A 127,456-nucleotide genomic window follows, 5' to 3' on the forward strand; every position below is an offset into this window, starting at 1 on the left:
TCGGCAAATACGGCGCAAGATTTCTTACTTCGCAGAGTACGTGTACGAAGACGAAATAATACAAAATTACTTTCGAATTCCACGGCGATTAATTTGCGATCGATCCAATCCTATCGAAAAGTTCGACGATCGGCCGTTTATCGAAAGGTATAGACTTTCTAAAAGAACCGTCGTACATTACGTGACGAAATCGAGCACCTCCGGCCATCGTACAATACGAGAAGAAACCATCCCGCATCACCTCCATCGCAGTCATCGATTACTTTACGTTTTTACGCCACCGGAAACTTATCGCCAAGCGGGAGGTCCGACTCGGACTTGGAAATCGAGCGTACGTAGGATAATTAAACTGTATCTAAAGCTTCGGGGAGCCTTTCGAAACGTCGGCCGTCGAAGCATACGACGAAAATGTGGTTTTAAGACGAAATCGGCCGGTAAAAATACATCTAATTCCTCTAGTAATAAAAAAAACGAAATTACTTTCCCAACAACCCAATATATACGTTACCGGCAAACTAGTTTAGAATTATTATTCGAGTATATTAATGGTCAAAATAAAATTAAAAGGCGATCGATTAGACGAACAATATTTATTCAAACATAGTCTACTTAATAATTATGGTAATTTATTAGAATAGATTAGTGCGAACGTATGTCTCTTTAATCTTTAATCGAAGGATTAGGAATAAAGAATAAAGGATTAGAGAGACGTATATACCGCTACCGCATCCGACATCGAGAAGAATAGGTTAGGTAGGTTAGGTTAGGTTAGGTTAGAACGCGCGTCCCCACTGTTCCGTCTTCCGATCGCCTCCACCTTCGATACCTACGGTAATATTAACCCCGTTTTTTATAATTAAGTAGGCCGCGTTTGAATAAATATTGTTGGCGAAAATCGGCATGGACGCGGTCGTTTGGCGTACGTACGAAATATTTGCTAAATATCGTCACTTCTCACCTACACCGACAAATATCGACATTCGGCACGCACCGAATAAAAACGTTTTTCTCGGGTCGAGTCGGAAATGCAACTTTTTAATACGCCGTGTGTCAAAATAGGAGAAAGCTTAAGTAACGGCGCGTGTAAATAAAGCGTCGAATCTAAGAGAAAGACGATATTCTTAATCGGAAAAGGAAAATTTATCGAGAAGACTATTTTTTCTTCTTAAATCTTCTTCCTTCGTAAAATTCATTTTAGCTCTACGTTCCTCTTTTACAAAATGCATTCCGGCTCGGCGATACTCTAGCGCACATTTATCGACAATTTTAAAATTACCGCCGCCGTCGATATCGGGTGGTCGGAAAATTCCGACGGATTTACTAGACGTAAACGAACATTTTTAAAAAGTAATACGGCTCTAAAAATTAATTTCTGCTCGGCTAATTAGTTTATAGTATCGAAATACTTTACAATCGTCGATAAAAGCGTTATTACTTTTATGCTAATTTTACGGCACTCTCTATACGCCAAGGACCTAAAGATAAAGGGGTATTAACTAACTATTTAACACTTACCGCGCCTTCCGAGGCTCGCTACTCGATTCTCCCGACGGCCGTCGTCCGAAAATAAATACCCACGTTTACACGCGTATTTAATACATTTTCGTTTATTACCGTTTAGTTTCGATCGAGTATAATTAGATATAAACAAATTTACCTTCGACGGGGTCCCGGAGCGATTTACGGTGGCATAGGGCACTCGATATCTTTTCCGGCTTTGTTTCGAGTTTTTCGCCTCCCCTTTACTAACCCGGGGAAACTTATTAAATTCTTCGGTCGCTTTTTTTCTTTAAGGATACGTTCGTACTCGTCGATCGACTCCGTTAAGCATTCCGTTTCCCGACGAGAAAAATCGGCCGGTCGACTTGGTTTCTCGTTTTCCGAAATATCCGATCGAGTAACGTCGGTGTCGAGATTATCGGATTGGCCAATCCCGTTCTCGATATCTCGGGATTTACCGATCCTCCGCTAAAATTTGTCGGTAATCTCAGCATTAGTCTAACGGCCGGATCTACAAATACCACGATTAGGCGACGTCGGCAATTTCTACCTTAATTTTTATTAACTTAAATACACCGTACTATACGAAAAACGGCTTAAAATCGATCGTTTTTGTTTCTACCTTTAATTTAACGACTTAAAACTGATAGGCTTTTATTCTTTGGTTAACGTCTACTTTCCGAAAAACGTCTAAAGAATTGTCGACGTTTCGATAAGTTTTAATTTTAGCCCCTATATTCTGCCGACGGCAGTTTCTAACGGCCAATCGACGTTTAGCGGAAGTAAACTGTTTAGAGATTTAATTTCTCGGCAGAGTCGGTGGTGGCGTCGACGGGAACGATTTTCGTCCGGATTCGAATCGTTCTTCCGGAGATTTAATATTATGTGCAAAATTATATCGAATATCGTCGACGGCGACCACGGTGTCTCCAGTTTCTCTCCGCAAATATCGGCTCGAATTAAAGCGTTTCGAAACCCTTTCCTACCGTATCGACGAAAGGTATTCCGCGCACGAATTTTTAATAAATAAACCGGCGAGACAAAAGAGAAATCGGACATTCTAGAAACTTCTAAAAGTATATAAATACGGCAGACGATAGATTATTTTGTTCCTTCGGAAAGAAATACGCCGACGCTTCGAATGCTAAATAGTTATTTTTGAAAGAAACGTAGGCTGTAAGACTAGTTTGGGCGCCGGGTCGGGCCACCTTTTAATCCGACGCCGAGTCCGAGAATACCTCTTCGTTCTAGCACTAGGCGCATCGAAAAATTCGGCGCGCAGCCGGCACCCCCGTTCGAAATCTCGGACGATAAACGCGTCTTTTATGGCGCCGGATACGTCGTACGGCCAACGAGACGGCGGCCGCCGCCGGACCGGAAAGAGCCGTATTTTGGGTTAACGAATTTACCCCGAATAAATTAAAATTCGGTCGGTACATTTAATATATTAGTATAATAAAATATTCTATTTACGTAAGACATCCGGTAGTTTGTTTTAGTTGTTATCACTTCCGGCAGCATCCGGCCGGATTAATGCCGAGATTTCGAATACGCCCGATGCTTTGTTCGAGCCGACTGTGGGTACGGTAGAGTCGTTTATCCCAACGCTTTCCAGTCGGGCCGCGTCGTGCCGAATCGAACGTTTGATACTAGATTAACTGCTAAAGTATAATTTTTTATATTTTTCAACGTATTTATTTTGTTTGTACAAAGTAAAGAAATAATTTTTAACGATACGATAGCCTCGATTATTATTATAAAAATTTCGACGCGGGACAGGTTAATATATTTTTTCGTGCATAATCGGTTATCCGAACCACCCCAGTCCCCGATTGATTCGGATAAACGACTCTCTGCTGTAATTAAACCTTAAGCTAACGATGGTTAACTATGTTTTTGTAAAGGGATGTACTGTACACTCGGCACTCCTAGCAGAACTTTTCGAAACTATTTTCCCTTTAGCCTAACCATTGGCTATTTGCAAAAACGAATCGGCATATATCGGTCCCGCGCGGAACGAGATCCTACTGTAGTTCATTTTCGGCAATAAATGTCTGTCCGAACCGAGCTTAGGATTCTCTGCGGCCAATAAGAACGGAGTAATCGACTTTCGAATTCGTATCGCATTGTTATTATTTAAATAAAAATGTTAATGTCGTTCGGCAAACATTTGTATCTTCCACACACAAAGGGTTAGGACGGGCCGAATTGGAAAGAAATTTTTTCACGGGCCGAACGAAGCATTAAAATTAAGTCACGTTAAATACAAATAGGCTGACCCGGGCGGCAGGTCGGGTTTGTTCCGACAGAAGTTCCCGACGCGTGCGCAATGTCATTTTACAATGCGAAGAAACGAACAAGCAAAAAGAAAGAAAAAAAGTCGACAGACAGCGGCGCTGCGCGTCACGCGTCGGCATAAACAGAGTGACGTGGCGGAACGGCGGACGAGTTTCGGCGAGTGTGGGGTCTTTCGTTCTCTAAATAGTGTAAATTTATAACAGACGAATACAAAAGTTGTAAATCTGTAGTGAAAATTTTAAAAAAATGAACAAGTATCGCGAATCGTAGCTAATATTGAAAAATTAATCGCGGGCCGTATGTTGGCCACCCCTGGGTTAGGCTGTTGCTTTTACTATTACGTTTTTTTCACTCGTTATCTTATAAATACATCTCGGATAAAGAGAAAAAGAAACGTGGCCTTTTAAACCGATTACCGATTAGGTGTCGCCGGGGAGTGACGAGTTATTCAAAGATTTTGTGTTCTAGCAATTATCCGCATAATGGCATAAGTGCAAAAGAAAATATTTTTTGATCACCCTTTTAAATAAATAACTACTAAATTGAAAAAGTATAAATTCTTTTATTAGCTAAGAAATTGGCACGGCTGTAAAATTTTACAACGAAAAAATAATCATGTTTTATAAAAAATGAATAAATATCAAAATTCACTCGCTATCCGAAATGACAATTTTCTTCTTCTTGAATGCACTAATAATGGCACTTTCCTCCGAAGAGCTTTCGTATTTATCCGTCGATTCTTCGTCCTCCGAAGATATAACCGAGACGTCGGTTATTTTCTCGTCATTTTTATCGTCCAACTTCCCGACGGATCCCAAGGGACTGGAAGTGGCCGGATATCGTTCCGTCGAAGCTTTCAGGGCTTTCTGAAAGGGACTGTTCGCCCCGTAATCGGATGATTTGGATACTCTGAGCGGCGTTATTCGCTTAACGAACGACAACGTCGTTTCCGTCCTGTTTTTATCCGTTAACGGTCGATTTTCTTTGTCCGCGATTGAAATTTCCGAATTGTCCCTACTAAATTCCATAGTTTCGTCTTCCACAAATTTCGCTGGAGATTTTAAATCGACGGAACTCTGACATAAATGTCGATTGAGAACCACGGATAGATTTTCACTTCCGATTTGAGTTAATGCGTTGCGTTTGTCCTTGCGAGGGTCGTCTTCGATTATCGCAAAATTAGCAGAGCGATCGATGGATCTGGCATCGTCGCTGTCTTCGCTGTCGCTAGAGATGTATACGGTGCTGTGCGCTTTGCTCGACGCTCGCGATCTGTCGGCCGAACGATTCTTCCACGTGACTTCGGGCACAGACTGCAACCGATCCGAGTTTGCATCGTGTCGATGTCCAACCTCTCTTAGGGAATCGAGTTCGGAACTATCGAGAGATTTGTTTCTGTATTCGATGTGGGTGCAGACCAGATCGTCGTCGTCTCCGTCACTCTCCGGTATGAACAACTCTGTGCTTAAATCACACCCGGGAGAAATGCTTTTGCTGTTATCGCTGTCCGGAACGTATAAGGATTTTCTCAAACTACAAAAATTAGAAATGTTTTTAGCTATTCATATTATAAAACACTGAACTTTGTTGTAATATTTTATCAGGTTGCAAAATTATGACATTTCGATTTGTTTCTAGAAACAACCGGGAAAAAACGTTCTAGAATGTTCGATGTGGATATTTAAGTACGGTAACCAAAAGGCATTTTGTCACTTATTTTGTTGGGAATGGATGCACCGGCAATGCACGACAATACGAAACTTTCGAAAGAACGCGTTTGTGCGCGGTTTTGTCTATCGCTTCAAAAGTGGCCACAACGCAACCGAGGCTCGAGACTCGTCTGCAAAGCATTTGTTAGTGTTCCTCGGTGAACGAAGGTCGACCGACTACTGCAAATGTCGAGAGGCCAATGGTGCCGAGAAGGCGATGATCTGCATTTGTTTGCCGTTTTAATGATGGAGCTGCTCCCAAACTATATCGTTGTCGCGAAAGAACTCGGATCGTTTGAATCCACCGTGACGTGCCAGCACATAGAGCAAAGACCACTGTAAAGAAGCTGGTCGGTCTGAGGTGGGAGGTTCTGCCTCATCCACCTTACGGCCCAGACTTGGCTACCGACTACCATCTAGTTTGCCCCTGCAGAAACATTACACGGTGCCAATACGCAGTTCAATGACAATATCTGATGATCGAGACTTTCTTCAAAGAAAAATCCCAGTCGTGCAATGCTCACAAGACCGAAAATTTGCAACAAAAGTGGTGGGATGTGATTGATACCCATAAGACTGAACTGTAATCATTGTTGAGTTAATTGTCAATAAAGTTTTTTTTTCAAAATGTCTAAATTCACCTTTACTACCTAACAAAGCTGATTTAGCCACATTAAGTTAATAAAGATTATAGCTTATTTAAAATTACTTTCGTAATAAATTCTAGAATGAAAGGAGGTAAGAAAAAAAACTAACAACTTTAGAGACAAGGCATAAAAACGTAAAAAAACTATTTTTGAAGGTAAAGTTAGAAGGAATGAGAGATAGATGAAGATCAAGGACCTCAATTCAAAGACATTGAATAACTGAGATAATTGAGTTTCTAAGAATTTGTAATAGTAGTAGAGCACTATTTAGATTCATAACAGCATGTCTCCATTAGGGATAGCAATCCAGCAGTGTTTTCAATCCAGCTGGATTTTTGCTGGACCAAAATCATTCCTGCTGGATCCAGTGTGGAAGAATTTTTGGTGCAATAGTGTTATCTGTCTATCTATTCAGCAATTTATGTTTTTTTTTTAAAAGAAATAAATCATTTATTTTAAAATATTTAAGGAGCTTTTATTATTTAAACTGGTCACTATAAATCTTAAACGTTTAGGTAGTAAACTTAACTTTGGTTCCGTTTAACACTCGAGATACAGATAATTAACTTTATAATTATAATCTAACTACACATTTAAAGTAATTTTTAAGTTAAATAATAGCAAAGGTAATTCTACTAATTAATTTATATTAATATATTATATTATAATAATGCAAGGACGGATAATCAGTGGCTAAGTGGCTATCGGTCTTACCAGTTTTCTTATAAAGGCTCTACGTATTAGTCTGTAGTTATTTATAAGTGTATAAAAACTATGTACTGGAAGTAGAATAAGTTAAACAAACTACACCTTTATCAATCCAGAAAAATTTTATAAAATAATAACGTTTTTGATCGTTTTTAACGATCTTCCTCGGTTACGAAAAAATAGATAAATATAGAACGTAAAACGTGTTTGGAATAAATATAAAAATTAACGGAAAATGCCCGAGCGGACAAAATATAGATAGATAAAATAAATAGCGAAAAGGAAAAAAAAATATAAGATATAACGACGAAACCATGTACGAGTCGCTTAAATACACGAGCCAATCGCAGCCCGTGTGTCGGGCTGTGATTGGCTCGTGTATTTAAGCGACTCGTACAACGTGGATTCGCATAACACGGAACGTATCTACCGTGTTATAGGGGTCTACTGTAAAATTAAGATCGGATAATCATTGAGTCATTACACTGTACAGTTTAAGCTACAAGAAAGCTTATTGTTTCTTGATACAAGTGCCTAATGCTATGCTAGGCATAACACAGAAGCAGAAGTCTGTGCAAGAGATAACTACGGGCACAATCAATATCTTGTCAATTCTCCACAGGTGCATTCTTAGTATTTACTAAATTTTCTGGTATATATGTTTTGTGTGTGTGCATGTGGGAACAGATGTGTTTATTTGCAAACAAAATAAAACCACATTTATGATATCTGGTCTGATGTGCTGTACTGTGATTATGGCTTATAGTTTCTTGGTGTGTAATAGTTTGTGCAATCTTTTCATGTATTGTAAATGACACACACAAAATGTACTACGACAGAGCCATAATTGACACACAAAACAATTCATCACACTAGACTTGACATTACTCATTGACAAATGCAGTACGTTGCTTATATAATAGACATCTCTATTTCAAACACTCATAACATAAATGCTCACTGAAAAAAATCAACATGTACTGTACGCTCCACTTGCTCAAGAAATAAGACAAATATGGAAGATGGATAAGGTATTTATTGTACTGTACTTGTTGTTCTCTCTTCTACTGGTGTCATACCACATACACTACACAAAAGTCTAGAAACATTAAACCTTAACAAAAACATATACAGCCCTACAGAAAGCTGTAACATACTAAAAGGAAGTTTATAGACACACACGAATAACAGCTTAATATTACACTTATTTGAGTAGCTATGACCTCTCTCCCGTGGTCACCACCTGGTCGTGGTGGGAGAGCCCAGTAATTTTACTGATCCATAGGGCAATGCAGGCTGGAGCACAAGCTCCTGGTAGGGACACCCATGCCAGTAAGGTCTATGGGGAGAAATGAAGCTAAGAGTGACCACACCCACATTCTGTGGAGATATTTATTATGGTAATAACTAGATCAAAGTGTGATACCGGCTCGGACGTCGCCCGGGTTAACGAGGTCCGCGTTCGTGAGTTAGGCAGAGGCTCACGTTCGAAAAATAGGCCACAGTCTCCCTTGGTTACCGGTGGCGAAAGCAGCACCGGCCCAAGCATGGCTACTGCAATGCCCTCAACAGATGTGAGGAACCAACCCAGCCTTGGTGTTTTTGTGGCAATGCATCCACAGACCACAAGGGCTGGAAAACCACGCCAACGAATGAAATGGACAGTAGAAATGAACGAGTTTATCATCCGTACTTACTACACCATCACAAAACTCGAAACAAACATGACAGCATACAGACAACAACTACACCATAGATTCACACAACAGTATCCTCAACTCACTGTCACCGAACAAAGGGTTGTTGATCAAACAAGAACAATTATACACAACAACCTTATTCCACAAACAACACTTGAACTTATCAAACAACAGGTTGCTGATCAAATACATCAACAGACAGAAACATCTAACATTAATGAAGATCATGTAACCTGTCAGGATAATCCAGCAACAAGCATTGATAACAACACACATACAACAATTACCACTAATGATACTACAGACACTTCCTCGTTCATCACTGATAACATAGACATGGATTTAGTTAATACTCTCTCACTTATATTTCAGGAAACACTCACTAAACATACAGGTACAGATCCCACACAACGACCACGAATACCAAAAATCAACACGTCAAAGGAAGTAGGAAAAACACTAAATTATGTAAACACTCACTTACTACCACACTACATTCATTCAATTTCTACACTCGCAGACATTCATACATTAGTTTATGCTGGGGCAGTCACAGTAGTGACACACCATGGACTGAAAGTACAATCACAGACAAATACACAGAAAACACAATTCTATCACAAGCCTGCCTGGCAGAGAAGAATAGAAACACAAATAAATGACATTAGACAGCAATTAGGCAGGCTGACACAATACACTAAAAACAACATAACACCCAAATTAAGGAAACAGCTCAAAAACATTTTCAAGAAAATAAAAACACACACAAAACATGAACGTCACAACACACGCATTACAGAATACATTGATACACTAAAACAAAAACTTGCTGCCAAAGCTCGTAGACTCAAACGATACAAAACACGTACACTACGAAAACGACAAAATAAATTATTTACAAACAATGAAAAACTCTTTTACAGACAAATTAATAACAAAGCAAACACTAATACACAGCACAGTGGCACACCAACAGAAGAACAACTCACAACTTATTGGTCTTCTCTTTGGTCCAGTGCTGCTACGCACAATGCTGATGCAGGCTGGATCGAAGAAGAGAACAAAAACTTGCATAACGTACCAACTATGCCCTGTGCTGAAATAAATGTACACAACATCCACTACCCTGGTAACAGAACACACAACTGGAAGACACCTGGTGTAGACAACATTCACAATTTCTGGTACAAAAAGTTTACATCACTGCACCAGGAACTAGCTAAACATCTAACACACATCATCATCAATCCACAAGACATGCCAAATTTTCTTACTCAGGGCATCACCTACATGAAACCTAAAAACAACAATACCACAGATCCCACACAATACAGACCAATTACATGTCTTCCAACACTCTACAAATTATTGACATCCTGAATCGCAAACAAAATATACAAACATGTTGAAGAACACGACATTCTTACAGAACAACAAAAAGGTTGTCGTAGAAACCACAGGGATGCAAAGAACAGTTACTCATAGATTCAGTCATTCTACGGCAAGCACACAAACAACACAGAAACACACACATGGCATATATAGCCTACAGAAAAGCATTCGACAGTGTTCCACACAGTTGGCTGCTACATATTCTACACATGTACAGAATACATCCATCACTCATTGCATTCTTCTCAAAACACTATGCAGCACTGGAGAACAACACTACATCTCAGGGTTCATAACACTTCCATACAAACAAATCAAATTTTTATTAGGCGAGGAATTTTTCAAGAAGATTCCTTGAGTCCTCTCTGGTTCTGCTTAGCCCTGAACCCATTATCCAACATGTTAAACAACACACAATATGGTTACAATATCAGACACGAAAAATCAACACAGTTTACACTGTCACATCTCATGTACATGGATGACATAAAACTTTATGCATCCACACAAAAACAACTTCATCAACTCCTACAAATCACACATTCATACACCAAGGACATACAAATGAAATTTGGCCTAGATAAATGCAAAACACTTCACATAGAAAAAGGAATCCTGAAGAAAAAGATTTTGCACTTGGAAATGGAGACATTATTGAATCCATGGAAGAGGGCAAGTTCTACAAGTATTTAGGATTCCAACAGGCCAAACTAACAGAACATACACAAATAAAGCAAATATTAATTAAAGAATACCAAAGTAGGTTAAATGCTATTCTCAGAACACAGTTAAATGCAAAACACACAGTTAAAGCAATAAACACATATGTCATCCCAGTACTCACATATTCTTTTGGAGTTATACATTGGACTCACACAGATCTCGAGCAACTCCAAAAGGAAAACAACAACACCACTCACTACGCATAAACATCATCATCGTAAATCCGCCACAGAAAGATTAACTCTTCCACGTAAAGATGGCGGACGTGGCCTGATTGACATAGTTAACCTTCACTACAAACAAATACAGTCACTGCGAGAGTTTTTCTACAAAAAACAAGAAACATCACAATTACATAAAGCAGTAACTCTAGCAGACTCAAATAACACACCATTAAACTTACACTCACATCATATGGACACAACACAACATATAAAAAGCATACACACCATTAATCAATCGTGGACTCGAAAGGCACTCCATGGCAGGCATCCTTATGATCTAGCCCAGGATTTTGTTGACAAAACTGCATTGAACAGCTGGTTAGCTCGGGGATGCCTCTTTGGGAAGACTGAAGGATTCATGATCGCCATACAAGATCAGGTCATAAATACTAAAAACTACAGAAAACACATACTCAAAGATGCAACACTAACAAATGACACATGCAGAAAATGTCACATCATGCCAGAAATTATACAACACATCACCTCTGGTTGCAAGCTCTTGGCACAGACAGAGTATTTACACAGACATAATCAAGTAGCAAATATAATACACCAAGAGCTTGCAAAGAAACACAAATTAGTAGACATCCACGAACCATACTACAAATACATTCCACAGACAGTATTGGAAAACATGCACAAAATGTACTATGACAGAGCCATAATCACAGATAAAACAATTTACCACAACAGACCAGACATCACACTCATTGACAAACACAATAAAATCACATACATTATAGACATATCCATTTCCAAACACACACAATATACAAAACGCATGCACTGAAAAAATTAGCAAGTACACAGAACTCGCCCAAGAAATAAAGCATCTGTGGAGGATGGATAGAGTGCTTATTGTACCTGTCATTCTTTCCCGTACAGGTGTGATACCACACACACTACACAAAAGCCTGGGATCATTACAATTGAATAGAAATACATACATCACACTACAGAAAGCCACAATATTGAATACATGCCATATTGTTAGGAAATTCCTGAATACTGACACTAACACACTTATTTAATTTTAGTTTTGTTTTGGTTGCTATGCCTTGATTCTGGTCCGGCATAGTACACAGCCACCAGTGTCAACTGAGTATAACCTGCTACACCCAACATAATAATAATAAACAAACTGCAAGTAAACAGTACATGTCCTGTGAGGTTCTCACAGGTCACCAGATGGGTTTTATAAAAAAGTAAAGCAAAATTCCTCAAAATGTAGTCCAAATTATTTTCAAAGCAGCCCAAATGTCATAACAGAGCCTACAAATACAGTAGAGAGTCGTTAATCCGAATCAATTGGGGACTGGGGTTGTTCGGATTAGTGATTTGTTCGGATAACCGATTATGTACGAAAAAATACATTAACCTGTTCGATGTTCAAATGTTTCTCCGTTGCATGTTGCTTCGTGTTGAATTTTTGTCAATTTTAAGCCTAACGAAAATTTTTATAATAATAATCGAGGCTATTGTATCGTTAAAAATTATTTCTTTATTTTGTACAAACAAAATAAATATATTGAAGAATATAAAAACATGAAAATTATACTTTAGAAGTAAATCTAGTATCAAAAACGTTCGATTTGGCACGACACAGTCCGACTGAAAACTGTTTGGATAACTGGCGATTCGGATTAACGACACTCTACTGTATATCAATATCTACTTGTAGTCCAATCTTGCAATCCTAAAAACTAACCATATTTTATGAGATAAAAGAAAAAAAAAAAAAAACAATTGTCCACATGTAAGGTGATACCTGAAAATGTGTTGCTGTAAAAGAAAACCATATTGACCAGATTAGAGTTGTTCTTGGTCTATTGTTCTCTTATAGTATGGAGACACTTCTATCTAAACCAGTGGTTCTCAACCTTTTTTTTTACCCATGGACCCCTTTTCCTCTTAATTTTTTTTGTGGACTCCCAAAGACATTGACATTGCATATAGGAAAAAACCTAATATTTTTCACTAATAAAAAAAAAAAGGAAAAATGTTCAGAAATATCACTGTCAAGTCACATGACGCTGATGGTATAAGATTCTCCTAACAAACCCTGGCTTTATAATCTCTCTGTCAATAATGTGTGTGTGTTGTATACATATTCAATATTTTAACCCTTATGCAAGAAATGAGTAATAAAGAAATTGACAATATACTATATATACTGTAGAAATTTAATTCTCAGTAAAACAATTGTTAATTATCCTATAGATCACTAAAATATCACCGTAAACCCCCAATTCGGTTTTTTTTTCTGTGGACCCCCAGTAATGTTACATGGATGCCAGTTGAGAACCACCAATCTAAATGAATGAGTTAATGTACTCATATCACAGTTCAGACTGAAATATGGCTACTTTGAAATTCAACGTGAAAATTCTAACTAACCAAATTCCATAACATGTAAATCTCTATATCCCCGGCTGGGACAAAAGTACAGTTATGAATTAACTGAATTTCAAACTGTCTGAGTTTGAATTAATGAGGATTTCTCATACTATATATTTTTCTGTTCTAACATTCTCTAACTTTGTAAAAATAGCCTTATTTGTAGTGAGGCAAAAAAATTGAGGAAGAATACATTTTTTAAAAACTCACAACAACAATAAATAATTTTTTATGCTTTTGTTTTTTGGGTTTATTTCAAATCTAAAGAGCAAAAGCAAAATGTAGTTTTCTTGTATCTTTGTTGTTGTTATTATTATTATGTTGGGTTTAGTGAGTTATACTTGGTTGACACTGGTGGCTGTGTACTATGCCAGACCAGAGTCAAGGCATAGCAACCAACACAAAACAAAAAATAAGTGTGTCTGTGTCTGTATTCAGGAATTTCCTAACAATGTGACATGTATTCAATATAGTGGCCTTCTGTAGTGTGATGTATGTATTTCTATTCAATTGTAGTGTGCCCAGGCTTTTGTGTAATGTGTGTGGTATGACACCTGTACAGTACAGGAGAGAACAGCAGGTACAGTACAATAAGCACCCTATCCATCTTCCACAGATGCCTTATTTCCTGAACGAGTTCTGTGTACTTGCTAATTTTTTCAGTAAATGTATTTTGTACATTGTTTGGAATAGATATATATCTATAATGCAGTGGCGTGCTGTGACATTTGATGATAGGGAAGCTGTGTTTCTGTAAGAAGCCGACTTTCAGGGGCAATCAATTAATTGCGCGTCGGGGCCCGTTCGTATTCGTTTGTTCGATAAGCCAGTAAAAACCGTATACTTCTTTAAATGTATTTTTAATAGATTATCTGAAGTACTTAATAAATAAGAAAGTTCAATATAATTACCTCTGTTATTAGATTCAATAAATTTCCTATGCCCTCTAAATGCCAATTCTTGCTTTGAGAAAAAACATATAACATCTATTAATTTAGATATACCTATTAATCGTAATTATCTCGTTATAATTTTCAATATTTATTTTATATTGTCTACCAATGTTAAATTCTATTCCTCTTTGATTTCCAAATTGCTTCAATTTTACGAAAGAATCGTCATTCGTCATAAATTTTATCGTCAAAATGTCGAAATTTTATTGTCGACGTATTTATATTTAATTTAGGCATCGGTCTTTCTCTTTTAATAATGTTTTCTTTTTCATTATACGGTCTCGAGCCAAAACTTTTTTAAAATAAATTTTTGAATCACTAGCCACGATGTAAGGGCTAAAATTAAAATTATCAGAAAAACTTACTCGGTAAAACAAAATGTGCGACGAATATACATACCTAGTACAAAAAATTCTTCAATTGTATGAATATACTTTTAATGAAACTTATAATTAAATATAACTTTGTAAAGAAACGTACATAAAAATAACAAAATATTCTTTACTTTTTAAATCTTAAAACAATCCACTTAGTGAAATACTAGCTCCCTACGAGTGGCTAATGAATGGAATCAGAGACGGTAGGTGTGTGCGTGCCAAATCCCGAGGGTGCCGATACCGGTCAATGTCGAATGCCTCTTTTGTCGCATCACTAGTATATATCAAAGGACGCGACAGGGTTGTTGTAGATTTTAAACGTTTCTCACCATAGCTGTAAAAATCTAAATATGTTAAACTTAACAGATTGTCCATTGTTCGTTTTCTAACTAATTCGTTTTAGGACCAAGTGTTCACGGCAATTTGCAAAATTTACAAGTTTTCGGTCACTCTCGTTGAACTGGAAAAATTTCTGTCTTTATTACATCTAATATTACGAAGAGAACAGACCCCACTGTACTCGGCAAGAGATTGGTTCCATTAAGCTTCTGTTTAAGTAAAATTTCGGCTCTTTCGTTGGGGTTTTATTTATGTTTCTAATTCCCTAGTCGCTTAATTATTTAACTACTACTTAAGTAGAAATAAGTCGAAACTAGTTACTTTGTACTTGAACACCTGTAGTCTTGGGAAAACATTGGAAAGACAAATTTTTATGACAACAGATATATAAATCATAATAAATAAACAACAACTAACCCGTTATATAAAGACCAACAACTGCCGAATTATCGGGCTAGCAAATGGCTATAGTAATATTAATAATTTAAGTTAATTTGGTACTAGAGTTAGGCGTTAGGCGCCATCTCTTGCTAAATTTAATAATTAGAATTTTAATTAAATAATTTAAATAAATTTAGGCTTAACTGGAAGAAAAGAATCGGCCCGAAGCGGGATTCGAACCCGCAACTTCTGCTATCCGTGCAGACACGTTACCAGTTACTGGTAATGTGCTGTAACAATCGGCCCAAAGCAGGAATCCCGCTTCGGGCCGATTCTTTTCTTCCAGTTAAGCCTAAATCTATTTAAATTATTTAATTAAAATTCTAATTATTAAATTTAGCAAGAGATGGCGCCTAACGCCTAACTCTAGTACCAAATTAACTTAAATTATTAATATTACTATAGCCATTTGCTAGCCCAATAATTCGGCAGTTGTTGGTCTTTATAAATCATAAATTTAAGGAAAATAAATTCTAGAGCTTTTTCTGTATCATTGTACGTCTCATTCATTAAATTTGGTTGTAAATGATGCTGCCAAAGTAACAGTTAATTTTTTAACACGACTAGAATTGTACACATTTTTTCTGCATCCCCTTACAGATGGGACATACTAAATCGTAATATCACCGGTTTAACATTGAAATCCGTAAGTAATATAAGATGGGAGAGAGCAGAATAAACGCAGAATAAATATATCAAATATTTTAATGGATTTTTTTTTTTAAACTCCCGTCAACTATACAGAACTATCATAAAAACATGCCAGTAAATTCCTATCAGTTGGGTTAAGTTATAAATCTAGTCTACGGTGGGCAACTTTTTTTATAACACGGGCGAGAATAAATTTTATGTTTTTTCCGTGGGCCGTAGTAGTTAATTGACGCCTTCTTGTGACTCGTAATTTTTTTAGTCTGCAAATATGAAATAAATAAATAAAAAGTTAATTACTACATTTATTTCTCTTATCGTTTTTGAAAATTACAAAGAATTGGAAAAATAACTATTAATTAGTTATTTTTCTAATTTAATAATCTATTAAAGATCTCGCGGGCTGGATAGAAACTTTTCGCCAGCTGTAGCTGGCCCGCCGTTGATCTAGTCTATTCATGATTCACATAATCGGGCGAGGGCGGCCGAACATCTAGCAGGCAGGCGGCTGACAGCTCAGAACCGGTCCGGGATATAAAATTAGATGCTTTATGCGTGTGTTGCTTCTACCAGCTAAACCGGGTGAGGTTGGTGCTCTGTAAATCGCATGTGACAATGCCTATATAATCTGGCTGATTGGAAACTGACCCAGTTTCGACACTCCTTCCGCCACCGAATTATTCGAATATACAATAGCAATCTTATCGTTTTTTTCACATGTAGTATAGAAATTTGTAAAAGATACATAATGCAGTTATAATAAAATATTACTTTTAATTAATGCAAAGTACATTAAAATATGAAAATTTATATTTTATAAAATACAAGGGAAGGTCATTGAAAGGTGGAATCGACGCTTCCATTGCTTCCAATGACGGCACGCCACTGCTATAATGTATGTGATTTTATTGTGTTTGTCAATGAGTGTGATGCCTGGTCTTTTGTGGTAAATTGTTTTATCTGTGATTATGGTTCTGCCATAGTACATTTTGTGCGTGTTGTTTTCCAATACTGTCTGTGGAATGTACTTGTAGTATGGTTCGTGAATGTCTAATAATTTGTGTTTGTTTGCAAGCTCTTGGTGTATTATATTTGCTACTTGATTATGTCTGTTTAAATAATCTATCTGCGCCAAGAGTTTGCAACCAGAAGTGATGTGTTGTATGGTTTCTGGCATGATATGAAATTTTCTGCATGTGTCATTTGTGAGTGTTGTATTTATTGACAAGACTATGTCTTGTTTATAAAATCGTAGTGCCATCCTGGCTTACCAGCTTAGAGGTATGAAGGAGAATATGTCAGGAGTTGCAATTTGGCACAGAATATTAGGTACCCAAATCACGCACACACAAAAAAACCAAACTTGTAAGTATTCAGGGGACCAAGAACAGTCAAAATAAAATACAAAATGGCAACACTCTTTTTACAAACAAGCACTAGTGCGAGATTTGTGCATGCATTGCCTGTTGGAAATGGGAACATTGCAAAATCGAATTTTGACAACTGAATCTTTGAAAAAATCCATTACCTGTCCTGTGTTATTTCCAATATATCTCTGGTTGTGATGGGCTGACCTTGAGTGGTTGACCCGAGGTATCTCGTTTCAGCATCGGAACGTTTTTGAAAGTAGATGACACTCGTCATAATTTTATATTAAAACTAACTTTCGAAATATAATTTTTTTTTCTTTTTACATTTATTAATATATTTATTTTGTTTGTGCAAAATTAAAAAAAAAATAATTTCGGATGATACAATAGCCATGATTATTTTTTTCAAAAACAGGAAATTTTCATTAGACATTGACAAAAATTCAACCCAGGACAGCACACAATGGACAGAAATTTTGACATTGGATAGGTTAATTTCACTGAAAATGCATCGTGGTTGTGGCTGTGGCTTTGGCTGGTGAAGTTTGAACGATTGTGCTCAAAACCAGAGATACCAAAGAAGATTAGAAAATGAAAACGAGACCTGCTGTGAGTGTCGAAGTGATCCTACTTAGTAGTGAGTCTCCGAGACATAACCTTGTCCCAAATACGGCCTTGCCATTTTACGTTATTATTATTATTTTATAAACATTTTTTACCTGCAATTGTTTAAATCCACTGATGCAGACTATAATTATTGTGTTATAATTATTATTACATCCTTTCAAATTATTACTGCTTATATATCCTTTATCCAAAAAATACCATGTTAAAATACTATCAATCAATATTAATAGAAATTATTCAAGTAATTATAAATTAGATATCATACCTTTTTTCAGTTTGAATTTCTAATTTGTCAATTGTTTCAGTATTTTCTATCTACAAAAGAAATATTTTACTTAAATTATAATACGTGTCAGACTGTAAAATGTAAAAAATTCTTTTAAAAGATATTTGTAACAAAAATTAGTTAAAAAATATCAATATTTTCTTTACATTTTGTATATAATTTTCAAAAATAAACTTTTTTTTGGTTGAACTTAAAAATATACTTTAAACTACACTAGAAAACTTGAAAATTTATAGAATGAAGATAATTAAAACTATTTTAACTTTTTACTTACCACAATGCATTTTAACACAGTTTTTGAATTCTTGTTTCGATGCAGATTTCTTATACAATCTATATACATGTGTAATTAATTTCTGTCATTTTAATTATGAAATATAATCAAACCTCAATTTTTGAACAAATCTGTTCACAAACAGAATTTCGAACTCATATTTGTCCCAGTTGCTGTATGATAATGTGGTTATCAAACAAGCTTCTTAGCAAGAGCTGACCATAGATTAGACACACACAATCAACTTCCTATACTTCCTACATTAAAGAAAGTTGACTGTCCGACCAATCTATGACAGGGTTACTGATTCAGAAGTTAGTGGTGCTGAGATTGCCTGCACCATTAGACATCATGACATTAATCATTGTTGATGTTGCTATTTAAATTAGATTTTGATGCACTTGAAGAAAAGATATCAATATTTCCATTTTTCAGACAAATTTAAATTAATAAAAACCACATCGAGAATCACATAATATAAATGGCATCCAAGAATTCATCTTTAAAGGTGCTTAAGTCAAATTAAATAAAAATTTTATATATATATATATATATAAAATTTTTATTTAATTTGACTTAATCACTTTTAAAGATGAATATATATATATATATATAATACAGTATTATATTATATACAATATTACATTGCATTTGTAGGAATTTTTAGCATTAAATGTAGCTAAAAAAAAAGTAAAAAAAGGCTTTATTTTGGGAGTTAGAAACAGATTAACCCATTTTATATTGTTTCTTATGAAAAAATTTGTTTTAGTTTTAGAACAACTTTTAGAAACAAATTATGTTCAAAAATTGAGGTTTGACTGTATTCAAATAATTGCAAGTGTCTTATTTCTGTATCTGTTACTAATTTTTACAGGGAATATACAGTACAATGTAATGGAATATGAATCTTTCTTTGACCTTTAGCATGTGCAATAAGAGGACTTTTTTTTTATCAGACCCACAATGGGGTGGCCAAGTGGCAAAGCCCTGAGCCTGACATAATACAGGACTGAGCATTCCCTGAAATATTCTAGGGGTTTTTGGCCTATCTGGATTTGATACCTGATCCTGCAGTGGTAGGTTGCCATAGTCATCCGGCTGGCAGGAATGAAATTAAATATGATTATTATATATAAACTAAAGAGTTTAAATGATTTATTTAAGTTGGACATTTAGATATCTTTTTCTATTTCTACGCAAATGTAGCTTTTTAATTACACTGAAATAAAAATGAGTAATTAAAAAATTGTAGAAACCTCAAAAATGCCTTTTTTGGACATGAAATTCACTGAAATTTTGGATTTTTCAATTATTATAGTAACCAATATACTGTAGTTTGATATTTTATTATTATTATTATTATTATTATGAGTATTGTTTCTAATAATTTTGACTTTTATATCACCAAGACATATTTCAAGAACTATTTGTTATAAGTATAGAATTGATAGCATTAGAGCTATGTTCATTGTTAGATACAAGACCCCATACAAAATGAAAAATCCAAACAAGTTTGCATTAAAAATCTATTGCTTAATTATCATTTAAACAAACAGTTGGGTATGCTGCATGTGAAGGAATACTATTGACCACTAACCTGTGTGCACAAATGACATATTGAATCTTCATGCTTTGATTAGAGCATCAGTCATCATTGTTCTCATTTGTAAGGTTTAGTTATTTACATTTCATGTGCATTACATGGTGTGTGCTTTTTATTAGAGAAAGTTATGTTCATAGTTTTCATTAAAGAAAAATTATTTATGCTTTTCAATTTTATATGTACAGTATGTATAATTAAAGGTCTGTTACACAACGTTAATCTATAAAATAATCCTCAACATGTTACATGAATGTAAATCTTTAGGATAAACTACCAGAAAAATTAACCAGCCGATTTCGATTGGATAAAATTTATTCTGTAGGTTAGCAAAGAAACATGATGACTGACCAGTTCTAATTCCAATGTAGATAACGTTCATTTAGATTACTTTTAAGAAAGATCAGATCTTATAATACTGTATAGAGGAAGTAAGTTTTAAGAATCAATTTCAATTAAAAAGCCACGTTTTTATGTTAATTGTTAGAGTTAAATGAATCTTACTCTATGATATGAAATGATTGATTATTTTATTAATATAAAGCACTTATATTAAAATGTCATTGATGAAATTCATCAAATTTTCTAATATAGACATATACATTCCAATCTGTCTTATGGTTTTGTTTACTCCCATTTACAGTTTCTCTCAAGTCACGTTACTGAGAGAAACTCAAGCAATGAGTACAGCTTATTCTTTAGATTAGTGACATAATAAAATTTATTCTAAAAGTAGTTATTTTGTAGTTTATATGGTAACTTGGTACATTCAGCCCTAAATAAATTTATTATCTTTTCCTGTTTAAATGGTTGTGTTTGTTGGTAACTTTGTTCCCAACTATAGACCTGAAACAGATTACCCCTAAATACATACATTGAAATATATGTTAAAATGAACACATGCTATAACACAAAATTCTAGAATCAGTTATGTTTATTCTAGTACACCCCACTGTATATCAATGCTACATGAAATGATGTTTTCATAAGTAACATCTTGCCATGTGACTTGAAATTCCACTTAAAATTAAACTAAATAAGTAAAATATAACATCACAAACTTTTAATTGCCATAACTAGTACACATTGACAAAGTTTTTTCATATTATAAATAAAACATTAAGAGAATTTTGTGAAACTTTCCTTAAAATATTAATAGATCTTCTTCTTACCTCAAAAGAACTTTTATAATTTGGCTCATTTATCATAATCTCCAATAGATTATTAGGTTTAGAAACTGTAGCAGAAGCAGTACTAGTATCCATATCATCAATAGATTTCTCTTGAATATGCATATTTTCTAGAGATGTGTTAAAATCAACCATATTTAGAGGTTCAGGAAAAGACTGAATTTTATTGTTATCTATATAATAAATTAAAAAATACATTTTATAAGTAATAAAATACTCAAATGCTCTAAATAAAGTATTAATTTTAATTAGAACTGAAGAAAAAAAATTCAAGAAATTCAAGATAATTTCATTTTTTTCTGTCATCGTCATAACAATGATTATTATTTTATTAACTGTTAAGCTAATTTGTCATTTTTGTTTTAATGTTAGAAATACATTTAAAAGTAATCAGCTTTTTAAAAATTTATAATCTAAACATTTGGAGTATTTGTAATTTACATTCTGCTGTTGTGAATAAAATACATAACAAGCTGGTTTCAAGACTACCAAATTATTACATCTTTTCTGCAAACCTTTCGGACTTTTGATTTTTATGTTAAGAGATGAAAGCCAGATATCTTGATTTAAGATACTCATCTGGCTCCTTTGTAAAATCTATTTATCCTCAATGTACATAGAATTGTTCAATAGTTAAAAATAGTAATTGCTTGTATTTATCTGGTCATAAAAGCTCAAACTGAAATCATGCATGGATGCTGTTGCTATATTCAAATCTCCTATAGACTTAATTTGCTCAACACTGGAATTTTGCATCATTCTACTGTCAGTAATTTATAAGAAAGTCTACAGAACAAAAAGTTATTACTTATGCGATTTATATAGACATTAAAAAGCATTTGACCAATCATTCCTGCTATTTTAATTAAAATACTAACTTATAACTACTGATTTTGATATTAATACATTGCTAAATTGGTTACGTAGAGTCCCAAAAACGTGGTCTAATGTGGACCGAAGAGTGGCAGAGTTTGTGAAAATGCCGGGTTACCGAGAATTGGGTTAAAAAAGAATAAGTACGAGTGTTTCCTCAGAAAATACTGTACTGTACTTGTATGTATTGTTTGCTTGAGAATACAACAGAGAATAAACTGCCCAAATACCCTTAAACAAAGGAAAAGTACATACTTTATGAAGGCATAGAACCTTACTATCACGAAAATGAATGAATACACAGTGTACAGTAATTTATATGATAAGACAGACCTCAGAAAAATACTTTATGAGGCATAAAGCTGTCTATAATGAAAATTAACCAGCCGACTTTGCAAAAACTGGCTACTTTTTTTAAAAGAAATGTGTAATGTCCTGTTGTCTTCTGCACTGCACTCTGCGTTTTGCTGCTTCATCACGAAGATGATGAAGGAACAGTAAGTCCGTTACCGACGCTCCTTGTTGTTCAAAATATTGAAGAACGGTTTCGACAGCCTTTAGTTCCTCACTATGTGATATTTTAGGAGCTTGTACAATGGAGTCCTCAACATCAACGTCTTCATCATTTACCGACATTTTTTCATTAACTGTGACAGCAGCAATAATTTCTGCATCGGACATAATGTGCCAGACACGTGGTGGAGAAGTGGGAGTGTGGCCAAGTTATCTGGACTGCCAGGTTATCGAAGTGCCAAGTTTTCAGGACTCTACTGTAGTAAAGTCCAAAAGTTCTTAGCCTCTTACTTTGCACATGCACAGAAAGATGAATGGCAGCATGTAAAGCTTGACATTTGAGATACTAGCACCCTCAACTGTATTTTTATATTCTCATTCCTGCACATCAGATAATGTGGCTTAACATATCCTGTATGCACTATGTAAAATTTTGAGTATTGTGCAGTGATAAAGTTCTTGACAAAAGAAGATTGAATATCATCAGAAATTCACAAATGCCTTTGTAATTCATACAGCAATGCTTCTCCATTGTATTCAACAATAAAACAATGGGCAAAACTTTTTAAACTTGGAAGGAAATCTCTTGATGAAGCAGCAGACACCCAGCCACAGCATTTACTGAAGAATGCATTGCATTTGTTGAGAATGAAAGATCGATGTAACTTCTGTAAGATTAAACTTGTCAAAAACAACAGTTCTTCAAATTCCTCATGAACATTTGTTAATGAATAAGGTCAGTGCATATTGGATAATCAAAATTTCTTCCACAATTCAAAAAACACAAGCAGGTCAACAGCATTCAACAGTTTTTAGAGCTCTGCAAAGAGAACAAAGAAGTTCTGCAGTCTATTGACACCGGGGATAAGACCATAGTTCTGTACTATGATCCTCTGTCTGAAAGAGAATTGATGGAATGGTGCTATGTATAGGAATATTCTCCAAAGAAGCTAAAAGCATTTCAAAAGGAGGGTATAGCAATGATTTTCTGGGATTACAATGATATTTTATTGATCAACTTCAAGAAAAGAAATTCTACAGTGAATGCTGAATATTATCCCAATCTGATGGTAAAACTCCAGGATGAAATAAAAGAGAAAAGGAGGGATACTTTCAAAAGGCATGTGACTCTTGCATGACAATACACCCATTCACACTGTTTCATGTCAAAGATGCCATTAAAGAATGCCACTTCAGCAAACTTCCTCATCCACTGTACAGTCCCAACCTGGCCCTAAGTGACTACTATTTGTTTTCAAAATTGAAATCTGATCTTCACAGACAAAAGTTTAACAGCAATGAAGAGGTCAAGGTAGCTGTTTTTAAACATTTTGAGAGCAAAGACAAAGTAATGTTTTGACTGTATAAATTTGTTAATTCCACGTTATGAAAAATGTATTGCAATAAAAGAAAGCTATATTGAAAAATAATATACATCTTTCAATTTATTTGACACTTCTCACTCAGACCAAGAACTTTTGAACCTTACTGCATACTTTATATTTTATGCATACAAGGTCTGTCTGGAATGTTCATAAACTTTTTAAATTACACACCAACTGATAATTGAATTTGAATAAAACTTGGACATTTCTCTAGCGGAAAGTATTGTGCACTATCTGCCAAAATCAGTTTGTTCTATCTTCATTTGTTGTTGTGTTATGTTCATTTGTATAAACATATGTTGATTGCATTTTGCAATTTCTTTTTTCCAGTGAGTGCAAGTGAAGAGCTTCTGATATGGGCTAGGTCTGATCATCATCATCATCATCATTGAGGATAAGATAGGGCCTATGGGTACAAGATGGAAACAAAATGTCAGTCACCACAGTGGATGGAAAATCTTCACCATAACCCAAAAAGGTTAAGTTCAATTGAATGTGGTCTTGCTCACTGTTTTGTTTGATTCTGAAAGTGTCATTCACCATGAATACTATCCAGAAGTAATGAAATACCTTTGTGAAATAGTGAGGAAGAAAAGAGCATCATGACAATATACCCACCCACACATCCCTACTGATAATAGTTTTTGGTGAAGAACTCAATGTCACTTGATCCCCAACTTCCCTAATCACCAGACTAAGCCCCAACAAACTTCTTTTTGTTTCCCAAATTAAAATCCACTCCCAAAAGTCACCATTTTGAATCCATTGATGCCGTTAAGGAAAATTCACTAGTAGAGTAGTGCATCATTCCAAAAGAATTATTCCGTTCATGGCAGAAAAAAGCTGGAGTTGGTGCCTAGACTCAGGAGGAACTACTTCAAAGGTGACAAAACTAGCTAGCTTCTAGAAAAATTTAAACAATTTCTATTTGCAAAATATGTGAACATTCTGGACAAATCTATAATAAAAATATCAGATTTCACATTTCAAGCATTTATCTTACACACGAAATTCCTTGAAGATTGGTTTTCATTATTCTTTTCTTAAACTTATATTAATAATAAATTATCTGAAATTATAGATTGAGAATTTCAAATAACTAGATATGCTCTGTTTAAGCTAGTTGAGAAAACTATTATAAGAAGTATTCTCTGAAAGAAAAAAGTTATATAAAACATGAATAGATAGTTGATATCCATCTAAAGCAGTAATCTAAAGCAGCATTATTGCTACAATCTGGATAAAATTGTAACAAAACTAATGGTTTACAAATAGAAAAAAATATTTAATAAAATAAGTAAATTAACGAATTCAGTAATCCTCATCAAATGTTCATTTTTGGCATAAGATAAAAATAATTATAGACTTACCAAGGCTGTTCGTTTTTCTTGAGTTAAGCGGAACATTGAAGGGTCTGGCAAATATTTTATTAGTTTCGATATCTTCCATTGTTTGCGCAGATTCAATTTGGAGCATCATCTGTGCTTTTTCCACCTTAAAATAATTTTTCAATTTAGTTTATTTGATAAAGTTAATAAGAAAATATTGCTAACTGAATTTACTCTTTGTCGAATGTAGTCCTCTGGAATTTGTCCATCATCTCTTTTATCCGAAAAATTTCCACTAAACATTAAATCGTGATCACTGATTCCAAATATTTTAAGGCTGTGAAGAAATGCAATATGGCTATCTAAATCTACATCTGTGACCCTCTGGCTTGCATGCATTTGTTCTAACTGCATTTGAGTTGTGGAATGATAAGGATTTTCAAGAATAAATAACTCTCTAAGTTCTTGTTTAGTGAAGTACCTAGAAACATTTAAAAATTTTAAAAACTGAAAAAGATATTATATGATGATGATCATATTACTAGAAATTCTCATCAAGCATATGGACTACTTTTTATGAAATAACAGATTGAAGATGCGTGGTAACACATTTTAAATTACAGGCTCATTAGATTCTAACTTCTGACTGGATAATAGAATGACTGCAAAGTCACTATGGAAAGTTTATAAAAAAAATTGTTGTAAAGTAATACAATGTAACAATTTTTTAATTTAATATTTAATTTAATTTAAAATTATGCCATTTACTGAAACATTTAAAAATGTAACTTAAGGTAAATGTGTCACTAATGTCAATGTAACATGACATCACTAACAAGGAAAAAGCCAATGTTTGCCTCTCCGATTCGAACAAAACTAGGCAAACACACAACCCTAAACACAAACAGATCCCTAGCGAAATAATAGGACCCAATTCTCAAGCATTTTTGAAAAATGGACCTCTGAAAATTGAGTATTTAGCTTATAAGTCTTTAGAATGTTCAGTTCACATAATTGATATAGCCAAGTGGATAAGACGCTAGGTGTAGGAGCTTTGCAATTTTGAGCCTTTCCACTCTTAGAATTTTTAAAAATGTGTAACAAGCTTACTTTATTAGTTTACTGCATCATTAGCATTATTATTACTATTGTAAATCCTTAAATTTAAAGGTTATAAAAGAGATTTAAAAAGGTGAGGTTATCTCCTATTTAGCAAAAATGAAGTCTCTGTAGATTTAACTCTAGTATATCATTAAATAAAATTTTTACTTCTTCATATTAATTTTCAGATAGGATTATATTGTTATATTTGAAGTGTAACAAACATGAGTGCATGAGGAAATTGTCTATAACATTAACAATTAAAAAAAACACTGCAACTATGCTACCCCATATTCATACCAGACTTGTCTTTTTTGATCATCCACAGTAATGTCTGAAGCTTATTTGCTTGTGCTGACATAATACGTAATCAGGAGTAAAAGTATCTGAAAATAAATATGAAGAAATAAAAATTTTATTTAATGTCATACAAAAGTTAAATCTACAGAGACTTCATTTCACTAAACAGGAAATGGTATCATGTTTTTTTAATATCTTGTGTTATAAGCTTTAAATGTGAGAAATAATACCACTAATGATATGGGTAAAATAATAAAATCATATTGTTACACAGAAAAAAAAAGTGCAAAGGTTCAAACCTACATCACGCAGTTCCTATATCTAGTGTCACATCCACTCAGCTATCTCAATTACAAGTGATTCTTCCAAAGATTTATAAGCTACACTCTCAATTTTCAGAAATCCATTTTTTGGAAATGCTTGAGAAGTGGGTCCTATTTTTTGGACAAGGATCTGTTTGTGTTTAGGACTACATGCACACCAAGTTTTGTTCAAATTGCAGAGGCAAACATCTAGCTGTCTCCTTGTAAGATAAAATCAATAAAACCTTTTTTGAAGCTAATAGCTAATATTTTCACAAATTGAATAGCTTTTAGTTTTGTTCAAACATAAAAAGAATATAATTAAAATTTCTCCTTAATTAGACAAAAATTGCAGGAGTTATAGGGAATTCACAAAAACACACATGATGGCTTTTATATTATTAATTCAAGCAACATAAAAAGAAATTTGGTATTACTAATCATAATTATCAAGTTCAATACCAAGAAGACTAGTATCATATCATGTAATCCATTCACATACAAAGTTTTTATAATTTACAAGCTGATATATTTGAACTTGTACTTTTAAAGTTAATTTCCTCTTAATTACTGTGTGTACTGTATTACTATAATTAATTACTCTATTATCTTAATCTTAACTACATATCAGAAAATTTACACATATATTCAAGACTTTTAAAGTACTTGTAAAAATATTTGATCACGTATTTATAGAGAAATTTATAAACAATTTCTTTATTACATGAACTGTAAAAAAAGAAAGAAAAAAATTATTACTAGTAATTCTACATTTTTAAGCATCCTAAGAAATGATAAAGATGCAAGAAAAGAAAAAGAATAAACAGTAATCTATGAGGTACCTATGCAAGATGCAAAAGAAAACCAGTTAGCATATCTAGGGTTCATGAGATTCCTAGGAATTCAGCATAAAGAACATATTTTTTTCTTAACATTTGCTCTGACAGCCTTGGCTGATGAATGCATAAAAACAAGTGATATGATCTTTCAGAATCATTCATATTTTGAGAGAGTCAAAAGGCAAGAGAATTTTTCACAAGCAGAGAAATTATACACAGTAATACCTCGGTTTTCGTTGACTTTGGTTATCGTCGATTTTTTCACAAAAGATTTGTCTTCATTTTCGCCAATTGCCTTGGATTTTGTTGGCATGCTCAAGTGACCTCGCTGCTAATTTTGCAAAAACAATGGGTGACCCACACGTTTTCTAACACAGTGTGGCGTTATTTCTCGTTGTGTGAACATTAACACCCAATTTAATCACCTTCTCTCAGCCCAAGCATGCAAACATTGAAATTTATACAGATGGCTCAAATGCAGACTTTAAGGTGGGCAGCGGTTTTGTGGCCTTCCACAAAAGCGACGAGATTGCATCTGGACGTTACTGGCTGGGCAAACACTGTTCTATATTCCAGGCAGAGTTGTTTGCCATCAGAATGGCAGTGCCTTGGTCAGTCACCAACTACGCTAACAACACTGGCCATTATTTCGGATAGTGCTTCATCCATCTCCCTGTTGCAAAGTGCCACCGGTCATCCCATCACCAAAGAAATAAAAGATAACATCAACAACACTACCGACCGCTATTTCATTTATTGGACACGAGCCCACCAGAGCATGCCCAGTAACGAGCGTGCCAATGCCCTGGTGAAATCTGCAGAAGATGACACCGACCTCCTTATCTCTTATACTAAGCTAACTTCTAAAACCATCAAGAACCTAGTCTTGGTCTTATTCTTTCCTGGCAGCAGGACTGAAATGATACTAACCATCATACCACATGTAATTTCATTCCTCTCATTGATCCTTTTCTCTTTAGCAGGTGGTACAAACCTTGCCATTGTGCTAGTCAATTCCTTAGTAATCATGGCAGGTTCAACTCACCTTACAAGGTTCACTAATGCATCCAATCCTAATTGCTCCCTGTGCGGTGTCGAGGATGGAGGTCGACACTACTTTGAATGCCCGATGTTAGAACCAGAGAGGTTGCGCCTTAACCTCACTATTGAAGCACATGGAGGAATATGGCCCACTGACTGTATGAGAATCTTCGACTACGAGGACACTTATGATGCTTTCTTAACACTCATCACTAAATACTTTGAACAAACCATGGTCAATGCCTACTCCTAGCCTCCTCTGCCCAAAGATAACCTTGTCTTCCTGCCTCACCTAGTCACGTGCTTATTGCTTTGGTGACAATCATCTCATCAATGTAACCCATCCTGTGCATCTTCAAATTTATGTCAATTTACCATATTGCTAAGACATTGTAATTTGTATTGGACTGTAAACTTGTTTGTCATTGCATGTATACACTGTAAATAAGGACTTTTAACTAATTCCTTTTGTATTAATTGATTATGTGTACTGAATTAATTGTACCTGATATTTAATTTAATTTTTTTATTTTATTATATCCTACTAACTATTGTACATAATTATCAATTGCAAATATCTTACAAATTCCTTGTTAATCCACTCTAATAATTGTAACCAATACTATATATCTAGCATGTCATTATTTTCACAGTATCAAACTGGGTTATATCTATGTGACACCCAGTATATGCTGTACCTAGTGTGTTGAATAAAATATATCTGTATCTGTGTGAACATTACCCCGCAACAGCCCATCATTGGCCAATGGTTTCGTTCCCCAAACACTGGAAGTTTGGTTGTGGGTTCGCGCTTGGCCAGAGCAGGCTGGCCACGTGAAGTTTTCCAGGTTTTCTTCACGTCTGTAACGCCCGAATAGGGACCCGGTTACCCTTAAACGGATTTCCTGGAAGGCATGATTCCCCTCGATACAACCATCAAACACATACAACTACTATTACATGACAAGTACGTCACATTTTACCACGGGGCGATATAGGCTAGAAGCTCATGTCCAATTAGTTTCTACAAGACATTACCCCAAGTGTCTAGCCGAACAATTCCATTGCTTTCCTTTAAATTAGTTTTTTTTATATTAATTTCTTATTGCTTTTAGTATTGAACGCTTTATTAATTCTCTATAAAATGTGTTTTTGGTATGTATTTTGGAGTGTCTAGAACGAATTAATTGGATTTACATTGATTCGTACGGAAATAATTGCCTCAGTTTTCGTCTGTTTCGGATTTCGCAGATTGTTTTCGGATGGATTATCAACAAAAACCAAGGTATCACTGTATATACACAAGAGGCATACAACAAAGAATAATTAATATTAAAGATTCATATTCCTTTCCTAGCATACACAAACAAGCTGGAAAGGAATAAAAAAGAAATAAAAAATGGATTATTAAGAGAAAATATTGACAATAGTTTCAATTTATTTTAGTTGAAGTATAATGTAAGTTTTCTAATTTAAAAATTAATTACTTAAATATAAATTTAGTACTTTAATTTGATAATGTTTGATTAAAATTCTTTTCCAAAATTGTTGGAATTGATTGATATATAATATATATTACAAGTTTTTATGAGCTATACTTGAGCATTTTATGATGGATTTTTCAGTCCAAATGTACTTAGGCTAAAAAATTGTATTTATTATATCCCAAAAGCAGTAAAAGTCTGCTGTAATTTTAAAATACCTGTGTGGATCCTTGTTTCCTCCTGTGGTTTGACGATTAATAGAATCCTTAAAAATTTGCCTTCTATAAATTTTCTCTTCTACTGTTGAACACGTAATCAATCGATAAACCACAACAGATTTGTCTTGTCCTATTCTATAAACCCTATCTACAGCTTGAGCATCTGTTGCCGGATTCCAACTGGGATCATCTAGAATGAAATCATATACATATAACATTATTTACAATAATACATAAATCTCTGAAATAGAGAAGAACTCAAAACTTACATCTGTTACAGATTTTACTTGTAAGAACAAATGAGAAAAATAATTAATGTGTGTAAAAAAAGAAATGTTTAATTATAACAGATTCCTGGTTTTAAAGTCCAATTGGTTTCTAAAAACAGTCATTAAGTGGTTCAGTGCCATAGATTGAAATTATATTAATAGTGAAAAAACTTTAAATACAAAATTTCCTAAATTTCCTATAGTAATAACAGAATGTTTACACTAGTTATAAGCGTGGAATGTGGATATCTACTGTACTTGAAAAAAAGATTAAGTTACAAATGCTGATAAAAATATTAAATTCAAAATAATAACTTCCCCCAACATATTACCTAAATTCATTTATATTTGTTGTGTGTGTGAGGGACTAACCGGGGTACAGAGTTGGTATAACTCGTGTATGACTTAATTGGCTGTCCAGTCAATAAAACTGGTCCGCCGGGCCGAAGGTTGGCTTCCTAAAGGGGACCAAACACGTTAAGGAAATCCTTTGAGGAATAACTGTGCAGGCCTGGCCTTGAGGAATTCCTGTTAGTGTGTGGGGAAAAACTGTACAGGCCACCAGAGTAGAAATGAAAAACCATTTGATTTTCCTGCACAGTTTTGGACTGCACAGGCCAACTAATGCATGTACTGTCGTGTCGTTCAGTTGTGAGGCTGATAAGTAGTGAGACTCGTGAGTAACTGTCTCGTGAATGTTTGAAAGAATTATTTTTTTATAACCTTTTTAACTTTTATTATTTATAACCTGAAAAATTAATTTTTCACATTATAAATTATTTTCAGATAAAAATTTCTTGAGTAAATTATATATAATTTTAATTTACTTGAGAAATTTTTGACCTGAAAATAATATTTAGAAAACTTTTCAGCTCATTCTTTAGTTTTCATAAAACATCTTGATACTCTATCATTTTCTTTTACATTTTAAAAAATTTATTGTTTTAATATCAAAGTACAGTGAGTGGCCAAATTATTATACTCAAAACTATTTCTTTGTATTTTGTCAATTTAAGTTATGAAATACAATAGTTATATGGTTTCTAAAGTTATTATATATCGTTTTAATACTAGTAAGTGTATTTAGGAATAAAAATTAAACGTGTGTAGATAGGTTGAATAGTCTACTAAAAGAGAAATACATATTATTCAGTATTTAGTTACTCTGCCCTTAGCTTCTATGATGGCTTGAAAACGGCATGGCATGCTTTCAATGCATGATATGGCTACTACTTGGAGTTTTGTGCCGTACTCTAATAATATTTTCAATCAGTTCTCTTTTGTTTGTTATAATTTTATCCCTTGAAATTTCAGTTTTCAGGACTGCCCACACATTTTCTAAAGCATTCAAGTCAGGCAACTTTCCCGGCCAGTCCAGGGTGTTAATCTGATTGTTTTTAGGTATTCTGTGATAGATTTGGCTTTATGACAGGGTGCAGTCATGCATGAATATAAAATTCCTATTAGGAAACCATTGTGCTGTCTGTGGGATCAGTTTTTCCTCCAGAACTTTCTTATACTAATCCTGATGTATAGTTCCTTGGACAATATACAGCTTTCCAGTCCCTTTGCTGCTCCATAGGGGTCCAGTCAGACCATATCATCACTGAAGCAGAATGCTTTACTAGTTTCACGATGCAGTCTTCATTGAATTTTTCATGCAGAACAAACTCGGCTTTGTCTTGAAAAATGTGTATTGACGACTCGTCCGAGAAACAAACCCACAAGAAAATTGTTTTTGTATAAATTTATAAAGAAAAATACTCTAAACATGTGTATTCTTGTATTAGGGTTATAAAAACCTTGCTCCAGTCTTTCTGTGTCTAGTGTCGACGCTCCTTGGCCCAGGCCAGACGTTTGGCCTTCGTGGCAGGAGTGAGTTTCGGATTTTTAGTGGTTGAGAACATTTCAGTCCCATCTCTACAAATCTTCGCCTGAAAGTCCGCTCCAATATTTGTACTCTGTTTTCAATTAAGAATTTTTAAAATAACGAGCCAAGGCTTTTGGCGGTTTTCAAGTGTAATCCGACGTATTTCTCGCTCAGTTCGAGGTGTAATGCGTATTCGACTGCATTTACCAGCTCGATCCGCCTCGATCGGTATTTCGGCGTCAGGGTTTTGCTCGATATTACGCACACTGGACTGTGATATATCACACAAATCAGCAATTTGACGCCGGTTATATTGATACCATAACATTGTCGAAATCCTTGCTCTTTTCCTCAGTGTGAGGCCAGCACACTTCCCCATATCTGTTAATAAACATTTTTTGGTTAGGTCGGTCGACAACCCCCCCAAAAAACTAACTAAACCATGACCACAATGTATTGATCAAGTATTAGAATAATCCTAAATGTAAAAAATCCAATACTTACTGAATAATAAGTCGATAACACTAAAGCCAAGATTTTTCACAAGCCAGTACAGTAAAATTTTTGACATGCACTGACACTAGCAGCCGTCATATTAAAAAAAAAAAAAACATTTGTGTGTTACCACACTAATGAATAGGTTGCCAGATATAGTGGTTAATCAGTAAATTAAAAAACAATAACATTCTTCCAATAATAAATTAATTACAGCCACCACTTTCACAGATAGTGACAAATTTTTGTTTGAGTATAATAATTTGGCCACTCACTGTATATTAAAACATGACAATTTAAAATAATATTTTAACAATAAGACAAAGTTTAATAAATTCTTTTTAATTATTAAATTATAAAATTAATTTGCAATAATAATTTTTACAATTTGTACTAATATTGGATGTGGTTAAGAATTATTAATATATATTTGCTACTTTTTTGTTCTAATATCGGAATAAATTAAAACACGACAATTGAAATAATATTTTAACAATAAGACAAAGTAAAATAGTAAAAATAGTTTAATATAATAATTATTTAAATTATATTTGTTACTTATTATTTAAATACCTATACAACATAAACCACACTCGTACCCAGCAGAATTAAATAAATAAAAAACTTAAATCAACACCTTAATGTTCGCTGAGAGATTTATTAATGTAACTAACGTTTTCGATCTAATCGATAGATCATCTTCAGGTTAAACAGAATGTTTCTTAAATGGAACATCAATTTCAAAATTTGAAAATATAACCAGTAACATCAATAAAAAAGTAAAACATTGTAAAAGATACAACAAGTGTAATATAAAAACGTTATACTCGTATCCAATTATAATATTATCTATCCTAACCAGTAATAATTCACCATTAAAATATACTAGAGCTCACGTGCCTCATAAGTTTTTAACGGCATATTTCCAAGCCGAAGGAAGACCTTCCGCGTCCCTTGCGTTAATACATTTATCTTTTAACTTGCTTCTGTAAATTTCTAACCTTTCAGCTGTTCTTGCCAAAGTTGGGGAATGTACCTGTTTTATGATTTTCGCCTCATTCCATCGTACCAAGGATCCCTCTGCTTGCCCCATCTGGGCTAGTACTGTTGTATTGGAACCTTTTCTAATATCATACTTATGTTCCTTGATCTTTATTCCTAAGTTTCTAGTGGTAACCCCTACATACTCTTTATTAATACCTATAAGCTGGTTCTCGTAGGGAATCCTATACACACCCGCCTTATCTTCTTTTTTAACTAACCCTTTATCGTTCCTAAGTATTTTATACAAATTCGGAGCTCTTTTTAAGATCACCCTTGTATCCTTGATGCTTGCTATTTCTTTCATAATCCCTCCTAGATACTTATTGTATGTAAATTTAGTGTACCTGTAAGGCCCGTGCCTAGTGCCTTTATCATATCTGGCTTCAAATTTTCTAATAATTCCCTCGATGACTTTCCTCTTATAACCTAATGTTCCTGCTATCTGTATAATTCTTTCTATCTCTGTATCCCGGTCTATCACATTCTCACAGTATATAAAGGCCCTTCTAATCAATGCTCTAAATGCCGCTAACTTATATTTATAAGGGTCATTAGAGCTTGCAGGAATATATAGTGGGCTATGCGTTGGTTTAATGAATACGCCAGTGGATATGCGCCCTTTGCTAAATATAACATTAATGTCTAAGAAATGTACCATCCTGGAGCTTTTTTGCTCTAGCTTCAGGTGAAGGCCCTCTTGGTTCTCGTTAATTCTATCTACAAAGTTAGCAAATACTCGATTGTTCTTCCATAATATGAAAATGTCATCTACATATCTCTTGTAGTATACTATATCCCTTTCGAAGTCTTTTTCTTCTACTTTAGTAAAGTAGAAGAAAAAGACTTCGAAAGGGATATAGTATACTACAAGAGATATGTAGATGACATTTTCATATTATGGAAGAACAATCGAGTATTTGCTAACTTTGTAGATAGAATTAACGAGAACCAAGAGGGCCTTCACCTGAAGCTAGAGCAAAAAAGCTCCAGGATGGTACATTTCTTAGACATTAATGTTATATTTAGCAAAGGGCATATATCCACTGGCGTATTCATTAAACCAACGCATAGCCCACTATATATTCCTGCAAGCTCTAATGACCCTTATAAATATAAGTTAGCGGCATTTAGAGCATTGATTAGAAGGGCCTTTATATACTGTGAGAATGTGATAGACCGGGATACAGAGATAGAAAGAATTATACAGATAGCGGGAACATTAGGTTATAAGAGGAAAGTCATCGAGGGAATTATTAGAAAATTTGAAGCCAGATATGATAAAGGCACTAGGCACGGGCCTTACAGGTACACTAAATTTACATACAATAAGTATCTAGGAGGGATTATGAAAGAAATAGCAAGCATCAAGGATACAAGGGTGATCTTAAAAAGAGCTCCGAATTTGTATAAAATACTTAGGAACGATAAAGGGTTAGTTAAAAAAGAAGATAAGGCGGGTGTGTATAGGATTCCCTACGAGAACCAGCTTATAGGTATTAATAAAGAGTATGTAGGGGTTACCACTAGAAACTTAGGAATAAAGATCAAGGAACATAAGTATGATATTAGAAAAGGTTCCAATACAACAGTACTAGCCCAGATGGGGCAAGCAGAGGGATCCTTGGTACGATGGAATGAGGCGAAAATCATAAAACAGGTACATTCCCCAACTTTGGCAAGAACAGCTGAAAGGTTAGAAATTTACAGAAGCAAGTTAAAAGATAAATGTATTAACGCAAGGGACGCGGAAGGTCTTCCTTCGGCTTGGAAATATGCCGTTAAAAACTTATGAGGCACGTGAGCTCTAGTATATTTTAATGGTGAATTATTACTGGTTAGGATAGATAATATTATAATTGGATACGAGTATAACGTTTTTATATTACACTTGTTGTATCTTTTACAATGTTTTACTTTTTTATTGATGTTACTGGTTATATTTTCAAATTTTGAAATTGATGTTCCATTTAAGAAACATTCTGTTTAACCTGAAGATGATCTATCGATTAGATCGAAAACGTTAGTTACATTAATAAATCTCTCAGCGAACATTAAGGTGTTGATTTAAGTTTTTTTTTTTTATTCCTATACAACGTATTGATTTTGAAAATATCTATTTTTTGTTCAATTAAGAATTGTTTGTAAGATAGAATATTGCAAAAAGAACAATGCTTTTTAAAATATTTGTGGTAATAACAATTACTTTTATTATTATCTGATCTTGGACACCCAAGAAGTTCGATATCTAAATAACTGTCGCTCCAGTTTTTAAAGAGACTTCCCCCCCATCTATCCACCTTTAAATATAATTAATTCTTTATATGTTGAGAAATAATTTAATAAATTTTGTAAATTACTATGTTCGATCCAGCCAGTTATATCCGATGGTTTTTCGTCTATAAAATTTAACCCGTGAATTTTTTTTGGTAGTAAAATCGACTTGCCATTGATCTTTCGCTGGTAATTGATGCTTTTTAACAGAATCTATAAGCCCAAGATTTCTTTTGAAAAATTAATTTTATGATCAGTGCTATCCAAACCACCACTACTACTACTTACACATAGACTTCTATGCACGTTTTTCCCCGCGAGTTTTAATACAATTTGTTGCCAATAAACATCCGAGAACAGCCGGTACGTCGTCATCAGATACCATGGCCGACTAACAGAAATTTTCCTCCTCGTGTGTGGGTGATAGGAAATTCTGAATTTCCTCAAGGCCAGGCCCGCACAGTTATTCCTCAAAGGATTTCCTTAATGTGTGTGGCCCCCTTAAGACTTAAATGAGAAACAGGATTCCATGAGGATCCCCTGTAAGTTGTTTTCCTGACACCAGTCTAGTTATAGCGTTAGGCACGCTAACATTTGTTCACGAGGAATTTCGAGTGGGAGGGTCACGGGGAAGTGGAAATGACATAGGCTTGGAGGTGAGACAAGGATAAGACAATGTTAAAAAAATAACAAAGATTTAATAAAACAAATTAAATGGATTACAAAATAATATATTCAACCTATCTTGCAGAGAAAGAGAGTTTACATTAATCCGTACTTCATACTACCTTATCAAATTCAGATGATATGAAGCAAGTTCTTGGGATCTAGAATGATGAAATTTTCAGCCAAAATTCTTTACAGAATCGGCGAATATCTTCGACAGCAGACTGGAGTGACGACTTCCGGGTTTGGAATGAATCTCGAGGAACACCGGCAAAAACTCCTCTCTCAAAGTGCAAAATTCGGTATATTTTAAAGATTTTGTCCAATCAAAATATAGGATTTTCTATACGTCAATAGGATGTATGGGGGATATAACAAGGGGTGAATCTTCATATGATGCTAAAGTTTTATGATAATGGTGGTGATAAGGGTTTGGCAGAAAGGAAAGTCAACTTCCTTTGCATTGGAAGTATGTCGAAACATCTTCCTTTCTCTCAACCGAAAAATGGGAAGATTTTGGTCCTTTACTCAATCAATTTAGTACAAACTCTAAGAAACAATATTTTAATTCATAGAGATGTCTAATCTCTTATTTTAAAGTAAGAGAGAAGCTAAAACATAATACTTTTAGAAGTGGAAAACAAAAGTTCTGTGTACTTCTGTTACCAGGACGTGTCCGCTTGAAACTTCTTCAAAATAAATGCAAAGTTTAAGTGAAAAAATTTAAGTAATAAAATGTAATATAAAGGGCAGATCTCACATGTGTATTTTCCAGAAGAAACATTTTTAAAGATATATTTAAAGACACTGTTTTCTTTGATACCCTTTTGCACAGACTAGAAACACTCTTTAAAATACCATAATGCTGTTTTTATTGAAGACTAATATAGGCATACCTTATTAATATGATGGATTTGGTTCCTAACAAGTAACTTTTTTTTTACTTGGAAGTGCATATAAAGTCTAAAAATACAATGCCAAAGTAAACATAAATGAATAAAGCATGCTGTTAACATTAAAACCTTCTTAAGGAAAAGTCAATCACTATACTAATAAAATAGCTTAAAACAAGATATCCCTGTATCTAGTCTGAAATACGCATGTCAAACTCTTCTGAAAATTTTTGATTATAATGTTTCTTTGTATTTGTTTATTACTTTTAAAGAATATACAATGAAACCTGCAAACGTGACCACATCTGTAACAAGGCCCATTTTTCAATGCTGACCAATTTTATTTTGCTTGAAATTCACTCCATGGATTTTAGGCCTAGTTTTTCTCTGTATTGACCACCTGTTTATTATATAATGTAACTACTATTAGATCTTATTTTCCTGAAATGTAACCTGTTAAAGGGACTACTTCATAGAGTATAGCAAGTAGTTTTTGGGTTTTCAAATACTAGTGACTCATATGGCATGGGGGGGATAAATTCTATTTGCAGGTCAATATCTGCCACCTACCTACTGTAGTATTTTCTTCAAAAAGTTGTAAATCCATTACTAGAAGTTACTTCAATATTGCAATATTGAAGTTACTTCTAGTAATGGATTTACAATAGCTGCTCTAAGAAACTAAATTCAATCCAAATTTCATTAAAAATGTTAAATACAGTATTTAAAAACTGAAAACAATATGTAAGATTACATTGCCAATCACAGGATTTTTATAATAAGAGGAGCAGCCAAAATGTTCCTGGAATTGTGATCATGCACTGTAGTGGCATGAGATATGCAGTCCTAATCACCTTCAAAGTAGGTCCCTCCTGCACACACACACACACACACACACACACACACTTGTCCCATCATCGATCCTGTCACTGTTGAAAGCAGGCACGGAATGCTTCCTTTGGAATCTTCTGGAGTTGGACTGTCGTATTCAATATGATGGCCTCTCTGCTTCCAAAACATGTCCCTTTGAGGCCATTTTGAGAATAGGGAACATCCAAAAGTCACTGGGAGTAAGATCTGGAAAGTAAGTTCTGAGTGACGACAGGAATGCTTTAGTCGGTGAGGAATTGCTGAACAACAAGTGATGTGTGACTCAGTGCGTTATTGTGATGAAGAAGTCACTGTCCATGACACTTGTCAGGTCACTTCCTCTGTACTGCATTGAGCAACCTCTTCAAAACTTTCCCCAATTTGCACATGAACTTGATGTTTGCATGCTGCTCACACTGAAACATTGCACCAAATGTTAAGCAGTCACATCCAACAAAAATGCTACAGTAATAACTGTGCAAGACTAAATTTGCATGAGAATTATCACACTGCAAATAAACATGCTGAGCTTCCAACCAATCAGCAATGCATAAGCTTATCTTATATTGCATTTTCTAACTGTAGGCTAATTCCAGGAACTTTTTGACTGCCCTTGTATAGTTGAAACTGTGCAGTACTTTCTAATAAAAAATCATTACTGGCTAAGTCTTTGCATATCCACTGCAAGAACTCACAACACTTTCTGTTTTTTCACCCTTTTTTTTATCACCTTTCATGCCGTAGGAAAAAAAATCTCTAAATCTTTGAGTTTTCCCACTAGATGCCACTTGTTGCTTTCATATATCAAACCATTCATTTTTTATGGTGAATTAAAATAGGATGCTTTTGAGTGAAATACCTTGTATTATGGACTAATGAAAAAAATTACGCATGCATTTAATATGAACTGGATATGAATTTATATTCAATATCACTTTACTATAGCATCTACTAAATATGTAAATATTAATGTTAAATATAAATAAAATGAAAATTATACAGAATAGAGGAATGAACAGCAAATGTAACATGCACAATCCATCTAAACATGTGGTCATTCCATAAACAAGTCTAATGATCACAGAAATTTTTCTTATAATTCTGTCTAGATTAAATGGTGTAGAACAAACAAAATCAGAAAAATCAATGATGAATCTGTATCGCATTACTAATATAAAAATCAGTGTAAAATATACAATAATTTCATTACACTGAATTCTACAGATGTCGTGGTTTAGTTTGTTTGTTTTCAAGTAATTTTTGTTTTATTGATTGCAAGATTTTGTAAGTAAATAAAATGTAGGAAATCCTCCTTAGTTCAAAATTTACAAGACAAAATAGTCACAACTTTGAATTATCCAAGATTTACAGTATGTTTTTCTATACAATATGCCAAATGCGATGTAACTGATGTAATTTATTAAGAAAACAGAATATGGCAATGTATACAAAATGTTATTTTCATTAATTAATATCATCATAAATAAACTGCAGGTAAACAGCACATATCCAATGAGAACCTCACAGGTTGCCAGATAGGTTCTATAAAAAGTAAATTAAAATTCTCAAAATGGATCCAAATTATTTTTATAGTAGTAAGTCATGCACAACTAACTACAAATTTGATAGCATAGAGCTCTACAAATATTTCAATCTGCTACTTGTAGCCCAATCTCGCAACCCCAAAACCCAACTGTATTTTATAAGATAACAAAAACAGTAGTTAATGGGTAAGGTGACACCCATAAATGTGTTATTGTAAAAACAAAGCCACATTGACCAGATTAGTTTTTGGTGGTCTATTATTCTCTTACAGTATGGAGGAATGTAAACTTCAATCCAAATGTACAAGTTAACACACACACACACACCACAGTTTAGACAGAATTTTTACTTCAAATTTTGAAATAAGGAATTCAGTTTGAAATATGGCTAACATATAAACTTCTATATTCTTATCCCCAGCAGGGACAAACAGTACAGTTATGTTTGTTTGTTAAGTTATGTCAATGCAATACTTAAGCGATCTGCCTAGGGGGGATGTCTTCCGGAGAGGTCTTTTAAGGGAAACTTCCCTCTATTTAGGCGTTACAGACGTGAAGAAAACCCAGTTACGAACTAATGGAATTTCGAACTAACAAAAATATCCTTTATATAGAATGCTCTGGTTGATTCTTTATATAAAATATGGGACAATTCTTAATAAAATTAAATACTAGTGTAAAACAAAATATCCTAATTTATATATAAAAGAATCAATAACCAACATAATAAAAAAACAAAAAGATGATCTCAAGAAAGTAGGAACTGTTTATAAAATTGAATGCAGTTGTAAAAACCCTAAAATTTATATAGGAGAAACTGGACGAATGTTGGAAAAAAGAATCAAAGAGCATAAGGTGGCAATACGCCTCAGGTACTGTAATTCTCCATGGTTCAAACATTCAATGAGTAACAATTGTCAAATCAACAGAAACAAAATAAAAGTACTAAATAATGAAAAAGACACTTATAAAAGGAATTAAAGAACATATAGAAATATTAAAACAACATAAGGATAAATTAATCAGCATCTCGGATGGCATAACCATCAATCATCAATGGTATCAATTAATAGAGGGCATTCCACCACATACAATATAATGAGAAGTTCAGTCTGTGTTGAACTATACTGTAATATCTCACGTGGTTTTTATACTGATGTAAACATTAGTGAGTGTTATGTTTGTGAACATACAACATTTATATTGTGCCATCTATTTGTATAAGTGCAACTGTACCTTTTTTATGATTATATTTTTTAAAAATTGTATTGTAATATGTCACACTTATACATGACTACCATACCAAAAAAAAAAAAAAAAAACAGACTTGTAGTCACAATCATTTTTACAAGTTAAAAAACACTAGATACATACAGTCTGTTACAAAATACAGGAACATCAACAAAATATAGGAACATCATAAATTTTTTTTTCCAAAATTTATTTTGAAATTATTACTGGAAATATTAATTATTTTTTATTATTATTTTAATTATTTTATCAGGTTCTTTACATTTCGTAAAGCATCATAAATTTATTTTTCACAAATATTCATTTTTTGATGTATTACAAAAGTATAGGTACACTTTGTAAAATTACATTAAAAAAAATTTTTAAATATATTTTAAACACTTAGTGTTTGGTTTCACCCCCCTATGGCTACAATTACTTAAATTCTGTTAGGCATGAAGTTCATTAATTTTTTTAATTGTTCATCCTTAATTTCATCCCATGCATCCATTATTGCAATTTTCAATCGATTTATAGATTCATATAGTTTCCCTTTTTATAAACAATGGCTGCTAACATCCCCCATAAATTTTCAATGGGATTTAAATCTGGACTACATGAAGGCCAGTCAATTACATCAATATTTTCCTTTTTAAACCAATTTTTTGTTGACATTGAGGCATGAATGAAAGCATTATCTTGTTAAAACCTCCATTTGACCTCCAATTAATGCACCAAATGTAATCATATTATTATACAATAATTCTTGATACTTTTCTGAGTTCATATTTTTGTCAACAAATACTATATCAGTTTTACCTCCCATCCAAAACCACAGCAAATCATTACAGATCCACCTCTTGTTGCTGGCTTATTTTAACTCTGCTTTCTCTTTTTAAATCATGCCAATAATATGAAAATTCATCAGGACCATCTAAATTAAACTTCTTCTCATCACTAAACATTATTTCTTGCCATTTTTCAGTCCATCCCATCTTGTCTTTAGCCCATTTTAAATGCATTGATTTGTGTTTGGCAGTTAAAGGTGGTTTCAACTAATTTTGAAATATTTTACGTTGTCATTGTTTTTTTAAAGTTCTCCAAACAGTCGCACGAGACACATCCACTGGTAATTCAGCAGCAGCTTCCCTTGTTGACATGTTTTTTTAGTTATAAGCTTCAAAACTCATCTCTCATTCCTGAATGTTAAACATTTCGGCCATCCTAACTTCCTTCTTTGCCCACAATTTTCACCTTCTTGCAAAACTTTTCGAATAGCATTCGTAGATCTATTTACAGCTGCAGCAATTTCCTCAGAGACTTGCCTAAACCACTCAAATAATAAATTTTACGTATTTCTTGTTCCCGAAGTACAGTTACACGAGACGGTGTTGAAAATGTTTATATAACATTCAATAAAATATTCAAAAAAGCCACTATGACAGTTAAAAATGATGACATCTCACTCTAGTGGTGATAATTTTAATTATTATTATGATAAAAGTCTCTTAAAAATTAATTTAAGTGGTGTACCTATACTTTTGTAACCTATCAAAAAATGAATATTTGTGAAAAAGACATTTATGATGCTTTATGAAATGTAAAAACCCTGATAAAATAATTAAAATAATGATAAAAAATAATTAATAATATTTCTAGTAATAATTTCAAAATAAATTTTGAAAAAACACAATTTATGGTGTTCCTATACTTTTGTAACAGATTGTAAAACTGGATGTAATTATAAAGTAAGATTTAATGTTTTACTGAGTTTTTATGTGTATTTATGGAATAAAATGTGTAATAGAGTTTTAAATTATACTCTCTCTAAAACATGTAATATTGTAAAAATCTTTATGAAAAATAAACAATGTTGAGTTTTTTATTCATGCCATTGTCCTTTAACAGCACTGGAGGCTGTGAAGTCTCAACAGCCCAAAATGCATATGTACAATCTGTGTTAAAATTGTTATAATAGTCCTGAGTCATCCAACTGGAGTTGCTGTGGGAAAAATCAACTATTATGGATTAAAGTGATTTTATACACATCAATATTATACAGCATCCATATTATGTACATGTACAACAATAAATAAGTTAAATGTAATATGCCAACAACTACCCAATTATATCAAGCTAATAGCTTGATATAATTGGGTAGTTGTTGGCATGTTATGTTTGTATATCAAGTTCATAGATGTTGATTTAAATAAATTAAATACAGTGCAGTAATCAGAACTATTAAGATTCGTTACCCTATTCGTTTAGCAAAACGGCCAGGGTACCGATTGATCGTTACCCTGTTAACAATCGATTTTTATAAAATTTATCGACAACAGATGTCAGCACTTGACGGCATCGTCTTGTTTATCGTTCATTCTACATATTTTTGTCCAGGTGGTGTTTTGTCGACTTAAAAAATTTTAATTATCGGTTATTTTTTCTTAATTTTTCATTTTCTGATAATTTTTTATTTTATTTTTAGCATATTTATGCAATAATATTGCTATAATAAGTTGATTTATGCTATAATAAGTTTATTCAGCTATAATATGTTAATATATCGTAAATATTTAAGTTATGACCTTCAGTTCTGATATTTTATATATATTTTTTAATTTTTAATTTTTAATTTTTTTTTAAATCTAAAATATTAGCAAATGTTACATCTATTGCTATTGGTAATCGTATGTTTATTACAAAAATATATAGTCTTGTTTGATATGAAATGAATAAAGTATATTAGTTAATTATGTTAGATGAAAGCAGAATAAAGTTCAGATTTCAAACAAATGTTTGATATAATGTGCGATAATTTCACAACGAATAAACGTACGTGCATAAATGTAATATCAAACTGTACAGAACAATATTCTACGTCATTCTGGCTAAGTGACAATAAGAATAAAGTAACCAGACAATGTTAATTTTGACAAAAAGTAACAAATTTTCAAGTTTGAATGTCAATTATCATATATTATTTTTTTTTTCTCATAAATTTTTCAAACAAACTTTATTGAAAAATGTCGTATTTAAAACTAACTATATTGATAAATATATGTGATTTTTTTCATATGAATCAAATAATAATTTAATTTTTGATGAATTTTTAAAATAATATTGCCTGATTTACCTATTTTGACCTTGGCCGTTTTACAAAATAAGTGGGCGTGGCAGACGGCAGGGAAAGGGTTAAATACAGTGCAGTAATCAGAACTATTAAGATTTTCTTTGAAGTAAATTATAATTTTTATATTGCTATTTTTCTAACTCAACACATACCGTATTTTTTCACGGATAAGACGAGGAATAAATTTTCGGCAAAGTTTTATAGTTTTAGCATATATCTGTCCTATAAGACAACCCCCGAACTATCATGGCCTACGAATTTAGTTTAGATTGGCGATCATCATCTGGATAATAATACTGTAAACCATATAGGGAATTATGTCCTATTCGTAATTTTTCGAATGAACAAATTTTATTTTCTGCCTTGTATTGTTGCAAACATTTGCACCGATTCTGGCATTCGGGTAATGACCTCGACTATTCACAAAAACATCGTATGGGTTATTCTATTTTGTGGACATGCCCTACTCTCTACTAGTAAATAATTACGGTTTGTCCGTTTTTTTAATAACGGTTTTAATTTATATAAATTTCAATCTAATTTTTTTGTATCTGTCCTATAAAACGACCCCGGATTTTGGGGGTCTTTTTTTATGATTCAACTATCATCTTATCTGCGAAAATATACGGTAATTACAAACTAATAATCAAAATTCATATTTTATTCTACATCAAAATACAACATAATTTAATAATTATTTTAAATTTTATTAAATTTCTTTCTATTATGATGATGATGATCAAATTATATTCTAAAATAACTTATACTTACAAATAATTACACGATCTGCTCCCGTCAAAGTTAAACCTACGCCTCCAACCTGTTATATTATAATCATCAATATATAACTTTGAAAAATTGAACAGAAAAAAGATTTTTAAACTGTGAAATAAGTATAAAGATACTTGTGTTGTTAGAAGAAACACTGGTATAGTTGGATCCTTTTGAAAACATTGAATACGTCTCTGCCTTTCTTCAATTTTAGTAATGGTGCCATCGATCCTCATTATTTTCCAATTCCTTTAAAATTATAAATATATTTTGTATAGATTGCAACAACATTTTAATTAAATTCTTTGGGTTATTCTTATTTGCAAATTTAAAAAGAACTTTTTCATTGTTCTATTTTTCATAGTGGTGGGAGAAAAATAGTAATTTATCATTTTTCAAATTCAAATTTATTGTTGTTGGTAGCAAAATTATTTATTATATTGAATGTTTTTGTTAATGATTAATAAAACTACTCAATATAGAGACTGAGTTAAACATATTTTACAGAAAGCTTGAATCTTTTCCAACCTTTCATCGTAGGCTTTTAGATGGGTGACAAAGAAGATATGCACAATTCAATTTACATATTTAAAAAAATACAGATTCAGGAAAGATTACAGCTTGTTCTAATTTATGGACAAGGTAACAGTAACAGACAGACCTCAGACAGCTTTAACGGCTGATATTCTGATAAGCCAAACCACTCATTTTGTTGGTCTATCAAACATTTGTTAAAACAGGAATAATACAAGACACAAAGAAGTTGGGACGTCCTCAAGAAGCTACTACTAATATATTGAAGGATACTGTGCTTGCTTAAGCATTAAAACCCCAGCAGTCACTATGAAACAGGAACTGCTATTAGAATTTCTCAATCACATGTCTCTTGAATATTAAACAGGCAGAAGTTTCATCCTTACAAATTAGATACAGTGCAAGAACTAGGGTATAAATGATCTTAACCATAGGGCTGAATGTTCTGAGAGTTTTGTAAATCTGTTACAGAATGATTCTGGATTACTTCTTCACTTACCTTCTCCGAAAAGCAACTTTCTATTTAAATGGTCAAGTCCACAAACATAATTGCCACTATTGGTCACTCACAAATCTATGCTTCTCACACAGGCCAAACTCACATGCCATAAAAAAATTCAGCAATGAGTTGTGTAACTTTCCTGGTAACATTTAAAACTGTGTGGGGAGGACATCTATTATGATGTTTTATTTAAAAACTTTTTATATTTTTAATTATTATAAAACAATTTTCAGGGTAAGGATGAGTTTTATAAAAAATTGTAAATGTTAATGAGTAAAATCTTCATTAAGTTCAACCCTATTCAAAACACAACACAAATCCCCTTTATCTTTCCACCCTTTTGACCTTTAACCATCAAAATTTAATAGCATCAGTTTCCTAAAACACAAACTTCCCTGCAAAATTTCAGAAATTTTTGACAAAAACAAAAATGTAAGTTATTAAGCTTCAAATTGGGTGAACAAAATTGAGCCACCTACCCAAACACACACACCAATATGCAATATCCATATATACAGAAAAATCCTTCTAATTTTTTGCATTTCATGTTTCAAGGTTCTGAGTCCAAAAATGTAAAACACTTCAGAAGCCATTTTTTGAGTGATTATTATAAATCAATAATAGACAGCATTATATTCTATGAACTGTTCCCGTGGTTTAGGAATGGTAGATGCATTGGCCTTAGCTGTACCATCTCTATATAGTGTTGATATACTTAATATGCTGTAATACAAAAATAATTTTACAGACTTTCTCAAGATATCAAAAATTTTCTACAAAGTTTAGCCCAAAAGCTACCAATATGTGTAACTTCAAGTGTATAGGACTCAACTGGGTAAACAACTCCAGACATACAGCCACAATTTTATATTTTATATATAATTGATTTTTAAGAAACTCGAATTATAAATTTACAATATAAATAAATGACGACTTGTAACATTTATAATAACATCACCACAAAGACAAACTGATGTGCTAAAAAATTAGAGAAGCACACGCAATGTTGTTACCTTCTACTCATGGGAACATTTGCATGTGATTCCATAGGTACTGTACAATACTTATTGGTTATGAGTGAGTTTGATTAGAGTAGCAATGGACTGTGTAAAGTATTTATCAGCATTTGATCATAGATAGATTGTTGGAACAAGAAGAATGGGTAGCTCTATCAGCAAGGTGGCCAATGTTCTTGGATTTTTTCACGCAATAATTTCAAGGGCTTACCAGAAATAATTAAATTTCTTGCATAAGCACCCACACTGTACATGTGCTGCTGAAGTTTGTCTGAAATTTAATTATGTGACTTCTTGCAGTTAACCAGGTTAGTAATCATGCAACAAAGGGCAACTCTGCACCAAATCACATCAGACTTCAACACGAGTGCTGCTGAATCCACCAGTCAATGCAATGTACTGTACAACTTAGAGCTGCTTCACACTATGACCGACTGGTCCAACTCCAAGTCACGTTGCCATGGCAACAGCAGTTGGACAGATTTAAAAAGTTAAATGTTTGTAGACGGGTCGGAGCAGTCGGTGAGCTACAGCCAATGAAAGCTTCGAAACTACAACCAATCAAACTTTGGATATATGAAAACTATCGAATCAATCAAACATAACTTTATATATATATTTCTGATTTATTTAAATTTTTCCTTGTATCTTATTTCATTCATAACTGCTTAAATTTTATATGGGAACACACATGATTTTAATATATATATTAAAAAACATTATTGACATAATGAGAAAAGATGGCATTATTTAGACTTGTCATAAGAATTTATAAATGAAGTAAGATCATATCCACAAAGTTTAATCAGGTACATTACAAAAATTTTTAAAGTATTAGAAAAACTTAAAATGATTTCTAACACCCGTTCCGATTGGTCCTTACGAGTTGGCAACCAACATATAATCATACTCAATGTGAATGCTTTTACTACTAGTCAGTCTGATTATAGGATTGGTTGGATCGGAACGGCCGGTCAAGTCGGACATAGTGTGAAACAGCCCTTACACTGCATTCCTTCAGGTTTGGTAGTTGTTGACCCCATTTGGATACCACAACTAACACCCATCAGCCAATGTGTCTCACCTGATCCAAAGAACATTGAAACTGGACAATGAAAGGAAGACAAGCACTGGATTGTGTGGTCAGACAAATCTCATTTTCAGTTCTTTCAAGCTGATGGTTGTGTTCATGTGTGGCAATATAAGACTACATTAAGCCATGAATCCATTGTGTCAGCAAGATGTTGTGCAAGCAGATGGCAGCTCTGTCCTGGTTTGGAGTGCATTCTGTTGGTGTAACAGGGACCAGTGATGCGACTGCAGTCAACTTTGACAGGTGAGAGATACACCGTAGTGATATGGGACCTACTCTTCCCCCCAATGGTGGTCTTATTGGACCATATCCAATCCCTTTACAAGCAATCGTAAACGTAATAAATAAGGGTAGACAAAGGGTTGTAAAAAGAGAGTAGGTAGCTACAAGGGTAGACAAAGAGCCATAAGAGGAGGAGAAAAAAGGGGGGAAATGAGAGAGGGATGAGTATGGAAGAAGGAGAGTGAGTGTAGAGGTGAGAGGACAGTAGTGAAGAGAGGTGAAGTAATGAAATCCGAAAGTGAACAAGAAAGGATAAGAAGAGTCTCATTATTGCATAGGATTGAGTTTCTACCATATACAATCAAGTGTGATTAAAGTGTGTTTTTCGTTAAGATATTTGACTATTTCAATTCGGTATGACGAACTGGCAGGAGGAAATCCGTGAATGCAGGCTAGATTCTCTACATTGGCACAGCTGACAGGATAGTGAAGCCAGATCGACAAGATTCAATCTATGAAAAGAGTGATTATGATCCAGAATAAGAGATAATTGATAACTAGGTTGAGTGGATAATTGGGCACAGCACAAATATTTGGGGAATATACAGATTTTACATTGGAGAAGAGGTAGGAAAACTTTTTACTTTGTTGGAAACAAAATTCACGGTGGAAATGCTAAGCATAAAAGGAGTTAAAAAGGAAGATCTATAGATAGTGGTGGAAGAGCTTCGTGGCACAGTAGACAATGATCCAAAAGTATCAGAGTTAAGGGAACTTCTTATAAAAAGTGACTAATTTATTAATGATCCAGATTTTGTATTGGAAAATCTGATCTCAATCGTTGCTGAAAAGAAACAGAAGGAAGAACAGGAAAGACTACAAGCTGAGAGAGAAAGAAAGAGAATGCCAGCATGAGTTGGAGCTAGCACAGCTTAGTGGTAATAATCAAAGAAGGATGAATAAAGATAATCTTAACCTTGCAGATAACCACCCTGGTAATGGGCCTGATATGAGTATTGAGAAATTAAAAGCATGAAAATGTTAACACTACCAGTCCTAACTAGATCCAAAAATTGGAACCTATTTTTCTTATCTATAGATTGAGCGTTCCAATGAAAGAATGTGCCAGAGGAGATGCTGATACTGATTAATATTCTGGGGAGAAGGCTGCAAATATTTTAATTTATATAACTGGAGACAAGTTAAGGGTTTATGTAAGCGTTAAGAAAATTAGTATTACAGGAATATGAACCATCAGCCCAATGCTGCCTAGAAAATTTCCAAAGAGTTATGTGTAGGCCTAACGAGACTCGTGCAATTTATGTCGAGACTAGTGTTGACTTGGTAATACTATTGTGAGTTGAGAAAAGTGAAGTTGTTTTAAAGTTTCAAGAGACCTTGAAACTTTAAAACGTGTCGGATAGATTGTTCCAGATGTTGGATGCCAGCACGGCAGCTCATATAAGCATTCGTCAAGGGAGAGCTGGTTTAATCCTACGTGGTGAGAGAGTGCAATTTATATTTCGAAAGTAAAGGAAAATCACTAACCAAAATGCACAATGATATGCAAAGATTGCAGTGCCTTTCAGAACTGCAGGGTAGTCAGAAGTATGTTCTCCGCCACTGAGAAACAAGTGATAGAAAAATGGATCTAACTATTGCCAGGAAATGAAACAAAGGGAGTGCTTCATCTGTAGATCAACTCAACATATTTCTAAATTCTTTCTGCAGAAAATAAGGAATCCACCCATAAAAAATAATTGCACTCAACAACCCTTGACAGATTGGAGATGAAACAACAGTGAAATAGTGGCAAACGTAAGGTCAGGACGATTTGCTGAAAATTGAATAGTCGTTCAAAGTCAGTTGCTAGCATTCAACCCCTACAATACATTACAATAAACATAGATGGGCAAGGTACTGAAGCTATCATAGATTCAAGCACTCAAATCCTGGTCTTGCACTCTGAAGACATTGTTGACTCGAACGGTGGAGACTGGGGGATGATACTTTTGAGTTCAGCATTCGGAGAAAAAACTAAGGCATGGATAGTAAAGGTCCTTACGGCTATTAAAGACCACTGCAACCAAACTTTATTATCCCCATAGAAGTTATAGTGGCACTAACCGAGAAGCTGAAGGACCCTTGTCTCATACTGCCGGGTATTTACAAAATATTGGAAGAAGCTTGGTTTGTAGGGGAACTGAAATTATCAGCTATGGAGATGCAGATGTAGCCAAAACCCAAATGTCAAAAGAGAAAGAGGCATCCAGAGGAAAGAATCACAAGATCGAAGGAGCATACATTACAGAAAGTGATGATGAGATAAGGAGAATGTACTCCTCAAGAAAAGGGGAGGTGACAGGAATCTCTATTGGAGCGCTACTACAGAGGTAGAGGATAAAAGCAATCAGGAGAGTGCAATGCTCAGAAACTCAAATGTAAAAAAACTGAGAGAAGAGCAGGCAGAATGTTATACTCTGGAGACTGTGCGAAAGGAACTAGCTCAAAATAAAGGAAATTTTGTTCTATTATCTTTGTACAGTATTAATCTGTCTAAGTGTGGGAGATAACAGTCCTTTCAGTTGGTTCTACCTGAGAGTAGACAGAAAAAAGTTTTGGAGTTGGTGCACTGAATCAGTTTTCAGAGCGACACATGGGAATAAGGAAGACAAAAGAATAGATCCAATATAGCTTTTATTGGCCATCTATGTCATGAGACAGCCGAATTTTGCAAGAGCTGCCAATTGAGGAGCCCTGAGAAAGACCAGAACTCCCATTCAAAGTTGTTAACATTAATGTGATCAGACCTACAAAACCACCTTCTGAGAGGGGACATAAATATGTACTTTGTCTTATAGATCAATACTCTCGTTGGCCAGAGGAAATACCTGTGTGTTCTCTTAGTGCTAGATCAGCTTGTGAAACCTTACTACAGAAATTTTCTAGAACTGGAATCCCAAATATCATCGCAAGTGATTGAGGCACCAATTTCACTTCCAGCTTGACACGAGAATTTTTGAAGCGCTTAAACGTTATCCCCAGATTTAGCTGTCCGGGATACGCCACAAGTAATTAACTGGTCAAATGATAGAACAAAGTTTTAAAACAGATGCTCCATCATGTTATCCAAGAAGACCCTCAAAACTGGAACAGACAAATCCCCTTCTTACTCTTCACTTATAGAGAAGTGCCAATTGCATGACTGGGATTTTCCCCATTCATACTACTATCTGGAAGAGAGGTGCATGGACCTCTCACAATCCTCAAATCCTCTTGGGCATAACACTGTATAATAAGTGACAATCTTACAATTTATATCTTTGTAGTCTAATCTGCAATGGTCAGAAAAAATAACAAATGGCAAACAATACATTATTTAGAAAATCTGTGTCAGTGTAAAAATGAAACCAGTTCTAACAAAATAATGTTTGGCCCTCAAAACTGGAAAAGATAACTGCATGAATAAATAAAGAAAAGAAACTTGAATTGATTAAAAAAGTCAGTATATTTATTTAGGTAAAGCATTTTATGAGGTTTTTTATCCCATCTTCAGATCAACATTTGATATTCTGATAATTTAAACAGAACTGAATCATCAGAATATTGAATTTTGTTGATCTAAAGACAAAATTAAAAATCACAAAAAGTGCTTAATCTGAATAAATATCCTGGCTTCTTTAACTCATATGAGTTTTTCTCTTTCTTTCCTTTATAAGTGTATGATTTTTAAAATTAAAAACTATCTAAATATTAGAGACAGATAAATTCTACTCCAGTATTAATTCATAAAAAATTTTTTGTCACCAAGTACCTATTTAAATTATTACAGATAATAAAACACGATATATGTAAATACAATATAATTTAAAATATAGGGATTTTTAAAGCATAAAGTTTATTCCAATATATTTAATAATATAAATATTAATGTAAAATTTGAAAAAAAATTTTTTAAATTTAACACAGCTTACCTATTAAGTAAAATACGATGTATTATATCTAACATTTTACGTGATTGTGAGAAAATTAATGTACGATGGTTTGTTTCTTTTAAGTTCTGTAAAAGAGCTAAAAGAAATTCTAATTTTCCAGATTCTTCAAGCAAAATTTCATCTGATACATTTTCAATCGAAAATGTCGATGCTTGTTCATTGTTGTATTCTTCATCGTCATCAATGTCTTGCATACTGCAAATAAATAAATAAATAAATAAATAAATATATATATATATTTTCATCAATCTTACAATGTTGTATATTATAGTCAGAATTATATATGTAGATAATCAAAGTATCTTTTGATTATCTACATATATAATTCTGACTATAATATACAACATTGTAAGATTGATGAAAATAAATATAACACAAATTATTTTATTAAGACTTTTATAAAATTTGTTTTTTTACATGCAGACCATAAAAGTATTTAATTAAAACTATAGATTGTGTTGAATTTTCATAGTTTTATCATATTAAATTCATTAAAAAAACAATTTAAATGTATTTCTAAATTCAAAACATACAAATTCAAGTAAATTTAATTGAGTTTGCATTGAAAATCTACGTTGTTTCAAACTTAAGAAATGATTAATACTTATTCTACATGATATTAAAATCTATATGATAAAAATTAATACAGTAGAGACTTGTAAATCAGAACCCCGGTAATCGGCACGATTTTCAGTCGAACTGTGTCGTGCTGAATCGAACGTTTTTGATACTAAATTTACTTCTAAAGTATAATTTTCATGCTTTTTATATTCTTCAATATATTTTATTTTGTTTGTACAAAATGCAGAAATAATTTTTAACGATACGATAGCCTCGATTATTATTATAAAAATTTTCGTTAGGCTTAAAATCGACGAAAATTCAACACGAAGCAAACACACGCAAAGGAGAAAAATTTGAACATCGGAAAGGTTAATATATTTTTTCGTACATAATCCGTAATCGGAACAAATCCCTAATCTGAACTACCCCAGTCCCATATTGATTCCGATTTTCGGTTCACTACTGTAATTGATAACGAAAAGTTATGAAATCTTTGGAAACATCAGTAAGAAAATTTAATTACTTGAGATTGTTCCTAATTAATTTTTTTAATGGAAAAATTAATCTAAAGCTTAGTTGTTATTAAATGCTGGTTAATTTATAACTAGAAAAAAGATTAAGCTGCAGATTATTTTTATGACATATGATAGCAAATAAATGCACAGTCACATAAGTGAATAAACACTTAAGCCAATGCCACAGAAAATAACAGTTTAATAAACACTATAATTAAAGATTAAAAAAATCAGTAAACATTTTTCTTGATTAATCAAGCTTCTTCAAATAGAGAAATATTACACATTTTAAACTGCATATAAATAGAACATATTTGAAATAAATATTGGATATTGATAGTATGTTATGACAAAGAGTAAATAAAAAATGAAGGAAAAAATATTAACTGGTGAGAGAGGAGGAAAAAAAAATCCACATCATTTAGTTTTCCAAAGTTGATAATGCAAGGTTTTTTTCTAATTTCTAATAATGTTCTAATGAAAATTAAAGTTTACTTGTAATAAGAGATTAGTTGTCCATGATCTTAGTCAGGAGAAAAAGCCTTCTGTTGTTATTAGAGAAGTTGCAGCCATCGTTTTCAACCCAAAACATGAACATCGGGCATTTGAGTGCCACCATCTGGCAATTCTAGGAGATTGATAATAGTGTTTGCTATGTCTAGCATGGTGAGTAGATCGGCTTAAACTTCTTCATTTTTGTGTATTTGGGGTTAAAATTATGACAGATTTTATTAAAATAATGATTATTTAAGCATTTATGAATAACATTGTAAAGAAACAGACAATTTTTTTCCAGAAATTATTTAATTATTCAATTTTTTTTCAAGTGATGTGAAGTGCCTATAGAATTGACATATATTTGTCTTCATAATAGCTTATCATAATTCTGTAGGAGTAGGTTTGTTCTTCCACGACGTCTCCTACCATCAACAGCATAATAGGTTTGGAAATTTTCTAAAAATTTCCAGAGCTGCTTTCAGATTTACATAAGCCAAAAGTGTAAGATAGTCCTTTTGTCCTATCGTATAATAGGAGACACGACGTTCATTAAAAATAATTACTTAGTGTTATTAAACATCCTATAAATACTTTAAAATAGTTTAATTTGTTTATTTACCTTCGCTAGTAACATTCGTTGTTGTTAAACGTTTCCGCCATTTTTCGACAATATCCCACGAGTCAATGCATGATGTTCACATCACGCACTGACTCATGGAATATTGCTGTAAACATGCACCACAACCTATTTTACTTGGAGTTCAAATATCAAACATGTACTTCTGCTTGCTGTACAAGTTTAGCGTTTGAACTTCAGCCGCAACCTCTCTATTACTTCAGCTAATTCTGTTATTATCCTGTTCCCTCTTCTATTCAGTTTAAATATTTTTTTTCAAGAATGAATATTAGCACTGATTTTAGTAGTAGTATTAATTTCAGAATTTAAACACATTTTATATATCCCCATATTTTTTATAAAGATGTTAATGATTCTCTGTCATTGCAAAGGAGTAAATATAAAAATGGCAAAGAACTTATGAGAATGTTTAAACCTAGTTTTTGGCACATGTTCTGATTTTATCTGAACTGCCAAAGAAGTGACAGGAATAAGGAACTGGATTGAACTTTTAGGTGGAGTATGGTGAAGTATGAAAAATGCTATTCCTCATCTTATTGTGAAGATAATTTAACTTGTTTAGAGAAAATCCCACATCTAATATGGTTTGTTTGAATATATTTATTTCTTAAATTATGTTAAGCTTATTGCAGCAATCATTCTAAGGCACTATAGAAGACCAGACTAAAAACAAAATTTGGCCCTGACATTGTATTAAAAACTGGCCTAATAAAAACAGTTCACTCAAAGAAAAACAATACTAGGTAATTAGGTTAATTTCAATATAAAATTGCAATTGTTATTAATTTGTTCTGTTAACATTATATGTAAAATTTTTTATATAAAAAGATATTTCTAATGGGTTTCTAAAATTATGAATATTTTGTTTAATCCAGCATCATGCTAAACCAGCCTTTGGCATTTATAAGATGGCCAGCCCAAACCTGTATGTAAACAGAATGTATCAGTACAGCAGTTACAAACTTTCAGGAGAGAGAGTACACCTAGACGATGGGAAATCACACAGCAATGCATGATCAGAAACGCTTTCCTGGTGTGGTAGTGACGACACAAAACATAAGAAAGGAAGGACACGAACAAGCTGAGAAAACATGTTTATTATTCTTAGAACAGCAAAAATGCTAGGTCTTTGGCTAGTATAGTGACATTATCACATACACCAGCCAAAGACATCCCAGTATTTTTGTTGTTCTAAGAATAATAAACATGTTTTTTCAGCCTGTTCGTGTCCTTTCTTTCTTATGTTTTGTGTCGTCATTACCACACCAGGAAAGCGTTTCTGACCATGCATTGCTATGTGATTTCCCATCGTCTAGGTGTACTCTCTCTCCTGAAAGTTTGTAACTGCTGTACTGATACATCCTGTATATGAGTGGATGAATAGCAGCATTTTAGTAGCACTGAACTGAAGTAAGTTTGTAGATGTATCTGTAAAGGTGGAAATGGTTTGTTAAACATTAAAAGTTGTTCTAGTGTTTGAGTAATTTTAGAAACCAGGAAGTTAATAGATTCATATATATATATATATATATATATATATATATTTTTCTATTGTACATTTTATTTCATTGAAATTTGAACTGATGATAATTGAAAACAGTTAAAGAATTCACTTCTTTAAAATAAATTTAAAAAAATTGATAAAATAAAAAATTCTCTTATTTTCATATTAAATGAAAATAAATATCAATAATGTATATTTAGCAGAAGTTGAATATATTGTTAATAAAGTTAAATACAACAATATATTCATTAAAAAAATTAATTTCTAACAACTAGTTCTAATAGTCAGATATTTTATGCTGCAACCTTTATACTCATTTAAAAATTTTTTAATGAATTGGAACAAAATTGAATTATCATCCTTAATAAATTTGATTTAGATACTAAATGTATAAAAATTATTATTCATTTGTTTTCTTTGAATATACAAAAATTATTTTTAAAATTTAACCAACAATCACACCAGTGTAGTTAATTAATTTGACTTTTAATCTAATCTTATTTCACCATAAGAATATTTAATTTTGAAAATAAACTTACTCAATATCGTCATCAAGACCTAACTGATAACAAGCCTTTTTAGACAAAAGTCTTGGATGATCACACATTTTCTTCAAAACTGTTAATTCCACTAGTGGAGATCTTTTTGTCATAAGAATCTAAATATATAAAATGCATTAATAAACACAAAATTCATTATATGCTTGGTTGATATCATTTTAGTAATTTATATAAAGGAAAACTTGACACATTCAAATAATAAGTACCTGTACATTTTAAAATTGTTTGTAAATTTTAAAATGCACTTACAATAATGAGAGATTCTAAAGTTTTGAACTGAAGAAGACAAAACACCTTAGTGGCACAGTTACCATTTTAATTTATGGCACTTCCTAGAAGAAGTACATGATAGGACATTTGAATGCAGATGGGAATGTCATTTCCCATCTGCATTCAAATGTTACTCTATTGATTGGTGTATACCACTATTTCTCAGATAATAATTAACATAATTACACTAATTTTAAATTCATTTGAGAAGACACTGTACATATTTTAAAATATAAAATTGAATTCTTACATTTTTAACTCTGTCCAATTCCAAGAAATCTTTATAAATTTGGAGTTGTTTTTCTGAGAGAAATAGCCAAATAATGAAATCATTTTTTCTTGATAAACAAAATCTGGAATAATTAAAAATAAATTTGTTTTTATTCTTAATATATTTATTTATATTTTAAAATAAAACTGATTACACTTAATCATTATTAATCAATGATTCTAATTAAATTTTCAAATAATTTAGTTCATTCATTCAATTATTTATAAGTTAATGCAGGACGATTCAGAAATCTGAAAGAAAAAAAAAAAAAAAAAAAAAATTGATTATTTACAAACTAAACAACAGACATGATATTTTTAACATTAAAATAAAGGCAAACTCTCCAAACTTTTTTTCAGTAATAGTACATGCACATAGTTGCTGTGATTTATTACTAGGAGGCAATAGTATCAAATAGTGCAAAAAGTCATTTTGTGTGTTGGAATACTAATTAACCACATCTGTTTTGACTGTACAGCAAAGACCTCAAGTAGAATTTCATAAAAAGCCACCTGTGTACAAAACTATGTTGAAATGGTATGTGAAATTTTGGCACAAAGGCTGACTATGTAACACTCATTGTCCTGGATGTGACGTGCAGGAGTTATGCTGTCTATGAACATACCTCCTTGCAAGTCCTCATGTGCAAGTTTAGAAGTTGACATCTTGTAACCAACAGTGTGGCAAATTCTTTGCAAGAGACTGAAGTGCTGACACACACATGGATGGAAGTGAATTATTAACTAGATAGCTGTCACATTAGCAAAGGTGGACACATCAAACATTTGTGACTCGTGTAAATAAAACTTTTAGTTTAATTTTTAACATTAAAATAAAAGTATAGTGTCTGTTATATAGTTTACTAGCTGACCTGTCCACGCATTGTTGTGGCTCAAAATGTATCTATTATAAATGTATAAGACTTCCCCCGTGGGGGGGAATTTCAAAAAATTTCTTCTTAGTGTACATTCTCTTGATGTACCCTATTACAATGCAATCAAAAATGCATCTAAAATAGTATAAATAGAAGCCAAGTTCTTCACAGTAAGCCTTAATCTTGTCCCTTTCCCCGCTGGGGAATATCGAAAAATCCCTTTTTAGTGTATATTCTGTTGACGTAACCTATTAAAACGCAATTAAAAACGCAAAAAACCGCATGCAAAGTAGTATAAATAGAAGCCAAGTTCTTCACAGTAAGCCTTAATCCTGTCTCTCTTCCCCCAGTGGGGGGAATTTCGACATGTATATTATATAAAAACACATGCGTATTCGAATGCAACGTGGTGTCAAAATTTCAAAGGAATCAGTAGGAACAAACGAACGTTATATTTTATTTATATAGATAGACAGAAAATGATCTGCTTTAGTCCATTCTCACAGAAAAGCAAACTTAGGTCGTCAGAAGTTAGCGCCATCTGTTGAACATAAAAGCCTTAATCCATATATAAATATATTTTTGAAAGGGGGGAAATGGTGGTCTTTCACATATGCCAGAAACCTTTGCAGGAATGTATTAAACAACTTCCCGAAGTTTCATGGCAATCGGATAAATGGTGTAATAATGCATGAAGGACAAACACACACAGACAGAGAGATATACATACATTCGTTTTTATATATATAGATGAATAATAAATTTTTAAAATGTTTCATGGATTTATGAATGATGTCACATAATTAAAATAAAAATAATTGTTTTTGTAAAAAAAAAGAAATTACACATACACTTTTTTTAAATCCTCAGAATGATCATTAGATAGACTCTTTTCATATCTTTCACTAAGTACTTGCTCCTTAGTTCTTCTTAAAAAATATGGATCGATTAAAGAACGCAAGCTAGCTGCTATTCTTTCTCCTAATCGTCGTTCTCCGGGTGTAGCATCTTTCTCTCTAGACTTCAATGTAAAAACTAGAAATTACAATAATGTTTGGTCTTTCAACAATAAATATATAAAACAAATACAGTGGTGCTTTGTGCTTTTAATTTAATTCATTCCAGGAGCCTGTTTGAAATCTGAATCATTCCAAGTCCAAAGCAATTTTTTCCATTAGAATCAATGGAAAGTGTATTAATCCATTCCCAGATCCTAAACAATACCCATTTCGACAAACTTAAAACAGCAAAAACATATAATTGAATGCACAAATAATGCAATTAAATGCCCTACAAATAAATTAAAACACAAATACAACAAATAGAATATATAAATACTATATATTAAAATTAAAACTGCAGTTACTGGTTGTACACCACCAACTACACAGGTTAAACATGGCTGCCAGATCAGCTACACATGCCCCACTTTCATGCATTGTGATAAGTTGTTCTTACATCTAAATTGTCGATATTACAACCTTCCTATTACTTGTTAGATTTTGTTGCTTCCATATCCTTCTTGGATGCCATAATTAAGGTGATATTAATATTGAATAAAAATTTTTCGCATACTTTTAACATCTATCTTTACTTAACATTTAATTATAACAGTTGTGAAATTTAACACATTATTACTAATTTGAGATTGTATTCTTTGTTCAGAAGATTATTTTATATTTTGAGTGCATTTTTCACTGCATGAGTAGTTTGAACTTTGAAGCGAATTTTTGTCGAATTTAGCATTCAAACTCGAAAGCAATCAAAGTACCACAATATATTAAAATAATAAATTTATGAATATTCTTGTTTTTATTATAAAATTAAACATATTTATACAAATCACTAAAATCAAACAAAACGAATAAATAATCCGAACTTTAAGTTATCATTTAAATGTAATCACAAAACATACCAAAGATCATTTATTTTTCATAACAAATTACTTCATTTTTCTTTGGAATTTTTATTATAAAATTAGTGTAATAAACAATTTGATATTAATAAAGTAAAAAATAATCAATTCTTACAGCCGATTGCAGAGACAGAGTTTACGTTAAACGACATTTAACAACAGAACAGCCTATAGACGTTGGCTGGCTGAACCGCGGTTCACAATGCATTGCAAAGACAACAGGCGTCTATTTCTAAACGCCCTCTAAACAAACTTCGGCAAAATATTGGCTGTTACTTTCTTCGCCATTACTCCCGTTTTAGGAGTTGTTCGGCCAATCGGGTTATTTGTTTGCGATGTCGCCAGCTATATTCTGTAAGGTTCTGGAAATAAAATCTTAAGGCTGTCAACGACCATTGCTCAGCAATTAATGACAATCTTTTTCCATTTCAATATTTAATTTTGCAGCCAATACAGTTTAAAATACGAACAAATCCATATTTAAAAAATTTATACCGAATTCGAAATTTGTCTTCGGAATAGATTTTTAAGAAATTATTTTCAACTCTCTCCCTTTGTAACTGTCAAAATGAATAATTTTAAATATTTTATTATTACTATTACATTTAAAAAAATTTCTATAAAGAGATTTCAGTAATTATTAAAATTGTCTCATTTGTTTAACAGAACATTCTGACTAGGTGATTAAATACAATGACCCCGAAATGCATTAACATTTCATAACCGACACGATACTCGAATTGTAAATAAATGCATCTGATTTAAATTAATTGTAATTTTAAGTCTTCGCCCTTTTGAATATCGAAGTTGGAATATTTAAAACAAATCTAAAGTATTTAATTTTGTTATTTTTGCTCCAAGCAATTAATTAATGAATAATTTTGTTAATTCGTACCGTTTACAGCATTTATCAAAAGGAACGATATCCAATTTTATCTAAACTTTTCCACCAACTAAACTACAAAAGCCCTCTAAACCTGCTGTTGAGTGAATCTAGAAATCAGGTCAAATAACTTGTTTCTAATCGCTATCTACATTGTGGCGAGCTCAAAATGCTGTCTCTGCAATGAAATTTTTCTGAACCGTGGGCTACCCGATCTGTAAACCGCTGTCGCCTCTAAACATTCTCTCTGCAATCGGCTGTTAATGTTAAAGACGTGTTCTCAAATTTCTCCATGTAAAAATTTCAGATTTTCCAGACAAGTAACATCCTATATTTATGCATTATTTCCTTTATGATTCCATAGTGTATTTGTTGTTAATTTTTTTTCAAAAGCTGAAAGATATTAAATATGGTAAAAAAATGCCATAATAAAATAATATATTAGTTTAAACTAAGACTTAATAAAATGTTTGATAATAAATTTTCAACATTATAAAATTGTTATATTTCAATATTTGGTTAAAAATAATTATATTGTTAAAATTTACACTTACTCTCGTAATAGGAATTTCATACTGTGATTTAAAAGTTTGAAGGGAACCAAGTAATGTCCCTTGTTGAACAAAATTATACAAAGCCCATAATTCCTGTAATGTAAGATTTTTATACATTAGATGTCAGAAAAGATTATAAAAATCATAATAAATAATCAGATTTAGGCAATAATAATTACTAATCAATTATCAAATATATTAATATTAAAGAATTAATAAAAAGTGCGTGGCCGGCGTTAATTACATTTAGTAAATATAAAATATAATTACGACATACAAAGATAAAAAAACTTTGCTTTTGTCTTTCCTTATCGCCGTTCACTCCATCGGCAGTCCTTAGTTACTAAATGTAATTAATGCCGGATACGCACTTTTTATTAATTCTTTACTTTAAAAGTGTAATATTATGAATGTGGCGATAACACCAGATGACGCTGTTACCTGATTTTACATTTGTTCTGCGGAGGCTGTAGCCTCAAAGGAAAGGTCGTCTCCGAGATTATGTGAATCGTCTAAGGACTGCCGATGGAGTGAACGGCGATAAGGAAAGACAAAAGCAAAGTTTTTTTATCTTTGTATGTCGTAATTATATTTTATATTTACTAAATGTAATTAACGCCGGCCACGCACTTTTTATTAATTCTTTACTTTAAAAGTGTAATATTATGAATGTGGCGATAACACCAGATGACGCTGTTACCTGATTTTACATTTGTTCTGCGGAGGCTGTAGCCTCAAAGGAAAGGTCGTCTCCGAGATTATGTGAATCGTCTAAGGACTGCCGATGGAGTGAACGGCAATAAGGAAAGACAAAAGCAAAGTTTTTTTATCTTTGTATGTCGTAATTATATTTTATATTTACTAAATGTAATTAACGCCGGCCACGCACTTTTTATTAATTCTTTACTTTAAAAGTGTAATGTTATGAATGTGGCGATAACACGAGATGACGCTGTTACCTGATTTTACATTTGTTCTGCGGAGGCTGTAGCCTCAAAGGAAAGGTCGTCTCCGAGATCATGTGAATCGTCTAAGGACTGCCGATGGAGTGAACGGCGATAAGGAAAGACAAAAGCAAAGTTTTTTTTATCTTTGTATGTCGTAATTATATTTTATATTTACTGAATATATTAATATTGCTTCTTAAGTCTCACATGAAATTTCTCAGCACATATATTGTTATAAAAATATCATTAATTATCAGCATAAACAGGGTGTCCCATAAATTTGTAAATAGTTTAAAAATTCATAAAAGTTGAAAGAATTGGTATATTTAAATGAGGTTTGTGTAAAAGTTAGTCTCACAAAGGGGGAATTTTTTGGGTAGAGAAAAAGAAAATAGTTCAAATTTTTGTCGATAGAGGGTGCCGAACACAATAAAATCACAAATTGTGTAAATCTGAGTCTTATAAAATGCAGGGTGTACGATTAAGGGTCGATTTACACACAACAGTGACCGTTTGGTGCATAAACATCGATAAATATCACACACAGCCAATCAGAGTTTCATCTACTACACATGATCTGTATTCTGTCAATCATACAAGTGTTGTACATGAAATTCCGATTGGCTAAGTGTGATATTTATCGATGCTTACTGCACTGTGCCGGCACGTCACTGTTGTGTGTAAATCGACCCTAACAGCTCGTTTCTGTATTTACCTTTACTGGTGCCGACGTACAGTTTTTGTTATAATATTGACATTGGTGGATAAAGCACTATTGGTGAAGTTGTTTTATCTCAGCCACGAATCACCGGCTGAAACTTCACAAAGGTTTAAGACACAGAAGAGAATGAAGAAAGGTTCAGGTCCAGTGTCCTAAACCTTTGAAGTTTCAGCCAGTGATTCGTGGCTGAGATAAAACTTCACCAATAGTGCTTTATCCACCAATGTCAATATCGTAACAAAAACTGTACGTCAGCACCAGTAAAGGTAAATACAGAAACAAGCTGTTAATCGTACACCTTGCATTTTATAAGACTCAGATTTGCACAATTTGTGATTTTATTGCATTCAGTGCCCTCTATCGACAAAAATTTGAACTATTCTCTTTTTCTCTACCCAAAAAAAATCCCCCTTCTTGAGAATAACTTTTATGCAAACCTCATTAAAAATTCATAAAAGTTGAAAGGATTGGTATATTTGAAACTATTTACAAATTTATGGGACACCCTGTACGTAATATCATCAATTTAACTCACATATTGAATAGTTATTACAATTACACTTGTTTGAGAAATAATTTTTGACATTTTACAAACTCTAGTGCAAATGTCATTTCTTTGATTATTTTTGAAGTTGCAAATGTTGACTGATATTTTGATGTTGAAAAATGCAATTTTATGAAAAAACAATGCTTTCAGATATTTCAAATGTAATATGTGCACACTTTCAGAAACACACATCAGATAATTTATTTAAAATTTTTGATATTCAGAAGCTTTATGATGACATTATATAATGGAATGGAAAATGACATTAATAAAAATATTTTTCATAAATTATAAGCTTACAAGTTTTGTACATTTTTCAAATTTTTAATAATGTAACATTTAATTACTTCTAAGAATCTTTCTTCTTTATTTTTACCAATAAAACAATTTTTTCTCTGAAAATACAGGTCTCTCTCAAACACAGTACTTCTATAAAATTAACTCCAGTTTCACTCTAATACGGTTTTGGAAATCCTCTGTACAAATTTTCACAATTTTTGTGTGTAAACTTCAACATATTTTTTTTATTCAAGTAAGCACATGTGTTATCTCAAATTTACAATACTCTAAAATTCATGGGCAATTTTCAATTTGTTTTATTTGTTTTGTGCTTTTTGTCAGGTTTACTATAATGAAAACTGATAGGACAAGGAAGAAAAAAATTGCATTAACTTTCTCACCAACCAGGTGACGATGTCACATTGCTCTCAACTTTAGCCCTTAAGAGTTGTCACTGTTTTATTTTTATAGATTAAATAAACTTTACTAAATAATACAAAGATTAAACATTTTTAGATAAGTGCTATTAAACTGTTTTTACACTGTAGGTAAGCAATTATTTGTAAAATGACAAAATACAGCAGTATCTTGGTACTCAAACACAAATTCTGGAAAATGTCTCTAGATATTCAACTGAACAAACAGAACCTGCTAGAACAAATTTTCAATTAATAACAAATCTTCATTTCGTCACTCATAAAAAATTTTTTTAATGATAAAAATAAAAAATATGAAAATTTTGCTGATACTTCTGATCAAGATCAAGAAAAAAAGCTGAGATGATAATACTTTGTAAAAAGAAAATGCCCTCATTTAACTAAAATTAATATTAATCTGTAACACAGTACTTTTATTGGTTAATGCTACCTATGGTAGCAAACATGGCGGCTCGTCTCAAACAGTGGGGACACACGTTCTAACCTAACCTATTCTAATCAATTATCCCTATTCTAATAATTTGGTTGGCAATAATAATGGTAATTTATTAGAATAGGTTAGGTTAGAACGTGTGTCCCCACTGTTTCAGAGATGAGTCGTTATGTTCGCTACCATAGGTAACATCAACCTGTCCTGCGTTGTTCCCGAATACAGTAGAGAGTCGTTTATCCGAACACCGGTTATCCGAACGCTTTCCAGTCGAACTGTGTCGTGCTGAATCGAACTTTTTTGATAAAAATTATACTTTTGGAACGTTTTTTATACTAGATGTCGCTATGCGCCACAATTTTTATACTAAAACTTTTAAAATATAATTTTTTTGTTTTTATATTTTTCAATATATTTATTTTGTTTGTGCAACATAGAAAAATAATTTTTAACAACACAGTAAACACTATTATTTAAAAAAAGAATTTGTTAGGCTTAACATAGATGAAAATTCAACATGGTATCATAGGGAACAGAGAAAAATTTCAACATCGAATAGGTTAACCCTTTTATTAATTATTGATTGCTTTAACACGTTGATTGCCACGTTAGTCATATGTGTCTGACACTAAGAAGTTCTACATGAGCCATGTCAGATATACGGGATTTAGGAGGAGGCCATGTCGGTCACTGATATCTGACGCAAACGATAAATTTGCAGTATCTTTCAAAAGCTTAGCCTACCAGGAGGAAAACCTGAAAATTGCTTGGCTTACCATGGAAAAATAAATAAAATAGACTTAGTTATATAATGCTATATTGTTACACTTGAAAAATTACATATCAATAATTTTTATTTTGTTAAAAGAAATTACATTGACTTATGATGTTGCCCAAAACATTCTAAGCAATAAAAGGGCTGTTGTTTGCAGTCTGAGCAATAAGTTGAAACTTTTTTCCTTTTTTTCTTGCTGCTTCTTGACCTTCTGCTTCTTTTATTTTGGGCATAACATCTAACACATCTTATTTTCTTCTTTTCAGAACTAAACATTGTTTTTAGCAAGAGTCGAAGTTTTTCGTTTTTCAGTTATGTCTGAACTTAAGCTAAGCATACAGTAACCAAATTTTCACGAAATTGTCTAATTCCTATATTGCTTTTCGTAGAAATTTTGTATATTATATAAGCATTTACAACCAATATTCCAAGAATATATTCTATTGCTAACTTGCAGTACCATTTTATTCCTTTCCTAAAAGTAGTTGCATAGGAACCCATTTGATCCAAAATATCTATCCCTGCTTTACTTTTATTATAAGCACAAATTGGAAGTGGTTTTTGTTTATTATTTCTTTGCCTACTTGTGCTGGCAGAAGTTACATTTATATCCACCATTTCTGGGGCATGTTTTGTTGTCAATACTCTAACATTTCGAGTGTCTAGCCAGTTAAGTACTACAATACCATCATCATCTTCTTTCGCTACCATTTCTCCTTTCTTTAATTTAGCATTCATAACTTTCTTACTTGCTCTTACACAGTGCCCACAACATGCGTCTTTTGACAAAGAAATGCCAATGCTAGCAGGTAGCTGGTATAGAAGTTGTCCACATACAACGTTCTACCTTCATTTAGAAGCCCTTGTGATAGTTCCTCGCAAACTTTTGTGGCTAAGCAGTAATTTTTATCAAAAGTCTCAGATTTACCTGAATAAATTTTGCTTGCCCACATGTATCCTTCTGAAGTACACAACTTAAAAAGTTTAATTCCGTACTTATGCACTTTATTAGGTATATATTGGCGGAAAATAAGCCTGCCTCTCCAAGGAACAAGAGTTTCATCAATTACATAATTTTCGCCGGGAACAAAGACATTTTCATACGTAGCTTCAAGCAAATCTAACAGCAGCTTAATTTTTCCCAATCTGTCACCAGGAATAGCATTTTCATTATTTGAGAAATGTAACAGGTGTAATAATTCAAATCTGTTTTGAGAGATGACACTTGGGGCTATGCTATTTTTGTAAATATGTTTGGTTGACCAATAAGAAGTTATATTCCCCATTCACACTAATCCCATCCACACAAAAAGGCCAAAAAACTTTCTCATTTCTTCGGTGTTAGTTGGATACCATTTATTTAGACAATTGTGTTGAGTTTTTCGAGTATGCTGAATTGTTTGTTCAGCGTATATATTAGTTTCAGTAACAATGAGGTTTAGAATCTCTTCGTCAAAAAATAATATAAATGTATCAAAAGCAGAAATATTTCTGGATAAATCTAATTGTAAACCAGATTTTCCTATGAAATCAAAACATTTATGTCTACCTTCATAATCGCTCCATTCAACATCATTATTCTCATGCAATTTACTCTTGGGTATTTGTCATTTTCAATATTTTCTGTGGTTTCTTCCAACTCCAAAGCTTGAAAAATTTGTTGAAGATTTTCTTCATCTTCATTCAATGAATGAGTATAATTAGGATCATTTATTGAATCATCTGAACTAAAATCTCTGTACTCTTCATCAGATATACTTATATTTTCAGCAATCTCTTTCAGTTCACTCTCACTTAGAAACTTTTGTTTTCCCATTATTTGTAGGTATTTAGAAAAAAAATTATAAAAGAAATAGTCTCAGTAATTATGTGCTATCTGATAAATGTCATATGCACTACTGATTCATACACAACACATTCAACACACTACTGGCTAATACTTGTTGCAGAATGTTTGGATGAGTCACATATATGACTGACATGGCTTGTAGAGAAAGAAGTTTTATGCATGGCCATGTCAGTCATATGTGTGAATGTAAAAAATAGTGTTTTTCCGGAAAATTTAATAAAAAAATTTTTTTTACAGTACGGCATTGAATTTTTTTGAGATGTAGTATCTAAATTATGTAATAAAATTACCATGGCCCAGATGAAAATTTTGTTGAAATTATCATGGCAATTAACATGTTAATAAACATATTTCTCTTAATTATGAATAGTATATTTTTGCTACCTTTGGAACATAACCCTACGTTTTGCATTAGTCCTTGTTTCATATACATGGATTTGTATAACATGGCACTTTTTTGGAATGTAACTACCATGTTATATAACCTGTTTTAACTTTAAACTTTTTTTAAGTATGAGTTTCATATTTGAATATGGAAAATGTTGAGGTTATGAACATTCAAAGTTTGTTGTATTCAAAACAATGTATTTCTCTTAACAATATATTCAGATGTCCAAGTGGTTAAAATGACTGCCTACTGTTCTGGGAGACCTGAAATCAAATCCAAGCATGTTAAAAAACCTGAAATTCTTAAGTTTTTGAGGAATGGTTTGTCTGGATATGTTGGAACCTGTTCCTCTTTACATGGCTGCCCTATTGTGTGGTTGGCAAAATCATAATGGGCTTAAAAAAAAAAAAAAAAAAAAAAAGGCTCTCTTAGTGCCTACAGAGTGCATACAGTTAAAAAAAAATTTTTTATTTAAACTAATCATATACCCATGTTTTGTATACTGCTTGTATTGTATACTGCTTGTTTCTATTCACATTTTTGTTTTAAATTCCATGACTCTCACATTCCTTGAAGTATTGCATATTGATAAAGTAAAACAACATTTGACTTATTATGCACATATGCTATTGCTTCAACATTTCAGTTATGTAACTGTTAATTATAAAAAAATAACTATCTTTTTATAATCGCTGAATTATTGAAATTAAAAAAGAAATTTTATTAAAGTAGTTTATCCTGTTATTAATCCACAAACATAAATCTACAAGGCTTTAAAAAGAAAAAAAAAGCAATTATTTATTATTCATTAACAAATTCTGTATAATCCATGTAGAAAAGTATATATTTACTAAATTTATTCCTTAATAAATTTTCTGAACTTTATAAAATATTAATAAACTGGAAAAATAAAATCAGAAATTGTTTTGTTATGCACTCAAAATTATTAAAATGAAAAATTATACAATCTAAATCAAAATTATTTATCATTTTTTTTAATCAGTTCATTAACACTTACCCTCAAACTGAGAGTGTAAATGGTAATTGTGAGGGATTTCCAGGGTTAAAATATTTCAAAACAAGTAAAACAACAAGGCTGTATTTGGGACAAGACTGTCTCTGAGACTCACTACTAAGTGGGATCACTTCGATGCTCACGGCGGGTCTCGTTCTCATTCTCCAATCATCTTTGGTATCGCTGGTTTTGAGCATGATCATTCAAACTTCGTCAGCCACAGCCACAACCATGAGGTCTTCCACGATGCATTTTCATTAAAATTAACCTATCGAATGTTGAAATTTCTCTCCGTTGCATGATGCCCCAGGTTGAATTTTTGTCAATGCAAAAATTTCCCGTTTTTGAAAAAAATAATGGTGGCTATTGTATCGTTCGCAATTATTTTTTTATTTTGCACAAATGATATACATATATATATTAATAAATGTAAAAAGAAAAAATAATTCTATTTCGGAAGTTAGTTTTAATATAAAATTATAACGACGCACCATCTAGTTTCAAAAAGTTCCGATGATGAAACGAGATATCTCCGGGCAATCAGTCAAGGTTAGCATGTGACGATCTGAAATGTGGGGGAAACAACACAGGACAGGTAAATGAGTTTTATTCAAAGATTCGTTTGTCAAAATTCAATGTCACAATATTCGTATTTCCAACTTACCAACGAGCAATGCATGCACAAATCTTACACTACTGCCTGTTTGTAGAGTGTTGCCATTTTGTATTTTATTGTATTTCGGTTTTCAGTCCCCTGACAACCTACAAGGCTGGTTTTTTTATGCGCACCTAATACTCTGTGCCAAATTTCAACTCCTGACATGTACTCCTTCATACCTCTAAGCTGATAAGACAGCAGGATGTACAATTTTATAAACAAGACAGTCTTGTCAAAAATAATCTAACATTAATGAAAATTTAATTTTCCTCTCAAATTCATAATACAACATAATTAATACAGCTGTTTTAAAATTCACAAATGACAATTGATATTGCCATATGTTATATTTAAGACTTAGTTTGATCCCTTGGCATTTCTCAATGCTCTCTTCCCTGCTGCATTTTAAAACTGATATGCACTGTCAGTAATAGTAGTAAATGTCTGTAATAGTTGTCTGAATGTTAAACAAAATTAAAAAATACACAAAGGGTTCATATTTTATAAGGGTTGATTTTGAATAATTTTAAAAGACAATCTTACAATGCAATAGAATAATAAGTCTTATGTAAAATCTTAAACTTACATAATAAAACTTACTTATTAAATCTAAAACTGTAAAAAAATGTTTAAAAACTGATAAACAGCACTTGTGTATTCTTAACATTTCTACTCAACTCATATTATAATACACCCCATACATTAAGTCAACATTTCACTATAATAGTTTTAATATTCTTATTATCTACAGTGTAACTTTATTTAAATTGCAAGAGAAAGACAATACAATTTTTGAAAAACTGGAAGAACTACATGCCTTCAAGTACAAAATACACCAATGGTATGCATTAACTTAGTGTTTCTCAAACTTAACCTTTGTCTAGACCTCTTTAAATAAAAGAAAACTTTTGACTCTCTCTCTAGAGTAGAATTTAATTAAAATATATATAAAATATTAATAAGTATTTCTTAAAATAATGTCTTTGTTTTAAGCATTTTAATTTACTTTAAATTAAAAACAAAATGATTTAAACTTTAACGTGTATTTTAATACAGGTAAATATTACATGATGTGCTTGTGTTGTTTTAACATTTCAAGTAATTTCAGAAACTTATAATGATTTAATGAAATTATTTAAATGTAAATGTACGTTAAATTAAGTTAAAATAATTTAACTTAATTAATGTAAAGGAGTGTTTTAGAAGTTAGACAAAATGGCCATAGTGGGAAAATAATTTCAATAATACAACATTTTCTTGTCAAATCTGAAATTTTTGTTTGTAAAGTATTTTTTGGTGTTAATTACTTAAAGTTTATCCTTAAATGAAATTTTATAAAAATTCATTCTGACATCATAGTCATAAATAAATTTTGCATTTTGAATGTCAAAAAGTCCATTAATTTCTATCTAAGCTAAAGTAAAAATAATCATTTACGACACTGACTTCAATTTTTATTTTTATTAATCGACATATTGCCTCAAGTTTATAATTGTATATGCTATTTCACATGACAATATGTGCTTAAATTAAAATATTCTTTTAATCTAAAACATTTTAATGTTAACTTATGAGTTAAGTGTTATGTGGAAAATTGTACTGGTAGGCCTATTTAATGATATGTGTGATTTAATTTGAATTTTTCAAACTATGTAATAATTATTACTAATTGGTTCATAAATTATGGTTTTATTTTGTGTGCAATAAATAATGTTTGAAATTTTGGACCCTGAAAGTATTCTGCACCCCTTTTCATATGTTGCATTGCATCACATATTATTTCTTGCTGCTTGCAGATGGTTACATTTGGTCAACCACATTGTGAGCAGGAAAAATCAACAAGGCAGCCAAGGAGGCAAATTCTCTGACTTTCCAGGATTTTTTCCAAACAATAATGAAAATCCTTGATTTTCCAGTTGCATAAGAACCCTGTATATTGAAAATTGTTACATTGACAAACAATGATTTCTCTCTATTATATCACATATCATCAAGTTGTGAGATTACTTAACTTTATCCTTCTGAATAGAAATTCAATAATAAATATCTATATTGAAAAGCTGTCTAATTGGTAGATGAAGGATGGATACCTCTAACATTTAAAATTAATTTCAAATAAATTATACAATAGTATATAAATCGAATATAACAGCATCTAATCATAATTTTAAAAATACCACTGAGTTATTCTATAAATGAATCAATTATTATAATTTTAGTAAAATTAGAATGTAAATAAAATGCCTGCTGAGAATAATAGAGAATACAGATAGATTTATAATCTTAATAATCATTGAATAGTTAAGAATTTAAAGTGATTGAAAATGCAATATTTTGCCTATTTGAACATTATTTACTGTTAAATTAAAGTTACATTGATAGTTACCTTCAGATTATTTTGAATAGGTGTGCCAGTTAACACAATTCGGTTTCTAGCAGGAATATCATGAACAGCTTTTGTTGTTTTTGTTGGATTTTTGATTCTATGGCCTTCATCAAGAACAACATAATCCTGAAAGAAATATATCATCATCATATATTGTATACAACAAAAGCAACAAGATACTTACCCAGACAAATTCACGTCCTTCTCGTTTAGATAATATTTCACTGCTTGTCATTACGGTTCCATAGCTTGTTAATAGAACACCTCCATTACGCTGAACTTTTACTAAATTTCTTTCACGTTCTCTCTTATTAGAACTATGAAAATTGCTTGTATTCATGCCAGGAACCCTTTAATATTCAAAATAAGATTTTTAATCTTTATGTAAAATATTGTTTTTAGTATATAATTTTATTATACAGTTTCTAAGTATTTCATTTTAATTATTGCTGTGGGATTGGTCCCAATGCTTTCAATGAAATGCCACAGAATGTACACAAGCCAGAAAATCACAAGATATATGATTTATATTAATAATAAAATACTCAACAATGAGATTAAGGGTTGTGTTAATGAAAGGAAAAATAACACTATTAAATGAAGTATAAGAATCACAAAATTACATTTAATATCTGATTGACTGAATTTACAAAATTGGATTATTGTGGTCACAACTGAAATGTAAATTGAAAGAGAAAAATCCACTGGAAAAAAGCATCTCAGATAAGGGATGAATCCTTGCATGATTGTTACAAACTCTTGGTCATAGTTCAAAGAGCCAATTAGAAATGAAATTTGACTGTCCAACAGAAAAAGTTCGCAGGAGATGCTGGGGATCTTGAAACAATTTAAGAGACACAGACAAGAGAGATTAGGGGTGAGATGATGTTAGAATCCCATACTCATAACTTCAAGAAGTCCTCTGAACTGACCAGAGAATTTAAATGAAAGCAATTATCCAAAATAGAACTTTTCATCTTTACTGTGGGTTTGCCAACAAGTGGGAGCATGAATTCATCCCTGAAATCAGAGTGGATGAGGTGATAGTAAGTATGTAGGAGAGCAGACATGGAAACAAGTCTCCTTCCAAAATTTAACCCATTTATTAGAACATTTAAAAGGAGCTTACAAAAATTCCTCTAAATCAATTCTAACTGTCTTTAAGTCCAGACGTGTAAGATCATCCATTCCTCGACATGTCCTTCGGCAAGGTAGATGCTCTGGGGCAGAGTAGATCCAGAAAGTGAGATGAGTCAAAGAACTGGATACAAATATCCTTGGTTTGGGTTGGTAGAGAAGATGAGGCTGGCACACAGGCACAAACAATGTTTAGAACACATACTGATCTTGAGCATGTATTTAAGTAAGGCAGTTGAGAAAAAAGTATACGTGGACAAATCGGCAGCGAAGTCAAGTGCCCTTGATTCCACTGTTTAAGTAGGGTTTTAGTGGATTAAAAGAAATCAGATTAGATTACATCTTCATCCCTTGCTTCCTAATTGGTCATCCTTCCACTTTTTGAGTGTAACCAAACTTAGATTTGGGTGCGAGAAAGGTTGACTGTCCGCATACAATTTGTGAGGTCCCAGATGGATATTGAAATCTTATGCTTTTGATGACAAATATCCAGTGGGACAGTTAAGCTCTCACCTTTCAAAATTAATAAAAAATAAGACTTAAAGTCTAGCTTAAACAATAAAAGTTCTTTTCATTAAAACAGAAAACAAAAGACTAGAATTGCAGGGAGAATATCAGAGTTTGGCAGAATTTTAGATGATTGAGATCTGGTTAAGTGTTGATAATGACCTCTCCCATGCCTGGAAAGGTTTCGAATTGTCACCAGAAGATGAGGGAAGACCAATCAGAACCCAGAATAGAAAAGAAATCTACAAAAACAAGTGTTTCAAGGATACAACATTCTTTGCTCCAAAAATTTGTTCTTTCCTCTGAGTTCTGCTGTTTGTTTTTTCATGATTGTTTTATCTCCCAGCATTATTCTCTCTTCAAAGTTCATTCTTTCTCCAAGAACTGTTATATCCAAAGCTTAACAGTAAGCCCTGAGCCATTGATCTTGGAGATCATCAACAAGAGACCAAGTGAAGAAATCCAATGGGACATTTTGACTTTTACTAGACTCTTTCTCTTCTTAAGAAATAAGAAAGGAGAATTGTAGCAACAAGGGTATAGAAACTTTTGTAAGAAAAATTTCAATATTTTATTAAATGGGAAAAAGAATGGTAAGCCTGTCTTAGGGTGTATTTCATACCTATACAAGACTGTCTTGACACCTCGACTATCCCGACAATTGCACACAATCAGCACACGTTACAAATTTGATATCTTATTTCGACTCCGTCCGAGAATCGTTTATTAAATTTTATCCCTTTTTCTTGTATTTTAAGCAATTACGTTTTGATACCATGACAATCAAGAATCCTAATGATGACATTATGGTCCTCTCCTCATGATAAATCTAAAATTTATTTATTTAAAGTTCATTCTATTTTACTGATTTGTTGTATTTATGACTGCCTGTGACTGGGTTCATTTTTCCAATTGAACACCTGAAACTTCTTGTTGTCTGCACTTACAATGTATATCACTTTATTTTAATTCTTCTGGACAAGTGACAATATATATTTGTTTTTTCTTTCCCTACCAGTATTTTCTCCTCATCGCAATGCTGTTTATTCTATGCATTCTTTAGTTATTAATCTGTTACTTTCACATTCTTTTAATTTTTACTTATGTTTTCTGAGTTTGGACCCAATCTGGAACCTCACATTACCAATTTGGACAAGTATCGTTTCAATGTGCTGTCAAATCATCTTAAAGAAGAAATTCCAATGATAATGCCCTTGTACTAAATTTGAGCTCAGAATATCTCTTTAGAATTCTGAAATCCAGAATTTATGTACAGAGACATCTTGTTTCACTAGTTCTCAAATAACTTTCTCATTATGTATATAATTTTGACCACGTAAAATCATGTTGTCCAGGATTTCTCAACAAAAGAACAGTTGGTTAAAATTAAAAACACTTCTGCTTTTACATGGTATAAACATTCCCAGAAAGTCCATGTAAAAAAAAAAAAAAAACCAAATAAAAGAGAGATACTGTCCATACAAAGAGGCTATGTCTATGTCCATCAGAATAGGCTGTCTGAACATATACTTTAGTATTAGTTTTCACTGGGTTTTAAGATTTTGAGCCTGTCTTCCACTTAAAACCCAGTGAAAAATAATACTATAGTATATGTTCAGACATAGCCTATTGTATATTTTATATATTAAACTATATGAAAATCTATGTTAAATTATAATTTGAGGTTTTGTGAGCTTAAATACATTTTTCATTTCATAAACATGTAATGATATTTTAATTTAATTTATATATAAATTAAAATTAAAATATATATATAAATTATATATAAATTAAATTAAAATATCATTACACGTCACTAATTAATGAAGACAAAAACTGGATGAAAAAATATGATTTACATGCATAGTAACTAGATTTTATTTGCTTGCACTTTCATAATAAATACAAAATCACTTTTATCATTCAAAATATTTTAGTCATCATCTTCATGCTCCATTGGAAAGATTTTCTCTGTTTCCTCTTAGAAAAAATTAGCAGTTGTTAACAGCATTGCTAAAGCTTCTTTGGTTTTGACAACTAATTCAGTTATCAGTCATTATCATCCTGTTTTGGTGGGTCATTGTATAATTCTTCTTGCTGACAGGTCAAACATGATCTTGGAAAACTCCGTCTCCGAGAGACTGTGAACTTTAAAGGACTGCTGATGGTGTGAATGGCAGAAGTAAAAGACAAGACAAGGTCCCAACTTTGTGAAGTCGTATTTCTATTTTATATTTACATTTACATTCTTCAGCTATTCAACAATGTGATCATGTGGTACAATTGAAACCGTGTTGTTATTTATATTTGGTATACTGACACAATGAAGTGGCATTTTCTGAATCAACACTGGGCGAGTTTTCCATCTTTATTTAGTTAACGCACATGTAAAATAGCGTACTAACTAAATAAAGATGGAAAACTCGCCCAGTGTTGATTCAGAAAACGCCACTTCATTGTGTCAGTATACCAAATGTGATCATGTTTAAGAAATTCCCAATTTATTAACCAGCTAGATCTCTTTTTAACATCTCTACTATTATATATAACAGAAAGTATGGCAATTGGCCAAAAACTGACACCCCAATATTTTTACACGTTTGAACTCAGGACCTTGAAATCTCAAGAAATGCAAACAAATCCAAGATTTTTTCCTGTATATATGGATATTAGTACATGGGGGTGGCACAATTTTGTTCACACACTTTAAAGCTTAATAACTTCTATGCTTCTTGTCAAAAATTTCTAAAAGTTTGCTGAGATGTTTGTGTATTAAGGGGATTGATGCTATTAAATTTTGGTGGTTAAAAGTTGAGGGGATGGGCATATAGAGGAAGTAATGTATCATGTCTCAAGTAGGACCAGACTTAATGATTATACTCGCTGTTAACATCTACAAATTTTTATAACACTCAAAATTAAGCTTTTTGCCATTTTATAATAATTAAAAACAAAAAATTTTTTTAATGAAATATAACAAGTGGCATCACATCAGTTTTAAATGTTTCTGAGAAAGTTAAAAAATCCAGCAATGAGTTGGTTAGAGTTGTATCAAGTGGAACCTCATCATCATCTTTAGAATCTGAATCTCAAGGACAATCCCTCTTATATCATTTTTGCTAAGTACTAAGTCAACCAGCAATTCATCAATATCAGTGAATGATAAACAATCAAATCCTTCATCAAGTACAGTACATATGCCAAAGTAATGATAGAATATTTGAACATATTTGGGAGAATGAGATCTTTGCTTTCAGCACATTCTGGCCAAATAACATTCTACCATGTATTCAATGTTCATGATCTTAACTCTGATCCAATCCTGCATGTCTGATATAATCCAAAATAAAAAATTTTTCTACACACCAACTACTGTTAGTACTTTATCGCTGTTTAGTTTATTCAAAATGTATTGGAATATTCACTTTATATTGAACATGATAAATATTGTATGCTTTAAATGAAAAAATTATACTCTAATCTAGTGCTTGTACTAAGGAAATCATGTTAGACAACAAAAAACAAAATTGTACATTTAGGTGTTCAAAACAAGATACAGGCACATTGTCTACAATCAACATAATTCTAAATTTGCAATCCTTGTCCTTCATATAGCATCTAACATTAAGAATAAAACATTTATTGAACAATTTAGTGAAAATTTGTGTTGTCACCTTGACTTAATATTCCATAATATCAGTTATATAAATACTTAAAAAAGATAGAATCCAAAGCTACTTGACTAAATATAGAAGAATATACACAGGTTCTTCCAAAATGAATGCTGCCATTTAAATTACAGTAATTACGTTAATTATTATCTGAAAAGTATGCAATGTACACCAATCAATAGAGCAACTGTCCAAGTTTCATCTCTCATCTACATTCAAATGTCTTTTAACCACTGTCTCTTGGAAGTGTCATAAACCAAAATAAGACTCCACAACAGGTGGTGGTGTTTTGTGTTCTGCAGTTTGCAATGCCAGAATTACTCATCATTGTGCAATGTGAGTAATTTACTGGGGCAATAAAACTATGCCTGCTATGGGAGGAGTGACAATGGATAAGCTATAGCAAGCATAGGAAGAATTTGAGTATTGGTTGGATGTGTGCCATGTTATGCAAGATGAACACATTGAGAAACTGTAATGGACAAATGTGAAACTTGAATAGTTTTCCAATGTTTTATGTATATTAAAATGTTTTCGAATGATAATTAACATAATTATAATAATTTAAAATTGTAGAATTGTTTTTTGAAGACCATATACAAATATTAGTAAATTTAATATTAATGATAATTAAAAAGTCAAACATTAAAATTGACTAATTTTTTATGATAACCTATGTCATCATGTATTATATTAACACACAATTTATAATGAAATCACATTACATGTACAACTTACCATTTTTTAAATTCACTATCCCAATTTGGTAGAAGGGAAACAGGCATTATGATCAATACATGCTTTATTTCTTCCAAATCAAACATTCCAGAGAGAAAAGCAATTATCTGAATAGTTTTTCCTAATCTGTATTATAAATTACACAAACACACACACATATATATATGAATATATTAACAAAATAATACATATAGCATATGAGATATTATACCCCATATCATCTCCTAGAACACCACCTTTCTTTTTCTTATATAAATTCCAAAGCCATTTAACACCATCTCTTTGATAGGGATACAAATTATTGAACAACTCATGATAAAGATAAAAATTATCTCCAACTTCAATCATATCTTCATTTATGTCTTCTCCATATTCTTCTAGAAAAGCCTGAATAATAAATTTCAAATATTTTTAAATAATAAAAACAAATGTAATGTGTACTACTTATGACAAATATGTGAAGATTATTAAATAATAAAATCATTACTAATGCAAAATATAAATTCCAAAAAACTCTTAGCAGATAATGTTGTTAGTTCTTGTTGAAGTGATGTTGGAATTCTGCTGGGCCCACTGTAGAGTAGTCGAGTGGAGAGAGACAGAATCTAATGTATCCAGGAGGGACCACCCTCAAAAAACTTCTGGGTTTTTCGGTCCACTGGATTCATTCTCATAGGTTTCCCAGAGCAATAGGTTGACATTCTTTCTAACCAATATGTTGAAGTATTAAAAAAACTGAATGAATTCAGAAATATTACCCGATTTAATCCTCTGAATATTTCTCTTGTATTTTGAAAACAATCTTTTTAATAAAATTGTAATTTTTACTTTCCTGGATGTTTATATATAACAGAGGGAAAGTATGGCAATCCAACAAAAACTGACCCCCTACATTTTAATATTTTTAGACTTAGACACCTTAAAATGTCAAAAGATGCAAAAAAATTTGGAGTAATTTCTGTGTGCGCACACACATGGCACAATTTTGTTCACACTGCTTGAAGGTTAATAACTCCTATGCTTTCTGTTGAAAATTTCTGAGATTTTGCAAGGAGGTTTATGTATTAGGGAAATTGTTGCTATTAAATTTTGGTGATTAAAGATCAAGGGAGTGGGAGATAATTGGGTCCTGTGTATCTCCAGTTGGATTGGACTTGATTATAATTTTACTTATTATTAGAATTTGAAATATTTTTTGTAAAACCAATTCTACCCCCCAAATTAAGCTTTTTATAACTGTTAAAAATATAAAAAAATTTTAAAATAAAATATAACAACAGGTGGTTCCACTAAGATTTTAAATGTCGCCAATTTTTTTTTATATTGCATGAAAGTTGTTTGTAGAATCCTAATTTTCATAAAATCTCAACCAATTTATATATCATCATAGTTGTGGATTACAAATAGACTAGCTAGTCTACAACTGAACTACAAGAGAGGGTCAAAAGCAAAAGTTAATGAAAACTTTTGGCACAAGTTTTTATTACACAATACACAAAGTTTTATACTACTTCATCTGCAAGCTCCTTATGCAGTTACACACTTCTGTCAAAGCAGTCTTCAAGACTGCTTTGACAGAAGTGTGATTTGTTCAAATCGCACTTCTGCTTTGACAAATCTTTATCAGTCCTTTATCGTGTATTTTTGGTGTTTTCATCATTATGGGTTCATCTTTGTTACCAGTTGAAACATTCAACTTCTCCTTGAAAATTTGTGGAAGCAAGATTATGGGAGTAAGAAGGTTGGAAAAGCACTTGTCCTCAGTCACATATTCAGTGACCTAAAACTAATGATGTAAAGGATCCATTCTCTTTTTCACATATCAGGCCATAGGCCATTTTCATTGTATGGTTTAATAAAGCACATTGAAAGCTATAAAATTTCACACAAAAATTGATGTTCCTTCATTAATCCATATAAGTCAATTTGATTCTTATCTGCCAACTTTTCTGGCATTGCTAAACAAATTCAGTGCTACAATATTGCTGTGATGAAGAGGAAATATAAGCAATAACTACATACGAGCATGGCTCTGACTTACAAGATACTGATACTTCATTCTTCGTAATTATATACTGTGTAACAGAGATCCAAAAGTTAAATTATATTTGACTCTATCTCACCTAAAACTAACAGTTATAGCTAAATAATACATTTCTTGGAGAAACACAAACAGTCTTACATAGTTTATACTTCATCTGTTACAGGGTGCAGACAAAAACACTGCACTAGGCTAAAAATCTGGAGAATTGGATTTGGCTGTTGAAGCCAGCCTAGAAATATCTGCTTTAATAGCCAAGAATGGGAAGCTTTCAGAGACGGTGATATGATAAAGTGTCTTATCATCGCAAGTGAGAAGATGTGTCCCGAGAAGACAATGTTTTCAAACAGTCAGTCTTAACTGCATGACAATACAATGGAGAATCTCACAAATTGCATCAGACATTTCTGGCCAACTTAACATTTTACTTGCAAATTGTGCTTATTTTTCTTTGGCTGTGGATGAATCCACTGGCATATCATCAACAGCACAAATGATTGTGTTTATTAGAAGTGTTTCACCAGATTTTATTGTGAATGAAGAATTTCTTGGCATGGCATCGCTTTCCGGACATACAACTGGTGCTGACTTACTAACTGGTTTATTGAGCGTTTGCAAAAAATCAGCACTGGACTTTGACAAGCTATCCAGCATCGCCACTGATGGAGCACCATTTATGGTTGGACGTGAGAATGGCATGGTCACTTTGCTGAAAAACCATCTTGGGGACAGGCAAAAAGAGTTAGTCCAGTACCATTGCATAATTCACCAACAGCAACTTTGTGCAAAGAAGTTGGGATTTGAACGCTTGCTGAAAGATGTCTATGATACTGTGAACTTAATCCACCATCATGGACTCAACCATCGACTCTTCACATCATTTCTTGAAGAAATAGATGCTGATTATGCTGACCTGCCCATATATACTGAAGTTTGTTGGCTGAGCAATGCAACAGTCCTCAAGAGATTTGTGGAGCTATTGGGGTCTATTATCACTTTCCTCAAAGAATGGGGGAAAACTACAAGCAATTTGAAGGGACAAAGATGGCAGTGTGATTTAGCTTTCCTTGCTGACATTACTGCTTATCTAAACAACCTTAATTTGAGATTGCAAGGAAAGATGCAACTTGTTTCTCAGTTGACAAGTGACATCAATGCATTTATGACCAAACTAGCACTTTTCAAGTCCCACATGCAATCAAAGAACTTTCCACATTTTCCACATTGCAAGGCCATGAAAGAGAAATACCCACATATGAAGATGGATTACTCTGACCAAGTTGACACCCTCCTTAAATCATTCAATAAGAGGTTTGGTGAATTCCAGAAATACAAGATCTACCTGCAGCTTTTTTCAACTCCATTTGATGTGAAAGTGGAACGTGCCCCTCCAGATGTCCAACTTGAGTTGATAGACATCCAGTGCAATGATGAATTGAAATCACAGTTTAAAAATTCTAATCTCCTCACATTCTACAAAGAACTGCCAGATACATCATTTCCAAAACTGAAAGACAATGCTCGATTTTGTGCAAGCATGTTTGGCAGTACCTATGTACGTGAACAAGCGTTTTCACTTATGAATTTAAACAAGTGTAAAACACAGAACAGGTTAACCAACGAGAATTTGGAAAATCTGCTGGTTGTTTCAACATCTGCCATTACGTCAGACATCAAGAAGATTGCCGCCAGCATCCAATCTCAGCCATCACATTAATCACTTGGAGGTCTGGCCCCCAGTCAGTAAACTTAATCCTAATTTGGCCCTTCTTCAGTAAAGGTTGTGCATCCCTGGGTAATGCAATCACTAATCAGAACACTTGCCTGAGTTTGCATAAAGAATCACATTGTAATCTCTTGGTTTCCTAAAAATCCTCATCTATTTTGATTAACTTATTTTCATTAATGTCATTAGTACAGCTAATATCTATTTTGAATATATCTTCTCTCAAAGCTGTCTTGACCATGAACAAAAATCATCAAAAAAACCACACTGTTTTCAATTTATCTTCATTACTGCTTTTCTTTTGTGAAAATTCTCTAGAATTGTTTTTTTCTAATCATGTGTTGAACACTCCAACAGCACTAGCCTGAAGTTACCCAGTTTGTAACATTTGCTAATGATTAAATTCTATTTGTTTATTTTCTTCTTGTAAAATCAATGACATCAATTTGATTATTTCACTTTTGACTGCTTATTTTTCTAATATTAAGTCCAGATGCAATAACGTCTCTCTATTTTTTTTTTTTTTGAGCATTAGCCAACAAATCCAGTTTGACCATAAATTTTTGTTGCTGAGCATTAATTCTATCAAGGAATGACTTACTATCAGCCTGTGTCATTTTTATTTATTAAATGTAAATAACACCAGCCATGATCCTTTTATTTTTTACTTAAATGTAATATTATGATAGTGGTAAAGAATACCAGAGGACACTACCTGTTTTTATATTTTTACATTTTTTTGCGGAGGCAGTAGCCTAAAAAGAAAGGTCGTCTCCGTAACTTTGTAAATTTTAAGGATTGCTGATGGTATAACAGCGAAAAGAAGGACTATTTAATTTATACAAAAAAATTTTTTTCTAAATTATTGTTTTCTTTAGTTTCCGGCCCCAATTAAAAATAATTTGGTGTGAAAATTCGAACCCGCCGGAACCAAGCCGTTAATAATAAAATATTTTATTGCTTGGTTCCAACGGAGAAAATATGAATTAGGAGGAACAACAGTTGAAAAAGGCTGGTTGGTGAAACGGAATAATGTGACCGAGACAATAAAAGGGCGACGAGAGAGGAAAGGGGGGCCGGTTACGTTCTGTCACTTAGACTGTGTGTGCGTGCCGAAATTGAGAGGAAACCGCCCGCAATCCAAGGAATACTTTGACCTAGAAGACTGACCCGGATCACGAGGTATGACCCAAATTCATGTAAACTCTCCCTCCGCGGATCCGAACTTAGGCGACAGTCGCGCGCCTCTTGTGTAATTGTAACGTTAGCCTAAATAAATTGTTGTTGTTGTTGTTATCCGTTGGCTATGTCTTTTATTCGGGTATCGTCACCACCGATCTATTGTCGGACCCATCCACTTCCTCCACTCGCGTAACGCGTAACCCATCCAAACCGCCATCTTAACGTGGGCAGGTCTCACAGACCTGTGAGCCGAGAAAAGGAGGTGCGTCCACCTCCCGGCGCACCCACACTTGACTTATCTATACAGGTACTCCTCACTTTACGACAGAGTTCTGTTCCAACAACTACGTCGTTAAGCGAGGAGCTTGCGCCAGGAATATAGGATTGTTGTAAAATTATACAAGTTATGCAACAAACTTCAAATTTATTCATAAAAAGACTATTATAGTATGCTTAGTGCGTATATCACCATTCGCCACTGATCGACACTCAAGCTGAGAAAGGGGATTCCCTGAATTGCAGGTCAAAACTCGATTGATCGTAAGTGCGAGTGGTTGTTAAGCAGATAGGTCATAAAGTGAGGAGTACCTGTATATGTGTGTCTTGTTGATTTAGACTAATATGGGCTTATCATACCAGTGAATGAGATTAATTAACGAATTCACTGGTGTGATAAGCCCGTATGTATTTGTGGATGTCCTGTTGATTTAGACTAATTGTAAAATAGTATTAAGGGCTAAAAGTGATACATTGTTCCATTATTTATTGGTTCTTGACTTGTCATCATTGATGAGGTTTCACCTACTGGTTCCGGATTTTGCACAATTCCATTTATAAATAATAATGCTAGAATCAAATCCAACAAAATGATGTTCCATTGATTGCCCATATAAATTCTATCTATTTCAAACAAATTTGTACTAAATACATCTTTACATTACCGTATCTAACAGCTCAGGGAAGAAACATGACAACAGTGATCACTACATATAGTGTCCCTTAATAAGTGTATATCAAAAATATACAAACTTAGGATTGTAAATCCTAATCCAAATCATCTAAATCACTATAAAAAGGGATTAATAGTGAAAAACTTATTCTTCAAGTATTAAGTATTTAGTAGATTATTTTAGAGATAATGAAAACTTGTTGAAGATATAAATAATCAGTCTGCTACAGATATATTAGATATACTTATATAAACATGCCAAAGCCCAATGTATTAATAATAAACCAAGCAACAACATTAATCAATCAGCTATTTTATGCTACAATTAATAATTAGAAATTAAGTAATTTGGTACTAGAGGCAGATGTTAGGTGCCATCTCTACCTCTAGTACCAAATTACTTAATTTCTCATTATTAATTGTAGCATAAAATAGCCTGGTTAATTAAGGCTGTTGTGTGGTTTATTAGATATTCTTATTTTACAAAGTAAAGCAAATAATGTTAAAATTAAAGTATTTCACAGATCAGTTTTAAACTGGTAGTGAGCTGGGCCACAGTTTTCCTGAGTTTTCTTCAAATATCTAACACTTAAATAGGGCCAATTTCCCATAGAAAGTCTTCTTGGGAGGTAGTTCCATTGGCAAATCACCCATGTGTTGCATTGCTTTGTCCCATCAATCCTACATAAATCAGTTTTTTCAAGAATTCATTTCTTTTAAAAAGATCTCACACTATACACAGACACACACACACAGATGAACTCAGCATTGCTCGGGCAAAAAGTAACAACAGCAAAGATTAAGATTCTAGCTGATCTTATCCGTTTTCACTGAGTGCAAGAATTAGGTCCCCCCTCTTCCAAGATTAATTAGAGAATTTTTAAATGGGTCTAAAAATATGTTTGATTTCCCACAAAAATGCAAAAACCACATCTAAAATAGTACAGTACAAACAAAGTTCTTCAGGGTAATCTTTAACCCTCTCCCTCTCCCCTGTGGGTCTAAAAATATGTTTGGTATTTAGAAAAATCCATTCTTAGTGTACATTCTCATGACATACCCTAACTTAACTGTGTACCAAATTTCAACTTTAAACTTTTAACCGTTTAGGCTCTGCACTTATTATCATCATCAATCCATCTCAATAGTGGATGATAAAGTTTAAGTCTGCTTTAGTTTGCTTTGGTATAAATGTTTAAGCAGTTAACAATGTGAGTTTGTGCATGATATGATGTCAGCTGCTTACATTACTTTTTGGACTTGACTCTAAACTTTTAAAGTGATGAGATCATCTGCATGCAATCTCAGGTATTCTCTGGCAGGAACAAGGATAAAGTCTGAATTTTATCTAGACCACGGTCACAGTAAGACTACCAAATATGTATTGGACCGAGACATGTGGCCTGAAAAGTCAAAACATACTTGTGATAATACACCAAAGCCACAACAGAAACATTCATGAAACCTTGGAAGAATATGAGGAAGCATATTTGGTCTGTTCTGATTGTATTATGATAATGTTAAAAATCTCACAAAATGATAAATTAAATAAGACAATATCATGCTATTTGATAAAATTTTGTTATGGCTAGATTATGGCATAATTACAATGCATGTAGGTAGGGGAGAGCAGGATAAAGTGGCCAGTGCGGGTAAAGTTGCCATCCACTGTTACTTTCTGAGATAATGTTGCTGTCTAGTGGCAAGCATTCAAACTCCTTCAGCAAAAAGCCAGAAGTGTTATAAGAGTACCCGAGCTGGTTGACTTAATTCTTTTTTGTGTTAATAAAGTTTTTGTGGTTTTCATCTTGTCTGATGTAAAAGAAGTGATATTACTATCTTAGATGAAATGAAGAGTATCAAGTTTATAATTATTTACTTTAAACTCATTGAAAGAGTATGCTTTTGGCTTTAAAACCCTGTAAAATAGAATGAAGTAGCTTGGTCAGTTTTTAATCTAGACACGATTTTGTGTAATGGCGTCCAAGAGGGCAAAATGGCCAGAAAGGTGGCCACTTTGCCAAAAAAACTATATTACATTATTTTATCAAAAAACAAATTATATGGCATTGATTTATTAAAAATATAATAAAGATTAAATCTAATTTAATCTAAAACCTAAGAAGTTAAGATTACTAAAGGTTACCTACAGAAAATTAACTACATTTTACAGGTAGATGCCAGACAAAAACAAACCAGCAGGGCTGGGATTCTTGTGCCATTAATGCTGTACGAAATGATGGAATTCCATATGCTACAGTGGTCGCTGACCACTTTATCCAACTAAGTTGAATAACGTGGCCATTTTTGTATAAAAATTTGTAAAAACTAAAAAAAATCCATGTTGTGCTAATACAAAAATAAAATTTTTTTTTGCTTCTACACTACATGTAGTTTATATAGAACTATTTTAATCGTTAAACTGCACTGGGGAACACCAGGATGTGTAAAATACTGCACTCTTAGAACCTATAACCGGTGTGATATAAAAAAATTAAAGGATATTAATCACACAAACGTTTTCAAACTGCTGGGACTTCTTCAGGTGTGAGACTGAATTACTAATGGGACGGAGCAAACCGTTAAAGGAAAAAAAGAGAAACAATAATAAGGTGTTACATGAGACGCGTGCGTGTTTGTCTTGTTGACCCAACATGACCTTAAAGGTCAAAGTCTATCAACGTCTGCCAAGCTGTCGATAGAGTCAATTCATCCTTAAAATTGATGCAGTTGTCATTGAGGGACAATTTGTAGATTTGAATGGCCTCCAGTCACTTAAGGTGTTCATTGTGTGATGTAGTGCGAATGAGTTTCGTCTAGTGGAAGGCCGCCACAATGTCCGGATCGGCGGCATACGCGGCGAGGGTGGAAGTACTTTTCTGAAGACGCATGTCTGCATGTCTGCTATATGTTCCCGGAGTCTGACTTCCAAGGAGCGTTTTGTGGATCCTATATAAATGAGGTCCCTATCAAATCTGTTGTCTTTAATGGAAATGCTATAAATATCAGGGAGTCTATTCCGTTTAGGGGGGGTCTTTTCCGTTGTGAAGGATGTCAAAGATCGTGGGGCATCTCCTGTAAGCGATTTTAATGCGTCTTTTCTTGGCTATCTCGGAATAGTGTGTTTTTAGGTATGGATTGAATGTGATAGGGATCCGTTGTACTTCGTTGAGTGTGCTAGGGACCGGTTGTATCATGTCAAGGGGGGGGGTTGTTATTGTGGTGGTCGGTCGGGATGGTGGGTTGCAAGTGTGCGTGGTGGTAGCGATTGATCAATTTATGTGTAAGCTTCGGAAACCCATGGGAAGAGGCAAGGTGATGGATATGTAAAAGTTCCTCAGCAAGTGCTTGTGTGGTAGAAGAATGAGAAAATGCCCTGTTAAAGCGTTGTATGCCACGATCTTATAGGGAAACAGGTCACATGAGCCTACTGGGATGAACATGGAGGTGGAACACGGTTTGCAGTAAATGGAAGTGTGTAGGCCCGTTTGGTGTACACTGATATTAATGTCGAGGAAGTGGACTTCATTACAGCTGGCTTGTTTGAGTTCAACTTATAAGGCCATAGGGATTGTCATTAAAAGCGTTTACCATGACTGTCATATCTGGTACAGATCTCCAGAGAATCAAAATATCGTCAATGTATCTCCTGTAACAAAGAATATCTGGGAGAAATGGAGGAAGGACCTTGTTCTCTAGTTGTCTAATAACCATCTCGCAAACTATCTTTTATCATAACCATCTTTAATGGCAAACTATACACACAGGGTAGAGGTGTCCTGATGGGTAGCCCAATTTCAGGCCACCTTTGTGAGATAGTTATTAGACAACTAGAGAACAAGGTCCTTCCCCCATTTCTTCCAGAAATCCTTTGTATACTTCACTGTGTTATTTGATAGCACCAGCACATTTACTTGATTCTCTTGTTTTTTTATCACATATTTGGGATGCTAATATTTTTATTGCTGGAGCCATAATTTCTTGGCAACTGTGTGAAGATATTAAAATTAATTGCTGAAACTGATTATCTTCCACGAAACTGTCAAAGTTGAAACAAAACTTGAAATTGAAACATCCAGAATACAGTTATAATAATAGATTTCTTCATAAATAAAAAGAGAGAATTAGCTAGCGAAAAGACTGTCTTCAAATTTTTCTGAGGGCTCATTTCAAAGTGATGCATAAGAAACAACACACAATGGTTGTCATCGGCACCCTTCATGAAACCGAAAAGTATGTAATCTTCAGAATATTGTCGGATCTAGGACTTCTTTTTTGTAATAGTGGACGCTCATCATTTGGCCATTGTTAGTGCCACTCTCAGAACTCGTGCCCAGCTGCACATCAATCATGTATCGGTACTAATTGAAAAGTTCGTTCATAACTGGCACATTGTTTGTTTATTGTTTTATTACCAACTTATCCATCATAAAATTAAACATAATCAGCAAATAACAAAAAATACACTCTCTGACACTTATTCAAACTGAACAATTGGAAATCAATATGGGCACAGATGGGTAAAACAAAAGTTAGTACATGGGGTATGTCCTTCATCTTGATTAATTGAATTATATATTCAATAGTTCTGATTCAATGTTATTTACTTGCAAATTCCTCAATTCGAGCTTAGAGCTGTCCGTTTACATCGTTTGGTTTCCAAACCAAGAATAGTCTATCTTTGTGTGCTGGGGCAAGAGCCTAGTTGTTCTTGGATTATTTCCCAATGAGTGCAACCCTTTGGTTTTTAGTCCCTTTGGCCAAGAAAAAACAGGTAATTAGCTTAGCTCCATTTTCTATTCTACATACTCATATTCTGCTTTGATAAAAAATGAAATACCTAGGTTTTCAAAACTTTTTAAGCAACCTAGCATTTTGCTTTCATGGTTCAATGCTGGGTCATGACCCACCATTTGGAAAATGCTGTTTTGGGACATAAAATGAAGCAAAATGAACATACTATGTTGCATCTTTCTGCTGAGATTAGCAAGTTGTTCCCTTTTTCCCTTCTTTGATGATTCAGCATACTTTCCTCATTTCTCTCTGTTTTTTTAAAAGATTAAACAAAAAAATTAAATAAATTATTTTTACTCTTCTCGAGCAGCTACAGAAAATTCAATACCCTTATTTTGTAGAGCAGACTGAGAGCTACAAAATGGTATAGTTACCATCATCGTAGCCCCAACACTTCCCAAGATAATGTAGCAAAACCCCACAAGAGAAAACATAAACTTTGACAAAACAGTAGTGCTCTAGTTGCCAGTTCTTTATAAGGTCTGTGTCCAGTATATAAAAACAGCTCAGAAAAACATTTCATTCTGGCCTTGGACTCTGATGGATAGTTGCTCTATATAGTTGGTTGTGTTAGTGTTGCACCAGTCCAAACCAGAACTGATTGTTGACAATAAAAACATGCCAAAAGGTAAGGGAAAGTTATATGCACTTTTGAGAATTCAAGATGCAATACATTAATACATTAATACATTGAAACAGAAGGTCACATTCTTTGATGTGTCATCTGCAATGCAAATATCACAATCAATGAGAAGCATCAAAGACACAGATTATACCAGCATATCCAGTATAGCAGGCTTGCAAAGAACAGTGAACTTAACAAATCAAAACCTAAGCAAACTACCTTGATACATGCCTTCAATTCAGAATCCAAAAGGCAGTGGTCATTGAGTTTAGTGCAGATCTTACCCATGGTATTAATCCAATCAGGAATTTCAGTCCACAACATAAAATATTACTGCATTCAAACCATTTCTTGAGAAGTACTGTACATGCAAAGATAGTACCAGATGAGAGCACCCTTAAAAAAATCACAAAGCCAATTCATGAGAATTTCTTCAAGAAAATAAAAGAGGTGGTCAGCAAACATGAAGTGGGATTCATGTTAGATGAGACTACCAATGAGATGCAAAGATATACTGTATATCGAATGTGCTGGTCTTTTCATTATCTGATGAATGAATGAAACCCACACTTTTTAAGATGTACCAACCCAAGCCAAATGTATGCACAGTAATTCAGTCATTCAATGATTCACGCATAAAGCTATGGACAAGGAACTTACAATACGAAAAAGTCAGGCTTATGGTGATCAAGCATGCTATGTCTTTGTAAAAAGGGCTGGCAGAATTACAATTTAATAAAAAGTAAAAAAACATTACAGATGGATACTAGTCCAATCTTCACTGCTTGTCATGTCCAATCACCAGGAACAACTATTTCCATTGCAGAGTGAAGATTAGACTAGTATGTGCAGTATTGGACTAGTATTTCCATGGCAAGCAGTGAAGATTGGACTAGTATCCATCTGTAATGTGTTTTTACTTTTTATTAAAAAGCATGCTATGTGCTTACGGCTTTTCAACAACTGAAGGCTATGTACCACAACCTCAACCACATGTATTGCACATGGACTACACTGTTTGAGAAGATATCAAAGAGTACAGTAGGGTAAATGACTTCATTGATGTTCTGAAGAAGATTCCTGTAAAAGCTCGTCATCAAATTTTATACTGAAAAGTCACTGGGCTCCACCTATTCGAAACCAGGTGGGATATTCGTATAATATGCATAATTTTCTTGTGCAAAAACTTTGACAAAATCAAATGTTTCATATATGCCCTAGATTCAAATGGATGTAGCAGCCATCAAGTAAGCTCAACAATTGCTCAATGACAAAGACCTAGAGTTGGAACTTTTCGTAGGATGTGGCGACAAGTATTTGCCTGATGTGATTCAGAATTTGGAAGAAGGTAAGGAGGAGGAGGAACAATGGAAGAATTTTGTAAAAATTTAATTGCCTTACTGTCCTTAATTGTACTTTATTTTAAAAAATTGTCTACGTGGACTTATTGGATATGTGAACCGCCGGGGAGGTAAGAGGAAGTTGTATCCCTTTCCGGCAACAGGTCGTTGACCTGCTCACTTGTCAAGATGGCATGTTTACGTTAATAGTCCCGAGAAGACGGGATTGTTTTGTCCATCGAGTGGAAGGAGAGAGAGGGATTCATCAATTCAGCGCAGGTGATATCAGAGTAAAGGAGGACACCAATTAACAACAAAAGTACAATTTATTAGTTAACGAAAAAGACATTACAATAATCTAACATCGAGTGAATTTACAAATTCCTATTTAATAATACTAATTTACTAATGTATGACGGGGCCAAGAGAGAGTTCACAAGAGAAGGTTCCATACCTCTTTGGATATTCAAGCGAATAAAGTAATCTACCGAGATGTAGATGATAGGATCTGGGCACCAAATTAAAAGATTAATCCTTAGTTTATGCGACATGTCTACTGTCGACAAGCAACTCCCCCGAGGGGGGAAGGAAGCATCTTTTATAGCTTTGTGATGGGAAAATCGGTCATGTGATCGATTGTTATAGGCAATACAGGTTATAGGTGTTCCCGGGACCCAAAACAAATGACGAAATTTGGATGTTAACTATAAATTATCATACAAGTCAAGCTGCATGCTGCATGGGAATGATAGAGTGTTGATAGTTATTTGAAGAGGGTTTTAAGTTTTCCCAGCAAAAGATTTTTCTGCTAACTCATTATATAACAGAAAGGAAATTAATTTAAAGTTTCTTTTAGGAGAATTCCGGATTTCACAGGTTAATAGGACTATTACACCGATGTAATAGTCCTATTAATCCGATAAGTCCATGTAGACAATTTTTTAAAATAAAGAACAGTGGAAGAAGTTTATGACTGAGGGACAACCTTGATAAATTTGCCAAAACCAAATTTGAATTAAATTTCAAGGGCATCTAGATAGGAGCAATCTTGAATTAAATCTCACACACAAATTTCAGGAGCAATCTTTGCAACTTCAACTGAACTCCCTTTCTGAGAGCATACAAGATACGATACCGGTTTCAGCTGAAGTCAACAGTTTCTCCACATACAATGATTTCCTTGTAGTCGATATTGCCTATATCATCCATAATGTTATATTTTTTCTAAAATTGCACCAAACAAACATAGATTTAGGGGAAGTACAGCACTACAACAAATTTTGCTGATTGGTTCGTGTTTGGGAATAATCTAATTATATATGAATCAACGAAATGCAGCAATAATTTAAATAAGCATAAATTTTGAGTTTTTGTAGGCTTCGAGCAGATTGCATTATATCAAACAAGCGTTAATCAAGGAAGTGCTAAACAAGGTCTTACTGTATATATATAAATATACCAAAGCAAAATGTAAGTAAGAACTGTCAAATTAATATTTAGACAATACAGACTATTGACAAGGTTCAAGTCCCATCTGTAACAAGCTCTTCTTCCAGAGTTTTCTAAATTATTTAATTAAGTTCAAAATTTATTTACAATTATTAATCCTAACATAAAAATGTGGCTTAACTGTCTCTCTACGAAAAATAGATATTTAATTAATTTTTATACAAGAAAAAGGTGTTGATGAAATGTTAATTTTTAATTATCCATAGCAATTTAATCTTAAGTTTGGTTCAAAATACTAAACAAACAGAAAACTTGTTGAAATGGAGGTAGCCAGAAATGGAATTGGCATGGTAAGAAAATATAGTCTTCCATTTTTATAAAAAATAAATTGGCTTATTAAGGAATAACTGCTTTTATTTGGGAAAGATATATTAATTTATTTTATTCTATGCAACAAAACCCACATCTTTTACATTACTCCATGATCCAACCAAATGCACCAACCATCCAGGAATTGTACTAAAGAGCCAAAGTATTCATCAAATATACTTAATTCACAATTGAATTAATTTAAACTAATTTAATTTAGACATTTAACACACAAAACAAAACTTTAAAAAATGTCTGATTCACTTATTTCTGTTTCATTTTTAGATTTAATAAATTTTTTGTAAAGCTTTCATAATGACTAGTAAGCAGAACTGATGTTTCACTTTTAGCTTAATATGGAAAATATAATTTGTTGTATTTTTCTTAATATTTTGTAAAAATAAATTGATTTATTAATAATTTTATAATTTTTCTAAAGTAAATTAATGGTAATGAATAGGAACCAATCTTATTCCTTAGGTGTTCTGGAAAATAGTTGACTGTGACAGCTAACTCACTAAGCCACAAAGAAATAAAAAGTCATATATATTATACTATTATATTACAAATTTAAGAATGAATTAAATCTTTAATTTTAACTTATTGTTACCTTGAATATTGTCAAATGAGAAATGACAGACAAAATATTTTGAGAGTCAGTTAATTTTCTAATGTTTAGAAAGTTACTTAAAATTTCATTAGGATTCAAATTAATTGAGAACAAGGGTGTTTTTAAAACTCAATAATTCTAACAGTTAAATACCTAAAATTTAATTACAAATATAAGGAATGAAAAGCAGGAATCATAAAATTTGCAAATTGTTTCTAGTATATTGTATTACAAAGTATTCTTACCTGCAATGGCCCACCAATGGCCAAGCGGTTCTGTTTTCTGAACACTAGGAGTTCAGTCACGGGTTCGTGGCTTGGCAGGATGGGCTGGCCACGTGGAGTTTTCCGGGGTTTCTCCACATCTTTAATGCCAGTTACCCTTAAAAGACCTCCCGGAAAGCATCCCCCTAGGCAGATTGCCCAAGTGTTGCAATGCCATAACTTAACAAAACAAACAAACAAACTTACCTGCAACTTTTTTATCCTCAATTTAACTTTCTTAGTGGGGTTAATCTTGTAAGCCTCCTTAAATAATTCAATGGCATTAGAAATCTTCCCATCTTTTGCAAGTGCTTTTCCTCTTTCTTGTAGTTGATGAAATTTATCATTTAATTGGTCAGTTAAATAATCTTCATTTTCTGACATTTTTTAATATTCTAAATTTCTAATATAGTAACTAGTCTTGTTGAAATGTAATGGTTATTTTTTTGAAAAACAGTCAGTGATGGTTTGAATTTCCAAATCAATAATTATCTGGAAAAAAATTTTTAAAAATTATATATATATATATAGAATTAAACTTTGGGTTTTGAACAATTCAGTTTATGAACAATATTTTGAATGCCATATTTGCTGCACAGTAACTTGGTTGTTGAACAAACTACTTGGCAAGAGCCAGTCACAGATTAGGGAGACAGAGAATCAACTCCCTATATTTCCCGTATTAAAGAAAGTCGACAATCTGATCAATCAACGATGGGACTACTGAATCAGAAGTTAGTGGTGCAAAACTTGCCTTGCATCATTAGATGTCACAACATACCATTGACAACATTGTTATTCAAATTAGATTTCAATGTGCATGAGGGTAATATACTTCTGTTTTTCAATATGCATCACAATTAAATTTAATTCAAATGAATAAAAATTGTAATAAACAACGTCCACAAATCCATGTTTAAAGGTGTTTAACTCAAATTAAACAACAAAAATTCATTAATATAATGTTATACAGTATATTATTATTATTAACTTTCCCGTGATCACTACCTGGTTGTGGTGGGAGAGTCCAGTAATTTTACTGATCCATAGGGCAATGCAGGCTGGAGCACAAGCTCCTTGTAGGAATACCCATGCCAGTAAGGTCTATGGGGAGAAATGAAGCTAAGAGTGACCACACCCACATTCTGTAAAGATATTTATTATGGTAATAACTAGATCAAAGTGTGATACCGGCTCAGACGTCACCCGGGTTAACAAGGTCCGCGTTCGTGAGTTAGGCAGAGGCTCACGTTCGAAAAATAGGCCACAGTCTCCCTCGGTTACCGGTGGCGAAAGCAGCACCGGCCCAAGCATGGCTACTGCAATGCCCTCAACAGATGTGAGGAACCAACCCAGCCTTGGTGTTTTTGTGGCAATGCATCCACAGACCACAAAGACTGGAAAACCATGCCAACGAATGAAATGGACAACAGAAATGAAAGAGTTTATCATCCATATTTACTATACCATCACAAAACTCGAAACAAACATGACAGCATACAGACAACAACTACACCATACATTCACACAACAATATCCTCAACTCACTGTCACGAACAAAGGGTTGTTGATCAAAAAAGAACAATTATACACAACAATCTTATCCCACAAACAACACTTGAACTTATCAAACAACAGGTTACTGATCAAATACATCAACAGACAAACATTTAACATTAATGAAGATCACGTAACCTGTCAAGATAAGCTAGCAACAAGCACTGATTACAGCACGCACACACAGAACAACTACCACTATTGATACTACAGACACTTCCTCATCCATCACTGATAACATAAACGTAGATTTAGTTATTATGCTCTCGGTTATATTTCAGGAAACATTTACTAAATATACAGAGACAGATCCCACACAAAGACCACGAATACCAAAAAATCAACATGTCAAAGGAAGTAGGAAAAATACTAAAACACTCACTACCACATTACATTCATTCAATTTCTACACTCTCAGACATTTATACATTAGTTTATGCTGGGGCAATTACAGTAATGACACACCATGAACTGAAAATACAATTGCAGACAGATAGAACTGTGTTGTGTGTGTATCACAATCCTGCCTGGCAGAGAAGAATAGAAACACAAATAAATGACATTAGACAGCAATTAGGCAGGCTAACACAATACACTAAAAACAACATAACACCCAAATTAAGAAACAGCTCAAAAACATTTTCAAGAAAATAAAAACACGCACAAAACATGAACATCACAACACACACATTACAGAATACATTGATACACTAAAACAAAAACTTGCAGCCAAAGCACGTAGACTCAAACGATACAAAACATGTACACTACAAAAACAACAAAATAAATTACAGTAGAGCGTCATTTATTTGAATCAATTGAGGACTGGGGTCGTTCGGATAACCGATTATGTACAAAAAAATATTTTAATCTATCCAATGTTGAAATTTTTCTCTGTTGCGTGTCGCTTTGCGCTGAATTTTCATCAATGTTAAGCCTAACGTAAATTTTTTAAAATAATAATCATGGCTATTGTATCGTTAAAAATTATTTCTTTATTTTGTACAAACAAAGTATATTGAAAAACAAAAAAATATTTTGGAAGTTAATCTAATATTAAAAACATTTGAATGTAGAAATGATTTACATACATTACATAAAGTAGACTACAGTTTAAGAAAAAAGTCCAAAATTGTTTTTTGCTTCACAGCTGGGAGTTGCTTTTTTGCCACTAAATTACATATGTCTTAAAGACAGCAATTGGATAGCATCACATTCTTCTTGCTGTTCTAACCATTTCAGAGCCGTCTCAAGGCAATGAAAAGCTTCCTCACTGGATGGTCCTTTTTCAGCACGGTCAGCATCGTTAGACTTTTCCTCATCATTGCAACAGTCTTGGTCGTCGATGACACTGGCAATGATTTCATCGTCCGACAATATTTGATAGCCAGGGTCATTGACATCACACTTGAGCCAGTCTTGAATGTTTTCCTTGTCACATTATTCAAATCCAGAGCATTTTTTAATCAGGTTAAACAGTGATACAAATTGGCTCTTTGGTGGCTCTTCAGGTACAGCGATAGACTCATCTGATGGTAGGAGCTTATTCCAAGCTGTTGCTAATGTAGTGTCCTTGACAGTAGCCCAAGCTTCTGCTGCCATGTACAGTACAGTACATAGCATCCTTTAAGTTAATTTCAGCATACACTTGTTGAATTGTTTTTTTACATTCTTCCGCGATTATAATCATATGCAGCAATGCCTTCCTGTAATATTGTTTGAAGCTTTCAATGACCCCCCTTGGTCCATTGGTTGGAGGATTGAAGTAACGTTGGGAGGCAAGTAAACAACTTTAAACTTTCTGTTTTCTTTTCCCAGTGAAATGTTTGAGGGATGACTTGGGGCGTTATCAATCAACAACAAACCATTTCCGGAATTTCTAGTTTTAAGCTGATGCTTTTGGACTTCAGGGATAAATATAGTGTCATACCATTCTATAAAAATGGTTGTATCCATCCATCCATGAATTCTTTTGATTTTTGTAGGTCACCGGCAATTTTTTTTTTATTCCTTTAAAGCACCGTGAAATTTTAGATTTTCCTATGATTAGCAAAGGCAGCCTGTACATTCCGGTAACATTTCCACATACCATAACAGTGATGCGTGATTTGCTTACCTTAAAACCATGTGCTGACATTTCATTCTTAGAAACTAGGGATTTTGTTGGCATTTTTTTCCAATACAAACCAGTTTCGTCTGCATCGTAGACATTGGTTTTTTTGTAGTCCTCCTTATCAATCATGTTCTTAAAAGATGTTCAGCAGATTCAGTATCAGCCGATAGTTTTTCACCATGGATGTCCAATTCCCTAATTCCATGCCTAGATTTGAAATGCTTAAGCCAGCCAGTAGTTGCTTTAAAATTTACTGCCTAGTTTCTTGTTCATTTCAAGAGCTTTTTCACAAATCAAAAGGGACAGTTATTGGTTGTCCTTGGCTATGTACCTGCATGAACCACGTGTAAACTGCAGTGTCCAAATCCTGGTTGTCTGCCATTCTCATCGTTTTTCTGCACAAGCTTCCACCTTCACTGTCAAGTACACTCACAAATTTTCAATGGCATCACTGTTCTTTTTAGTATCTGATATTGTGGCATTTCCAACTCCATATTTCCGAGCTAAGCTTGATCCACTAGCACCACACTTCAACTGATCTATTATTTTAAGTTTATCGGAAACGCTCAGAACAATGCATTTATGTTTAGTCACCATTGTGAACGTTACAACTACAGAACAATCCGTTACAAGTAAAAAATTCATGAATCCAAAATTAATGTCCCCGATGAAAACAGAGTTCGATTAAGCACGACACACGTCCCAACACACAATCCTCAGAAAAACACTACACAAAAATGCCAGTGCTGCCAGCTAAAACACACACACCAACAAAAAAAATATAGTAGCTCAAGCCATAGCCAAATGGAGTAGCCAAGACATAGCCAAAGATTGCAACGCCATAGCACTAGCAAAAATTTAAATTTGCCGACTTGAACACTTTTGGTTAACTGACGTTTCAGTTGACCAGTTTTCGGATAAACAACGCTCTACTGTATTTACAAACAATGAAAAACTCTTTACAGACAAATTGGTAACAAAACAAACACTGATACACAGCACAGTGGCATACCAACAGAACAACTCAACGTATTTGTTTGTCTCTTTGGTCCAATGCTGTCTCACACAATGCTGATGCAGGCTGGATCGAGGAGAATAGAAACTTGAAGAACATACCAACTATGCCCTGTGCTGAAATAAACGTACACAACATCCACTACTCTTAACAGAACACACAACTGGAAGACACCTGGTGTAGACAACATTCACAATTTCTGGTACAAAAAATTTACATCACTGCACCAGGAACTAGCTAAACATCTAACACACATCATCATCAATCCACAAGATATGCCAAATTTTCTTACTCAGGGCATCACCTACATGAAACCTAAAAACAACAATACCACAGACCCCACACAATACAGACCAATTACATGTCTTCCAACACTCTACAAATTATTGACATCCTGTAATCGCAAACAAAATATACAAACATTTTGAAGAACACGACATTCTTATAGAACAACAAAAAGGTTGTCATAGAAACCACAGGGGATGCAAAAAACAGTTACTCATATATTCAGTCATACTACGGCAAGCACACAAACAACACAGAAACACACACATGGCATATATAGCCTACAGAAAAGCATTCGACAGTGTTCCACACAGTTGGCTGCTACATATTCTACACATGTACAAAATACATGCATCACTCATTGCATTCTTCTAAAACACTATGCAGCACTGGAGAACAACACTACATCTCAGGGTTCATAACACTTCCATACAAACAAACCAAATTTTTATTAGGCGAGGAATTTTTCAAGAAGATTCCTTGAGTCCTCTCTGGTTCTGCTTAGCCCTGAACCCATTATCCAACATGTTAAACAACACACAATATGGTTACAATATCAGACACGAAAAATCAACACAGTTTACACTGTCACATCTCATGTACATGGATGACTAAAACTTTATGCATCCACACAAAAACAACTTCATCAACTCCTACAAATCACACATTCATACACCAAGGACATACAAATGAAATTTGGCCTAGACAAATGCAAAACACTTCACATAGAAAAAGGAATCCTGAAGAAAGATGATTTTGCATGTTGAAATGAAGGTGTTACTGAATCCATGGAAGAAGGCGAGTTCTACAAGTATTTAGGATTCCAACAGGCCAAACTAACAGAATATGCACAAATAAAGCAAAGATTAGTTAAAGAATACCAAAGTAGGTTAAATGCTATTCTCAGAATACAGTTAAATGCAAAACACACAGTTACAGCAATAAACACGTATGTCATCCCAGTACTCACATATTCTTTTGAAGTTATACATTGGACTCACACCGATCTTGAGCAACTCCAAAGGAAAACAAGAACAACACTTATTAAGCATAAACATCATCATCCTAAATCCGCCACAGAAAGATTAACCCTTCCACGTAAAGATGGCGGACGTTGCCTGATTGACATAGTTAACCTTCATTACAAACAAATACAGTCACTGCGAGAGTTTTTTTACAAAAAACAAGAAACATCACAATTACATAAAGCAGTAACTCTAGCAGACTCAAATAACACACCATTAAACTTACACTCACATCATATGGACACAACACAACATATAAAAAGCATAGACACCATTAAGCAATCGTGGACTCGAAAGGCACTCCATGGCAGGCATCCTTACGACCTGGCCCAGGATTTTGTTGACAAAACTGCGTCAAACAGCTGGTTAGCTCGGGAATGCCTCTTTGGGGAGACTGAAGGATTCATGATTGTCATACAGGATCAGGTCATAAATACTAAAAACTACAGAAAACACACTCAAAGATACAACACTCACAAATGACACATGCAGAAAATGTCACATCATGCCAGAAATTATACAACACATCACTTCTGGTTGCAAGCTCTAGGCACAGACAGAGTATTTACACAGACATAATCAAGTAGCAAATATAATACACCAAGAGCTTGCAAAGAAACACAAATTAGTAGACATCCACGAACCATACTACAAGTATATACCACAGACAGTATTGGAAAACAACAGCACAAAATGTACTACGACAGAGCCATAATCACAGATAAAACAATTTACCACAACAGACCAGACATCACACTCATTGACAAACACAATAAAATCACATACATTATAGACACATCCATTTCCAAACACACACAATATACAAAACGCACGCACTGAAAAAATTAGCAAGTACACAGAACTCGCCCAAGAAATAAAGCATCTGTGGAGGATGGATAAAGTGCTTATTGTACCTGTCATTCTCTCCTGTACAGGTGCGATACCACACACACTACACAAAAGCCTGGGATCATTACAATTGAATAGAAATACATACATCACACTACAGAAAGCCACAATATTGAATACATGCCATATTGTTAGGAAATTCCTGAATACTGACACTGACACTCTTATTTAATTTTAGTTTTGTTTTGGTTGCTCTGCCTTGACTCTGGTCTGGCATAGTACACAGCCACCGGTGTCAACTGAGTATAACCCGCTACACCCAACATAATAATATTGAATTTAATATTTATTAGTACTAGGTAGCCAGTTAATTAAAACTAAAAATAATAAAATAATAATTAAAACTCTGGTTTTTACACTGAACCTAAAATTAAAAATAAAATCAAAATTAATTAGTTAATTTAAATCAAAGCAATTTATATATATAACCCATTGAATGCATGTCCACCGTCCAGTGTAACGTTATGCCAAAAACGGGCACTAGAGGCGCCCTTATCATGTGTCATGCTTCAAACATTTAAATTAACAATATAAATTATTATTATTCATTTGAACAATAACAATATAAATAATTCATTATATTTGTAATAGGAATTTATTATTGTCACGGAATGCCTGTAACATGCACTAGGGGCAAATAACGATAAGACAGATAGTTTTGAAAATATTATATAGTGGGCTCCCGGAAGGTAATATTTAATAATAGAAACTCTCAGAAGGTAATATTTTAATAATAGAAACCTTTCATGACACCACCAAAGAAATATGCCACTGGGTAGGAACCTTTTATATATTAAGTACATCAAACATGTCTCATAGGAATTTGTAATGCTGCTAGAACGCCCACTAGAGGGCATCCCGGGCTACTACTTGAAACATAACAACATAATATTCCAGAAAGTGTGTCTTGATTGATTTGGTTATATTTCATCCAGACAGAGTCAAGTCTCTGTTTATAGCCCTTTTTTGTAAAGTGATAGTTTTGGTTTCTGTTGGCAGTGATAGAACATTTTGCTTTTAATACATATATCAGGGATGCACAGCCTGTAGCCCAGGGGCCACATATGCCCCCTTTCAATGTTTATGCGGTCCATGGAAGGTACAGACCAAATCCCATCTTTCAAGTGTGTCTATGGATTAGGGCTGTTTTACACTATGACCAACTGGACCGACTCCCAGTCGTGTTGCCATGGCAACAGCAGTCAGCCTACTGACTAGTTGTTCCAGTCAGACAGATTTAAAAGTTAAATGTTTGTAGTCAGATCGGAGCAGTCAATGAGCTACAGCCAATGAAAGCTTCGAAACTACAACCAATCAAACTTTGGATATATGAAAACTACCGAATCAATCAAACATAACTTTACATTATACATATTTCTAATTTATTTAAATTTTCCCTTGTACCTTATTCCTTTCATAACTGCTTAAATTTTATATGGGAACATATATGACTTTAATATATATATTAAAAAACATTATCAATGTAATGAGAAAAGATGGTATGATTTAGACTTTTCATAAGAATTTATAAACGAAGTGAGATCATATCCGCAAAGTTTAACCAGGTAGAGTACAAAAATATTTTGAAAATTAGAAAAACTTAAAACGATTTCTAACACCTGTTCCGATTGGTCCTTACGAGTCGGCCACAGACATATAATCGTACTCAGTGTGAATGCTTTTACTACTAGTCGGTCCGATTATAGGATTGGTCGGATCGGACCAGTCAGTCAAGTCGGTCATAGTGTGAAACAGCTCTTACTTGCTCCATTGCAATATGGGTCCTGTTACCTTAACATAGGAAGGGTTTGTTTCACTGCATTAAGTCTATGGAGAACCTTTTCCACTTCATTGGATAAAATTATTACTTACACTCCTTTTAAGCTCAGATTGGCACTTTTAGACTTAAAGACTTGGTTTTATCCAATAAAAGTAACCAAGAATCTAATGCCTGGGAAAATTGCCACAAAAACCAAGTCCACTCGAGTGCTCATCAAAGCGCACTTGTAAACAAACTAACTAAAATAGCCATACTTTCTGCTTTTTAGCTCTACTTTTTATGTTGATTGACTATTTAATAAAATCATTAATATTTCATCTGAAACAGTTAGCAGTAAAATTTTTCCCGCAAAACTCACTTCGCTACGTACTAGGCAAAGAAAAAAAATTGTATCAAATTGAACCGATTTTTTTTTTATCTGTTTGGGAGAGGAAAAACTTATCTAGCTAACAAGTTCAAAGTTTCAAGTATTTGCATTTTTCACCAGATGCTTGCTCTCTGGTGTTTGAAAACAAAACTTTTATCTGGGTCATTTGAATCATTCTTGTGTATTGTCAACAGTAAAGATGAATAGCAATGGAAAAAGCAAAGCTTTTTTTGCATTCCAAATTGCAATTTCAAGGCCATACGGAAGCCCAATATAACTTTTCATCTATTCCCATGTGAAAAACAGATGATTTGGAAATCAGAATTCGCAGAAGCTCATAAATAAAACCGACAAAAAGAGTGGATTCAACTGTTATGAAATGGAATAAAAGTTTCCAGATTGTTCAGCTTTATATGAACAAGTTAGGTTACGTCCTATGCGGCAGCATCCAGCAACCACGAGCATGAATGCGCTTCCAAGCAGAGTGGACAAACTGGTTCAAGCAATTGTGCACACCCAGAGTAAATGCATTTAGTGTGTAGTGACCACCAGATGATGCTTCTACACGCACATGCAGGAAGCAGCTACCAAGCAAGTTTGATCACAGCTTCCAATGCTTGTGCTTTTAAAGAAAATGGCTAATTTTGTAGATAAATAAAAACAGAATGGCAAATAAATTGTGTATATATGTTGTATGTATTTTAATTAATAATCTTTCACATAATTTAATAATTTCTGATTTTGTATAAATGTAATGTTTTAAAAAGAAAACTTGTTTTTTAACTTATAAAGTAAACTTTTTTAACTTATTCTATAAAGATTATTTACATTTGTTGTGTATCTAGTTAGCGATAACATTTACCTTTCAAATTTACCGTTTTAATGCTTGTGATATTTTCTATAGTAGCATTCGACAAAGTCTTCTCGCCGCCATCTTGTAAACAACATGCATCCACTCTGGACAGAAGTTGCTCGTGAGTTAAAAGCGTATACAAAGATTCTTTCCGCCTGCAGTTGCTGAACGCTGCCATGTAGGATGCAGTCTTATGCTGTCAATTTTAAACGAATTTTCCTTAAAGTTTAAAATGCCAGTAATTTTGTGTGTAACACAGGGCCAGATTTTAACGTTTCAAGGCCCTAAGCTGAACTCTGTGTGAGGCACCTGACCAACCCTTCACATTTTAGAAGTCAATCATAAAAAGAAAAGAATTCACATAAACATATTAACTACTTTATATTTTGTGTAGTATTTAAAGTGCATTTTGTTGGTTTGACTTCAACTTTTTTTTTGTAGAAATTTTTGGGCCGCTTGAAACTTGACCCTGATGGGACAGATATCAAAGCTAATGTTTTTAACACAAAGAGCACAAATGATACATTTGTGCTCTGGGTTATCGCTCATTTGTTTCTATAATACATGTAATGACATGTTCTGCTATCAATAATTGTTCTCCTATAAAATTTCTCGATAAAAGCTACAAGCAGCATATATCATTATATCGGACAGTAGTATATGATTAATTTTACATTGACTAGTTACAAATCACACAGATAAAGCAGCCAATTTGTAAAAATGCAGCACCCTCTATGGTTCATGAAAAATGCAAATAGAACTTTTTTCTTTTCACAAAGTCATTAGCACCCAACTGTTTTATGACTTTCCACGGTAAAAAATGGGAGCTATAAAATCAACCAAATAACTGGAGTAAAAATCTTCTACTAATGAGAACATTTTCAATGCCCCTTCTGGGCTCTTTTTCAGGCTTTTACGTAAATCCGTTGCAAGCTGTTCATTCAATTTTTTGAATTTCATTTATAAGGCATTCGATTTCTGATTGAAAACATGCACACATTCCAAGATATTCAAATATCGGATAATCATATGAAATTCTAAATGCACACAAGATTCAATTCAAACCATTAAAAAACCAATACAAAAATCAAATGATATCGTCCATTAGGCCTTGCCATGCCGTGGAAAGCAACATTTCTTCTTTAAAATTAATGCATGTGGACTTGCAACCCGCCTTAAATATTTCCATTGCCTCCAGCACTTTGAGGTGATAGTGATGCGGGGTGGTGAGGATGATGCGTGCTTCGTTACAGTCAGCTGTGATGTCCGGATCCCTCACATAAGTTGAAAGGGCCATTGTGCATTTATTGTGTAGTATGTCTGACTTATGCTCCTTTAATCTTACCACTAATGAATGTTTGGTAGAACCAACATATACCATATCTGTTGCATCTACCATCACTTAGTGGGTCACTGTAGATCCCTGGTAATCTGTCCAGCTTGGGATGGTCTTTTCCATTCCTGAGTGTGCTGTAAAGGGATGGACACCTCCTGTATACTATACTGATCTTACGTTTCTTGGCTATTGCATTATATATTGATTTTAAATGTGGGTTATAAGTGAGGGGGATCCTCTTCCTATCATCTTCCTTTTCGTTGTTCGGTATTTCCATCCTACTAGACGCTACTGCTTGCGTATGTTTGTAGTTTTCACATAATCTATGTATAAGGTTGGTGTATCCATGCTCAACGGCTATCCCTTCTATATTTCTTATTTCTTGCGTTAACACCTGTGAGGAGGAAGTGTGTGTGTATGCTCTCCTGACCAATGCTCTGAAGGCCGCTACTTTATAAGAAAATGGATCACATTGGAATATACGTTGAGACAGCAGTTGGTTTTCGATACACAGCAGTGTGTATGTTCGATGATGTCCACATCTAAGAAGTGGACTCTGTTCTGGTTGTGCTGTTCGATCTCAACAAATAGTCAATAGGGATTGTCATTCAAATAGAATAAGTGATGTTAGAATGTCATTTTCTGCGTTATCAGGAAGTTTCTATTTTGGTGGGAAATTTTCAAATTTTATGCTTTGTAAAACTTTCTTATTCGTCTAAATAGCATCAAATAAAAATAAGTGAAAATAGTGGTGAAAAACCATAAATTTTTAGCATTTGTTTACATTCTAGATTCTGATTGGTGTAGTCAAAGAGGGTGTGGTACTTCCCGGGAAATTTGAATCAATCTTTTCTGAAAAGACACTTATTCGTCAACTTAATGTCATTCAAACTGGACAAAAACCAATCAGAGTTGAAAAAGGAACGTACATAAGCTATAACAACCAATTATTTACAATAATGTCTCTCCATAGACTAAAAATATAAAAAAAAGCTAGTGCCAAAATTTTTAATTTATTATGTTGGACCAAAAAAATTAATAGTTCAAACAGTCATACAACTAAAAGGAAGCTGACTGCCCTAAAAAGTTTTGGATTTAATAATTATTTCAAACCACGTCAAGCCATAAACTTCCCGTGATTGTCAACACTGCCAGTGGCTAAAGTAATTAGACTTCGTGTGTCAACAAAGAGGGCTGTAAAATGGTCCGGCCCCCTGGTCAGTAAACTTAATCCTAACCAAGCCCTTCTTCAGAAAAGATTGTGCATCCCTGGATATATAAAATGGATGTAGATACAGATAATAATATATAACTAGGTAGCCTGACAAGTCAATTAATTAACATTAACTCACTTAAACTTAAAAGTTTTTAAATTTTTTTAAAAGCAGGCAAATTTATAAAACAAAAATTAGTGAAATTACTAAACAAATTAAAATAAATTAAATTTGATTATCTTTAGTGCAAAACAACACATACAATTTCTATAGTTAGGCTGCAAAAAATTAACTTAAAATTAATTTAAAAAATTGTGTGTTTAATAAAATGCAGAAATTTAAAATATGTATAGCCCCTACATTATGCAATAAAGTAAAAAAATATATTCCACAATAAGATTGGCACAAAAATTGAAAAGGAAAAAAAAAAGATAATGTAGGCATTGTTTACGGTTTATAATGTACAATATATGCCAACCTGTTATAATTACATAGAAGACAGGTAGAACCCTATGTAAAATATTAAAACAACACGACGCTGCTATACATCTTAAACATAAACAATCACCACGATGTTATTGCATAAAACAGATTGCACAACAAATAAAAAAATTCAGCAACGACTTACATGTCTTTCCCAGCTAGTATAAGATCTTATTTAGATAATAACTTTTACAATTTTAATTACAATATAACTTAATAAAATTGTGTGTGCCATCATCTGTTATGAGATTTTGTTAATAAAAAGTTTCTATATTTTTAATTACTATAAAATGGCAAAAAGCTTAATTTTTGAGGGAAGGGATGAGTTTTATAAAAAAAAACAAAAACAGTATAAATGTGAATAGTGAGTAAAATCATCATTAAGTCTGACCCTACCAGAGATACACACAATCCCTTCTAGAGATAAGAGATTGTACGTATCTCCCCACCCTCCCCATCTCTTATCTTTAACCACTAAAATTTAATAGCATCAATGCTCTTTAGAAAGCTGCCGCCATGCCAAATTTAATTACTGAATCTTTACCTCATCCTGAGATATTAAGCGAAGTAGATGTCAATATACACACACACACATTCATGGAATATTTTTGCCTTTTTTTTTTACTTTTTTGTATTCAGGTCTCAAAATCAGAAGATTTGCAAAAAACTCGAAGGGTCAAATTTGACACGATTCCAATACTTTCCCTTGTTACGTATACATAACTGGGAAAATAAAACCAGATTAAAATTTTACATCATGAAAATGACATACAAAAAGGAAATTTACAGAACAGATAGCAATCAAGAAAAGTTCATATAAAGGAAATCTGTTAAACACGTACGAAGGAATACAAATCACTAAGAGACGGTACGACATCAATCTCTTGATTGTGGATAGTTCTAGGAACAGCGAACTGTTGGCCACAAGGCAGTTACCCTTTAGAGCAGTGTTTCCCAACCTTTTTTGTGCTATGCCCCACCTAAGCCTTTCTAAAATTCTTATGCCCCCCAACATATATGTTGAAGTCTTTTGGAAGGTCTCTCATTGTCGTGTTCGTTGAAGTTTTTCTTGCACTTAATTGCCACACTGTTTTATTGTAACCACGATAAAACCCAATCCTTTCATAATAGTCTTTTGCACTTTCCAGTCATTGCCAAACGCAACCTGGAACACCACAACTCACATTTGTCCACCTCGAGGTCTGGGCAAAGAATGTCCTTTCACTGGCCTCAGGGCCTTGTTCATCTCTTTGTTCTCGGTGGTTCCCAGAATTGTTAATCCCACCCCAAGGGAAAAGGGTTATAAAGGGAAGTTCTAGAAGGAAAGGGAAACAAAGAACAAAGAAAATTAAAACTAACTTAAATCAATATTTACAATAAATATGGCATACAGTGGCTATACGGTTAACTTAAACTTTGGATGAGTCCATTTTCGAATTGACCCCCTTAACAATCAAATTGCCCCTCTGTGGGGCGTGGGCCCCACGTTGGGAAACACTGCTTTAGAGCAACGTGAAGTTTATTTTTAAAGACTAACAGACTATTATGATAGCATAAAAAGTCTATAATCTAAACTATCGGTTATTATTTGCCTAATGTATAAATGTGAAATATATTCCACGTTACGTTCATACACCTTTGTATTTAAGGAGATGGTCGATTCAATACAAAGTAAGATATTACTACAGGAAATCCTTGCTAATTTGAACTTGGATAGCAAAATTCCATTAGTTCGTAACCGTACTTTTGTCCCAGTAGGGGACATAGAGATTTACACATTAAGGAATTTGGTCAGTTCGAAATACAGCTACTTTGTAATTTGAAGTGAAAATTCCATCTGAACCGCGACATGCACACGTTAAGTCTAGGGTTTCTCATTTCCCAGTCTTTTGCTTGTCCCAGGATAAAAGTGAACTGTTTCCTGGGATCCCGGGACAAAATTAATTATTTTTCATTTTTTAAAGTAATTGAATACATTCTGTAACCTCCAAATTCATTAATAATGCTGTGTAAGATATAGGAAGCGTGCAATGCCATAATGTTGTAAATGCCAAAAAACAAACTTTTCAGGAGAGAGAAAAAACACTTTTTCTAATGAACAAACTTTAATCAAATGCTATAAAAATTATTTTAACAATTTACACTTTGGAATAAAACATTGGGTTTAATTTCAAACACCTAAGTATGACAGTAAGGAAACAAAAAAAGTTTAAAAACAGGGTTAGAGCCATAACGTTGTAAACGCCAAAAACAATTGCAATCATAAAATTAATGTTTCTACAGCTGAAAAACAGTTTTGAATACCAAAAACTTACATTTAAATTATTAAACACAATTTACAAACTCAATATCAATTTTAACATTAAAAACTGGCAATAATCTATTAGTGACTGTTTCCTGGCCTCAACAATGTTGGGCCCACAGTTTTGGTACTTGAACTGGGCTGTAATCTTTATCAATTGTAATATAATTATGATAAATAAAGGAAAATATAAACAATAAGGTATTAATTTAGTGTAATAAAAGTTAAAATGTATTTAAAAACTTCAAATTTGAAAGATTAATGGAAGTCCGAATATCATTTTAAAATATCAAATAATGTGATGATACAGGTTAACTATTAATAAACTGGGATTCAGTTATCTGGTTTCGCGTAAAAAACTCACTGCGTTACAAATTGGAACAACAAAATGATGCAAATGTAAACCGTAACATTTTACGCGCCAAAAGTCACGTGGCTTGCACTTTGGCACTTAAAACGTTATGGCTTGCAAATAAATTCATCTTCAAAATATAGCCACTTAGAGCGCCACTATCGCCACAATATTTTTTTGTAGGAAAAAACATTGCATTTAAAATTCATTTCTTCAATAAAACGTATTTTGAGAAAAATGGCATTTACAACCTTATGGCATTGCACGCTTCATATATTAAAAATTACCTTTGGATTACGTATAAATTTTCACAAATAGAAAAAATTTATTAAAGTTTGCTGGAAACTGCATACAACGACAACAAAAATGCTTTTGAATTGAGTTGAAAATTAAAAAAAAACAGATCAAACTTCTAACTTAAAAGGTAATTTTTGTTTTTTTTTTCAAATAAAATATAATACAAAATATTGTAAATTTTTAAAAGATTTTAAAAAGCAAAGGTAGTCAATACTCTGATCACTCAATCTAATTCTTATTTTAATAATGAAAAGTCTCGCTATCGAGAATGCCTTTTCCGATTCAATTGATGTGATTGGAATCATGTTTAATGCATTTAAGCAGGGCTTAAAGCAGTCATGGCAATAAAAAAAAGTGAGAAAAGAGAGTTCACACTGAAAAAAAGCTAAAAAAGCTAATAGTGTTAAAATGAACGAAAACAGGCATTATTAAAAAAACACACAAACGAACACATATTTTGTATCAATAACATTGCATATGATATTAGATTGATTATTAAGTGGACTGATAAGATTAAATATGAAAATAGTTAGGCTGAGTTTATACTCCAGAAAAGTGACCAGTAAGACTGCATTAAGCCAGAACAGGCCCGCATTAAGTTTTCATGTGCCCCGTACAGAATTCCCACCGTTACACAGCAAAGCAAATGGAATAGTAACATAGCTACCAGAATGTGTTTCCATATAACATGCCAAATTTCAAATGCCATTTATTTCAAGGTACATTTTTTGATTTCTTCATAAAAAAAATGTAATTAAAGAAGAAAAAAAACAACTTCTGGCAGAATCAGTGGGTTGCATGTTCATTATATAGCAGGGGTGGGCAAGCAAAAGTTCAGTGGGAGCCGAAATGTAGGTTTTGCAAAATGCATGGGAGCCGCAGTTCTGTACTTTTTTATTCTGTACTGCAGTTCTGTACCTGGATTTTATTATATAATATAGAACAAGTATTGAATTTTTTTAATAAACGTGTTTTCACAAAATTGTGGAGATAAAACTGTAAAAATAATAATAAAAAGCAGAAATTAACACTTTCGGCAAAAGCCACATAAAATTCAAAAAGAGCCACATGCGGCTCTTGGAGTCTCATTTGCCCACGTCTGTTATATAGCAATACCACTAGTAATTGTGACCCAATCATTTATTTGGTAATTTTATCAATATTTTTTAAATGATTAAAAATAAAATTACAGCATTCATTACTGGTAATACTAGTCTCCAAATCCATTCCCCTGAATACAATAAAACAATTTGTTAGTCATTTGACCCACAACTGACAGAGAAGAGAGTTTATGAAAACAATGATTAAACATTTAGCAGTTTGTTGTCCTTCACCGTGGGGAACCGGCAGAGTTTATTACTTTCACCGGAGAAAATATACAAAGCTTTCTACTACCCTCAAGTTGAAAAATATACAATCCCATGAAATTTAACAAATCTGACGTTAATAAGCAAATGATGGAATTATTTACAGAGAGTTGATATTTGATAAGTTTAGTTTTTTGCTCTTATAGATCAAATTACAGAAATTATAAATAAAAATCTCATTTTTTAAAAATTAAAATCATAAAATTTCGCTCACAAAAGATCGAGATGGAACGCACACTTTTCATTTTTATAATCGCTTTGTTTTATTAGACACAGATATTATTCCTATATAGATTTATTAATTATAATAAACATACATTATGTATAAAATTACATTAAAATAACACTGTAATTAATGTCTGAAATGAAAAAGTAATTGAATCGAGTCTCGCCTCCATATTAATTAACGCGTTGTTATGGGGGGCCTAGTAGAAGCTGTAATTTTCTGGGGAGGGGCACCAAGTTAACTGCGTGGGGGCTGGGCTGTAATTTTTTGGGGAGGGGCACCAAGTTAACTGGGGGGTGTGCCCACCCATGCCCGTTCCTGGCTACGCCCATGTTAACGCGCCACAGTAATTAATTGATTACGTTGCATCAAATTAAATAATTTATAAAAATTGAAATAATAAATATGTTTATAAAATAATTGGCTGTATCTGTTTGCAATGATAATGTAAAACACACTGTACTTATAGTTTAGCATTTCCAATATTTAATTTATTTTTGAATTTTAAAATATAAGAAAAACAATTTTTTAAATAAAGTTTTACACATTTATATCTGCAACTTTAGATAATACAACGATATAAGAATCCATCAAAAAAGTTAATTAATAATAATTAAAATCAAGAAAAAGTATAAGTTTCTTTCGAGGTAAGGAAACTTGTAAAAAGTCAGGTACGCGATCACGTGATGCCCGTCTCCCCACTTTGCGTAACCAAATGGTCGAGGTTGAAATAAAACCCCAGCAGAAGTAAAAACAAACATCGGTGCATGTATAGGACAATAAACTTGAACGGGAGCGAAGATGAGACATGACACCATGTAATTTATGCTAATTACTTTCTAATATTAAAATATTAAAATCTTCAATAAATTATAATTAAATTAATTTTTTGACTGAGTTCGACTAGAAGCATATCGAAAAGCTAGATTAAAGTGAAAATAGCGGTTTTTCGACGCTAAATATTTACAAATTAATTTTTTAATTTGGTGCCGGATTGACCGCAGCTGTTCGAATGCGCACGTGCATGAAGAGTTTTATAGTTTGTCGAAATGGAAAATGAAGGACACCGTTAGAATGCAGAAAACCATGGTGCATGCCAAATATATAAGCACCCACTTAAAACCAAACTTTTGTCTTTGTCTAAAGATTGTCTCTACAGAAGTTATTAATATTTAGGATATTAGTTTAAAATCTTGTATTTCCTGACACGAGATTCGCTCGATCTTTAATTTTACAGAGTGCTAGAAAGATACAAGCTTTGAAACGAGTGTCCTACAACGTTTTATTTAATAACAACAGTAGAAATCAAATTTATTATTGCTCAACAATTATTTTTTCGGTTTTTCTACGGTAGTCAAAAACGAGTAAATGTCATCGTTTAAGCTAAAGAATAGCAGGCGGTTGGGAAGAAGTTTGCTTAGCAACTTACTTCAGAAAGTATTGGGTTCTATACAATTTTCCATTGCTAAAACATGAGTTTCTACTGTTAGTATTAAATAAAATCTATTTCTTTCTTTTGTCCACTGCGCTTAAATAAATACAAATGCTAAAAATAATGCTGTATAAAAAGCACTCTTAATGTCGAACTAGAAGTGTACTTGACTTAATGCAGCGTGATTATATCGAAGCGCTGCGGAGATCGGTATTTCACAAGGATACAAGCAAGGAGAACCCACGTGCAAATTCCTACAGCATGTGCAGAGTATCAAGCTTTGGAAAGCTCCTCGTTTTGTTAGTCTATATAAATGTAGTACACTACATGTGTGTACGACAGTGCCTTAACATGTTGCGCACAGTCCATAAGGCATACAGGGAAGTGCTGGTTGCTATTTCGCTCCTGAGCACATTTACGAAAAAAAAATTTCACATGGGAAGTGAAAAAAGCTAAAAAAGTGAGTTTTTCTCAGAAAAAGCTAAAAAAGAGAGGAGCTATGAAAAAAAGCTAAAAAAGAGAGTCACTTTAAGCCCTGTTTAAGAGAAGACAGATGTTATGGGTTTTCACTTGTAGCCTGGAAGATTTCTAGTTCATCTTCGAGATTATACTTCTTTTGCTCTCTAGCATTCTTGATTTGTCCACCTCGACTGCTTTAATAGAAACATCATAGCCCAATAATTTGGCAGTTTGTTTGTCTTTATTAATCAGATTATGAAGAAAAACTTCATACTTGCTGACTTCGTACTCGTTTGTATCCTTGCCCAATTTGCACAACTTGGCATTATGCAGTCATTAAAGCCACTGGGCATGATTAAAAATTAAGACAGCATAAGCACACTTATTCCAATATTACTGGTAAAGAATTTTGAGAGTTGCCACAAATAAGCTACGTATTCATTATTGATCATTTGTGACGTGCCATAACGAAAAAAAAATTAAAAAAACTAATAAGTAGGTTTAAAATTAATAAATAGAAATTTATTCTGACAGTTTACGAGTTAATTATACTCTCTATTTGCAAAATTTCCTCAACCTTAACAAAAAATAAGAAAAAAGTGAATTTTTAAGAAATTTGCAGGATTTCCCGGGATAAGAAAAATTTCCCGGGTTAAAAAAACAACCGGGATCCCGTTTGAGAAACCCTAGTTAAGTCATTCATTTAGATCAAAGTGCCTCCATACTATAAGAGAACAATAGAACAATAATAACTCTAATCCGGTCAATATGGTTTTGCTTTTACAGTAACACATTTTTGACCGTCATCTTATTCGAGAACAGTCCTTTTTTCACTTATTTCGTAAAACGCGGCCAGTTTTCGGGACTGCAAGATCAGGCCACAAATAGCAGACAGAGTTATCCGTAAGGCTACGAGCCACTACATTTGGCCAACTCGCTACTTTTCAAGCCACTTTAAAAATAATTTGGGCTAATTTCGAAGGATTCTGCCTCACTTTTTATAAAACCTATCCGGCAACCCGAGAGTTTCTCACCAGACACGTGCCATTTACCTGCAGTTTATTTATGATATTATTAATTATTATTAATTAACGAAAATAACAGATAGCCATATTCCATTTCCTCCATAAATTACATCAATTACACGGCACTTTCACATCGTACATAATTAATAAAAACTCGATAATTCGAAACTTGCCCATTCGTAATTGCGATTATTTTGTCCCTTCAATTTCGAACTAATGAGGATTTCCTGTATTACGCTTGTTGTTACATTCTTCTTTAACTGCACTAAATAATGTTTCCGACTCAACTTCTATCAACCTTTACAAAATGCAGCTTTCTAATTTTAATTCCAAATGTTTTTGATCTTTTTAAAAGGCCTTCAGGAAAACAAATCGAAATGATTCTTTCTTTAAAGGACTGCTTGTTATGGAATGTTATAAATTTTAACTTTAAATTTAACTTTAGATTTAACTGCGCAGGCTCTTATATAAATATCTATAAACGGTGATGTTACTCATATTAATATACATGATAATGTACATAAATATACTACAGTAGAGCATCGATTATCCAACCCCCGATCAACTGTCACATCAATTAACCGACCGCGTTCTAGTCAGCAATTCAAATGTCCGCTAGTGATGTGACGCTACAATATTTGGCTATGTATTGGCTACTTTAATATCATTTTTGTTAAATTTTTGCATGTTTTAGCTGGCAACACTGGCTTGACCACGAAAGGGAAGCCAGTATTTAAATGAGGCTTAATTTTATTTAACGACGCTATCCAATTGCTGTTTTTAAAATGTGTGCGAGATTTAGTGGCAAAAAACGTGTGTCAGCTGTGAAGCAAAAGAAAATTTTGGATTTCTTTTTCTAATGTATAGGCCCACTTTGTTAAATATGTAACCTGAATATATTTTTCAATATGCAGTACAGTACTGTATTTATTTTGTGCAAAATAAAGAAATAATTTTTAACGATACAATAGCGACGATTATTATTTTTTTTTAAAATTTTGTTAGGCTTAACATCAATGAAAATTCAACGTAAAGTAGGTTAATAGTGATATACTAATATACTAATTACATGGGATATACTAATAATGTATTTTTTCATACTTTTCGGTTATCCGTTTTTTTCAGTTATCCAACCAACCCCAGTCCCCAATTGAGTCGGATAATCGATGCTCTACTGTATATGAATACATAAATAATTAGCCACTTGTCTCTTAGTTATTCAAACTTATGCTTGCTCTCCATGCGGCTGATAGTTTACTGGACTCTCGAAAATTTATTGCTAGTCCCTCTTGGTATGTCTTATATATCTGCAACGCCTCCGCATATTTCGAGTGCCTCTTGTTGTGGATCTTTTGTATTATTTTAGCCTATGCCAATCTATAGTGACTTCCTCGGAGTCTGCAATAGCATACGTAGCTAGGGCCGTGACCGGTTGCCCATTACGGACGTTTCTTTCGTGCTCTTTCAGTCTTTCTTTCAACGATCTTCCTGTTGCCCCAATGTAGTATAACTCTGTATGTCTCTCCTTACATATAGCAAGACAGCTCAACCACGTGCTCTGGAGCAGTTGCAGGCACGAGTCAAATGTTTTTCTAACACTTCCCTTGCAAAAGAACTTGGTATGAAGAAGATAATAATGGCCTCTCCATCAGTGCCAAGATTATTCGGTTTTGCTAAAACACACAAACCAGAAAAAAGCTTAAGGCCAGTGGTGAATAAATGCTGCTCACCTACAGTAATCCTAGAAAGACTACACAAGAACTTCATCAATGCGCACATGCTTCCACATGTTTACAGCATAAAACAACTGGGTGTACTATAGATTACTCCCTATGGAATTTCAGGACTTTGATTATATATTTGAACTCGGGACCGAGACAAGTTCAACGGTACCCTATTTTTAGACCGGAGACGAAAAAAAAAGTTATCACACTTTTTTAATGCTCTCATGCAGACGGCACCGTAGTTGCTAGTATTGCCATCTTGTGGTAAAGTCTGCAAACCGTGATGTCGGACTATGGTCATCTCCCGGAGCGTTAAACACGTGATACGAGAGCGAAGAGAGCGACACAACTTCCGATCATCGCGCGATCACCATTTTGGTTAATGTTACTTATCGCAGCGAACATGGCGGCCCGAATGACCTCTTGTATGGGCGCCACCACATGCCGCCATGTGCTAAACTAGTGATCGATTCACGGTAGTTCTTGAACAAAGTAAAAAAGGGGGAAACGTCTACTAAAGGCAATTTTAACGGCAACGCGACACGACTCCCGATTGCGATAGCGAGGCCGACTTTGTGGTGAGAGCGACGCGACTCCCTATCATCGCGCGATCACCAGAAAAAAGTATGATAACTTTTTTATTTTTCGTCTCCGGTCCAAAAGTAGAGTATCGTTGAACTCGTCTCGGTCTCGAGTTCAGATATATACCCAAACACACGAAATTCCATAGGGAGTAATCTATAGTATATACCCAAACAACTGCTTGAATTGCTGCAGAAAATAAAAAACATTAAAGTAAACGAAGGATGTTACATGACTGCTAGATTTCAAGGCCTTATACCCTTCTATCAAAATAGAGCCACGTTTTTGCCACCTAAGAGACTTCGTAATGAGCAGAATAAGAAATGCAATACGTATGAAAAAGCAAATACTAGAACTAGCACATCTTGCCACTTACTTGTCGATATTTAAATTTAATGGAGTTACATACACGCAACATAGAGGAGTGGCAATGGGAAGCCCTATTGCAGGAACTTTATGCGAGATAGTAGTCAGGACTGTAGAAAAAGAAATCTTACCGAAATACGCTGCACACTTGGAAATATATGCACGCTACGTCGATGACGTATCGACTGCATGGGACAAAAAACCAGACATTCAACAATTTATCAAGGACGTCAATTCCAACAAATTCGGCCTAGAGCTGGAACTAGAGCAAGAGGACAACAAAAGGGTGCACTTCCTAGACATAGAAATAGAAATCGAGAAAGGAGGGGAGTTCGTAACAAAAGTGTACAGAAAGACAACATATAACACGCTATTTATACCGTGGAACTCACACGATCCAGCACCTTACAAAATAGCAGCATTTCGGGCATTAGTAAAGAGAGCATACACACACTGAAGCAAACCACAAGACAGAATGAAAGAATTAGAATAAGTAAAAGAACCAGCCAGGCAGTGCAGTATCCACCAAAATACGATAAGAGCCATCATTAACAAAACAAGAATAGACGGTATAGATAAGGCCAAGCGGGAAAAAATGACAAAATACACAGTTATGGACTACATAGCTCCTTCATGCAATATTCACAACGAAATAGGAACAGCAACAAACAAGAAAGTAATCTTCAAAAGAAATCCCACAGTTTACCAAATACTACGCAATGACAAGGAAGAATTAGACCAGAGCTCGATTCCGGGGGGTATATAGAATCCCCGTACAAGATGTAAGGAGACATACAGAGTTATACTTCATTGGGGCAACGGGAAGATCGTCGAAGGAAAGGCCGAAAGAGCACGAAAGAAACGCCCGTAACGGGCAACCGGTCACGGCCCTAGCTACATACGCTATTGCAGACCTCGAGGAAGTCACTATAGATTGGCATAGGGCTAAAATAATACAAAAGATCCACGACAAGAGGCACTCGAAATATGCGAAGGCATCGCAGATATACAGGGTGGGCCAGCGAAAACGAAACGGCAGAGTGTTCGTGTTCGTCCAAGCAAAGCGCTCGGACAGGTCGATCTTTTGCTCGAGGGGACATCTTTTGCAATAAAGTTTTTGCGATTCTGAATATTAACTAAACAAACAGTTTTTTTCGAAATAAATGTTTGTTTAGTTAATACAAAATAAATGAGTTTTTAAAATTTTTTGTTGTCTGTTGTATTCAGAATCGCAAAAACTTTATTGCAAAAGATGTCCCCTCGAGCAAAAGATCGACCTGTCCGAGCGCTTTGCTTGGACGAACACGAACACTCTGCCGTTTCGTTTTCGCTGGCCCACCCTGTATAAGACATACCAAGAGGGACTCGCAATAAATTTTCGAGAGTTCGGTAAACTATCGGCTGCGCGGAGAGCAAGCACAAGTTCGAATAACTAAGAGACGAGCGGCTAATTATTTACGTATTCACGTAGTATATTTACGTACATCGTCACGTATATTAATACGAGTAACATCACCGTTTATAGGTTTATAGATATTTGTATACGAGCCCGCACAGTTAAATCTAAAGTTAAATTTAAAGTTAAAATTTATAACGTTCCAGAACAAGCAGTCCGTTAAAGAATCATTTCGATTTGTTTTCTCGAAGAAGGCCTTTTAAAAAGACCGAAAACATTTGGAATTAAAATTAGAAAGCTGCATTTAGTAAAGGACGATAGAAGTCGAAAGGTTGTTATTTATTTATTTTCATTTTGTACTTACACCTAGTTCTTAATCGGGGGGGTCATAAACGTAAGTTTGCCCAAAATGCATCTATTAACATGCGTAACCAACCAAAATAAATATAATTAAATCCTACATCCGAGATTACCGGAAGCATTTCTATACACTTGTAGAAGCAGGATTACACAATTTCCAAGAATTATCTAATCGAAATACAGTTGGTGATCCCAACAACACAGGAAATTTTCTATTATGTTTGTTTATAATTTTCAAAATTTTACTGCAGCTGCCATTCTTTACTTTCCAATTAAAAAGGAAAGAAAGAAAATTCAAACTGGAAAAACGTACAAATAACAATCACATAGCTTTATTGCAGTAGTACATTATAAACGACAAACGTTTTTGAACAGCTCGAATGTCCTGCTTCGGGTCAGTTATGCATGTTCCATTTAGAATGTTCGTTTCATCACTTTCTAAATTTAAAATTTAAATTTACCAAATTAAACTTTACAACTAATATATTCTACCTAATTTTATACGAATACCCCATCTTTACCTAGCGGTGCAACCTTTTGAATTTTACTTCCTAATAAAAATCTACACGACAGTATATTTTAAAATAGAAAACAAACAATTGTAATAAAATTAATTACATACATTAGTCACAAGAGCAAATATCTTTCTTTCTTCGGTTGAGTTCGTACGAACAGCAAATTTCAAGACTTCAATTTTCGTTCCAAAATTTAATCAACACAGCGTTGCCAGATAGATGTAGTGCAAACTTTTAAATAAATGGACGTAAGTTAATAATTATGCTAAAATAGAGCCAAATAAATACTTCCTTAAAAATAACTGCACATAAAATACTCCTAATGGAATTTGATTCCTCTATTTTAAAATGAAATAATATCGATGGACGGATGGCCGAGCGGTTATGGCGGCGCTCGCTACCCACTCCTTTTCAGCTGGCAGACGGAACAAATGGAAGTCTAGTTGAAAACGAAGTGCTATTTAATTGCTGAAATTTAAAAATTGAGTACGCGATTATTTTTTTAAAAAGTTATACAGTCTTCTAGTTTAAATAAAAGTGAGCAAAATAAATAAATACATTCATTCATTCATTAGTTTTATTGTACATTTAAAACAAGGTACAAAGTCCTGCCCCGCAGTGAGCATTACAAGAGCATATCCGTTACATAGTTCCACCAAGTTACAGTACGCACTAACGAACAAAGCAAAAGGGAAAAGAAAATTTAAAAAAAATAAAAAAATAAAATAAAACACAATGATAATAAAATACCCGAACAAAATATGCAGCAGCATATAACAGATACTTATCAGCAGGAATATTTTCGCAAAAGAAGGTCACAGTAAATACCATTATTCCGACAATAAGTGTTTAACAGCATTTATCCCGTGTAGAAAATTTGTAAGACAAAGATTTCAGAATCCCACGAGTCCATATATAATATGCGTACAAGTCAAACAAAGTCCACACAGCTAGTAATTGTAAGTATCAATTCCAACACTTTAAACCCAATAAACAGAGAAAGACGAAGCTTACATATTTCTTACAGTCAGCAAACACAAATGTATGTAGAGAAGCGGTGATCTGCTTGTATCGGTTGGTGTGCTAAGAAGCAAAGGTAGCATTACGAATTAAACAATTTGTGCCCTGTAAAGGATTCCATAAACATTAAGGTAAATAGTCAGATGTCTTAATATATAAGGCTTTTGCTTTAATGTAGAGTGGACACTCCTTATCCACTGTGTTATGTGAGGTTGCCGAATTCGTGATATCCAAATGTCAGGACTTATCGTATGTGGGGTGAAGGAAAGTGAGGCAAATAGCTGCAGTGACAAACAAACCCATTTATTTACACTAAGTCTTACAATCTAGTGTGTCCTGCGTGTCTTGTCTTCTGGTGACTCTCGATGGTTCGGTTGTTGGCCCCGGGGCAGACAGTCGAGGCTCGACCGTGGGAGGTTGTAACGAATGGCGAAAGCCCGAAGTTCAGTCGGATGGTGTTCATTCGTAGAGGCAGGGAAAAGTCTGGACAGTGGATTATAGTTGTCAGCTGGGAAAAGTCTGAACTGTAGTCGACACGGACAGAAGCCGGGAGAAGTCTTCGCAAGGGGAGGCAGAGAAAAGTCTGCTTTGCTCTCGAGATCCAGGTTTTTATAAGATTTCTCTTTCCTGGATCTCCAGCTCCCGATTGGTCGGTTTCCTGTCTCTAGGCAGATGACCGACCATTTCCAGCTACTAAAGGTTTTTAATTCGACACTGTGTTTTAATCCGATCGAGGGAAATTAATCGCAACTCGAAACTCCTGCTCGTATTCAATTGTTTCGAATTCTTATAAGTCTGATACATAATATCAGCGCCGCATCTCCTTTTAAGGTTAAAAACATTTCTCTCTCGATTAATAATTTTAATATTTCCCGATTTTATTTAAGGTTTTCTTTTAATTTCTACGAGCATCAGAATCAAAGCTCGATCCCTTGATTTGACATTTTTATGATATTTTTAACACACGAGCTCGAGTATCGCCCGGGCTTCACAGTTATGTTCGTGTTTATCTAGGCCGCTCCTCAAACAATTCGCACATTTAGGCTTTTCACTTTTCTTTGTACATGTCTTAAACAAATGATCATCACCACAATGGCTACAAACTTTCTTCGGTGATGGGCGACTTGCCGCCAAATGTCCAAAAGCGAGACATTTGTAGCACTGTCGTACAGGGAAAAAATCATAAACATTGCACGTTTTCCTCCGAACATAGAGATATCCTTGTTTTTTAGTCATTGCCCTAACCTCCGGTGACATCTCTAACACCCGTGATAAAAACTCGTCATTTCTCTCGTTATCAACAGTTTTTATTACATTTCGTGTTGTACAAGGGTTTTATTTAATTCCCGAACGGCGTTAGAATGAACCCGTGTTATACGGGGGATGTTCCCAATTCTCGAACCGTGTTAGAGCGAATCCGTGCTATAAAAGTACCGTGTTATACGGGGGTTACCAGTACTTCTGTTCAAACTTTCACCTCACCCCACGCTCCGAATATTCTTTCCACGGTCGATGTAATTGTAACCTTTGTATATACTTATGTAAAAGGAACTCTTGACATCGACCGTTGGACTCCTTCCCTGTCCGGTATCATTCCTCCGGCACGACGACGACTGTACTCGTGGATGTAATCGGTGACCGACTCAACCGATTTTCTTTTTAAGAGGCACGGCTCTGCGCCCTCCTCAAAACGTTCATTCCGTAGGTAGTTATGTTATAAGTAAAGGTTTCTTCTTCCAATAGTGAGACTAATGGTATTTATCACGTCTTTCTTAGCTATTCCTAATTAACAGAGACCGAGATTAAAACCGTCTATTTAAGAGTGCACGGATTACGGATGGGTAATTTTCCAATCCCCCTTCGGGTTCACGGCTTCGGTGTCTAATAACGAACAAAAGGTTAGTTCGACTCGATGTACTTTTGTTATCCACAATGATTTGTACACATCCTAATGGTGTAGTTTCTACATATCGGTCTTTTGCACTTACCGACATGTTTTCTTTGTCTATTTTTGAAGGAAAATGCCCGCTTTTTCCATTACCCACAATTATTAACTTCTTATTACTTCTTAGAAGGATTTTAACTTCGATATTGTGGTTGGTAACACGACAAAGGTCAAAATGAAATGTTTCGTCGTCGATATTTTCACAAGTTGAAATCGAAATTTTCACAAACAAACTATAACTACCAGCAATTGCTAATTGTGAAATCGTCACAATGCCGGGCTGCAATTTTTAAACCATTTAATTTAAAACGAATGCTCTACCTCAAATTAGTACTTCGTATTTCCTTTAACAATAGAGTCGTGCCGGTCATCTGTTAACTGCTTTTGGGCAGGGGGCTTGAATTGAAAAAACGTGACTCGGGAAGTTCATATACAGTTTTCCCGTTCGTAAAGTTTCCATATCTGGTTCGGATTTCGTCTAACTCCGTTCTCGAATTTGACAGCCGGACCGGCGACAGTGGGAATTTATAGGTCCACAATTTTTTCAAATTGCAGCCCGTGAGGTCACGGGTCGAAGCGAACTAACGGATCTGGGAGCGGAATGTTTAGAATGTCAATCGGATAAATCGAGCTTTGTCCGACTCTGGTAGCACGACGAAATTTAAAAATAAATGTAGCGTTCCTTCGAAAGCAAAATTGTCGCGTTGTAAGTAATGACGACAAAGAAAAATTCTTGGCCGTCAGAAAAGAAAATATCACGGCGAGCGCAAGTTTCAAAGTTGGATGAGAGTTGCGAACGGAAGTGTCAAATCGATTAACCGAAATTAAGAATTTAGGGGCGAGATCCGTTAAAAAGGCAGAAATCCAAAGAAAAAGAATGGTGGTCCTCCCTGGCGGACTCGGTTTCGTTCCGTAGTATTATAAAGGCTGTTGATGCATTAATATGCGAAACGAGCAACTCCGACGGCGACCGAAAAGCGAAATCTTGATTTATTTTATCCGATGGACGAAAAGATATTCATTCAAACGAATTTCGTGCAATTTTCGGAGATAGTCTTTTGCCTCTCCACGGTGGACATTCTGCACCGCGTAAATGCGGAAGACAATTTATTTATCAAATTCCGAACACAAGAAAATGATTGAAGCAAAATTATTAAGTTTTTTAATTAATTAATTAAAAAAGAAATTTTTTTTTATTCTTATAAAATTCGAACATTGTCGACGCCTCTTTTAACGTCCGAGCTCTTCGATTGCGTTGATTTTTTCCCTGTTTGCTAAAGAAGACTTTTGAGGTAAGTCTTAGCCCATATTTACCCCAGACGTAAGAATTTAATAGCCAGGTTGAGGCCGAAGTTTTCAACGCCAAAACGTGTACGTCGTACTGTTGGTAGTAGTAGAGCCTAAAAGTTTGACAATGGCCTTTGGAATGTCGAGCACGATTACACTGACTTTCCAAACGCCATTGTCAAACTTCTAGGCTTGCGGGAAAGCGGCGCCGAACGTCCGACGTACACGTTTTGGCGTTTAAAACTTCGGCCTCAACCTCGCTAATATTTGCCAGAAGACATCTCGGCCCATCGTTCGATGGTCGGTCGATTCGAATGTTTACATTTAAAAAGGGAGCCGTGTTGAGCATTTTGCTATACTCGTCGACGTAATTTAAGCTTTTGTTTTCACTCGACTAATTGCAAATTTTCTTTTTTACAGAATGAAGTTGCTGGAGTGGTTCCGCAGGAGGTTCCGACGGAGGAGGGGGTTCCTCGGTGCCCAGGGCCCCCACAAAACTATGTTTAAACATAATTTTTTTTCTTCCTATTACTGCAACAGCCTAGCGTGGCCTAATCATGAGGGCCACGGGCAAAGAAAACCAAACCGGAAAAAACCGATGAAACATCGGAAAATTTCGGGAAAAAATTTCACATAGGTATTTTTCAGTTAAATGAAAATAATTAGTTTTACACAATAAAATATATGTATGTTTACAATAGCCTTATTTTTAAATGAAATTTACAACTTCCTAGTTCAAATCTAGTTGAAAGTACTGTACATATTTTGTGTAAATTTTTTAAATCATTAAATTTGCCTACTCTTAAAGCTGGGCCCCACCGAATTTGTTCCCAGGACCCCTGGATTGGTAAATCCGGCCCTGGTTGGGAGGCCCACCAGTGGCCGAGCGGTCTTCGTTCCTCGAACACTGCAAGTTCGGTCGTGGGTTTGCGCCTGGCCACGTGAAGTTTTCCGGGTTTTCTCCACGTCTGTAACGCCTAAATAGGGGCCCGTTTCCCTTAATTAAAAGTCCTCACGGAAGGCATCCCTCTAGCAGATCGCCCAAGTGTTGCATTGGCATAACTTAAACAACGAAGACGTTGGAGTGGTTCCGAGGAAGGAACGCGGTAGTGCCCGAGGGAAGAGTTCCTCGACTGGCTCCGACGGCGCGGAACGAGTCTCTCGGACTCTTACCGCGCCCGAAAAGACGTTGGAGGGCCGGGGGCTCGAGCGAGAGGCAGCGGGTGAAGACCTTTCCCGAGTGCGCATGGCGTGGCATCCTCCCGGAGTCGGGATTATGCCACGCTACACTCTGGGTCCGTCGTACTTGGCCGAGGTCTTCGGGGGTCGCCTGGCCGCAGACCTAGTTGTGGAGGATGTAGGGAATGACAGTTCGTGCCAGTTATCACTTCCTGTTCTCTCGTGTTCTACCTCTTCGTTGTCGACCGGGACGCCACTGCCTCGCGGAAGTGGAAACGGGTAAGAATCGGAGGAGAGAGACGCCGGAGTCTCGGGACCGTGGTGTCGTCGCTGTGGTTACCTCGGCCCAAGCGGAGGTCTCCTTTGATTTTCCCCAATTCGTCTTTCTTTACCCAGATGCGACATTCTTACCGGAAACACTTTTCACCCGACGCTCACCGAACGAAATATTAGGCCGACCTTTTTTCCCAAACAGCTGTTTGAGGATTGTGCTTCCGGTTAGAGTAGGTTAGGCTTAGGTTAGCTTCGCTCTTCTCACAACAGGTTGTTCGGGAAGAAAGACTCTGATAAAGGTAATAATGTTGACCTTAGATAATAAATGACTTCTCGCTTTCTCACCATCTTTGTGTTTTCTAGGAACATTTGGGAGGGAGATTCTTCTCCCTCCCCAACTTTACCACGAAAAGGACGAAGCGGCCATTTATCGTGCAAGCGAATATATCCCGAAATCTCCACTGGTAAGAACCCTTTCGTTTTCTTTTTTTACACATCTTATTCTCGTATCGTAATTTACTGTCTTTCTGTTTTCAGACACGCGGAAAGATGTTCTTGGATCGCGCACACACAGACACAACATCACCGTACACGAAGATATATACCGTTTAACCTTCACTCGAATTCTCGCACCTCGTTCTCTGTAATTCGACAAAATGAGAGAGACACTCGCTTCCCACAAATCCCCAACCCCTGGTCCTCGTCCTGGGAAGTGGAAACGCCAATTTTAAAGATTAAAAGACTTTAAATTGGCAGCCAAAGGAGCTCTGGCAATCGCAACTTGCGTGGATTAAATGGAATTTCAGACATTCGCATCGATAATCGTTTTGTGGTGAATTCTTCTGTTAAATCTAGAAATTTAGTACGGTGAAAGATGTTCGCGCTCATCGTATATTTCATCATACTCGCAATATGGTAGCTGCTGGTTTTTGTTTATTGAGGGCACTAAGAGAGCGCCGATTTAATCTTACCCATCCTTAGTTTCTGAAGATCCACAATGTGGACTGCCGGACTACGAGACCGGACTTGACACGTCTGGTACGGATCGTCCCGGGTTCTTCGACGGCTCAAATTCGATCTCAGAGCGGTAGACTGAAGTCTTAACCGCTAAAGCTGACACCTTGTTATACTAGGTCTTGCAAGTATAACAAGTAGCGACACTTCCATATAAACAGTTTATGTGGAATTGTCTAGTGTACAATAACAGTGTTTTTAGTTGGTTCGGAATGTACAGTACATTAAGAAAGTTGAGTACATTATCAAACAATGAAATGTTACTTTGGGACAAAAATCTTTAAGGCAAAATTTCTTCGATTATTTACCACGAAAATTTATTACTATTCAATTTTAATAGATCTGGTTCCTCTGTATATAATCGTTAATAAATCATTATTTACATTTATTCTTAAACAGTCTCCTGGGTCTGTCAGAGGGAAAAACGAAAAAATCTTATACCGTACCTTTGTATGTCGAATTTTTACAATTCGGTGCTGAACACCAAATCATTTAAAATATATATATATATATATGTACAGTCAAACCTGTTTTTATGCGGGGGATAGGGACCGCATTAAAAAAAATCGCACGAAACTTCACGAATGGCTGTAAAAAATAGTTTTCGCACACAATTAAAAAATATTTTTTTATGCGGTCAACGGGGACCGCATAAAAAAAGTCTCACATAGAAAATAACTCAAAACCGTACGAAATAGAATTTATTGACAACAGATGTCAGCACTTGACTGCATCGTCTGGTCTATCGTCTGTTTTACATATTTTTGTCCAGGTGGTGTTTTGTTGACTTAAAAAGTAAATTATTTCATTTTTCGCATATTCATGCAATAATATTACTATAATAAGTGCATTTATGCTATAGTAAGTTTATTTAGCTATAATAAGTCAACGTAAGACATGACGAATCGCACGAGACTAGTCGCCAACTATACCGCACAAATTAAAAATTCGCATTAAAAAAATCGCACATAAAAAGAGCGCATAAAAACAGGTTTGACTGTATATATATTTTTAAATTATGTTATCAACTAATTGAGATCGAAAGAAACGAACAACCAGATTCGCTCTAGAAACACGGTACACACCTCAAGACTCAATATGGCGACTGCCGCGATACATCACTGTATCGTGTTCAAACCTTGTAGACCTTGGAATATACTCCAGAGTGGCTGTGGCCGTGGTTACAGCGCTCTTGGTGGAAACGGCGGGTACTATCACAGACAGAACCGGTTGGAATATTCTAGCTTGTTGTCTTTACACAACACAAATGTCGCGCCTCCTTGACTAAAAAGAAAATGGCGGACGTATATTCAAT

At 33.8% G+C, this 127,456-nt stretch overlaps 1 protein-coding gene across 1 annotated transcript; it reads right to left on the minus strand.

The window, feature by feature from the left end:
- Positions 1-4,340: 4,340 nt before the first annotated feature.
- LOC136983807 (DNA excision repair protein ERCC-6-like) lies at positions 4,341-119,549 on the minus strand. The gene is made up of 19 exons (XM_067280664.1): positions 119,531-119,549; positions 94,291-94,575; positions 78,947-79,122; positions 78,736-78,861; positions 72,867-73,032; positions 72,683-72,808; positions 62,251-62,343; positions 59,750-59,919; positions 58,004-58,106; positions 57,463-57,581; positions 53,185-53,400; positions 45,978-46,092; positions 45,844-45,892; positions 30,791-30,980; positions 25,740-25,986; positions 25,548-25,671; positions 21,389-21,579; positions 18,322-18,371; positions 4,341-5,331 (listed from the first exon to the last, which is right to left on the minus strand). The coding sequence occupies exons 2-19, from the start codon at positions 94,465-94,467 to the stop codon at positions 4,446-4,448; spliced, it is 3,324 nt and encodes a 1,107-aa protein (XP_067136765.1). The 5' UTR covers positions 94,468-94,575; positions 119,531-119,549; the 3' UTR covers positions 4,341-4,445.
- Positions 119,550-127,456: the final 7,907 nt, after the last annotated feature.

Source organism: Centruroides vittatus, unplaced genomic scaffold (genome assembly GCF_030686945.1).
Source record: "Centruroides vittatus isolate TY-2023 unplaced genomic scaffold, ASM3068694v2 contig_89, whole genome shotgun sequence".
In the NCBI taxonomy this organism is placed as follows: Eukaryota; Metazoa; Arthropoda; class Arachnida; order Scorpiones; family Buthidae; genus Centruroides; species Centruroides vittatus.

Coding starts and splice junctions, on each gene's coding strand:
- LOC136983807 (XM_067280664.1), bottom strand. CDS start 94,467: ATGTCAGAAAATGAAGATTATTTAACTGACCAATTAAATGATAAATTT. Junction 79,123..94,290: donor TGAGGATAAAAAAGTTGCAG/GTAAGTTTGTTT, acceptor TTTATTATTCAG/GCTTTTCTAGAAGAATATGG. Junction 21,580..25,547: donor AAGAAAAACGAACAGCCTTG/GTAAGTCTATAA, acceptor TTTATTATATAG/ATAACAATAAAATTCAGTCT.